The sequence below is a fragment of the Hyperolius riggenbachi genome, chromosome 2, assembly GCF_040937935.1.
Source record: "Hyperolius riggenbachi isolate aHypRig1 chromosome 2, aHypRig1.pri, whole genome shotgun sequence".
Classification (NCBI taxonomy): Eukaryota; Metazoa; Chordata; class Amphibia; order Anura; family Hyperoliidae; genus Hyperolius; species Hyperolius riggenbachi.
The window spans coordinates 146,019,515-146,163,693 of record NC_090647.1 but is presented as its reverse complement, the minus strand read 5'-3'; the positions used below and the strand labels follow the sequence as shown (position 1 = coordinate 146,163,693).

At 44.2% G+C, this 144,179-nt stretch overlaps 2 protein-coding genes across 2 annotated transcripts; one reads left to right on the top strand and one right to left on the bottom strand.

Annotated features, from left to right (window-relative positions):
- Window positions 1-7,104: 7,104 nt before the first annotated feature.
- On the top strand, window positions 7,105-40,729 carry RDH5 (retinol dehydrogenase 5). The gene is made up of 5 exons (XM_068267652.1): window positions 7,105-7,296; window positions 20,884-21,214; window positions 25,725-25,983; window positions 29,781-29,944; window positions 40,034-40,729. The coding sequence occupies exons 2-5, from the start codon at window positions 20,902-20,904 to the stop codon at window positions 40,252-40,254; spliced, it is 957 nt and encodes a 318-aa protein (XP_068123753.1). The 5' UTR covers window positions 7,105-7,296; window positions 20,884-20,901; the 3' UTR covers window positions 40,255-40,729.
- Window positions 40,730-67,125: 26,396 nt separating this feature from the next.
- On the bottom strand, window positions 67,126-123,259 carry CD63 (CD63 molecule). The gene is made up of 8 exons (XM_068267651.1): window positions 123,147-123,259; window positions 122,851-122,929; window positions 80,398-80,586; window positions 80,233-80,307; window positions 79,667-79,762; window positions 76,861-76,995; window positions 70,087-70,170; window positions 67,126-67,914 (listed from the first exon to the last, which is right to left on the bottom strand). Exons 2-8 carry the CDS (start codon window positions 122,914-122,916, stop codon window positions 67,849-67,851), a joined length of 711 nt encoding a protein of 236 aa, XP_068123752.1. The 5' UTR covers window positions 122,917-122,929; window positions 123,147-123,259; the 3' UTR covers window positions 67,126-67,848.
- Between the last annotated feature and the right edge of the window lie 20,920 nt (window positions 123,260-144,179).

Below are 144,179 nucleotides of genomic sequence, written 5' to 3'. Positions count from 1 at the left end.
AAACCTGTACAGGAAGGGCTTTGGTGAGCAGATCGGAATTGAACCGCTCATATGTGAACACTCTCATTGCACAATCGCTTTTAGGGCGATTTTAAAAATCGCCGGCACTTAAAAAAAGCCAAAAGCGTGAACAGTGTGAACAAGCCCTTAAAGTTATGATCAAACTTGGGAGTTTCAGCAAAATTACACGAGTCGGCAGCTTACAAAACCCCACACTTTTGAATAGCCCTGGTTGTTAGCTTTCCATAATGACAACATTTGTGGCCTTTTTCTGCTGTCCAGACTCTTCTGGGGCTATGCAAACAAAGTATGGCGCTAAAATACTTTGTGGAAAAAATTGGCCTGTCCAAAACCACATGGGCACTTTGTCATTAACAGCATGCTAGATGCCCAGATAGTTATCAGATTACATGTATGGGGTATCCTTTTAACCGTGACAAGTTGTAGAATTGTTATGTTCAGGAGTTCGTTGACCCTCCCACCAGTGATTGGAGCGTTGCTCAGAAGTGGAGTCTAGGTGACCACGGGTGTTCACCAGAGCACCCCGCAAGGGATTATGGACTTTAGCGGCCTAGTGCCCACCAACTCACAACTGAGATAACTCCGACTGGTGGTTAGGAGAACGAGACACCTCAGTATGGAGAGTCCAGAAACAAAGTGAGTACCTAGTATAGTTCAGATAGATGAAGTGTAATCAAGGGGAAATCTGTTATCCAGGCAAAGGTCGTGGCAGGCAGCAGGCAAGAGTAATCCGGTATCCAGGCAAGGGTCATGGCAGGCAGCAGGCAAGAGTAATCTGGTATCCAGGCAAGGGTCATGGCAGGCAGCAGGCAAGAGTAATCCGGTATCCAGGCAAGGGTCGTGGCAGGTAGCAGGCAAGAGTAATCCGGTATCCAGGCAAGGGTCGTGGCAGGCAGCAGGCAAGAGTAGTCAGTATCAGGCCAAGGTCGTTAACAAGGGAAGCAGATCGAGAGTAGTCAAGGAAAATCGGGTCACAACGTGGAGCAATGGAGAAGGCAAAACTGCCCAGCGGTAAGGAACACCAGGAACCAACACTAGCTGTTAGAACGAACAGCAACAGAGTCAGGGGCGGACTGGCCTTTTATACTCTTAGCTGAGCAGATGGACGCCAACGTCATTACGCTGCGCATGCGTACACGTGGCCGCAACACTCCGCGTATGCGTACGCAGAGCCGCATTCCACGTCGCACAAGCGTACACACGCCCCCAACACAGGATTCAACCTGCGGTCAGTGATGCGCGCAAGATGAGGAGGATGCCATTACCGGGACATGGAAGCGTGAGTATGACAAGAATAGATTTTAGGGGGTTTATTGTTTTTTTTTTTTTTTCTTTTGAATTACTTTTAGTGACAAACTGAATCAAAAGCAATAATTTTTTTATTTTCATATATTACAGTAAGGAAAACAAAAGCATGTAAAAATAAAAAAAAGTGACAGAATTGAAAACAGAATACATAAATCATTACCTTAGGGACTCATCTTTTTTAATATGTATGCCAGAGGGTATATTACTGTTATTTGTGCAAATAAGGGCTTGTAATTATTGCTAGGGTACAATGGGAAAACACAGAAAAAATGCACCTTTAGGCCAAATCCACAATATAAGCGCTTTTATGAGCACTTGCATTTGATTAGCGCTTGCTGTGCGCTTGTTAAAAAAAATCGCTCCCATTCACTTTCATTAAAATCGCGGTAAAAATCGCGGTGATCGCATACTTTTTTGAGTACGTGTTTGCAGCAATTTTTACACCATTTTTGCCGTGATTTTTATTAAAATAATTGGGAGCAATTTTTTAACAAGCACTCAGCAAGCGCTAATCAAACGCAAGCACTCACAAAAGCGCTTATAGGCCTAGTGCACACCAGAGCGGTTCTGCTGCGGTTTGCGATCTGCTTGCGGGTGCGGATCCGCTAGGGTAATGTATTTCAATGGGCTGGTGCACGCAAGAGCGGGAGGCGTTTTGCAGAAACGCATACTCCCGGGCTGCTGCAGATTTTGGATTGCGGATGCGTTTCGGCCTCAATGTTAAGTATAGGAAAAACGCAAACCGCTCTGAAAAACGGCACTTCAGAGTGGTTTGCCAGGCGTTTTTTGTTACAGTAGCTGTTCAGTGACAGCTTTACTGTAACAATACATGAAATCTACTACACCAAAAACGCTTCACAAAACCGCAAAATGCTAGCTGAAACGCTACAGAAAAAGAAGAAAAAGCGTTTCAAAATCTGCTAGCATTTTGCGGATCTGCTAGCGGTTTTTGGTGTGCAGTGCACCAGGCCATAGTGTGGATCCGGCCTTTCTTCCAAATAGCATATTATCCTCATGCATTGCACTAGGGACATAATTTCAATGTTGGGATTACCAGGACAAATGTGCAAATGAAATGTGTGTGTTTTATCTAGTCTAGCCTTGTTTATTTTAAAACTACAGGGGACTGAATTGGAGAAAAATTGTATTTTCCCTAGTTTTTCCCTTTAAAATGCATACAAAATAAAGTAATTATTGAAAACAAATATTACCTACAAAAACCATAATTTGTGGTGAAAAAAAAGCAATATTATCATGCTTGGTTCAAGGCGTATACACTGAGGCTTAGATAATCATAGTCAAAACGTAAGCTAGGGTCATACACGTGAGATAAGATGGCTGCAGTACAATAGGCTGAGACAAAGGCTAGGTCGATAATCAGGCTAGGGTCATACACGGGTGGTCAGATGGCTGAGGGACAATAGGACTAGGCAAGAGAATGGTCAGTAAGGCTACGGTCAAAACTAGTCAATCAGGCAGTCGCATTAATAATACTATAATATCACAGAGTGACAGAGTGCCCTGCACCAGCGAACTGATTGCTAACACGGGCAGTGAGCAACTGAAACAGCACTGCTAAAATACATTCAGTCACCCAAGCAGAGGCCGGCCCCAAACACAACAACCAATCAGTGAGCAGAATCCCTGCCTATGATCTAAGCTATCCGCTGATGCTATGATCGCCGTCGTCTCAGGGCATAAGACCGGCTCTGAGACGCGCGCACCCACCTAGAGGGATGGACGGGATGCGCACGCTCACTCATCGCCACAGGGGTGCTGGGGATGCCGCCAGTAGAATCGGAAGGGGAAGGTCGAGGCTGAACTCCACCGCACGAGCTGCCCCAGCCAACGCTGGAACCGATGACAGGTCAGTCCCTTACAAATATATAGATCATTTAGATGTAATAAGTAGTGATAAAGTTATTGGCGAATGAATGGGAGGAGCACTGAAATGTGAAAATTACTCGGATACATAAGGTGAAAATACACTGAAAGCTGAAGTGGTTAATAAGTGACTCCTAATATATTCCAGCAGTCATAGATGATCCCCCAATATCCGCCAGCATTAAAGGATAACATAGCTGAAAAAGTTATTAAAAAAGGTGGGAGCAGGCATGTTTTGAATGCAGTCATCATGCCCACTGCTCCCCCTATTGTCCTAAGTCCCCCTTCTTGTCACCTAAATCGCACCACAGCTCAGTCCTGGCCACCCGGGTCATACAGTTATGTACACGTGCCCGTGGCCAAGAGCACTCTGCGTGTGCGCACAACGCCATAATTATGTGCTATGTGCGCACATGCAGAGCGGTCCTGGCCGCAGGCGCCTGCGCACTACTGCCTGACCAGGACTGAGCTGCGGTGCGATTTAGGTGACAAAGTAGGGGGACTGAGGACAACAGGGGGAGCAGTGGGCATGAGGACTGCATCCAATTCCTGCCTGCTCCCCCATTTTAATAACTCTTTCAGCTCTGGTGTCCTTTAGTAAGTAACCCTCAGTATACACCAGCAGGCCCCAATATATGCCTGCAGTCATAGGTGGCCCCCAATATCCATTAGCAGTCATAGGTGGCCCCAATCTGATTAGACACCCACATAAGAGGTTGCTGAAAAGCAAATGTTGCTTTGTGCGTAATTACGAGTAATTGCCAAATTTATAATTATGATTTTGCAAAACATTTTGCATTACAGTTGTGCATTCTAATTTTGAATTCCGATGCAAAATTATGATTGTGCAAAATTCAAACTCAACACTAATTATGGAGTAGACAGCAATCTAGGAGATTTCTAAAAAAAAAAAGAAAAAAAAGAAAGAAAAACATTTTTCACTGGACTAAGTAACAGAACAGGGATGGAGGAATGACAGTACCAGGCAATCACACAGAACAGCAATTGGTATTGATAACTGGGCCCGCTGGACCCTGTCAGCATGACAACTCATATAGAACTGGTGTGATTTGCCTTCTTAAAACAGAAGGAAACTTGCAATAATTCAGCTTGAGGGCTCGTTTCCACTATAGCGAATCCGCATGCAGGCACTGCATGCGGATTCGCATAGGAAATACAAGTGGATGGGATTGTTTCCACTTGTGCGTCGTGCGGGTGCGGGAAAAATCTGCACGACAGGGTCGTCAGATTTCGCGTGCGTCAGGAATGCGGGCGAATCGCCGCTAATGCATTCAATAGGGAAATCGCATGTGGCTTTGTCATGCGGATTTCCCCGCGATTTCGCATGCGATTTCGCATGTAAAGCAATGGAGCTTTACACAGGCAGTGACATGGTTAAATTCGCCTGGCTCCATGCCATGCGAAATCGCGGGTAAATCCGCATGCGGAAACGCAGCCGCATGCGATTTCTTCTGCGGTGGAATCTAGGCGATTCCGCACCGCAACAGTGGAAGCAAGCCCTGAAGTGAACATTTGTGGTTACCCACAATGCACCACTACTGAATATGCAAATTATCTCTTTATATAAAACTGCAACCTCAAATGAACATCCCTTGAATGCAGCAATAATCCTTCCTGCATCAAGCAGATATAGACGACTGCATGCACAAACATTGCTCCTCCAGGATGTCAGTCACAGACAGATAGCCTGCTCTGCAACCTCGGTTTCCATGGAGATATCAATACACCTGAATAGTTTATAGATTCTGTTGTACTGAGCTATAGATCTTCAGGCTGTCTTCTTGTTGGAGCTATTGCTGTATAGTTTTGCAGTGGTAATTGTATATACAGTATTATTGGCTTCTTTGGATTTTCAATTTCTTTAGGGTATATCTCACTTCCTAAACCTTTGTCCGTTGTATGTCACCATTTCAAGCTTTGTCAGGTACTTTATATGCTGCTTTTAATCATTTGCAAACTACACATACAAGTTGCCTTAATAGTGGAAGCAATCTGTTTCAGGTACATCTCCCTCCTCTTCTTTTGAGTTTCAGGGACAGGTCTCACAGCTTTCTATTGGAGGAGATATTAATTAAAAAAAAATAACACAATAACTGCAAAGTGGGGTGTGCGTAATTATTCGGCCCCGTGAGTCAATACTTTGTAGAAGCACCTTTTGCTGTAATTACAGCTGCCACCAGTCTTTTAGGGTATGTCTCTACCAGCTTTGCACATCTAGAGACTGAAATCCTTGCCCATTCTTCTTTGCAAAACAGCTCCAGCTCAGTCAGATTAGATGGGCAGCGTTTGTGAACAGCAGTTTTTAGATCTTGCCACAGATTCTCAATTGGATTTAGATCTGGACTTTGGCTGGGCCATTCTAACACATGAATATGTTTTGTTTTAAACCATTCCATTGTTGCCCTGGCTTTATCTTTAGGGTCGTTGTCCTGCTGGAAGGTGAACCTCTGCCCCAGTCTCAAGTCTTATGCAGACTCCAAGAGGTCATCTTCCCATCAACTCTGACCAGCTTCCCTGTACCTGCTGAAGAGAAGCACCCCCATAGCATGATGCTACCCCCACCATATTTTACAGTGGAGATGGTGCGTTCTGAGTGATGTGCAGTGGTAGTTTTCTGTCACACATAGCGTTTTGCATTTTGGCCAAAAAGTTCAATTTTGGTCTCATCTGACCAGAGCACCTTCTTCCACATGTTTGCTGTGTCCCCCACATGGCTTGTCGCAAACTGCAAATGGGACTTCTTATGCTTTTCTGTTAACAATGGCTTTCTTCTTGCCACTCTTCCATAAAGGCCAACTTTGTCCAGTGCATGACTAATAGTTGTCCTATGGACAGAGTCTCCCACCTGAGCTGTAGATCTCTGCAGCTCGTCCAGAGTCACCATGGGCCTCTTGGCTGCATTTGTGATCACTGCTCTCCTTGTTCGGTCTTTGAGTTTAGGTGGACGGCCTTGTCTTGGTAGGTTTACAGTTGTGCCATACTCCTTCCATTTCTGAATGATCGCTTGAACATTGCTCTGTGGCATGTTCAAGGTTTTGGAAATCTTTTTGTAGCCTAAGCCTGCTTTACATTTCTCAATAACTTTATCCCTGACCAGGGGCGTACCTACAGGGATACACTGCAGAGAAAACCTCCAACTCATACATGCAGCTCCCTGCCTCAACTCTGACCTGCTACATGGCTGGTACGTGACACTTACCAAGCAGGGATTAGCGAATTGAGGCATGCTTGTTCTGTAAATCACTGAATTTCTGCCTCATGCAGAAAAACTTTAGTGTATTTGAAAAAAAAAAAGTGTAAAATACCAAATAAGGTATTTTACCGACCATAATGATTTTACCGAACTGCAATTTGTGAATGGAGCCTCTTGTAAGCAAACAGAATTGAAGTCAGAAGAAGACAGGGTTGCCACCTCATCCCTTTAAATACCGGCACATCTAAGTTATACAGGTTCTGGGGCTACTCACACATAATCAGTGCCTAAACTGCATCTAACTAGCCACAAGGCCAGTGTAATTCATATGTGCTGGTATTTAAAGCAATAAGGTACTTGTCAGGTATGATTTTTTTTAATGCCATCTACTATATGCTGCATTCATTTATATGCTGCCCACAGACACCTGAAAACAGATGTTGATCTTCTGGTATTTCACTCCTGTTTCAGAAGACAGGAATTTCACCCTCTTCCCCCTACACATAGTATTAAGATAAAAGTATCTGACATTTGAGGGCAGACAGGAAGAACAGGTTTCCTTCAGAATAGAGAAAATCACAACATTGCATTAAAATCAGTCATGCTCACAGCATTGCTAAGTGTTAACAGCTCAATCTCCTCCTCAACCCCCACTAGTAAGTCTAGGAAAATCTCTCCTTTAAAGCTGATGGACTTTGTCTACAAACAGACTGATTTCACCAGCAGCAGCAGCACAAAAGACAACTACCCTGGGCAGAGGGAGACCATATAACTGTTCAGCAACCCACAGCTGTTCATACAGAAGCTGAGATCCTGGTCCACCCTGATACTGTGTATCACACACACCATAAACTTCAGGGATTGTAAAGGTAGGAATTGGAATGACAGTCTATGCATTGGAGATTTCATGTCAGTGACAGGTAGTAGCTGTACTGCTAACACAATAAATGCTGTTAATGTTTAACTCACTTCCTCACTTTGTGACTTACAGCAAAGAAAGAGGACATTCTAATTGAATAGTGATAATGATTTAGGATTAGGGGAGAGTAATAATGAATTTATATTTTTATGAATTACAGCATACAAATACACCGTTCATTGTTAGTTCTCATCCTGGTTCTCACACTTCATTTAAGATTGAAAGCTGTTTTTATTTTGTTGTGTGTGGAATTTTTATAGTCACTAGTTTCCTTGTTGACCCAAAACCGTTGGCTTGTTTGCCTTATCATATCTAATAACATATAACTGACTTGCGTTACATATGGACATAGAAGAAGGATCCAGGTAGTTGAACTGATACTGGATTATCTCATTTTTTTCTGTATGCACAGAATATAAACACAGCAGTTGAGCAATAGACCTGTATCAGGCATTTCTGTGTGCTGCTGCCCAAGATGTTATGTCCACCAGGTAGCTGTGATATTCATATATGAACATTGGTGGTATCAGATCACTAGGACCATTTTTTCTAATTCAGTGTAAGGAACAGATAGTGACCTCTGTGCCACCTGTTTGCCCTGCTTTATTTGGAGTGATGCTACAAGGGTGAGGGAACGGTTGTAGTATTTAGTATTTATTATTATTCTGTAATCATGTTACGTGTACATTTTGAATCAAGTTTGCAATTTACCTGTTGAATTCTTGTTACATGAGTGTATTGTGTTCCACCATTTTTAAAGCCCAAATCCATATTTCTTTAATTGTTGTTTTGGATAGCGTGGGGAAGGGGTAATGCATCTTTTGTGTTTATTTTGCTGTCTGTGTCCCAGCATAGGAGGATTTGCATCCATCTCTGTACTGAAAGAGGGACAAAAATGGCAACAAGTGACACCTTATCTTGTAGGGAAGAATTGGATTAGAAGCTCCATGCTGCTATTGTTTCTCATAACCTGTTGCTGGGACTCAACTGGATAGGACCTGGGAAAATCCACCTTTTCCAAATGGCAGCAACCCTGGCTTACCAGTTACTGAGAAGCCCCACAACAGTGTTTTGTAACTAAGAAGAGATGGCTGCCCCTGTTAGGCCACAGGTGGATTTTCCCAGCTTCCTTCAGCCCAGTCAAATACTGCTGGGACCACCATTATTTAATTCATTTAAGACAATCTTATTTTAAATGAATGCTACAGTGGAACCTTAGTTTGTAAGCATAATTCATTCTGGAAACATGCTTGTAATCCAAAGCACTCGTATACCAAAGCAAATTTCCCCCTAAGGATTTATAGAAACCCAGGTGATTTGTTCCACAATCCAAAAACAGTCACAGTAAAAGAGTATAAAATAAAAACGTAAACAAGTCTTTCATTATAACTAACAGAATCCTGGCTATCTGGTGGCTCACCCCAACCTTTCTTTTTGTGTGGCTTTAACAAGAAATGCTTCCAATGACTGTTGCTTTTGCCTACTTTTGGGGATTTCATGGAAATGTGACTTTGCACAGTCTCTACACTCAGATTAAAGGGAACCTAAACTGAGAGGGATATGGATGTTTCCTTTTGAACAATACCAGTTGCCTGGCAGTCCTGATGATCTCTTTTGCTGCAGTAGTGGCTGAATCGCACACCTGAAACAAGCATGCCGCTAATCCAGTCTGACTTCAGTCAGAGCACCTGATCTGCATGCTTGTTCAGGGGCTGTAGCTAAAAGTATTAAAGGCACAGGATCAGCAACTGGTATTATTTTTAAATGAAAAATCCATATACTTCTCAGTTTAGGTTCCCTTTAAGTACAATTCTGCAACGCCATAGGTTGTGATGACGTGACGCATGCATACTTTTTTACAAAAAAAATAAATCTTTTGCTTGTATTGCAAAGCGCTCTTAAACCAAGTTACTCTCAATCCAAGGATTTACTGTATATAAAAAGTTTTATAGAAAAAGAAAATCTAAAAAAAAACTGTCAGCATGCATTTCCAAGTGATAATCTATCTGATGGGAAATTGCATGGTGTGTACCAGGCATAAGAGTCCTAGCCTAGGACCAGCTAAAACTAGGCAGCAGGGATGCAGTCCTGTCACCAAGTATAGTGACAAGTGCCTGGGAGAGGAGGAGGCTGCACTCTACTACACTACCGGAAAGGAACCAGCAACATTTGGCACAACATTTTAGTAACATAAAACTAGTATATGTTCAAAAGCATAGAATGTTACATTACATGATTGCTACATTTCAGCAACTTCTACACTACATTTAAATTGCTGTTCCTAGCAAGCTACTTATTCATAAGTGGATGGTTGTATTTCCAGGCCATGCTTCTAAGGTACCTTTTGTAACGATTGGTGTAACACAGAGAGGGTCTGATTACCGGTGAACTGCAGTATCACCGTGAATACAGAATATACCCGATTATTGATGATCTGCAGTATCACCGATACTCAGATATATCTACTAACCTCTGGACACCTGAGATAGCAAGCGAGTGTAAAGTGCAACAGTAATATATTGAGTAAGCACAGTAGTAGTTTCTTCCGAAGGCCTAGACTCTCCCGGGGGAGGAGCTAGGCTGAGAGTAGGAAGGACAGAGTGTGAGTGACACCAGGAAGAAGGTGTCACTAACAGGTCTGGGAACTGCCTCTAACAGTAAGGCCAGTTCTCGAGGTCGGGCAATCCAGGTCGTTAACACACAGACAGATACGGTACAGATTCAGGAGACAGATACGAAATCCAATAAACAGGCAGGGTTTGGCAACGGAGTATCAGAATAGCGGGGTACAGAATCAGGAGGCAAATACAGAGTCCAGGAACGAGCAGAGTTTGACAACAGGATATCAGAGATAGCAAGGTACAGAATCAGAGTACAGGAGAATAGTCAGGCAGGCAGAAGGTCATAACAAATAATACAGTTCAATATTCCTAACGTTAAGGTGTGAGGTCCGTGATCATCAACACCTTTGGAAACTATGCTAGAACACAGATACAGACAAGGCCTGAGTGCTACCACGTAGTGATCGCAACGACAGACAACCAGAGAATGACCAGCACCCAGTATATATACACCAGTGCTCTCCAGCACCTCCCTTAAGTGCTGGACCAATGAAAGTTGCTGCAATTGTCAGCTGACCGGCCTGGTCAGCTGACCCTCCTCTGACTGCCATAAAGGCCCTGCCTCTCTGCGCGCGCACGCGTCCTCCTAAACCAGTGTGGACTATCAGTCCCAGCCACACCAGTCATGTGTTGTAATGTTGTTGCTGTATGGGATGCGGAATCCGCCGCCACGCTGTCCGAGCGTGCGGCGTTTCCCCTGCATCCCGCCCCACTGAGAGAAGCAGGCCTATGCGTACAAAATTCTCAGCGTTCTGCTATGCCAGCCGCGGAAACAGCCACCTCATCCTGCGTCCATGCGGCGGCTTTTCCGCGTTTCTTCACACCTTTGAGTAATGATGCTCCCTTCCTCTAGGATACAGCTGACAAATATCCATAGGGTGTCATGTTTACGGTCCTATTTAAGCGTCATGGCAGCCAGCAAAAAGCTGTATGAACTTGCACAACAATCAAATCATTTGCTAGCGTCGGTTGCGATGTTATTCTATCACTAGCTGCTGGTTGTCACCGGTTACAGCTTGATAAAGGGAGCTTAGGCACCCAAAACATGTCATACAACATAATACATTTTTGTCATGTATGTTTGAACAAAATAAATTTGGATGTGTAAAGATTTTCCTTAAAGGGAAGATTCCTCCAGCCTCTGGTAGCCTGTGCAGAACGCTCCAAGCCATGTGAGCGCGGCCGCGCGCCTGCGCTGGCGCAAAAGAAGCCGACCTCGCCTCGCCAATGGTGGGGACCCCGGGCCACTGGCAGGGAACGGAGCTGCAGCGAGGGACATATCGGCTGCCAGGGGCTGGAGGAAGCCCCGGGTAAGTAAAACATTTTTTTTTAATCGCTCCCTCGCTGCCGTCCTCCGCTGCCTGCAGCTCTAGTACCGAGTCCCATAACTTCCTCCATTTGTGGCCAGTCTGCGCAAGAGGCCGTCAGCGAGATACATAGAGAGCGCAGTCCTCTTCCACAAACTGGCCACGGCTGGAGGAAGTTATGGGACCCAGGACCGGAGCTGAAGGCAACAAAGGATGGCGACATGGGACCAATCCATGCGCATGGGGCTAGAGGAAGCCACAGGTATGTATAAACTTTTTTCCCGTCTCTGGTTTCCTTTAAAGATTTAGAGTCTTTAAAGTCTTAACCTGGGCATTACCGGACGAGCTCAGCTTGTCCAGTAACGACGCAGGGCACTGCTCAGGCCCTGGTGGGCCGATTTGAATAATTTTTTTTGAAACACGCAGTTAGTACTTTGCTAGCTGCGTGTTTCTCCGATCGCTGCCGCTTGCCGCCGATGCGCCGCTACCCGCCATGTAAAAGGACGTTCAGAACAGGATTTCCTAATGGGCATGATCGCCGGCAGCGATCGGAAGGGTGGGAGGGAGGAAGCAGGGAGGGGGGAATCATGTAGCTAGTGCTAGGCTAGCTATATGATAAAAAAAAATGAGGTTAAAAAAAACACCCGGGGATTCAGAACGCCAGGCAGGTTATGTGATGATTTTCACTTAATTCTTTGCAAGAGAAGCTTAAAGTGTACCAGAGGTTGTATACTTGGCTTAATTTATACTTACCAGGGGCTTCCTCCAGCCCCATAAGCAGCGCTGAGTCCCTCGCCATCCTCCTCGGCCCATCCGTTCTGGTGCTTTGACTGCTGGTAATCCGGTCAGTTGCTGCCAGTAGAGGTCTTCAGAGCATGCGCAGCTTGCCCGTGTGCCCCCACAGCGCTCCCATCCCCTGGAGCATTCTGCACCTGCGCAGTAGTGCAGAACGCTCCAGGAGACAGGAACGCAATGCGGGGTGTGCGCTTGCTGGGAGTCATATCGGCTTAACGGAGGGGCCGAGGAGGATGGCGAGGGACTCCGCGTTGCTCATGGGGCTGGAGGAAGCCCCGGATAAGTATAAATAAGCACTAGTGAACCATCTCTGGTTTACTTTAAATAGACCAACATACTGTATATTCTATTGTGCAGCACCATGGAAGATGCTAGCACTGTATAAATCCAAAATAAATAATACTACCAGTAGTTTTACTTGATGGGATCAACGTTTATTCATTTTTTTCATTGACGTTTCTGATAATGTAGCTTGAACAATAAAATGGTACAACAAGGAGGGTACAGAGGCGACCAGTAGGTATAAAAAACTCTAAAAGCACTAAAAGTAAAAAGGATGAGGTGGCTTACCTCACAGATGACAATCACTTACGATAGAATCATTTATTAGAGATAATAAGCACAGGCAACGCGTCTAGTGGGATCTAGCCCACTTCCTCAGGCCAAGTAAAGTGCCGTTGTATATAACAAGCCACATGTGGGGCGCCTCACATGCGGCATGTTATATACAGCGGCACTATACTTGGCCTGAGGAAACGCATTGCCTGAGCTTATTATCTCTAATAAATTATTCTATCATAAGTGATTGTCATCTGTGAGGTAAGCCATCTCATCCTTTTTACTTTTAATGCTTTTAGAGTCTTTTATACCTACTGGGTGCCTTTTCACCCTCCTTGCTACCTATACCCGACCCCCCGGTTAATAGTGAGGGGAGTCTCATACACCAAACCTGAGGTGGACTTCTGCCACCTCGCATAGGTTAGAGTGTTGTTGAGTTTTTTTCTAGAGAGCGACCGCCTCCAGGACTGCTGGTATACCTGAGTAGAGTCAGGTTTAATACACTCCACCTGCTTGAAGTGGTCGGTTTCCCCCTTTGTGCAACCCACCTTTGTGAGTATTCATTTGTTAAATACCTTCTCATATATTGATTTACCCAAGACGTACTGCACCATTTGGGCTCCCGTTGTCTTTGTGTTTTTTCCTTCAGTATCTAATAAAATGGTACAGTTCATGATGCTGCCTCTGTGGAGAGATGGTACAGTACACTACACAGGCCTCTGGTCAGTCTGCATCCTTCTACTTCAGGCTGCCTCTTATGTGACAGGGTCATTACGCTGTGAGTCCCAGGGTTAGATTTAAGCCAAGGCCACATAGGCCATGCCCTAGGGAACCACAGGATCAAGGGCGGGTAGGCAGGAGGTTATACTAAGGGAAGAGAAGGGTCTCCTTGTTACCAATACTGTAGAGACTGGGGTCATCAGGCTGTCTATATAGAAGGGGGGTTATTGGGCTTCTTATACTAGAGAAATGGGGGAAGAGGTCATCAGGATACCTATACTGGAGGGAAGGGAGGGTCATCAGGCTTTCTAAACTGGAGGAGGAGGTGGGAAGGGTCATCCGGCTTCCTATACTGGGTGGAAGGGGGGTGGCTGCTGACAGTTGCCTTGGGTGGTAAAGAGTACAAATCCAGCCCTGGTGAGTCCTACAGATGGATAAATGGTAATGTCACCAGTTTGGTGTTTGCTGTAATGCTTTACAGAAAAATTGTCAGTGCTTTATTAATGCCTAATATAAAACATGTAAATCAGTTTCTATTCTAGTATGTTGCATTTTGTAAACATGGACCAAAAAAACAATCATTTTTAACATTCAGTTGCACAAGGCATTGCTTCGGGAAAGGAGGTGAAGGGCGTGAACACATGATTTAAGAGTCCATAGGGAAAAAGGTCAAAAGGCTGTAGAAGCACAATGGCTTTCAAAACAACCGCATACATCAACTGGTACACAGCAGAGATGTATATGTCAAATATTAGCATGCCAGCTGTACAACACTGTGGTGGTCTGCAGATCTGAAATCAAGGCATGCTGATTACATAGCTGTCTGTTGTAGCTACTGAAGGCATTCTAGGTATGCTAAGCTAAGTATGCTCGAAATTATTACATAGAGATGGAAAAGCTTTTCACTAATATAACTATGTTCATTGCAACTATGAGTTTATCTTCCATTTGTTTCTACCACCAAAATAGTAACATGAGTAATGGAACAAGCTCAATATGATAATTATACTGTATCTCACGTGACTTTTTTCTGTGTATGTGGTGAAGATGCATTTACTTCAGACTTTATTTTAGTACATGTTTCCAACTCATAATGATGGCCAAAACAAACCTTAAGTCCATTTTCAAATAAAGGCCTGATGGACAAAAATGCAGTAATATTGTGGTGCACAGACAGCACACATCAATGTTACCATTACTACCGGCAGCTTGTAACGTGAGTGATGCTATTAGCATGACCCAGGATACTCGAGTAGCGCAAGTATTGCTACGATAACACTCGTGTAACGATTGTGGAACTTTCTCCGTGATCAGCGCACAACGCGTGCGCTGACACGGCGGAAATCCTCCACAAGCGTATATTTGCAGGCACCCAGCAAAAGGTGCTACGCACCTGTACAGGGAAATTCCTGTCGGCAGATGGCGCTGAGGAGTGCAGAGGAACCAATCCTCTGTACCTCCACAAATGCCAGACAGGAATTGTACGAAGCACAGAACGCAATCGCAAGAGAGGCGATTGCGAATGAGATTGAGCAAAGGGACAGGTTGTATGTGTGTGCGCCAATCCAGTCGCCACCCCGCGACCGCGCACACACAACAGCAGATATGAAATAGGAACGCGATCGCGAGAGGTGCGATCGCCAGACGTGACACAAGGCAGATCAGGACAGAATACGAGGTTAGCAAAGGCACAGCAAATCATACAATGAGGAGATACGGAAAACAACAAACGCTAGCTAACCGCGAACACCGCACTCATTCGCAACAGTGCACGCGGTTATGCGCGGTCTCCACGTGTTAAGCACAATAGAGACAAGCACGCCTAACTAACCATTAACAGACAAACATGAAACAGAGGACGCGAGCGCTTGCTTAACGGTTACCTCACCGAGCCTCCAGCAAGCGTAGCAGACAAGACAGACACACGAAAACAGGGACAAACGAGAGATAGGATCCACAGCACTAGCGAAAAGTAGCTAGCGCGATCCCAGGAGACAGAACAGAAGAGATAGCTGGTAGCAACCGCTGCACCAGCTATACTCCAAGAACAGAGATCAGAACCATTTCCTGTCCACCAACGTTGGGACAGGACAATGGCAACAGGCAAGACAAGACAGAACAGGCAATACAGATAATACAACCTGACTGGGCTAGAAGGGGAGCCTAAAGCAACCCCCAGGAATTAACTATACTAGATAGCAATGGCTGACACTCCAGCAGTGTCCATCAGGAACAGACCATGGAAGGGAAATGACCAGCAAAGCCTTCTGGGAAACATAAAGCTCTTATAGTGCCAGTCATCAAAGAAGGCAGGTAGGGGATTTGCATAACGAATGTATGCAAATTCCCCAGCAAGAGAACAGACCAGAAACTTGCAATGGAAAGACAGGTCTCTGTTCCAGAGACCTGCAGCCCACAGACTAGAGGAATGGACAAACAGCTGTCTGCCTGTGCAGCCAGCTGAGCGGATCATCACAACTCGTTACTGTAGCAAAGCTTGCGCTACTTGTATACTGCAGGTCACACTAATAGCGTAACTTGCGGTACACTCTGCCGGTAGTAGCTGCAATATTGCTGTGCGCTATTTGTGTATGGCAGTATTACCAAGCTCTTGTGCATCAACCTCCATGCCTTTATGCTGATGTTGGTTTTGGCATTTTCATCTACTGCAAAGCCTTGTACACGTGAGATGGTTTTCAGCCACTGTCTAGTGGCTCCTGATCACTCTCAGTGCATTGCCGAGTGATCAGCCGAAGGCACTGATATCCTACTTAGGGCCTGTTTCCACTACACGCAGATTGGATGCAGAAAAACTGACTCCAATGAATTCCTATGGGCCTGTTTCCACTAAATGCGATTTTTCTGATGCAGATTTTCGTGTGTGTGTGTGTGTGTGTGTGTGTGTGTGTGTGTGTGTGTGTGTAAATGGGGGAAGAGACAATGTTCTCCTGATACTGCTATATGAGGAGAGGGGGCATCTTCATTTCTGCCAAGGACCACATTCCACCACCTAAAACAGGCTCTGCATGAATTTTTAACTTAAATTAAGTAAAATTAAGTGAGATAATTCAAGAGGAAAGCTTTGTCAATCTTCTGTGAGGAGAAGCTAGGGTTGAAAGCCAGACAACCAACAATTTTTTTTTAAAATGACAGCTTTAATACCGTCTCAGAATAGGTCTGTATTAATAACTTTTACATATAGACAAATAATACATAGTTTTCGCTCACCTGGTCCTTTCCATTTGATGTCCAGGTTATATGCAAATTATGGCTAAAATCCTAAACCTGGAACACTCCATTACTCTGTGCCATCTGAATAAATCATGTTTGCCACATAACAGACAAATGCAAGCTTAGATCTTGCTGGACGAGCAACCCTGATGAAAAGGAATGTCACAGTGTCTGCATTCTGCATTATAGAATGTCATGCCCATTTCATGGTAATTGCAATGTTTTCCATAGCAGTCAGATGCTTATTTGTCAGAGGAGGAAGCTATTACTTTGTCCCCTATAAATGTAATCAAGAAACATCTTTTATGTGTATATTGTAGTAAGCGCGTTTCTTAGTGCCGAGGTATTGTGGTATGCATACACCAAGGAGTGCCTCTGATTAGTTCATGGACCACTTAGGTTTCATAAAGTTACATACATACAAATCAAATCAAAGATAGCTTTATTGGCATGACCCGGATTCATATAGACATTGTAAAAGTAAAGGGACATGGCGGGCTTGGAGGGGGTGGGGTAGGCAGGGGCGTAGCAATAGCCATAGCAGCCATAGCAGTTGCTATGGAGCCCTGGAGCATAGGGGCCCAGATGGTACTTAAAGGGGAACTTCAGCCTAAACAAACATACTGTTATTAAGTTACATTAGTTATGTTAATTAGAATAGATAGGTAATATAATCTTTTCCCCACCCTGTTTTAAAAGAACAGGCAAATGTTTGTGATTCATGGGGGCTGCCATCTTTGTCATGGGGGCAGCCATCTTTTTGGTTGAAAGGAGGTGACAGGGAGCATGAGACACAGTTCCAACTGTCCTGTGTCCTGATAACCCCTCCCAGCTGCACACACTAGGCTTCAAATGTAAAATTCAAAATGTAAAAAAAAAAAAAAACATGCAACAAAACAGCAAAATGAGAACAACATCATCAGAAATCCCATCATGCTTTGCACAGCATAAGGGGAAAACTGCCCGGGCAGTTTTCTTCTGTGCAGCTAAAAATGAGGCTTGTATAAGAGAAACAAAGTTCTGATGCTGTGAAACTGTTAAAGAAACACCAGGCCTTTTCAGTGCTGCTGAGTCAATTTTTAGTCTGGACGTTCACTTTAATGTATTAACCATTAACTTTCTTTTGTTTCTCTACCCTCTGACTTTGTCTCAGTGCCCTTGAACTATGTGCAGTGTAGATTGCACGAGAATGTAAATTGCCCAATTTAAGGTGCCCATACACTCGTCAGATTGGCAGAAGATAGATAAGAAATGCATCTGATGATCTATCTGATGCGTTTTTAGAACATTTTTTACCAGGATAGAATTCCAATAGATTTCAGTTTGAAATCTATTGAAATTCGATCTGATGGCATTTTTTTGCCATCAGATTTCCATTAAGGCCAATGCAAACTGATAAGCAATCTCATCAGATCGACCTAAATTTTCCACCCTGCCAGTTCGATGGAAATCCATCGAAATCGATCGAAATCGGCCATCGATCGGTCGATTGGCCAACCGATTTGCAAACGATCAATCGATCGATCGGGATCGATCGGTCGGCCAGAAAATCGCCTGAGTGTATGGGCCCCTTAACTCATATCCATAGGGCGGGGGCAAGTGGCATTGGTCATGAATGGCTACATCTAAGGGGCCCCATGAAAGTTTTGCTAGGGGGCCCCATGATCTCTAGCTACACCACTGGGGGTAGGGCTATAGTGGGTTAGCAGTTCGTGGACATTTTTATGTTTACAGTTAATTTATGCTTCTCTACACACATACAACTAATTCTGTGTTTTAGGGAAAATGATAAATTGTCTATAATGAAATCTGATTGTTATACTATAGAAATTAGAGGGCGCTGCTCTTAATTGCTTAAAGCTGAATATAACCCTGCATTTCAACTTTGCTCTAAAACATTATTTACAGCATATTATATGCAAAAAGCATTTTTTTTTTACTAGACCAGCATTGGAAGGGTTAAACACAGAGGTTTTAAGTTCCGTGCAGACATTCAGATAGTTACATTCTATTTAGTTAGTGTGTAACTGTTTATCAATAGATACATCTCTTTGGCTGTCCTCCAAGCTCCTTCTCAGTGAGAGAGATGAGTCACAATAAACACATATTTGTAAACAAAAAGTATCTAACTCAAGTTCGGATTCGTCTGCAGAAATCTCTAGGGACTTTAAAGCCCTGTGTAACCCTTCCAATGCTGGTCTAGTAAAAAAAAAAAAAATGCTTTTTGCATATAATATGCTGTAAATAATGTTTTAGAGCAAAGTTGAAATGCAGGGTTATATTCCGCTTTAAATATAACTTAGGATCGGGTATTCCAATTCTGGAAATATTACCCAACCAGTCCAATCACCATTGAACTGGTATAGCCTCACTTCCTCCTGCTGCTACCTATAACGATGGGTTACACCCCTTATCCCACCTCCACTGGCACAAAATATTATATAGAAAAATAGGTGCGCTAGGATAAATAATTAATATTGATTATCACCAACTACAGTTTCTTGCAGAATAAAAATTCTTTATTATATAGTAGATTATCTATATCATGTCACAGTATGAAATAAAATTGTATCTATCAATATCAATGATTATAACAATCTTCCACACACTCATACACACATAGGAGATCTGGTTCCCTTTAAAACGTATAAGTCGACTATACATGAAGCCATAAAAATAGAATAAAATTGCAAAAAATTGTGCACGCATAAAAAAACAATGTAAATGACATTAGAGGGAAAATAGGATTCAAAAAAATTCCCTACTTGAAGTTCTCTTCTGTTTCTTGCACAATATCACAGTTGTGTGTATGAGTGTGTGGAAGATTGTTATAATCATTGATATTGATAAATACAATTTTATTTCATACTGTGACATGATATAGATAATCTACTATATAATAAAGAATTTTTATTCTGCAAGGAACTGTAGTTTGTGATAATCAATATTAATTATTTATCCTAGCGCACCTATTTTTCTATATAAGAAATCTGATTGTTAATTGATAATTAAAAGCAACAGGGAATACTTTTTATACACATTACAGGTCTACTGGTAATACATTTATATGAGATGTGGCTATTTAATAATAAAACTGGTTGCAAAAAAATGTGGTTCATTTTTACAGCTATACAACTTGTTTTTGTAATTATTTAAACTGTTGCATACACATTTTCCAGTGTTGGAAGCAGTGCTGTAAGTCATTAGCTATTATCTCTGTCAGTGGTGGCACTACTGTTTTATTTCTTTACCTCACAATTTTGAGAAAAGGCAGAGCCTGACTCTGTCAGCCATTCCATGATGTCAGTGCACATTTTTTTCAGGGGCGTTTCTGCTCTTGGCTCAAATTTTTTGGGACGAATTTGGTGCGGACTTTGTTCATATTCGAATTCAACAAGTAGAATTTGTTATGCAATCCCCTAATCAATGTGCACCATGTCTGCTTTCGTCCCAAAGCTTAACTGGTGATCTTTGCAAAAAATGTCAAATGGAAGTCCACAAGGAATACTCTGATTGAATTTATGTTGGACATTTCCTGGGGCCCAAAAAAATCACACTTCAGACTATCAAAGCAAGCAATGCTTATCTCAACTGCTTCTATAAAACTTTCAGGGTCATTCACAGTGAAAGTACATTACATTACTATGAGTACAAGATTAACAGTGCACCCAGTCTTTTTATTTATTAGACACACCTTGCATTTGTCAAGAGATATTTGCAGGGTACCTGAGATAATCTACCTACCTACCTACATTAGGCACTCATTTTAAAGGGATACTGTAGGGGGGTCGGGGGAAAATGAGCTGAACTTACCCGGGGCTTCTAATGGTCCCCCGCAGACATCCTGTGCCCGCGCAGCCGCTCGCAGATGCTCCGGCCCCGCCTCCGGTTCACTTCTGGAATTTCTGACTTTAAAGTCAGAAAACCACTGCGCCTGCGTTGCCGTGTCCTCGATCCCGCTGATGTCATCAAGAACGCACAGCGCAGGCCCAGTATGGTCTGTGTCTGCGCAGTACACTCCTGGTGACATCAGCGGGAGAGAGGACACGGCAACGCAGGCGCAGTGGTTTTCTGACTTTAAAGTCAGAAATTACAGAAGTGAACCGGAGGCGGGGCCGGAGCATTGGGGAGTGGCTGCGCCAACACAGGATGTCTGCGGGGGACCATTAGAAGCCCCGGGTAAGTTCAGCTCATTTTCCCCCGACCCCCCTACAGTATCCCTTTAAGTGGTGCTTAACAAAAATATTTTCTTCATGTAGCTTGCTCTATCGTGTATAATGTTTGTATTTCTATACATTCAAACAGGCAGGCTTGTAGGATTCCATGTGGTGCTACGTACTTGCTATTGTCGTTGTGTGGGCAATCGGATGGTTCCTACGGGACAGACAGACTATCTCACAGCAGTCTGACAAACATGTCTTTATCACTGGCTGCGACACCGGCTTTGGAAATCTGCTGGCCAAGCGACTCAACAGAAAAGGTTTCCGTGTCCTGGCGGGATGCCTTACACAGGCTGGAGCAGATGACCTGCAAAAAGCATGTCCTATGGGACTGAAAACCACTTTACTGGATGTCACCAATGCAGACAGCATTACAAAGGCAGTGGAATGGGTGAAAACCGAGGTGGGAAGTAAAGGTAAGATATAAAGGGTAGCAGAGAGTGTCATATTCTTGTTGCCCTTCATAGAAATGTGCAGAATAAACTGTATGCTGGCTTAAATGCATAATATGTCTTTAACAAGAAGAAGAGGCAGAAGAAGTTAACATTTCATTTTATTGAAAGATTTTCATTTCTGGACTGTGCCTGATGCAATATGCAGATGAAATGCTCGTATGCTTCATTTCATGTAAACACTATGATGATTTCCTATTTAGAATAATTTTTAGCTCTACATTAAAGGGCAACCAAGGTGAGATGTGACATGATGAGATAAACATGTGTATGTGCAATTTCAAGCACACATATAACTAGGCTGTGTTCTCTTTTTTTTTCTCTGCCTGAAAGAGTTAAACATCAGTTTGGCAAGTGACAGTTTCTGCCCCGTTTGGGCCTTGGTCAGACTGGGTCAGACCCTCACTGATAAGTAATTACAGCCATAAAACACTTTCCTGTCACTAAATGGCTTCTGATAGCAGAAAAAGAGATAAAAAAAGGTTTAATAATTCATAGATTTGAGCTCTGACATACTCCGATGATGGTGTCATTGAGCATGGACAATGAAACAGTAAAAGCTTAAAAATTAGATTAAAATAATATATTAAACCGTGGGATGTCTAAAAAAGTCATTTTTTTAGAAGACTGAGGTTAGCTAGAATTGTTTTTCTCATCAGTTTATTCTCGCCTCGGATGTCCTTTATGCAAAATTCCCCCAGACAGAACTGGGACTTTCAGTTGGACATTCAGTTTCAGAAATGAATTACCTGACATCTGATTAATTAATCAGCTCTCAGGTATTGTTCCCTTTCTGCCCAGGGGAGATGAAACTCATTTTAAAACAAAACAAACTAACTACCGGTAGATTAAATCCAGGTAAGATCACTAGCTGTATGGAACTCAGTAGTCACTAGACAGCTGAGCTTAGCGGTGGTTTGTATGAGCTTGCTGTGTGATTAAGGGATCTGAAGTAGTTAAATCTGCTACGTCAGGCCTAAGAAACTACAAACCTGATGTAGACTTAAAGGAAACCTAATGTTAAAATAAACTGATACGATAAACAATTGTCTCTAGTCTCCTAAAAATGACTTTTTTTATTAGAGTCTAATGCATACGTTTTTCCTCTCGATAGATGGATTCGATAGATAATTTCCGACATGTCCGTTATTCCTTCCGATCGATTCTGCGCTCGATTTCTCATAGAAGCGAATGGAAAAAGATAAGAAAAACGAGAGGAAGATAAGAGAATCAAGCGCAGAATCGAGCGGAAAAATCGATTGGTGGAAAATCGAGCAGAAAAACGTATCGTGTGTACCCAGCATAACACTTTTATTTTCTGTGTATCACCTAAAAAACGTATGTTTAATGTTGTATTGGCTCATATGACTGATACAGTCTTTCAGTGTCCCAGAAGCTAAAATATATGAACTATTGACCTTTTCTTATGGATCTTCTGCTCTCAGAAGCTGTTCCCAGACAGAAAAGAGTTATATGGCTGTAGTTCCTTACCAGTGAGGATTAGGCTATAGTCTAACTAGGTACTAATTGGATAGAAACTTTTACTTGCACACCTGATGTTTAACTCTTTTAGGCAGAAAAAGAAGAAAAGGAACACAGCATAGTTATTTGTATGATTGGCACTTTGCATAATAATGTCTATCTCATCATGTCACTTTAGGTATCCTTTAAAGGACTTCCGATGTGAAAAATAAAATCAACTGGTGCTTCTTCCAGCCCCTTGCCGCAGCTCCGGTGGACCTCACTGTCTCCGCTGGCCGCCGTAACGATGGCGACCCGCCGGTGGGGCGGCTATTCTGCGCCTGCGCTCGTTCACATCATCTTGAACTTACTGTGCTTGCACACAACTACTGCGCGGGCATAGTAAATGCCAGATGACTAGAACAAGCACAGGTGCAGAAGAACCGCCCCAGCCGGTGGGTCACCATCATTGCGGGCCGCCAGTGGGGACAGGAAGGACCACCGGAGCTGCGGCAAGGGACTGAGATGGCTGTGAGGGGCTGGAAGAAGCCCCAGGTGAGTAAAAAATGTATTTTATTTTTCACATCGAAAGTCCTTTAGGTGCCATACCCCAGGTGGTCAAGGGAGAAAAATGAACAAGACAGAGAATGTTATTGTTTTAGTGTATAAACAGGAATGAAGGGTTTGAAAGTACAACAAGGACAAAAGTTATTTTAGTTGTCAAATTGAACAATCATTTAGGGAAAACTGTCATTTCTAAATAAAGAAAACCCATAGTAATTTGCAGAACATGAAGGCACAATCTACCCACCCAAGTACATAAGTAGCAAAACTTTGCTCTGTATGCCTCAGGTGACAGTCTAGTGTGACTTCAAGTGTCACCTGACATTGAAGGCCTCCATTTCTGTGAACTACCAAAGTTAGACTTATGGGTAGATAGAGAGGGTGAATGTGTAACGATTGGTGTCAGCAACACAGAGTTTTTTCTGATTATTGGTGATCTGCAGTATCACCAATAATACAGATGCTATACCTGATTATATGGTGATCTGCAGAATCACCAATAATACTAGTATAGCTAGACACAGGACACCCAACGTGTTAAAGTGTTTGGTGTAACAGTAATCAGAGAGGTTATCTCCCGAGGAGTGGGAGATACAGACACTACTGCAGCCAATGATTCCCTGAAGAGCAGGGAATCAGACTGCACTGCAGCCAGTGGACCCCCTGAGGGGCAGGTTGTCACTGACTGTGCTGAAGATGATCTCTTTATGTGGAGGAGATACACACTGTACTGCAGCCGAGAATTCCCTGAGGAGCAAGGAACCTTGGATAGTACTGCAGCCAGTGGACACCTAAGGAGCAGGGACCACTGGCTGGGCTGCAGGAGAGAGAACTGATGAAGTGAGAGATGTGATCGGGCTGCAGCCAAGGATTCCCTGAGGGGCAGGGAATCAGACTGTGCTGCAGCCAAGGATTCCCTGAGGGGCAGGGAATCAGACTGTACTGCAGCCAGTGGACTCCTGAGGGGTAGAGACCACTGACTGAACTGCAAGATGGTCTTTCTGAGGAGCAGATGACCCTTGCAGCTACTGAACACCTGGAGAGCAAGTGTCACGGATAGTACAGTAAGGCTGATCACCCAAGGAATGAGTGACAGACAGAAAGGTCAGACAAGCCAGGTCGGCAACACACGGACAGATAAAGTACAGAGACGGAAGACTGATTCGGTATCCGGGTACAGGCAAGGTTGGCAACAGGTTATCACATTGGCAAAGGTACCAAATCAGTAAGCAGGAGAGTGGTCAGGAAAGCCAGAGATCAACAGGTAACAGTATATATCTCAATCCTAGTCTTAGGTGTGAGGTCCTTGATCTCAACACCTGGGAACTAGTCTAACAGATAAACAGTAGCAATGTAGCAATCTCCTAGTCTTAGGTGTGAGGTCTTTGGTCTCAACACCTGGGAACTAGTCTAGTGGATAAACAGTAGCAATGTAGCAATCTCCTAGTCTTAGGTGTGAGGTCCTTGGTCTCAACACCTGGGAACTAGTCTAGTAGATAAAAAGTAGCAATGTAGCAATCTCCTAGTCTTAGGTGTGAGGTCCTTGGTCTCAACACCTGGGAACTAGTCTAATACATACACAATACAATAATACTTTTGAGGCTATCAACGGAATCTGACTAAGTGTGAATTCCCAGCTCCGGGTGGTCCTAACACACTGTAAGATCTGACTGGGGTCTGAGCGCTCACACGTAAGCATTCGCAACAGCAGACAACCTGCAACTGACAGGCAAGTCCTATATATACCCAGAGCGCTCCACAGCGCCGCCCCAGTCACTCAGCCAATCCGGAGCATAGCTGGGATCAGCTGATCGGCATGATCAGCTGACTCCCCTTCTGCTAGCATAAAGGCCCTGTCGCCTGGCGCGCGCGCGCGCGTAGCTCTCAATCTGTGTGCACTAGAAGGACCAGGCGAACCAGCAGCATGTTGCTGCGCGGCAGAAGCCGCCGGCTGGAACGCGGATATAGCTGCCCTGCCGCTTTCCCACGTGGCGGCATCTCCCAGCTATTCATTACATGAATGCATTGTGATTGGGTGCTGATGGTGTCATTTATTTCTGTACAGAATCAGGCTTGCTCCTCAAAGACCATTCATTTAAAGTAAACCTGTGAGGTTTGCAATGCCCAAATATAGATACTTCAGAAAGGGGGAAGCCTTTGGGTTCACCAGATGGTCGACCATCAGCCCCAATCTCTCTTTGCCAAAAAACTCTTATCTGACCATAGAGGACTTCTGTTGAAATTGCTGTACTGAGTTGGCTTATTGGTACAAAGGCTATCATCAATGAAATCAACCAGCCCATGCCATGTTGTTTTAGGATTATCACTGATGATTCCTGTCACTTTAGTGCTATGCCTGTTCATTAAGTGGGTCAGTAACAAGCTCTTCACACAGTCATTTTGTATTATTTGTTTATGATGACTTATAATTATATTTGTTTTTCCATAGGGCTTTATGGACTGGTAAACAATGCTGGTATTGCAAACCCAATAGGCCCCACTGAATGGATGACGATAGAAGATTATCGGAGGGTTATGGAAGTGAATGCATTTGGCACCATCGGGGTGACATTACGTTTTCTTCCCCTAATAAAGCAGGCGCAGGGCAGAGTTGTAAATATGGCCAGTGTACTTGGAAGGATATCCGCTAATGGGGGAGGTTACTGTGTCTCTAAATATGCCGTGGAGGCCTTTTCCGACAGCCTGAGGTAATAACATGCAATGGTTTTACAGTGTGTGCTTTTTTTTATTCACTTACCATAAAGGCCTTTGCACACATGCTGTGAAAGTGACCAGTGGTGGAGAGTTTTTGGAGCGAAATAGAGAAATTTTTCTCATAACACTTGAATCTAGAGGTTAGTTTGGATGCCTTAATGGCAATCTTTGCTATTCAAGGTTCAGATAGGACAGGAGGATGCCCTCAACAATGGTCATTAGTGGATATTGGAGTAAGCTTGGCTAGAAAACTCATTATCTTCAAATGGAAAGACCTGAGCCGTGTTCTATTAGAGATTGGAAAGCAGAGATTTTGATTTTTCGAAATGATAGGATCTGGAAAAATAAAGTAGAGGAGAAGAGTGTGATGAATGACTCTTTTAAGTGGATCGATTTGTGATGTGATTTTATGAGAGGGTGTTAGGGATGGGGGGAGGTGGGAGAGGAGTGCAAGGTATGTAGGGTTGGGTGAGCTGTGACGTGGAGTAGTGTGGTATGCACGAGGATGTGCGATATGTCTTGTTTTTTTGGGGGGTAGGATTTATATTTGTAGTATAAGTTAACTGAAGAAAAATAAAGATAAAGATTAAGCAAACTTTGATGTAACTACTTCCCAACATTGAGAGCATGCTGATGAAGCTAATTGTTTGGTTGGGAGATAAGGCCTTAAAATAGAATATTATAAAATAGTACCAGGCACACCTCAGTTTAATTCCTAATAACCACTTGCAGGACCGGATTTACCATAAGGCACTGTAGGCATGTGTCTACAGTCGGCTGATGATGGAAAGGTGGCTCACTCCCCTCTCCAAGTGCCTCCCTCCTGCCTTACCTATGCAGAGTCCCAAATGGAGTGTAAATGAGAGGTTACTCACCTGGGTCTCAGCATTTCACTGACTAGATCTCCCTCCAGTTGGGGGCACCTCTAGCTACCTAATACTTGGTGGCACGCCTAGCTACTTAATAGTGAGGATAGCTCTGGCTCCTTAATTCTAAGGGGCACCTGTAGCTATGATGAGCAAGGGAACTAAGGAAGAAGTGACAGCTGGACCAGCCAACTTGTTTGCGGTGCGGTTCGGCGAGTGTTTGTAGTTTCATGGAAGGTGAGGCCTAGGGTGCCAGGACATCTGTGACTATAGGCTTCTGTGATGTAAATCTGGGCCTGACCACTAAACTTCACTTTCCACCAGTTTACTTTGACTAGAGTACCAGTAATTTAAGTGTATTTTTGTATGGGTTCCATGAGTCAATATACTGTAGTTGCTTGATGCCCTACAAAATAATAGCTATAGCATTCAAAAATCTGCTATCTCATCCCTTTAAAACAGACAAGTGAGCTGCACATGTTCTGTAACTGGCAGAGCTATGGTCTGTTCACACATATGGTGTGTCTGAAGTCGCTATCAGTCCTAACCTTGCAGCAACCACTTCCACTGACTGCTTGTAGTCACTGCAATGGAGCATTCATGCTGAACACTGGAAAAATGACTAGCAAATGCAGAGTTTAGGAAGTATTTGGTACTCCTGAGTTGCAGCATGTGATGGTTTTCTGTCACCTAGTAACCATTATGCTAAATGAACAATGATGACCGCCTCCTAAATGTACTATCCTTGATATTCCCATTGATTTCTATAAGCAAGAACCATTGAAAAAACAAACGTATTGGGTTGTCCACTTAAAGGGACTCCGAGCATCTCTCATGGACATGCATTTAAGCCAGACGACTACCAACAAAGTCGTGCTATGACCCCTCTGGAGGAGCTTCTTGCAATGGCCATGCGTGTCACTTCCTCTTCCTGCTTCATTCAGTGATGCACTTCTCTAACAGACAAGACAGGGGTGACCCGGAAGTTATAACATAGCCAACATGGCAGCCGTGATTTTTTTTTTTTAACTTAACAAGTCAAGTTTTATTGTGAATATCAATACTGTACAGAGAAATTGCAAAAACAGTCATAATGTCAAAAGAGGATAAGTACAGAACTTACATTGTTCATCTTCAGTTATATTACATTATGCTACATCACAGTGAAGAAAAAGCCAGCGTTACAATATAGTACAAAAATGATAGCCGGCAGCCGCGATTTTTAAATTGAAATCAAACGAAATCTATTTGGTGTAGAATGGCAATTCAGGCATGAAATGAAAGAGGAGAGCACAAGCTACAGGAAGGTATACATCTTTAAGTACTTTGCAGTACTGGTCAGGGTCTTAAAGGCATGCCCATGAGAGGTGCTCGGAGTCCCTTTAAGCTGCAGGTTTACTAGATTTTCCTAAAAATTATTGATTGTAATCATCTTGTGTGTAAATCCAGTATGTGTACAAATGTTCTTCATTGCGGAGTGTGGCCATTTAGTGATCCATCATGTTGGTCAAGTTCCTATGGGAATGTCCTCTGTCTGAAGTACCTGAAGTAAGAGGTCAGCTCTTGTCCTGCTCAGTTGCTAGCCATGCAGAGTGTCTGTACAAAGATTGTTTCAAAACTGTCACACCAAAGCTATCATAAACGATTATTTCAACAACAGAGTGTATAAAGCTGCGTATAAAGCTGAGGGCACTGCCTGACTAATCAAACACAGACGACTGAGTGGCTCATATTTACCCAGTTTTGAAGACATGATGTGGCAACTTTAAAAGGTCATTCTTGTTTCAAGCTATCATGTTTCCTTTAGCGATCACATATGATATACAGTACAGTAGTTCAGCGTGCTTTCTGTGATGAATACAGTCACTTTTACCTTTCAATAGCTTATAGCTTCTTCATTTACATGATTTGCCTGTCCTTCATACGAAATTCTAAAATTGGAAATCTAATTTAAATTAACATCTTCCTGCCAAGTTCCCAAATAGTGAAGTATTGAATTTCTTTGTATGTGTCAGAGGTTAATAAAATTACCTTGTCCTGTAATTTGGCTTCAGTACAAAGAAGGAACCTGAGGTCATGCTGTGCCAATTGTGGCAGTAAACACAACATGGATGTTTAACTTGATACTTGTAAGAATTTTATAGTTTTTGTGCACTCAGAGGGAGGGCCACCTACTTTCTGCTCAAAGGCGTAACTAGAGGGGAGCAACACTTGCAATTGCCGAGGAAGGGGGGGGGGGGACCCAGAGCTGCGGGGAGGTCCAACTACATAACTTCCCTTCCTCCGATACAGGGGACTATGCTTCAGATCAGGAGTTTTTGCACTGAAGCTTCACCGTTCTTTTGACCACTAGCTGGCGTTATACTAGGGGTGACCTGATGGGCACTAGGCAGTGGGACGCTCTGGCAAAGACCTGTGGTCACTTAGATCCCACTCCTGGGTAACACTCCGCTCGCTAGTGGAAGGGTCTATAGTAGCCACGAACATAAAAGGTATGCAAGGGACAATTGCTCTCCAGTTGGGAACCAGTCAGACTATAACGTAACCCTCACTGATAAGGATTTATAGCCATAAAACCCTTTCCTTGCATAGAACAGCTTCTGAGAGCAGGAAAGAGACATAAAGGGTTAATAGTTCATTGATTTTTGCTCTAGCATACTTCAGATGCTGTGTCATTGAGAGAGAAGATGAAACATTGAAAACTTAAAAAAGTAGACTTGAACATAAAACTGTGGGATATCTTAAAAAGTCATTTTCAGGAGAAGGAGGATAGATACAATTGTTTATCGCATCGGTTTACTTTAATCAAAGTATTCCTTTAATTTATTTAAATGCATTATAGTAGCATGTAGAATTATCTTTAATTATCATTGTCAAATAAAGATTCCCATGTAATGGCAATTGATTTTTTTTTTATCCAACAGACGGGATGTGCAGCACTTTGGCGTTAAAGTCTGCATCATAGAGCCTGGCTTTTTCAAGACAGCAGTGACCAACCTAGAATCCATTGAGAGGTCACTGAAGCAGCTCTGGGACCAGATGCCTTCTGAGACAAGGAGGAGCTACGGGGACGCGTTCTACAAAAACTGTAGGTTTCTAAGGGTATTAAGAGGCAGGGATTATTTCAGAAACATATGTAGCAGAGCCTGAAATCCAACCTATATTTGTGTGATGGATGGTGGTCCCACCACTACTGTATGATGAATGTCAATATTTTGGCTAGAGGCAGAGAGCAGAGGCAAAAGTGACTCACAGGGTCTGCATGGAAAACCACACGTGCAGAAGGTCAACTCAACAGTTTTCAAATGCAGCTTCTGTGCTGTTTTAGGTGTCCTATCACGGCAGCATATTGTGTATCTAGGGAAAATAGCTCCTGCAAGTATTAAAATCTGGTGTGGACAAGCCGATGTCCAGGTTTTAGTGGATTGGGACCAGCTAGAATGGGCACAGTAAGTGACACCAAACATGCACACAGAGTAAGTGACACCACACACACAGACACAGTAAGTGGCACCAAACACACACATACATACATAAAGTGACAACACACACACACACACACACACACACACACACACACACACACACACACACACACACACACACACACACACACACACACACACACGAAGGTGGCAGTTGCTTGTTCTGTCATCACTGTAGTTCCTAACGCTGCAATAGTGTCACTGCTCCCGTGACACGGAAGCTGGCTGCCCACTGTATGTAGTGCAGTGGCCACTGGCCCGCTGCTGCATTATGTTGCCATGGCAAACATCACGTGAGTTTTGGCTCGCAACGCCCCCTCCTCCTGCTTCAGCAAATGCCGCCTCCTCCTCGCCACTCTGAGTTCCCATGAACACTGCTGCATGGGACTCATAACGCTGAGGAGCTAGAGTAGCTGGGGGTGCGGCATTCTTAAATTGTTAAATAAAATATAAAAAAAAACTTTGGGGGGAAGATTGCCCTAAAAGCTATATATAGGGGACACATTTTTCAATTGAGCAAAAGTTCAACTCGGATCCACTTTAAGTACCTCTGTGGATTTCCAAGAACATGTACTGCGGCCCTTGAGGACAGGGCAGAGGAACGCTGCCCTAGATAACAATCACTGAAGATTGATACGATTTTTGTCCATTAGTGGTCCCAAACGATCATTTCCAATCGTTCATACAAACAATCGTACGTAAATGATCATTTGGCAAATTGTATCGTTAGTGGCCACCTTTACCCATACTGAAAAAAAGGTCATCATTATTGTTTGTTTTTCCACTCTGTGCTCTGTCACTCGGTTGACAGAGAGGATGATATCATCATGCAGGAGTTGAATTCCTGAAATTGGGACCCTACTTTAAACCCTTGCGTACCAGCAGTCTCTGGCCCCTTAAGGACCAGAGACTGCTGGTACCACAAAGCGGCATTTACCGACTAATCGCCACACATACCCATGATTGCCGCAGGCCCCTCTCTCTGCCGTTGCTACGATGGCAGAGTCTGTGCGCCGGTCAGGAGCCACTTTCATTGGCTACTGATCCTGTCAATCAGTGTGAGCCAATGTGACCATTGATCAGTGATCACGCGATCAGGAGCCAATGAAATCGGGTCCTGACGAACTCACAGAGCTCTGCCATTATAGCAACGGCAGAGAGAGAGGCCTGCGGCGGGTGCCGAGCAGGGCGATCATCGGTAGCGGTGGGTATGTGCAGCGAAGAAGTTGAGACCTTCATCCTGTCAGAGCTGTGCAGCCACCTGCAGGAAGTAGATTTCAACTAGCGTGGTCTGGAACCAGTTAATTATGTGCAGATTTATTGTCTGCTTATCCATGATGAGAATCTCCAGTTTCACCACATCATGGCAGAAACACTTCCCTCTTATGTGTTAGGGTAACGTTGTCCAATTACCTTTACGGTCACTTTGACCAACTGTGTTTTGGAAGTTAGCAGTATCCCCATAAGGTAGGAAGCATCTCCTTCCAGACTGCCTAATTATGTTTTTGGATTGGAGGGTGGGTTTGCTAAGCCTATTCATGTTCGGGGTTTTAGGAGATGAAGAGGTTCCTTACTTTCTTTGAGGATTTGCCTGATTATGCTCATCTCCCCTAAATCCGCAAACATGATTAGGCAGATCCCTCCCCCCCTTAAATTCCCAAAAACAAAATAGGCAAAGCCCTCCAAAGGTGAGGGAACCATCCACACTGGCCCAGTCCCGGGCATAAAGGAATGAAATGGTGCAGACTGCTGTAAAAACTTTACATGCTTTATTGTGGCTTCTTACAAAATGCTAAGTTTGAGTTGAATGATTCCAAAAACTTTTCTTGTACAATTTCAAATGATAAAAAACATCTGAGCTGATTTTCACTGCATTGACTACCTCAGGGCACACGTTTCCTCCACACCGAACCATTACAAATATTAATTACTAATGATTTACTAATCATACAAAATGGTCTCGGCAGCATTCAAACTGTCACGGAACAGCCGTGAGAAACGTGGGCGAATTGGAAGGATCCGCGCAGTCCAATTTCTGATCCCTTTCTGGCTAAATTTGTGCAGCCATTTCAGGAATCAGAACTGGGGTCTTTTTTCTTTTTTTTTCTCTTTTCCTCCTTCCACCAAAAGGGCTCTAGCCTGCTGCAGAGTGTCCCTGGCTTCAAGCTGTGCTGATGGCCCATCCATCAGGTATCAATGATAAGCACGATGGCAGAAGCAATTTAGTTGCGGAAAAGTCAGACATTCTGGATCCCTCCCAGCAGGGGAGCTGACACGTAGCTTGCTGCCTCAAGCTTGAAAGAACAGTCACCTAGGAATGACCTGCTGTAAATCCCAGATGTATATCATATTCCATAAACTGCTATACTGTATATGTCATATTTTCTGTGTTGCCAGGCTGGCAGACCCTCCAAACTAACAGAGCATGACGGGCCCTGGCTGGCACTGGTTCTGAGGAAATTTCAGAACATTCTGAGGTAAAGACTGCCAGTTAGGCAGTTCGAAAGTGCCCTGATGATACCACAGGGGTCCCACCCCTCATGTTTGGTATCAGGCTGCTGGGTAAATCGAGACAGACCTGAAAATGTTAGTAAATCTGCCCTGACCTGTACGGTTCTGTGAGATAAAGCCCATATAGGGTTAGATATGATTTCTGGTCCCCAGGACAAGGGGAGGACTCATCTCATATTCTAAGGGGGTGTGTGGCCCCCGCCCTCACTCCCTCCTACTGGATCAGGGGCATAAGTGTAACGATCGGTGTAACACAGAGAGAATCTGATTATTGGTGATCTGCACTATCATTAAATATGCAGATTTACACCTGATTATTGATGATCTGCAGTATCACCGATAATCAGATATATCACTAACCTCTGGATACCTGAGTAATATGAGTGTTTGGTGCAACAGTAATACTTTGAGAAGAATACCTGGGGAACAGGTATCAGGGCAGTAGGCAATACTGCCCTGCAGAACAAGTACCTTCCAGCAACCTGGGACTCTCCCGCAGGGAGGAGCCAGGCTAGGGGTAGGAAGGGCCAGAGCGTGAGTGACACCAAAAGCAGGATGTCACTGACAGATCTGTGAACTATCTCTTAACTGAGAAGATAGTTCTCGAGGTCGTACAAGCCAGGTCGGCAACACACGGACAGACAAAGTACAAAGACAGGAGACTGATTCGGTAGTCCTAAGGCATGCAAGGTTTGGCAACAGAATATCAGATATAGCGAGGTACCGAATCAGTGATCAGAAGAGTGGTCAGGAAAGCAGAAAGTCATAACAGATAATAAACAATGCCTAGCCTTGGGTGTGAGCTCCCTGATCATCAACACCCTGGAACTAGTCTGATATAATAACAATGATAATACAAGTCCCTAGGCTTGGGTGTGAGGTCCTTGATCATCAACACCCTGGAACTAGTCTGAATAATAACAGAATGGTAATACAAGTCCCTAGGCTTGGGTGTGAGGTCCTTGATCACCAACACCCTGGAGCTAGTCTGAATAATAACAGAATGGTAATACAAGTTCCTAGACTTGGGTGTGAGGTCCTTGATCATCAACACCCTGGAACTAGTCTGAAGTAATAACAGAATAACAACACAGATTCTGACAAAAGGTCTGAGTGCTTCCACGTAGTGATCGCAACGGCAGACAACCAGAGAATAACCAGCACCCAGTATATATAGTACAGCGCTATCCAGCGCCTCCTCTAAGTGCTGGACCAATGGGAACTGGTTGCAATGTCAGCTGACCGGCTTGGTCATAAAAGTTCTGCCTCTCAGCGCGCGTGCGCGTCCTTCTGAACCTGTGTGGACTATCAGTCCCAGCCACACCAGACATGTGTTGTGAACCACCCACTGCGCTGGACGCGGAACCAGCCGCACCGCTATTAGAGCATGCGGCGGTTTCTCCGCGTCTAGCCATACCATCAGATGTAGGCCCATGCTTGCAAACCGCCGCGCTGGACGCGGAATCAGCCGCCTTGTTCTGAGCACACACGGCGGCTTTTCCGCGTTTTCTCACAATAAGAATGGCAGAGGAGCCAAACTCAGTGTCCTCCACCCTGAAACATCATCCTGATTTCATCTGTGCCCGCTTGTGGATATGCTGGCATCCACCTGGTCTGAACTCTGAACTGAAACAAAGGAACTCTACAAGTTTTTCCCACAATAGGACATCTTTCTACAAATCCTAAGTATTTTCTCCCTTTTATTTCATACTGGCTATTAATGTTTCAATAATTGTTGATTTTAATAATATTCTGTATATATTAATTATTTATATTGCTTTCAATAAACCAACGCTATTGTCAGTTGTTGTTCCAGCTGCCCTATTATTCAGCATACACAGGAACTGAACTCAGATCTCTGAAGAGACGCTACTATTGTTGATATCTAGACAGAATAGAGTGTGTTTAACCGTTTGATTTACAGGACTAGTCAGTCAGTCGGGGCCACTGGCCCATACCAGTGGTGGTGGCAGTTCTACCCTGAAATCGTGTGTAAGTTGTAATTACCGTACCTCACAGGCTCCCTTCTGGTCGGGCTGCTGCCCAAGTTCCGTCGATTTCTGTGCACCGATTGCGACCACAGCTTGCATGATTGGTGTGCTGAAACCGATTGGAAGGCAACTTGCGGTCTGACCACTAGGGCTCCTGTGACACAAACAATTAATGAATCCCAATTTCCCCCAAATGTTTATAACAACATAAAAATAATACAAAGTCATGATAGAAAAACCAACTGCAAATGCAGCTTTATTCAACTCTGGATTTTGTATCCCACCTAGCCATCAGGCAGACAGTGTGCAGTACATTTGTATATACAGGTAGTCCCCGGTTGATGAACGAGATAGGGACTGTAGGTTCGTTCTTCACCTGAATCTGTTCTTAAGTCGGAACATTGTGTCATCTCTGCCCCCTGTACCTCCTCTGTGCCCCCCTGTGACTCCAGTGTCCCTGTAATGCATAGCGGAGATACCGCCGCAACAGGGAGTGGCATGGCGGCTATCTCCGCGTCTCAGCCGGCGGTTTCCGCCGCGCGGGTACATGATGGTGTTGTGCCTGGGACTATGGTGAATGCGGGGGAGGCTAGCCGCAGCGCTGAGCGGCATGGCGGCTATCCCCGCGTCTCAGCCAGCGGCCTCCGCCGCACTGTTACATGATGGAACTTTGCCTGGTCCTTCAATCGCACATAGACTGAGGTCTGCGCGCGCACAGACAGGACCTTTATGCAAGCAGAAGGGGAGTCAGCTGATCAGCCGGTCAGCTGAGTCCAACACGGATCCCGATTGGCTGAGTGACTGGGGCGGCTCTAAGGAGCGCTTCCAGTATATATAGGACATGCCTGTCAGTTATTCCTCGTCTGCTGTTGCATATGCTACATGTTAGTACTCAGACCTTTAGTCAGATTCGAAAGTGTGCTAGAACCAGCAGAAGCTGGGGATCCACACTTAGCCAGATTCTGTTGATAGCTTAAAGTACTAATTGAATTGTATTATTTGTTATGACCCTCTGCTAGCCAGTGGCGTAGCTAAGAAGCTGTGGGCCCGATGCTAGTTTTACATGGGGCCCCCCAAGCACTCTATACATAACAATTTATACGGCACACCAAAACCTGCCAATGGCAACTGCAGTGTCAAAGGTGCAAGAAGGGGATGGGGAGCAGTTTGTTAAGGATTACCACTATTCAAAGTATCTATAGAAGTGACTATTATGAGCACAGGACCAATAGAGAGCTAATACTGTAGTTGAGGGAGGGCCCTTCGGGGCCCCTCTGGCTCAAGGGCCCCGATGCGGTCGCAACCTCTGCAACCCCTATTGCTACGCCCCTGCTGCTAGCCTTGACTACTCTTCTGTCTTTTGATTCTGTGCCTTTGCCTATCTGATCTAGTTGCCGACTTAGCTTATACCTCACTCTGATTCAGTCTTCTGCCTTTGTACTGTATCTGTCCGTGTTTTGCCGAACCTGCTTGTCTGACTCTTCTGCCCTCACCAGTGAGCTTAGTGCTGGTGAAGGATTCTCAGTTTAGTTATCACCTGCTCCTCAGGTTGATAGCTGCAGTACAGTCTGAAAGTACCTGCTCCTCAGGTAGATAGCTGCAGCATAGTCTGAATCACCTGCTCCTCAGGTTAATAGCTGCAGTACAGTCTGAAAGTACCTGCTCCTCAGGTAGATAGCTGCAGTACAGTCTTAATCACCTGCTCCTCAGGTGACTAGCTACGCGGTACTATCTGGATCTCCTGCCCCTCAGGTGATCACCTGCCGCAGTACAGTCTGAACCACTCGCTCCACTAGTGATCAGTATTCATTGTCTTACTGTGCATCACCCGCTCCTCGGGTGAACCTATCACCAAACTCATCTGTGTCTGCAGCCTGCTGGAGTACCGATTACTGTGTTCTTTAGAGATACCTCCTTTTACCAGCTCCTCTGGGATAGTGGGCATCTCTATCTATATTTACTGTTGCACCAAGTTCTATTTGAAGAAACATTTGTTTTGACTTGTTCCCATGGGAACACAGGATCCATGCCGTTCCTATTGGTGGGTCGTTCATAAGTCGGGCGTTTGTGTTCCACATGGAACAATGTAATTTTAGCTTTACCAATACAGTTATATCTTTTATCTTTGTACCATTAGGACTTGACAAAAGAACTCAGTATTTGCATATTATTTTCCCTTGAATGAGCATTTGGTGTGTTTGCATTTAAGACCCAGTACATTTATATCACACTTTTCTCCCAGTGGGCGCAAAGCACCAGAGCTACAGCCAGTATGGAATGCTCAATAACCCCAGATACCAGTTATACTGGAGCGATTCTTGCATTTTACATAGGTTGTTATTTTATACATAGTTGCATTTTCTACAAGGGTGGTTGTAGCATTTCATATGGGGGTTATTGGCATTTACTTTGATTTTGGAAACTCAGGAGGTACTGCATTTCCTACCTTTGGCAAGTCAATCACTTTTTCCTGATTACTGAGGGTGTCAGAGAAATTTCAATTTTCAGATATAAACGTTGAGCAGTTTCCAAATTAAAACAATATAATTTTTTTTGCAGATATGTGGAGATATTATTAGACCAAAAGTAGTCTATAGTATAATATCTGACGAGCTGTCAGTGGAACATTTAATTCATACAAAACAAAAAGCAGGCAGTAACATGACATCTGTAACGTTTGCGGAATCGTTTCCGTGGTCAGCGCACCAGACGTGCGCTGACGCGACGGAAATCCTCCACAAACGTGTAATTGGGAGAACCCAGGTTAGGTGCAAATTAATGCACCAGTAGAGGATAATTCCCACCAGCAGATGGAGCTGTGGAGTGCAGAAAAGCACAGCCTCTGCACGGCCACAGGATGCCAGATGGGAATTGTACGAGCAGGATCAAGCAGGGCTGAATAGCCCTCAAGAGAAATAGCACAGGGACAGTCAGAATGTGTGTTCACCAATCTAGTCGCCCCCCAGCGACGATGAACACACATCAACAGAAAGAAAGCACGAATGCAATCGCAAGAATGGCGATTGCCAACAGACACCAGACTGAGAAGGACAGAGCATGAGAGTAGCAAAGGCACAGCAAACAACAATCAGAAGATAAGGAAAATAACAAACGCTAGCTAAACGCGAACACCGCACTCATTCGCAACAGCGAACGCGTTTCTGCACGATCACCGCGCGTTAGGCGCCCAGTGATAAGCGTGCCACCCTAACTGACCAATGACACACAAATACGAAATAGAGAACGCGAACGCTTGCTAAACGGTTACCTCACCGAGCCTACAGCAAGCGTTCGTATCAGACAAGACAGACAGACAGGTGGGGCTGCCAGTAGCAACCGCTGCTCTGGCTAGCACCCCTAAGACAGAGATACAGAAGGAGGCACTGCCACTACCACTAGGGCAAGTGCGATCCAGACAGATAAACAGAAGGGCTACCAGTAGCAACCACTGCTCTGGTTAACACCCCAAAGGCTGAGATACAGAAGGAGGCACTGCCACTACCACTAGGGCAAGTGCGATCCAGACAGATGGAGCAGCCAGCAGCAACCGCAGCTCTGGCCTACACTCCCAAACAGACAGAACAATTCCCTGTCGACCACCGCTGGCGACAAGGCAATCGAGACACAGAAGGAAGCACTGCCACTACTATTAGGGCTAATGCAATCCAGACAGATAAACAGAAGGGGCTACCAGTAGCAACCGCTGCTCTGGTTAACACCCCAAAGGCTGAGATACAGAAGGAGGCACTGCCACTACCACTAGGGCAAGTGCGATCCAGACAGATGGAGCAGCCAGCAGCAACCGCAGCTCTGGCCTACACTCCCAGACTGACAGAACGATTCCCTGTCGACCACCGCTGGCAACAAGGCAATCGAGACACAAAGACTGTACAGGCAAAACAGATAATACAATCCGACTGCACTAGAGGGAATGCCTGGTACAGTCCCAAGAATTACTCTAAGATAATCTTTGACAAACAGGCAAGGCTGACTCTCTAGGAGTGTTTAGCAGTAACAAACCATTAAGATGACCAGCCAAGGATTCTGGGAGAACATGGTATTTATACTGCCAGCCTTCAAAGGAGGCAGGTAGGACGAATGTATGCAAATTCCTCAGCAGCAGAGCAGGTCTGAAACTTGCAAAGCAAAGACATGTCTCTTTTCCAGAGACCTGCAGCCCTCAGACTTAAGGAATGGTCAAACAGCTGTCTGTCTGTGCAGACAGCTGAGCGGATCATTACAACATCATAAAAAGTATACAAATGAAGTGAAATCATTGTCTCATATGTACAGTACATGCTTACATTTTCCTCAATGATATCAGTCAGACAAACAGCCCTTCAAGTCTGAAGACAAACACAAAGATCAAGGAGGACAGCTCTCCCTGCCAGTTTACCTTCCTAATCCCGGATTTGAATATACAGATATTCAAATCCGGGATTAGGAAGGTATACTGGCAGAGAGAGCTGTCCTTCTCCTCGATCTTTGATGATTGTCTTCAGACTTGAAGGGCTGTTTGTCTGACTGATATCATTGAGGAAAATGTAAGCATGTACTGTACATATGAGACAATGGAGTTGGTGCAGATACACAACAGATTGTTGAGTCTTCTCTTACTATACAATGTAGATATTTGCAAAGTCTATACAACAGGTACCTATTAGAATGTGAACAAATGATTACAAAGAGATCAACCTTTCCCTGTTATACATTTGTGTAATTTGTAAGGTCTCACAACAACAAGAGAATGGACATAAACAATTACTAAGATTCCAATCTTAACAACATTGTTTTGTGAGGGGATGAATAGGATTTACCTTTTACTTGTAAACTGATCTTTTTGAGTTCAATACAATATACTTCTATGTATCCACTGGTGATATCTTTGAACTCTTTACCAGCCAATAAAATCAAATAGCTTGAATCTATCTGAGCGTCAAACAGTGACATAGAACATTTTATTTATTCTATGCAACCTTAATAATAATCATTAGTTAATTCAGTGCTTTATGCTAGGCGAATATGAACAGGCGGCATATATATACATTCATACATAAATAAAATGAACATAATATGTCCTGAAATATTATTTCACAAGGGAAAAGTGGGAACCTAGGCTGATACGTGACTATATACGGTACACACATTTATCTTAACTGAATTTGTTTGTTTTTTCCATTCTGTTTTTAGATATGAATGTGCAAAGGTTGATCATGAACTTCATCTGTGATCCTGATATCTCTAAAGTGCCTAAATGCATTGAGCACGCCTTACAAGCCAAGTACCCTCGCACAAGATACAGCCCAGGCTGGGATGCCAAACTGGTATGGCTCCCTGTTTCATACATGCCAACCTTCATTGTGGATGCTGTTCTTGCGTTTGTCCTTCCTAAGCCAGAGCAGAGGGTATGATAGAGGCTGTTACTGTGTTTACTGAACAAGCTCTTCCATACAAATGGAAAAACCAACTCTCTCTATTTAGTCTTTCTATGGCATCAAGAGCCTCTTCACCTAGTCAAGATAAACAGTGTGACTCAGTACTCAGCAGCTTGTGATGGGCTGATTATTCCCCACATGAAAGCAGCTACCATGCCTTGCTTTATTTCAGACTGCAAATAATGTTGTGTCTAATCACATTATCTGCGGCAGCCTTCTGGATTGCTGGACTGATACTGTCAACTTTTGTGGCCTTTTCTGTTCTAAATTAATCAGTTCTCCATAACTAGGAAAGAAGAGTTAACAGAGTCTGTTTGTTAGTATAACATTTGTGGCTGGTTCATTACTGATTGTAACCCGATATATGCCCAGAAAACACAAGTGATTTGATGCTAAGTGAAATGGGTACCTAAGTAACAATTTTTATAATAAAAGTTATGCTATTACAATATTTCATGGAGTGATTTTTTTAAAAATACATTTGTATCACACTAATACAGCCTTGCAGCTGATTACAGAGTGAATATAAAACTACAAGAAAAAAAGAAACCAGGATGTCGCACTAAATTGTAAAAATGTAGAAATAAGCTTTATTGAACAAATGCAAGACACAAAACATTAAAAACCAGGGAGAGGGAAAAAGGGCAATGGGCTGATATACTCTACAATTAACAGGGCAGCTGGTGCTGGATTAAAGGTGCTCAGCAAGGTAATACAAAATCATGACACATTCAATATAAGCAAAAATGTGGACCAGCAGCTGTAAAACTACTTGTAAAGTGACCTGATTTTGTATTATTTTGCTGAGCCATATTAATCCAGCACCAACCACCCTGTATATTTTATATCAGCCCATTGCCCTCCCTTTCCCCTCTCCCATTCCCTGTTTTTAATGTTTTGGGTCTTGCATTTGTTCAATAAAGATCATTTTGTAATATTCCCTGAGAGTGCAGCTGCGGGCAGGCAGGGTGCTCCCGCAGCTGCCTCGGTTTCCTTGGCGGGCGGTGCACCCGTTCCTCCGGCGTCTGGCACGGCGAGGACGGGATTGTCAGTTGCTCATAGGGTTGCTGTATCGCGCGGGCGCGCGCACAGACAGGACCTTTATGCTGGGAGGAGGCACGTCAGCTGACCTGCTGGTCGGCAGACGTCAGAGGAGACTCACAGCGCTGCTGATTGGTTGAATGGAGTGGGTGCGGCCGTGGGGTCTCCTCTGCTTCATAAGCCTTTGGGAATCACTCGCAACCTGTCTGCTGTCGTGAATACTTTGTGTTAGCGCTCAGACCTTAGTCAGTATCTGGAGTGCTTTGATCCGGGAGGAAACCGGGGATTTCGCACAAGACTAGGATTGTTATTATTGTATATTGCTTGATATTCTGTGTATGACTCTGGCTCTCCTCTGACCTTGCTCTTGCTTATCGATTCTGTACTTCTGCCCATCTGATTCTGTTGCTGACTCTGCCTGATATATCTCTATCCTCTTGCCTGCCGATTTTGTACTGTACCTGCCTGTCTGTTGCCAAACCTAGCCTGTCTGACTTCTCTACTCACCAGTGAGCCCTTGTCACTGGTGAGGTTTTTACCGATAGTACCCACCAGCTCCTCTGTGAGGTATAGCTCTCTACTCTCACCAGAGGGCCCTTGACTCTGGTGAGGGGCTCTGCACTGTTAGTACCCACCAGCTCCTCTGGTGAGGTCTTGTCAAAACTATCAGTTCACAGTTGCACCAAGCACTATACACTTCAGTATCTCTGTTAGCTATAATTGCATTATTGGTGATTCTGCAGATCCCCACATAATCAGGTATAGTGTCTGCATTATTGGTGATACTGCAGATCACTCAATAATCAGACGTCTGTGTTGCTACACCAATCGTTACACATTTATACTTCTTTGCAATTTTACGCGACATCCTGTTTCCTTTTTTCTTGAGGTTTAAAGTGAATTTGAGGTGGGAATTTTAGTAAAAAAAATGCTACCTGATCTGAGGAGCAAGCCGGATCAGGTGGCCTCAATTACTGCCGTTCTCCACCACTACTGTGGCCAGACATCTTGTACTTTCACTTTCAATGACCCCTGGGGTGATGACACTGCAAACTCTGCTCTGCATGTCTCATCACAGGGCAGAGTGTAGAGAGGCGGGGAGCAGCAGAGCTGCCCAATGAGAGCTGGGGAAGGGACATTAGGAACAGGAATTTGCATGGAATGCCTCTCTTGCAAGGGACACCGCTTCCCCTCGAGATTGCCGACAAGCTGCTTGTTGGTAATTTCAGGGGGTGGCAGCGCATATGGAAGGAGGCAGAGAGTGGCGTAGAGGGGACACAGGACACAGAAGCATGGTCCCTGGTCCATGACATACCTCTATCTGCCCCCGTTGCACAAAATGCTCCGCACAGGTAACAGGCTTTGTACCAAAGAGTGCAACTCACCAATCCAAGAAGAGACAGTTCCAGTAAATTGAAGAAAAAGCGGTTGTGCACATCTCAGTAAAACATCACTTTTATTCTAATCCATTAAAAGGCATAAACAATTCCATATAGGTACAGGATGGAGAGAGGTATAGGCAGTTAGGAGCAGGTCTACAGCCGTTTCGCACCGTCAAGTGTTGTGGCGCATCATCGACCTGATACCGTACAACACTCTACTGCTTTTGCATTGCAAAAGGAAAGAGTTTCTGAAAAATATTGCTAGTTTTTCAGGTATCACTCTGATGATCTGACGTCATTGCTTACCTAGTCAGTTTACTCTACTTATAATACAAATGTCACATCTACCTCCACCTGGAGCAAGTAGTAGCACCTGGCTGTAATACATTCATTCTGGATATTGTGGTAGCTATTTTACAAATGGTCCAATTTCAGAAACCCAGTTACAAGCAAACTCCCCCCATCCTTCCTTATTGTCCAAGTCTTACAACAATCCCAGATACCAGGACCAGATATTATCGTAGTCATCTATGTCACACAAAGAACCTTCTCTGAGTCCTGTAAGGCTGTCATGGTAGTACTTGAGCCATGGGGACCAAATTTGTCGAACTCTTAGGGTACGTTTCCACTGTAGCGTTACGTTTTCGCCTGCAAAAAATCGTATAAGATTTTTCTGATTGGTGAAAATTCGCATGTAAATTTGTACGCGTTTTTATGCGAATTTTCGTACGCGACAATTCACATTAGTTACATATGCATAATCTGCCTAGTAACAGCTTAGTCATGACTGCTGACAACTTCCTGTAACCATGGATCTAATGCGAATTTTCGGGCAAGTAACGCGAAAATTCGCATTGCCTATACAAAGCATTGTACGCGAATCGTACGCGATGTCCGAAAAAATGATACAGGACCTCAGATTTTTTCACACGTACGAACGCTAACGAAAATTCTCATAGAGTGGAAACAGCTGCATTGACTAACATTAGTTTTATTATTATTATTTAGTATTTATATAGCGCCGACATATTACGCAGTGCTGTACAGTGTATATATATATCTTGTCACTAACTGTCCCTCAAAGGAGCTCACAATCTAATCCCTACCATTGCCATATGTCTATATTATGAAGTGTAAGTACTGTAGTCTAGGGCCAATTTTAGAGGGAGCCAATTAACTTATCTGTATGTTTTTGGAATGTGGGAGGAAACCGGAGTGCCCAGAGGAAACCCACGCAGACACAGAGAGAACATACAAACTCTTTGCAGATAGTGCCCTGGCTGGGATTTGAACCAGGGACCCAGCGCTGCAAGGCGAGAGAGCTAACCACTACGCCACCATGCTGCCCATGCGAATTTTCTGAGCAGAAAAACTGACACAAAACGCACAAGTGGAAACCTAGCCTTAGGGGGCAGTTTCTACTCAAGTAGAATTATACAGGTGAGGGATCCTGTGCATTGACAATATCCAGTTATCCATAATGAGGGTGACTGCAAGATCTGCAATAGTGACTTCCATGTCTTAGCACAGTCACAGAGGAACACAAACAGGATTTCATGCTTGTTGTTCCTGTAGGTCTTCCAATGATGCCAAAAGGCATAATTTAGGAATCGGGGAATGTTTATCTGCAACACTGTAAATTCCACATCGCCCCAAAACGTGTTATTCAAATGACAACCCGAATCCAACCTAGGTTACTAGAAGGAAATTTGGGACCCCTGGCATCACCTGAGGGAATCTGACTAAGTAGTGGGGCTCTTGGCAAGGACTTTCTTCTTTGTATCTCCCGTGTTCTTTCTCTTTTTCTCCTTTTACCAACTGCTCCAGACCTTGAAAACAAAACTTCAAGAGGTACATTTTAGTCTTGTCCGTTAGTCATGCAGTACCTAAGACATTTATCTTTGTACCAGGATGTGAAAAATGTAGCTATGGAGGAGGGCACAGATAAAGACAGTAGTGCACACTCCAGGGGTACCAAAATGTCTAGGTCAGTGGTTCCCAACCTGGGGGCGATCGAGCCCCAGGTGGGCGATTTGGGTTCTAAGGGGGGCGGTAAATTTGTGGGGGGCGACAGAGGGGCGATCAGTATGAAAAGGCAGAAAAAATAAAGTGTCGCAGTGTCACTCGTTTTTAAGAAAATTATGGACAAAAAATATGATCTGTATAAAATATGCAAGTGTGCATGATAGAGTTGCGTAATTCCTCAGGGCTCGTTGGTCACGCGCCGGTGTAATGTCAGATATTGCAGCCTGGAGGCAGCCTTCCTCACTGAGTATCGCGCATGCTCAGTGAGAAGTTAGATATTATTTACCTGAAATATCTCCGCTTCCGCACCACGTACACTCCCAAAATTTTCAGGGGAGGGAGGGGACCCCCAGATCTAGCTCTGTGTCAAATTGCAGCCCCCGAGACCCGCTAGTTCCCGAGATAGGTTTGCTGCAATCAGTCTCTGGAACCAGCGGGGCTCGGGGGCTGCAATTCAGCACAGAGCTAGATCTGGGGGTCCCCTCCCTCCCCTGAAAATTTCGGGAGTGTACGTGGTGTGGAAGCAGAGATATTTAGGACGTTTTACGTGGCTGCACAATTTAATGGGACGCAGGCTCCTACTGCGCATGCGGGGCTGCACAACGTGCGGGGCTGCAATAGCTGACATTACACCGGTAAGGGAATTGGCGCAAAGTAGTTGAGTCACCGGCTATTTTTAGCTGGCAAGGTCACAGCGCTACCCCCTCCACTGGCACCACCACCTGGCGTAAGGGTTTACCGTACTAAGAGAAGGGGGGCGACAGGGGTGAGTCGTCTTCCCCTAAGGGGCGATACCTCATAAAAGGTTGGGAACCACTGGTCTAGATAGTGTACCTGTGGTACACAGTGAGACTGACATTATGTTCATTCTTTATCTATGTACTTTGTTAAAACTTAATAAAATTCTCAAAACCGAAAACTAGAGGGAAACAACCTTCTATCCAGTGTTTTCAGATACAATAATGTATCCCTAGTTGAGGATAATGGCGGAGTCAATGTTTTCACAGTCCTCTTCAGTCGGCCCAAAAAAGGTTCCCAACTTGGAATAACTTAAGACAGTGACACATAAAACATAATGAGCCGGTTTCATGTCCAGCACGATTAACCACTTGCCGACCGCACACTCATACCGTGCGGTGGCAAAGTGGTAGCTGGAGGACCAGCGACGCAGATCTGCATCGCCAGGTGCCTCCCTAATTAATCAGGAAAGGCCGCTCGCGCGAGTGGCCGTTTCCTGTTAGATCACGGAGCGGGTCTCCGTGAATAGCCTACGAGCCGTTGATTAAATGTGAACGCAGGAGACGTTTGTCTCCTTTGTTTGCATTGAACGGCGCTGCTGCGCAGCAGCGCCGTAAGGCAGATCGGCGATCCCCGGCCAATCAGCAGCCGGGGATCGCCGCCATGTGACAGAGGACATCCTGTCACACGCTGCACAGGACGGATAGCGTCCTGTGCAGCCCCGATCACCAGAGGGGAGAGGTAGGAGAGGTGGGGGGGGGGGGGAATTTCGCCGCGGAGGGGGCTTTGAGGTGCCCGCAACATGCCAGCCGGCAGGAGCGATCAGACCCCCCCTGCACATCATCCCCATAGGGGGGGAAAAGGTGGGGGCAATCTGATCGCTCTGCATGCAATTTGATCTGTGCTGGGGGCTGCAGAGCCCACCCAGCACAGATCATAAAAAACAGCACTGGTCCTTAAGGGGGGGTAAAGGCTGGGTCTTCAAGTGGTTAAAGCTTTCTCAACATACTATGATTAAGGCTCGTTTCACAGTGGGACGTTAAAGTCCCACGTTACAGCAGCCAGTAATGCAGCCTAACTCACAGCACTGTAAAATCAATGTGCTGTTCACAGTGTACACGTTGCAGTAGGGTATAACGCTGCACGTTAAAGGGACTCCGAGCAGTGCAGAAACTATGGAAAGATGCATATCATTTTAAAGCTCTCTTTCTCCTCTTTCCAATGATATATAAACTACCACCCTACGCCTTTTAGTTTTCGCTATTTTCGCTATTGAAATTGCCGCAGCCGCGATTTCAATCGCAAAAATAAATAAAAGGCGTAGAGTGACGATTTAGGTGTCGCCAGAAAGAGGAGAAAGAGAGCTTTAAAATGATATCCATCTTTCCATAGTTACTTGTATTACACAGGACGACACTTTCCCCAGTGTCAGCAGCTCTATTCAGCAGAAAAAGTCGGCCTGTGTAATACAATGTTACTATGGAAAGATAGATATCATTTTAAAGCTCTCTTTCTCCTCTTTCTGACGACCCCTAAATCGTCACCCTACGCCTTTTAGTTTTCTTTATTTTCGCGATTGAAATCGCGGCCGCTGCAATTTCAATCGCGAAAATAGCGAAAAATAAAAGGCGTAGGGCAGCGGTTTATATATCATTGGAAAGAGGAGAAAGAGAGCTTTAAAATGATATGCATCTTTCCATAGTTTCTGCACTGCTCGGAGTCCCTTTAAATGAAAGTGCAGCATGCTGTACGTTATACTCCTATAGAGCTGCGTTAGATTGTTTGCACATGCTCAGTGACTAGCCACATGGCTAATTAATATTCACTGCACTGTGGGGACTCTTGTTGGGACCCGTAGTGTTGTCCGGATCATGAACGAATCGTTCATTTGGTCCGGATCTTTTTTGTGAGTCGAATCATCTGGATCATCACAATGAAAGATTCGGTTCACAGTGGATGTCTGTCTGGAAGAAACAGGAACATACAGAATGTACAGTGCAGGGAAAGTCGTGTCCTGCTAGTCATTTCACCCCGTCGGCTTCCCTAGTAAAATGATTCGGTTCAAAGATCCGGATCTTTTCAATGATCCGATTTGAATGATCCGGACTTCCCATCACTGTCCTGGAGCGGCTGCTTTGAGAGCTGCATAACGTGGCTCAATCTGACGTCCAACTTCAACACCACCACGCGTTGCGTTAGGGGCACGTTATGCGACCTTAACGTCCCCTAAAACGCAACGTCTTGGTGTGAAAGAGGCCTTAATCAAAAGATTGGTCAAGTAATGAGATTGCCTAGCCTGCCTTACCTGAATAAACCTAAAGATCACCTTAAAGGACAACTGAAGCAAGAAGTATAAGGAGGCTGCCATATTTACAGTATTTCCTTATAAGCAATACCAGTTGCCTGGCTATCCTGCAGATCCTCTGCCTCTAATACTTTCAGCCATAGACCCTGAACAAGCATGCAGCAGATCAGGCGTTTCTGAAATTTTCTTTTTTTTTTCGTCAATCAAAAGTGTTTATTTAGAATTAACGACAGTACAGAAAGAATATATCAAAGAGTACAGCAACATACAACGGACATTTCCAATCAAGTGGTTTAAGACTTATATAAGTTGAGTACCATATATCATAGCAAGATAATAATGGTTATAACAAATATCAAGCAAGATACCATTATAAGTAGTGTTCATATACTCCACTTTAGGACAGGTTTTTATCTATCCATTTATCCCAAACTTTATTGAATTTACTCGGGCAGTTTCGGTGTGCATAGACCAGTTTTTTATAAGGAAGAGATTGTTTAATTTTGCTTTTCCAGACCTCTAGTGTGGGTGTAATAGGAGAGAGCCATCTAAAAGTCACACATAGCTTGGCAATAAACAAAGTTTCAGTTATTAAAACTTTATCAAATTTAGAAGTGTCTTCATCTAGAAGATTTAATAGGCAAGTTTTCACGTCCATAGAAACAGGAGAGCCCATCAGGTCATGCAAAAAGTCAACTACCTGCTTCCAAAAGTCTGCTACTGGTGGACACTGCCAAATAAGATGAATAAAGGAGGGGTTGGGGGCGTAGCATTTGGGGCACGCCCTCGAAGTAGTGGGAGAATATTTAGCAATGCGGGCTGGGGTTAAGTAACTCTGATGCAGGGTATACAATTGCGTTAATCTATCCTTTAGGCAGGGGGAGATGCGTTTAGGGGAAGATAGACATTCCTCCCATTCCTCCTCATCTATTTCCACTTCCAAGGCCGTCCACCTCTCCCTTGCTTTGTCAGATATGGGTGCAATGTGTGGTTCTAATAATATCTGGTATAATAGGCCGATGTGGTGCTTGTGTGGGCCATCTTTCAGTTCCTCCATAATTGGGGATACTCTGGTTGAGGGTAAACCTGTTGGGAATTGGGCCTGCAGAGCATGGCGCAATTGGATGTACATAAAGTGGTGTATAGGTAGAAGTGGGAAATGTGCCTTAAAGAGAAACTCCAACCAAGAATTGAACTTTATCCCAATCAGTAGCTGATACCCCCTTTTACATGAGAAATAGAATGATTTTCACAAACAGACCATCAGGGGGCGCTGTGTGACTAATTTTGTGCTGAAACCCCTCCCACAAGAGGCTCTGAATACCGCGGTACTCTGGGCAAACTGCCACAATGTAACAATGTTCACAGACAGGAAATGGCTGTTTAAAGCTGTCTGTAACAGCCAGAGCAGCTAGAAACAGCTACATAACTTGCCCACAGTAATGATGTCACCATGTAATACATGTCAGGATGTGAATCTGGGAGAGGAAAGATTTTACAATGAGCAAACACTGACTAAATCATTTATACATAATTATTGTAAAAATGAAGCACTTTTTTTTATTAAATTATTTTCACTGGAGTTCCTCTTTAAGAGTGGAGAAGGGAAGGAAATTGGAGGCGTGCACTATTTGTCCAAGGTAAACAATACCTGCATCAGACCAGGCATTGGTATTGTCCAGTTTTGCTAGTTCGGGGAGATAAGGGTTGTGCCAAAGTGGGGTATGGTATTCATAGACCGCTTTGGGGTATAACTTAGATATTGCCTGCCAGATTAAAGTGGCCTGTTTTAAAATAGTGTTATTGGGTTGTCTTAAAATTAGGGTACCTTTGAGTAGGGCAAAGGGTAGATTATGTAGTTTACTTAGGGTTGAGTGACCGAGTAGCTCAGGAGATTGGGATGAATTTGTAATGAACCAGTGTGAGATATGTTCTAATTGTGCAGCGTAGTAATAGAGGTGCATAGCGGGGAGGGCTAAACCTCCCGAGATAGTCGGGCATTGGAGTATTTCATAGTTAAGTTTAGAGCGGGATTTGGCCCATATGAGAGATATTAGTAGGGATTTTAGTTTCCTAAAGAAATCCGTTGCTATGTAGACTGGGGAGTTATGAAGGGTATAAAGAATTTTAGGAAATAGGACCATCTTTATGAGATTTATGCGGCCGACCACTGACAAGGGTAGCTTAGTCCATGAGGAGATTTTAGCCTGTGTTAGGGTGAGTAACGGGAGTACATTATCAGTGTAGTATTGCGTTGGGTTAGCAGTTACCAGGACGCCCAAATATTTAAATTTGGTCACAATTTGTAGGGGGCACAATAATGGGGTTGCAGAGACCTCAACCTTGTCCAGCCCCATTATGGTTGATTTCCCCCAGTTTACAGAGAGACCCGAGTATAGACCCATCTCTCTTATAAGGTCAAAGGCCCTAGTAAGAGAAGCGTATGGGTCGGCGAGATATAATATAGTGTCATCAGCGTATTGGCTAATCTTTTCTTCGATACCCTCAATACAAAAGCCCTTAATTTGTGGATCAGCTCTAATCTTGCATGCCAGTGGTTCGGCTGAGAGAGCATATAGTAGCGGTGACAAGGGACATCCTTGCCTAGTACCACGGCTGATCTGGAATGGGGAGGATAAAGAGGAGTTTGTACAGACTCTCGCCATTGGCTTTGTGTAGAGTATTTGGACCCATTTAATGAAACAGTCGCCAAAACCAAACCTCTCCAATGTGGCCATCAAAAAGGGCCATTCCACCGCATCAAAAGCCTTTGCCGCGTCTAGTGATACAATGACTCGTTGACCAATATTTGAGTGTGATGCTTGGATATTGGTAAAGAGCCGCCTAATATTGAGTGAAGTTTTTTTCCCAGGCATGAAGCCTGTTTGGTCATTATTAATTAGGGTAGTGATTACTTGGCTTAGTCTATTAGCAAGTATCTTGGCTAAAGTTTTGACATCTTGGGTAAGTAAAGAGATGGGGCGGTAGGAGTCACAGTAAGTGGGGTCTTTACCAGGTTTTGGGATTAAAATAATTAGTGCCGTACGCATGGATGGGGGCAGTTCTCCAAGTTCAAAAGCATGATGCAGAGTTGTGAGTAAGGGGTTGGCGACTACCTCATCAAATCTTTTATATACCTCTCCTGGGATACCATCTAGTCCCGGAGCTTTGTTGTTTGGCAATGAATGTACCGCTAGCTCCACTTCCTCCATAGTAATTGGAGCATCTAGCATCTCTCTGTGCTCTGGAGACAACCTAGGAAGGTCAATTTCTGAGAGGTAGATTCTAGCTTCTGTTTTATCAAAATCTGACTGGGCAGTGTATAGATGTTTAAAATAGTTAGTGAAGCAATCATTAATCTGTGCAGACCCTACTATCAGTTTACCTGTGGGATCTCGAATATGGGGTATAGTGGATGTAGCATTCCTATCTTTTGCCATTCTAGCCAAGATAGTTCCGGTCCGTTCCCCTTGTTCGTAGAATGATTGTTTGTGAAAAAAGTTTTTAGCTTGTTGTTTCTCCTTTAATACGTCTCTAAGTTGGTTTTGTGCAAACTTCCAGGCTCTCTCTGTGTCCCCAGAAGGGCCCGATATATAGAGTTGTTCCAAAATTGGGATTTGTATTTGTAGTTTCTGGATTGTATTATAGGTGTCTTTTTTGTAGTGTGAGACTGCACTAGTAAGTGCACCTCTAAGATATGCTTTAAAGCAGTCCCAGGTTAAAGAGTGATTCTCTTCATCACGATGAACGAAGAAGAATGACTGTAATTGGTCCACTAGCCAGTTCTCTGAGGGGAACAGTGAGAGCCAGAATGGGTTGAATTCCCAAATGTATTGTTTTGGGGTGTCATACCATCTTAAAATAAAAAAAATAGGGGAGTGGTCCGAGACAATCCTAGGCAAATTGCCTATATTTCCCACCAGAGGCAGCAGATTCGCAGAAAGGAAGCAGTAGTCTAACCTAGATAGCGTATTATATGAGGTAGAAAAGCAGGTATACTGCAGCGTGTTCGGGTTTAAAAGTCTCCATGCATCTAGTAGTAGTAGTTCTGCAATCAGGTTAGCAAATGGGGTGGTTTTAGCTGCCGCAGCTGGAAAGCGGTCTAGGGCCGGATTACACACTGAATTGAAGTCTCCTATCCATATGTTTGGACATGGAGGAAATGCTAGAGTGAATTGGAGGCCTTCTTTGAGAGCTGTGGAAGAGTATGGTGGAGGGATGTAAAATGCCAGCAGGTTCAGCAGCTTACCATCAAGAGTACAGTGCATGAAAACGTATCTGCCTGTGGAGTCTGTTTTAATTTTAATTGCCAAAAAGGGTAAGGAGCGATTTATTAGGATTGAGACCCCACGTGAGTATTGGGAGTATGTTGAATGGTATGCTTTCCCAACCCATCCCCGTTCTAGTGCCCTGATTTTACTACCGGTAATATGTGTTTCGAGCAGTATTAGGATATCAGGCTTCCGTTTATGCATATAGTTTAAGATTAAGGAGCGTTTAAAGGAGTCGTTCAAACCACGAACATTCCAACAGATGAGTTTCAATTCTCTATCAGCCATTGCGAACCCGTGGTGGGATAATAAAACCTGTCCAAGAATGTTTCAGTATACACCTGCTGGGATCAAGCACATAGCATATATACCTTCTATTGATGCGCCGTATACACTTTTGATTAAGGATTGACGTATGTAAACAGAGTAATAAACTGAAAAAAAGAAAGAATAAAAGTAAATTCCCAGTGTAACATATAACACCCTGTCCCAAAGCAAACGGCTTAAGGGACCTTAACCCTAACAGTAAAACATTAGCTTGACTTAAGCACATCCAGGCTATCCGCCGTATAGATGTGTTTAGTCGCAACCAAAACAGTGAAAGGTACTCAAAGAGTAGATTTCTAGCTGTGTGTGGTGGGGGGGTGTTTGGACACCACAGAGAGCAGCCTTCTTATAGAACTTTATAAATTTAGAGGGTGCTTCATGTCAGAACGGGGCCAGCCCACCCTTAAACAGCATAATATGGGAACATGTAACGAAGCAAACGTAAGACATTCTGAAAAATAGACATAGTACCCAAAAATAGCATTTCAGTATAGGGAAGAGTCTTTGGACCATCGTGTTCAGCACGTGAATATGGCAACCTGTATCGTATAGCCACACTGTAAGTATTCATGGTGCGGTGCCAGAGCATTACTCTATAGCCAAGGTACTTGAGTTTGAGAGAACAGTGTGCCCAGTTAAGAGCCAGATAGAGATATATATTGACCCCAGGCTTAATGAGAGCTATTGCAGAGTAGCACCACGATGGCACCTGTTTATGTCTAGGGTGTTTCCTGTGTCCTGCAGCCGCAAGTCAGGCGCCCGCTAGTCCTATGGCGCAGTGTCCCAGTAAAGAAAAAGTATGAACACATACCAAGGGCAGCTTGAAAACGTCAAGATTCCTGTGAGGGTTCGTCTAGGATAGTATTTAGTGCATGGCCAGGACTTTGTCTTGTGGCCATTCAGATTAAGTGTCCAGGTAGAACGAGTCCGCAGCAGGGGGGCAAATCGTGGTGGGCCCAAACCCAGATCAGCGTGGTGATGGCGCAGTAGTGGTGTTTCTGAAATTTTCAGATCTGACAAGATTAGCTGCATGCTCGTTTCTGGTGATTCATACACTGCTGCAGCCAAATAGATCAGCAGGGCTGTCAGGCAACTGGTATTCTTTAAAAGGAAATACATATGGCAGCCTCCATATTCTTCTTACTTCAGTTGTCCTTTAAACAAAGAATTACTACGAAATATGGAGTACGCCTTCTGGAGCTCATGAGAGATACTGCAGCTGTCTCTACTGGTCTGTGTGCCTTGATTACGGACTGAGATGAGACAGATAGTGGATCACTCGTTGGTACAACCAAGCAGATCAAGAATCAGGACCTCTGGCTTCACTGGTGTGATAAATATCTCCTACGAGGGCTCCCTTATCTTCCGTTACATTGGTCAGATAGACTTTCATTTGTAAAGCTCCGCACACATGCTAGTTCATATTTGTTAGAAAACTAGTGATCCCTGACAGATCGCAATGTACATCATCAACACAACGACGGTCTGCCGATAGGAATATTAATTGGAAATACCAAAATGAGGACGCAGAAGTATGTAATTAGCCACACGAATAGTTTGAATGGGGCAATCATTATTGTTCAATATAAACACCAGTTATTGTCCTAACTGATCCACCAGAATGGATTGATCTACATGGATGATAATCATTGTCTTTTGCAACCGTTAAAACTTTTTTTTTTTTATGATTCTTGCCCATCTCGATGTTCACCGCTTGTTTCAGGCAACAGCTGTCCAGCATGCTTACAAGCTCTACTGAGTCAAGGTAAGAATGGTTGCAAACTTCATCCACCCACTAGGGGGAAATCTTTTCCTATCACACCTTTATTGGCAAGTTTTGAAACACAGCCAAAAGTGGAAGTTATGGCCCATATTCACAGGCTACAATTGTCGCCGTAACCACGTGGCACGCGCGTGTTGCGGCGACAGGTCGCCTGTGAGTATGAGGCGCGCACCCCGAACCGTCGCTGCTGTCGCCCGCCAGGCGACTGGCGGCGGTCAGTCGCATGGCGACAGTTGCCGCCACAACTTCGCCACAACTGTCGCTAGTCCGCGTGTGTATACGGACTAGCGACAGCAACCAATACACGGCGCTTCCGGCGAGGGGAGGAATGTCGGCAACAGCTTCCGCCGCTGCACTAATCCCTCTTCCGCGTGTGTACGCGGAGGGACCTGGCGACGAGCTGTCGCCGGCCTATCGCGCACACGCTCCCGTGTGCTAGCGACAGGCCACAAAAGTAGCCCGTGAGCATAGAGGTAGTCTTTAAAATGACCACTATTATTGATAAGTCTGCATTTAAGAGGACATGCCCACCCCCCCCCCCCCCCCCCCCGATAATGGATTGGGGGGGGGGGGGAGAGATAAGCTGCGACCAGTGATCATTCCCCAATCCATCTTCACAGACCATGAGAACGATCATTTAAACGATCACAGTAAAATCAAGTCAGGCAATAGGGATCTGAGCAATTGTCACTCAGTGATCTATCATGACGGTTACGATTGCCGCACGCAGCTAAACAGTTTAAACGATAATACAAAAGTTATTGTTCGGGGTAGAAAAGTTGCCGCAAACATTACGTTGTGGGTACGCACCTTGAGGCACACTGGTTCGGGGGCAGAAAGGCAGAATCAGCAGCCATTTGCTGGTAACCACTCCAGACCATTGCATGGGACAGTTAGGCTACATTGGTTCTCCATGGTGCATTGCGAAATAACTGCTGCATTTTAACACAGGATGTTGCATTGCAACACCTATATGACATTCACACTGTGTCCTTAGCATGGCATCCCACAGGATTGTGAACAGCCCCATAGAATTGAATGGGCAGTGAGTGGACATTCTGCAAAGCCAGGACAAGGTCCTCCAGCACCCAAGGCTGAAACACCAATGTGTGCCCCTCCATCCCCCCCCCCCTGCCATCACACACTGATTGCTATTAGACTAAGAAGCACCCCAGTACCTTAATCTCTAGTTATCAGTCACTGCCATGAATCCCCTTTTCTTATTTCTATCTGCTTCAAACACAATAAGGAAATGAAAGCTAAGTAAGTTGTGCATCCCCCCTCCTACACTGCGCCGAGGCTGGAGCCTGTCTCGCCTCTATTATTCTGCAACACAACAGAGCAGTGTGAGGCCTAGTTCACATTATAAATCCCAAGCACTGAGCGATTTATTGAGCGATTTTGAAAGTGCTTTTCTAAGCGCTTTCAGAGCAATTTTCACTTCGTAAAGCGCTTTTCTAAACACTTGTGTATTTTTTTTTATTTCCTGATGTCAGTCAGAAAATGAACCCTTTGCCCCAGAAATGAAAAAAATACAATGTATGTATTTATTAAAAGCGCTCAGGAAATCGCTTTTCAAGCACTTTGCAATTCAATAGAAAGGATAAGGAAATCCGTAACGCTCAGAAAAAAGTGAAGGAGCCGCGTTTGTGATTGGATAGAAAGCTCATCGCTTATGTGAGAACACACATACATTAACATTACATAAGCGTTTTTAAGGCAATTTTTTTTTTTAAATTCCCAGCGCAAAAAAAAAAAAAAAAACAAATTGCCCCCAATGTGAACAAGCCCTGAAGGCCTCACCTTCTCATTAACCAGCAGTGTAGTATCGAGCCTCACCCCTCATCACACTCAGCACCAGCCAGTCTCCAAATGCAGCTGGAGTTTCTTGTACATTTATGTGCACAGCTTTACCATTGAAAGCACAACTAAACCCAAACATGAACAAGGCAAATTCTAATAGCAGAATATTAGGTTGATAAGAGAATATAAAAAATGTTGCCGATACAAAAGGGGTCAATAATATTTTCAAGCTAAATTAGTTTGGAGCTGCCATAAAACTTGCCATCTCTTCTTTGTATGTTCAGCTGGAGAAGAACACAGCATTATGGTAGAAAAAAAATTTTCAACTTTTGTCACCACCCTTTGCCACAAAACCATTTACTTGCTCCACCCTCATCTCTAGCTGCACAATTGGTTAGCCACATCATCCACATTCAGGGATGGAATCTTTTGGCACTATGCTGGCACACTCCCTGTAGAGCCCAAGCAGAGACTGCAGCGGTGTTGTGTCTGTATGGATAAATGTACAGCTGCAAGCACACAAGCTTTAAAAACAGACTTTCTAAATTTAATATGAAATCAAAGCATTTTAGCAGAGCAGTTTTAATTACTCTGACTGCATAGTGGCTTCCTTGTACCTTCGTCACACCAATTGGCGTCATCTCGTGGAGAGATTTGTAGGGAATGAGCACACATTCCCTGCATTTAAAGCAGCGCTCAGAAATCAGCCTGCCAGTCTGCAATCAGAGCTGGCAGGTTGTTAATTACAGATAAAATTGAAAACAATATAAATAAAGTGTATAGTGCTGCAATCTAGCACAGCGCTGTACACATAACGGCCTTGTCACTTAACCCTTGGAGGGGCTCACAATCTGATCCCCATCATAGATAAATGCTTGTGTGTAGTGTGTAGATCAGTGTAGGGCTATTTTTTTTTTTTTTGGGAAGGGGGGGGGGGCAGGATTTAAAAAAAAAAAAAAGTTTTTAATTAAAAAAAAAAAAAAAGCAGCAGTCAGAGACCACCAAAAGAAAGCTCTATCTGCAGGGGCGTTGCTAGCCCCAAAGATCAGTGGCACATCCCCAAAATCTATTCCGTGGTGCCCTGGATATCCCCAGGGTCCGATTTGTATTTTTTACCACCCAAGGCGCACTATCACCAGCTGACCCTGGACCGGCAGCATCCTAAACTTTCCCCCAACATGTCAGGGATTAGATTGTAGGCTCCTCTGAGGATGGTTAGTGAAATGATGGCAGGGATTACATTAGAAGATCCTCTGAGAACAGTTAGTGATATGATGGCAGGGATTAGATTGTAATTGTAAGCTCCTTGGCACATTCAGGGAGTGACAGGCAGCTCATAAGTGCCCATTCCATGCCCCTTTATCCCCTGAGTGCCAGATCTGACTGTTGGTAGCCACCCAGTGCTATGTGCAAACTGTGTAGTAGGACAAATTTTTGGCAAGCTAACTACTACTGTCACCCTGCTGCCTACAGCCCGCCCCTTGCTTTCCTGGTGCCCTAGGCCATGGCCTTTGTGGCCTTGCCTGAAATACGGCCATAAGCCTGCTCCACTGCACCCAACATAGCATTACAGCATACTTCATAGAGACACCATAGCGCCCAGCAATGGTAGGTATGCTGGGTGCTATGTGGGCATATTGGTTGCTGTGATGCCATGCCAGATGCCTTTATGGGGGCATGCAGGGAGCTCTGTTTCTATAGGAGCATGCTTGAAGTTGTGGTGCCTCACTGGGATACCCATGGGATCCTATGCGGCGCGGGGGGGATGTTCAATAGAAGGTCAGGGAATGCTATGAGGGGGGGGGGGGGGGGAACAGCAAGCCAGCCCACCCAGCAGAAAGCCAGCACAGTAGCCAGGTAACACTGCCTATTTATGCAATATGCTGCATTTTTGTTTTGTATTAATGGTGAGAAAGGCTTCATCCAACATTTTGTGGGGCAGACCTACAATTGCTAAGGAGCACTATGGAAAAAAATAATTGTAAAATTTAAAATATGTGCAAACAAATTAGTACATTTTTTTTCCAGAGTAAAACGAGTCAAATTACTTTTCTACTATGTTGCTGTCACTAACAGTAGGTAGTAGAAATCTCACAGAAGCAACAGGTTTTGACTAGTCCATCTCTTTATAGGGGTTTCTCAGGGACTTATTTTCAAAAGTACTTATTTTTGGCAGCTGAATAGAGCAACTGCCATTCACTGTGTAGGGAGCAGGGAGGCTGGCAAGCATCATTGTTTTCTTTATAAAGATATTCCCTAAAAAAGATTTAAAGACTTGCTGAGAATCCCCTATGAAGAGATGGACTAGTCTAAATCCTGTCACTTCACTTAGATTTCTACTACCTACTGTAAGTGACAGCAACATAGGAAAAAAAAGTAATTTATGGCTCATTTTACTCTGGAAAAACGTACGTGTCTATGTTTGCACATATTTTAAATTTTACACCATAGTGCCCCTTTAGGTTCATGTAAATATGGCTCCACCTAACACCACACCCACATTTCAGAGCATGGCCACACCCATCTTTCAGCTAGAGTGCCCAATAGTGCTCCGGATCCCTTACGATCCTAGGACCGCCCCTTTCTACTTGTGAGACAAAAAGGGGGTAATATTCATGTAAGTTGTATGATCGAGCAATAAGCCGTTAAGCTTGAAGTGCTGCATTTCAAAAAGTTGCCTAGTCATGGGGGAAGTTTATAAACCTCTGGACCTCAAGTGGTTAAAGGCAACCTAAATCAAAAGGGTTAGAGGCTGCCATATTTATTTCCTTTTTAATGATGCCTGGCTGATCTCTGCCTTTAAAGGGAACCTAAACTGAGAAGGATGTGGATTTTTCCTTTTAAAATACTACCAGTTGCCTGACTCTCCTGCTGATCCTGTGTCTAATACTTTTAGCTACAGCCCCTTAATAAGCATGCATATCAGGTGCTCTGACTGAGTTACCTGCATGCTTATTTTCATACACTATTGCAGGCAGAAAAATCAGCAAGATAACCAGGCAACTGGTATACCTCCACAGGTGAGATGTGCAGGAAGTGTCTTGCAAAGAAAGAAAAACACTTGAGCCAATCATAAAGCCTCTCTTCAAATGCAGCCAATCACAATAAGCCATTCATATCTGTAATGCAAGTGGTTTCACTGGACTTCACACTCCCCTCATAGTTTTGTAGTGAGACTGCCCACTCTGATCTCCACTACAAATGAAAGTAGCCTGAACTGCTCTCTACCAGGAATGTCATCGCTAACAAGGGAAGAGATGCCCAGTAGTTTGTACAATCCTGTGGGAAGACACTGACATCTACTTTTACAATCAGAGATTGCAAAATAGATACTGTACTGTATATGCTTTACATTCACATTGTTCCTCATCATCCAGGCAGCTTGCTTGTACAGTACTGTATATCTAGCAGTGCACCATTCTAGTCTTATATGGCCCATACTCACAGGCTACAATTGTCGCTGCAACACGCGGCTTGCATGTTGCGGCAATAGGTCACCCGTGAGTATGAGGCGTTGCACGGGCACACACGCCAAACCGTCGCTCGTGTCGCCAGGCGATTGAACCGGTTGGAACTTCGCAGCAACTGTCGCTAGTCTGCGTGTGTATGCAGACTAGTGACAGCAACCCCATAGCCGGCGCACTGAGTTTCCGGCGGGGAGGAGGAACGTCGGCGACAGCTTCCATCGTGCCACTAGTCCCTCTTCCGCAGTGTGTATGTGGAGGGACGTGGCGACGAGGTGTCGCCGAACTGTCACGCACACGCTCCCGTGTGCTAGCGACATGCAGTTTTGGTTGCCCGTGAGTATGGGCCATTAAAATGTTATCAAGCATCAACTCACCTGCAACCAGTCTAAAGAGAGCAGCAGACCATGGGTTTCACACTGATTTGAGTCATGCATCACCCACTTTTTACTATACCCAGAGTCACACCATCTGTCAGCGTAATGTAGTGGCCAAAAAAAGAGTTTCCTTTAGATTAGTGATGCCTAACCTTAGCCCTCCAGCTGTGGTGGAACTACAAGTCCCATGAGGCATTGCAATACTCTGACAGCTCTAAGCATAACTCGGGGAGGCAGAGGCATGATGGGATTTGTAGTTTTGTCACAGCTGGAGTGCAAAGGTTAGCCATCACTGCTTTAGATTGGAATGCCTGGTACACACCCTGCAATTTCCCAGATAGATGAGTAAATCAGAAATACAATTGTATCTGTCAAATTATCTAACGATTTTCTGATCATTTCTATGCAAAGCAATCAAAAAAATACACATAAATACATAATTTCTAAAAGGTTCGATCTGATTTGTGAGCCATCTATTTGGGAAATTGCAGGCTTAAGTCTTTGTCAGGGCCCTGTCCTTATGCATCATGCGTGATTGTACACTGAGAATATGTGAACTTGTAGTATCAGCACTAACACTCCAGAGTGTGAGTGTCTTATTGCTTATTACCTATATTGTATCTATTGCCCATTTTCTGTATTGTAATATTACCCATTATGGTCTGTAATCCTATGTATTGTACAGCGCTGCATAATATGTTGGCACTATATACTTCCAATATATACTAGAACAGACGTTTCATTATACCTGGCCTTACTATACCAGACATTCCTATAGACTTATAATGGAGATTGGCCAGAACCTGGAGAGGTAGTTTACTATACCCAAATATTTACTATACCAAGATTTTACTGTATTGCTTCAAAGGAGGAGACAAATATGGCAGCCTCCACATACCTCTTGCTACCGTTTTCCTGTACTTCTTGAATCTATCAATAGTGATAGTCAGATAAGTCTAGTTTACATGGAAATTGAGCAAACTGTATGCATCTTAAGGCCTGGAACCCAAAGCAAATCACTAATTAGAGTTTTGTAAGCAATTTTGTTAGCGTTTTCTAGTGCTTTTGGGAGAGATTTACAAAAAAGTGTAAGCATTTAACCAGCAATTGTGTAGCGATTGTGATTTTAATTCTGATTGGTCCTTTCAATGTATTTTTGTTACAGTTTGCCGAAATGTAAAATTGCACTCAAATCACGATGTGTAGCAAGTCATGAGCTATTTGAGCTTCAAAGTAAAGTATTAAGGCGCCGGCAAACACTTCCAAAATCCTGCATGTCCTGCGGTTGCGATTTTTCGCATTGCAATAGCTACTGTGGAATTTGCTACATTTACTTACATTGGCAAATTGTTCAGGAAATCCCTAGCGATTTAAACTGCACCCTAAACACTCACGAAAGCACTCTAGTGGGTTTCAGCCCTCAAGCTAGGCCAATCAAAAGCACTTCCAGGCCATTTTGACCTAGACAATTTTAGGTGCAGTCAAACCAGAATCATTACCATCTTCTTGATTAGGTCTATCAAATTCAAATTGTTTAAAGAGAACCCGAAACAAGTAAAAACTAAACACATGATGTACCTGCAAATGAACCTTACTAACCTCACCGCCAGTTCCCCTCAGAGGCTCACCATTTTCTGCTTAGTGATCCCTTTCAGTTCTGACAATATTTGTCAGAACTGAAATATACCACTTGCTGTCAGTTACAACTGAATGTGCAAGGTAATGTCCATGTTTCACTATGGCTCAAGTGGGTGATATTACAGTTAAACAGTGTGCTGCCATGGAAGCTGTTATGGGGTAATGGCCATCTTTAAAATGTTTGACAGGTAATTCCATGGAACATAGTGGACAACTGGGACGCAGGACAGGACAAAAAAAAAGTAGACTACACAGGAGGAAAGTATGATCTGTACATGGTTATTTTGACTTATTTTCAGTTTAGGTTGTCTTTAAGGCCTGGAACCCACTAGCAGGCAGTTACTAAGCAGTTGTGATTTGAAAAGCTCTTGCTAATGTAATGCTATGGGAGTGATCCCACTTGAGCGATGCGATTTTATAAAAATCTTTCATAGCATTAGCAAGAGCTTTTTCAAATCACTAGCGCTTAGAAAAAGGCTGCTAGTGGGTTTGAACCCTAAAGGCTCATACACACATCAGACTATAGTCTTTGGAAAATGAAAGATCACAACCCAATCTTACCACCCTTCATGTAGTATGAGAGCCATACCTTCACAGTCTATTTTATGGAGCTGAACTCCCCATCAGAAAATAATATTTGCAAGATGCTGCACACAAATGCTGTACAGACACAAAAGATCAGTATCTGCAAAAGATCTGTTCCTACCCAAGATCCGTTCCTGCAAATTGCATCCATATAATAACTACAAACTACATTGGGCGGAGCTTAGAGGCGTGGGCGAGTCGGCATGCTGGATTACATTGTTGAATTGCGCTGTTTTTACTTGGGAGATGTGAGTGCACTACTTTTTAACTTTTAATAAATGATACAGTTTTACACTATGTTGAGCTCCTTCAGTCATTAGGTTGGATGGATTTTATTCTGGGAGATTTATTATACCGCTGAAGAAACGCTGAGGAGAGTGCCGGGGATAAAAACCTAAAGTGTGGTTGCTGTCTTATAACTTGGACAGCGGCCTGAAAGGTGAGAGGCTAGTGGTGGTGGTTAATAACCGACACACAGGAGGAGGTGACTCGAGCTCGTGGGTCTGTGCTTTTACTGCTGTCTGTGCTTGGGCAGCCACAGTGGAGGGTGAGGACCTGTGAGACCCTGCGAGTGGTGTAATCACTGCGGAGGTGCCTGTTTTTTACCACGTTCTGCCAGGGTTGACTGAGTGCTTACTGCACAGGGTCCTTTCTGTTGGTTGTGGCGCGGCAAATGGTGTCACACGGTGAAGGCCTATGATAATTGACCGCTGGTGGAGTTAGGAGTGCATGCAAGGCATTGGGGACTGTATAAAAGATATAGATCATTGAAACAGTATTATGCTATGTTTTGTGTTTTTCTCTTTCTTTTATATATAATACTACCACGGAGTGGAGGAGATACATGTGAGCGCAGGATTACTTGTACAGATTCTAAATTGCATCCATAGTCTATGACAGTGCTGTCCAACTGGCGGCCCGCGGGCCGCATCCGGCCCGCCAGGCCACCTGCTGCGGCCCGCTCGTCTCCCTGGGATGCAGGCATGGCTTGCGCTATGGGCGCCATGCCTGCTCCCTCTTACTGTGTCCCCGCTGGCCTCTCCGGTGTCGCCGCTGGCCCCTCCTATGTCCCCCTGCTGCCGCTGCCTCTCCTATGTCCCCCCGCTGCCGCTGCCTCACAGATCAGACCTCACAGATCGCGGCGACTGATGTAAACAGAGGGCGCATGGTACCCGCACGGAGTACGTCACATGCGGAAGTGAATCATTAGTCACTTCCGCATGTGACGTTCTGCCGTGCGGGTGTCATGCGCGCGCTCTGCTTGCTTCAGTCGCCGCGATCTGTGAGGTCTGATCCAGCGGGGACACCGGAGAGGCCAGCGGGGAGACCGGAGAGGCCAGCGGGGACACAGGAGAGGCCAGCCCCAGAGGTAACGGGCTCGCTACTGGTGGGGGCACCTGTCACTAACTGGGGGGGGCACCTGTCACTATCTAACTGGGGGGCACCTGTCACTATCTAGCTGGGGGGCACCTGTCACTATTTAAGTGGGGGGTACCTGTCACTATCTAAGTGGGGGGCACCTGTCACTAAAGGGGCATTCTGCTTATTTATGTGAAATGCTGTCTATGTGCCTCATGACTGCTGAATTTGTCGTGTTGGGGGCCTCATGATTGCTGAATTTGTCTTGTTGGGGTCCACATGATTGTTGGGGGCATCACGATTTTTTGGGGGCCTCATGATTGCTAAATTTGTCTTGTTGGGGGCATCAGGATTGCTGAATTTGTCTTGTTGGGGGCCTCATGATTTGTTGGGGGCCTCATGATTGCTGAATTTGTCTTGTTGGGGGTCACATGATTGCGAACTGTGAGACTATGGAAAAGCTGAATCGTCATCATGAGACAATAGCATTAAACCTACTTTTTTAGCTTTTTAAAACGAAAAATAAAACTGGGAGGTTCTAAAAAAAACACATTTTTCAGGAGTAGGATGGATGAAATTGTTTATCTTCACAGTTTATTTTCAACTTGGATTTTCCATAATGTTCATGTATGAGTTAAAACGTTTGTATGTAGTTTAAATTGCTGTTGCCACTTTGCGATAAGTGACTTTTGGGTTGCAGTTTGGACACTCGGCCTCCAAAAGGTTCACCACCACTATCCTAATCTAATGTCCCACATTGCTAAGTTCATGTAAATTTGTCTCCACCCGTGGCCACACCCGCATTCTGGTCCATGGCCACACCCATTTTTCGGAGCGGCGCGCTATGCGCGCCGCTCAATGGAACCCTCGTGTTTTGTGGCGCGCGTAGCGCCACACAACTTCACCATTATTTTAAATTGCATTTTGTGAAAAGTGCTGCCAATCTAATTATCCTTTAATTGCATTTTTTCCGGGGGGGGGGGGGGGGGGGTGGTTAGCCTGCGGCTCTAGCAAGAACCTTCGGCCCTCCACCATGGGGGCTGAAAAAAAAAATGGCCCTCCATGCCCATGAAGTTGGACAGCACTGGTCTATGAGATCTGCAGATCATCATACACACCTTGTTTAACTGACATTCATCTGCAGATCAGATCCACCGGGATGGATTTTCAGATCTGCAGATGATTGTCTGATCTGCAGATGAATGTCAGTTAAACAAGGTGTGTATGATCTGCAGATCTCATAGACTATGAATGCAATTTGCACAAACAGATCTTTGGCAGGAACTGATCTTTTGCAGATACTGATCTTTTGTGTCTGTACAGCATCTGTGTGCAGCATCTTGCAAAGATTTATCTGATGGGGGAGTTCAGCTCTATAGAATAGACTGAAGGTATGGCTCTCATACTACATGAAGGGTGGTAAGATTGGTCTGTGATCTTTCATTTTCCAAAGACCATAGTCTGATGTGTGTATGAGCCTTTAGTCTGGGAATCTTTGGGGCCCCATGGGCTGAGTTTTAAAACCATCAAAATGTTTATTTCTAATTTAATATTTCCCCAATGGAGGCTTTGCAGAAAACTGACTTTTCTGCATCTGCATTTTTCAATGGATAAAGAAAATATCATTAAAAATGTATAAAAATGCAGTAAAACATCTGTGTCTCCACTGAAATAAATTGTGGGTTTTACAAAATTATGCAGCAAATTGTGAGTTTTGAAAAACATTGCAAAACGTAGATATTAGTTTAATGCAGTGGCTCATACATTAATTGTGTAAAAATGTTTTCTGCAATGCAAATAATTCTGCCTAGTGTGCTCCTAAGTACATGAGCATACAGACAGCTATTAATAGTGGTTGTAGGAACCATCATTATTTTGCATCACTTACACAGTAACGAGTAGGACCTCACAAGGGTGCACCCCCATCACCTTCAGAGCTTGTTTCCATATAGAGTGCTCTCATGCACGCTTATGGAAATGTGATCACAAGGACAGCAGACTGCACTGTGTGCAGTTTCCATTCATGCGCAGCAATTCACCACGGATGGTTTGCACCATTTTGGGGTGCTTCAGCACACGATCCCATTCAGTATAATGAAGGGTATTGCAAGCCCCGCAGAGCCACATGGCTCTGCATGGAAACAAGCCCTTAGTCGAGACAATCTGTGAGGGAGAATGCTCAGTGAGGGAATTGTTCTATTTCCTTATTTTCTTTACCCACTCCATGCAATTGATAAACCCACCCACCCAATCCCTTGGCAACAAAACTTGCAGGCTAATAGCATGTCTAGGTCATCGACCCCAAACTTACTGTTGCTCGAATGATCCAAGGCCCAATCTCTAGCAGGTAAGTGTACGCTAGGAAACCATAGCAGTGTTTCTCAACATTTTATTGGTGAGTAAAGTGTTTTAAAAGGGGTACATACCAAGTACCCCCCTAGCATAGTAAACATGAACAAGCACCCCTTGACCAATATATATTTAATCATAGATAATTGGTTCTAAACCATTTCCAAGCATTTATTAATGCTTTTAATGACCTAAAACACTAATTTGGTGGTGTGTAACCACTTCACAACTGAGGGGTTTTACCCCTTGAGCACCAGAGCAATTTTCACTTTTCAGCGCTCCTTCCATTTGTCTATAACTTAATTACTTTTCGCAACTAAATGAACTATATCTCGTTCTTTTCGCCACCAATTAGGCTTTTAGGTGGGAAATTATGCCAAGATTTTATTCTAAATGTATTTTAATGGGAAAATAGGAACAACATTTCAGTTTTTGGCCTTTATAGTTTTAAAAAAACGCATGCTACTGTAATTAACACATGAAATTTGCCCTTTTGTCCCCGTTTAAATTATGGCCCTATCACAATGTTTGGCGCCAATATTTTATTTGGAAATAAGGTGCATTTTTTTCAGTTTTGCGTCCATCCCTAATTACAAGCCCATAGTTTATAAAGTAACAGTGTTATACCCTCTTGACAAATATTAAAGTTCAGTCCCTAAGGTAACTTTTTTTATTGTAATTTTTTTTTATTACAAAAAAAAAATTGGGGAGTGTAGGAGGTAATGAGTTAATTTAGTGTAAAAGTAAAGTATTTATATATGAAAAATGCTTTAGGGTGTAGTTTTACTATTTGGCCACAAGATGGCCACAGTAATTTTGTTTATGCAACCTGCAAGCGTACAGGAAGTACGCTTACAGGAAGGGTTAGGAGGCTGGGAAACTCACAATGATCGTTGCTTCTCGTAGAAGCAGCTGATCATTGCGGGGGGCAGAGATCAACGAACGGGAAAGGTCTTTCCCATTCATTGATCTCCAGGTGAGCGGGCAGTGGCGTGCACGAGCGAGCGGGAGCGCGGACAGCGGCGTCAGGTACGGATTTCTCCGTCCCTTGGTGTTAACAGGGTGGAAAAAAAAAGGATGGAGAAATCCATACCGCTGGGGGTAAAGTTGTTAAGATTTATAATTTTCTAAAACTCTAAATTTGTTATGCTTGGTTAAGTATATCAAGCCCAAGTACCCCCTGGAACCATCAGAAGTACCCCCTGGGGCACACGTACCACATGTTGAGAACCTAGGCCATAGAGTACCAAATCTATCTGGATTCAACCAGTATCAGCACTTGTGTAGATTTAGCTCAGATTTCTCTCTTTATTTTAAATATAGCAGAAGTGGTGGATTGTATTATTGGGAATTCCTTTTCAATGATCTAGGTAGATTACCTGTCAATAAACCAGACTGAATGGCCGTTATATCAACTTTATTCTTGGCATTTACAAGCTCTGCTTTGTAGACATGGAAACAGTATAAAGTATTATAAGGCACATGCCATGTGTGGAAAATTCTATATACAGGGAAATGTAAAATTCCCTTAGTATCATTTATGGCATAGGCTACATACACTTTACATCATTTTGCAAAAAAAATTAGTTTACTTTTGGAAAAGACTGCTAATTTATAAGGCACTGAAGGAATGTCATAATCTGCTTCCATTTTTTAAAGCTAGGCTATGTATAAATTATTTTCAAAACACCACCGCTAGGTTTAAAAAAGTTAAATAGCTTCTATACAGCTTTATATCTTGGTAGAAAATTGGCATAAACCGTAAAAAGTACTATTAAATTTTAGAATTTATCCATGTTTATGTAAACTGCCCAGAAGATGTCTGGCGGACAAAACTCCACATTTCTGTCATCCTTTGAGGCAATCTACAAACTTATAAGAACTTTAAATTACAGTAACAGAAAAATCCCAAAACAGACTAAAGCAACAGCTATCTAATCACACAAAAACTGGGACAGAAATTCACTCTTTGTCATACAAATTTAGGGAGTGGCATGTGCAAGTATAAATCACAATCAGGCTGACAAAGCAAAAATCAGTTTGTGCCTAACATGGCAAAAAAAAAAAAAAAAAGTGAGGTGATGGGGAAATGACATCACGGCATTCTTCTATAGAGCACCAGGTCACATTACTTCATAGCCACTGCGGATTCCCTTCATCAAGCAGCAGGCAAAAATGATCCCCAAGATCTAAGGAAAAAAAACAAAAAACAAACAAAAACAAACGTTAAGGAAGCCCATAAAAACACCCACAAAAATATAAATCTATATCAAGGAACATTTGAGAAGAACTCTTTGCCCCTTTATCAATTTGACCATCCTCTAAGCCTGTAGGTGGCTGCACACTTGCCAGTGCGTGAAATGTCACGTTTTCTGCCTTATGCGATTGTGCATTAATGCATTTTAAGTGAGTTTTCGGTTTGCATGCTTTTTAATGCATTTGTGCTTCGCATATACAAAACACGCGTGTTTTTTTCTATTGCGTTTTATGCAAATCACTAGAAAGTCAACAGAAAGGGAGGGCATCAGAAAAGTTCTCTTCAAAACCGCATTACACTGCGTCACCATTGACTCATGTGCGTTTTTTTAAAAACGTGCAACAAAACCAGAGTTAAAAATGCAGTGTTCTCCCCAGGCTCTTTTAGCCAGGTGCTCCACCCAGCTAGATTTGGTGAATACCCGGCTGTAATCAGCTCACCTCCTATGCTGTAAGCACAGTTGCCCTGCATTTTCAACTCGCCCGGCTACTTTCATGCCACCCAGCTGGAAAAAAAAAATTCTGGGGAGAACACTGATGCATATTACAAAACGGATGTTTTTTATGCGGCCCAACATACATACTGTATTAACATATGCATAAACACTAGTGTTTCTGCCTAGCGTGTTCCTTGCCTGAAGCTTGAAATTGAGCAATTTAATGCCACTAGGAAGGATGTCACACAGCACGGCTGGCCAATTACGATCTTCTGGCACTCACCTTACCCCACACTACCAGCCTATCTGTTATTCAGCCACCAGGTCTGCACCCATACACATCAGTACTCTTAGAGGCGCTTGGCACAGACCTAGACAGCATTCGGTAAGCTACTTACATATAATTTTTAATGTCTTTCATTTTTACAATTCCTCCCCTCTGGAGTCCAGCTTTGTTGATAAGCAATTAATTCCAGCTTGCATGCATGTTTCATGAAAATTCTATACCAGTGTGAAATTAGACCAATAAAAAGCATTTCCTGTAGGATTCTGACAGACTCCCATTTCAAACTGCATAAAATTTGCATACAAGCCAACATTTACCATCTCTGCTGATGGAGCAATGAACCTCAGGTGACGATTGAAGTACATGATTGCTGGGAATACACTGTTTCTGCAGTACGTTTCTGCTATCGACAGTTTTTGCTGCTCGATTTCCTTATCTTCTGCTCGCTTTTCTCCTCTTTTTCCATTCACTTCTATCAGAAAACGAGTGGCCAAAGAATCGAAAGGGAGATTGGACATGACGGAAATTAATCGAACCATCTTAGCTTAAAAAAACGAACCATGTATTCCCAGCATTAGGGCTGAAGCTCCTAAGAAAGAAACTGAAGCCCCATACATACTCAGATTTTTTCTTGTGAAACACCCAAAAAAAAAAAAAAAAAAAATCTGCTATTCAAGCAGCTGATAAGATCTACATTTGAAATGACTTTTTATCAGTCTTGCCAGCTGCTTGAATAGCAAGAGATTTTTTTTTGGTTGTTTCACAAGCAAAGTTGTGAGCCTAAAGGCTCGTACACACACTGGATTATTAGTAACGATGGGTCCGTCAAGACCCTCCCCGCTGGGTGGGCGTTCCAGCGACAGTCCAGCGTGTGTACAGTCAGTCTGCAGACTGATAAGGCTGTTTGGCGATCCACCCGGGCGGATCATTCAGAAACAGCCTTATCAGTCTGCGTACTGACTGTACACACGCTGTACTGTCTGCTGAAAACCCACCCAGCAGGAGGTGTCGACGGACCAGTCGTTGCCTGCAGTCAGGCGTGTGTACAAGACTTAAAGGTGTGTACACACGCACTACTAAACGGACGAGTCCGTCGGACCCTCCCGCTGGGTGGGCGTTCCAGCGATAGAGCGCGTGTACTGTACACGCTCTACTATCGCTGGAACGCCCACCCAGTGGGAGGGTCCGACGGACCAGTCGTTCCTGCAAATAGTGTACACACCTTAAAAAGACTGCTGTTGGGTGTGTGTATGGGGCTTAAGGCCTCTTTCACAGGCAGTTGATAGGCAGTGACATGCCTCTCAAACTCACAACTGCCTAATTAAGCGCTTTAATTATAGGACAACAGCAGCACTGGTTCACCACTTTACAATTTTACTCACCTCAAAGAAAGCAATTCCCAGAGCCACTCCTGCAATGATTCCAATGTTCCTTTTCATCCATTTGTCTATGCCATCAAAACAACCCTGTTTGAGAGAAAAGCCTATTAGAACTTGCAACAGTACAGATCCACTAGGCAGTTCCAGTTTGGGGGAAGGAGTCTAGAACTGTAAGCAACTAGATTACATCATCTTAGTTGTAAGTCAGTGCACAGATACACACAGCAATCAGTTCAGCTGGAATTTAAAGCCCCATATACAACTTAAAGCGGAATATAATCCTGCATTTCAACTTTGCTCTAAAACATTATTTACAGTATATTATATGCAACCAGCATTTTTTTTTTACTAGACCAGAATTGGAAGGGTTACACAGGGCTTTAAAGTTCCTGGAGATTTCTGCAGACGCATTGGAAGCTCAGATAGTTACATTTTGTTTACATAAATGTATCTAAGTGTTGAATGTGACTCATCTCTCTGACTGAGCTGGAGGACAGCCAAAGTGTGTAACATTCAATACTTAGATACATTTATGTAAACAAAATGTAACTGAGCTTCGGATGTGTCTGCAGAAATCTCCAGGAACTTTAAAGCCCTGTGTAACCCTTCCAATGCTGGTCTAGTAAAAAAAAAAAATGCTGGTTGCATATAATATACTGTAAATAATGTTTTAGAGCAAAGTTGAAATGCAGGATTATATTCCGCTTTAAGGTTGTTTCAACTGGTTTCACAAAAAATAAAATAAAAATTGCTTGCTATTGTACACACAACTTAGCCTCGGTTCACATTAGGCTGTTTTCAGCCTACGTTCCGCTTCGATGAGCAGAACGCAGCAGCAATGCTTTCCCTACGGGAAAGTTCACATTGCCATGTTTCGTTCATCGGAGAGGACGTTCGACATGTCGGGACCTTGCATTACCGCTAACGGAGTTGCTGCATTTGGGCAATGGAAAACTGACACTAGTGAACAAACTGACAGTTCCACGGGGATGGGGGGGGGGGGGGGGCACCTGTCTAGTTACCCCTCACCTGTGGCTAAGCACAAGTTGTAATTTGATCCCTGAGCTGTGTCAGCTGGCTTCCACAGCAGAGCAGCTAATTTGTAAACACACAGGATGTTACCCCTATGTCTGCTTCCATGAAAGCAAGAAGTAGAAAGGCTGCATATTAATTGCAGGATTTATATCAGCTGTAACAAAAATGCTTTTCTTTAAAAGTTATGTTGTGAATCTTTTAGAGCAGATAGGACATTCTGAATTCAGGTCTGCTTTAAACAGGCAGAGAGCATCATGGAACTATAGACTACAGTAACCTATTGGCTTCTCCAGTAATGGCACCATCTGAGAATAAGTGGTAAGAGCACACACCCTAGTCTATAAAAACTGAGCCATGCAGATGCCATGCCCACCCAAGCCAGGTGCAGAGGCCAGCTCCTGGAGATGCCATACCCACCGAAGCCAGGTGCAGAGGCCAGCTCCTGGAGATGCCATGCCCACCGAAGCCAGGCGCAGAGGCCAGCTCCTGGAGATGCCATGCCCACCCAAGCCAGGCGCAGAGGCCAGCTCCTGGAGATGCCATGCCCACCCAAGCCAGGCGCAGAGGCCAGCTCCTGGAGATGCCATGCCCACCCAAGCCAGGCGCAGAGGCCAGCTCCTGGAGATGCCATGCCCACCCAAGCCAGGCGCAGAGGCCGGCTCCTGGAGATGCCATGCCCACCCAAGCCAGGTGCAGAGGCCGGCTCCTGGAGATGCCATGCCCACCGAAGCCAGGTGCAGAGGCCAGCTCCTGGAGATGCCATGCCCACCCAAGCCAGGTGCAGAGGCCGGCTCCTGGAGATGCCATGCCCACCCAAGCCAGGCGCAGAGGCCGTCTCCTGGAGATGCCATGCCCACCCAAGCCAGGCGCAGAGGCCGTCTCCTGGAGATGCCATGCCCACCCAAGCCAGGCGCAGAGGCCGTCTCCTGGAGATGCCATGCCCACCCAAGCCAGGCGCAGAGGCCGGCTCCTGGAGATGCCATGCCCACCCAAGCCAGGCGCAGAGGCCGGCTCCTGGAGATGCCATGCCCACCCAAGCCAGGTGCAGAGGCCGGCTCCTGGAGATGCCATGCCCACCCAAGCCAGGTGCAGAGGCCGGCTCCTGAAGATGCCATGCCCACCCAAGCCAGGTGCAGAGGCCGGCTGCTGGAGATGCCATACCCACCCAAGCCAGGCGCAGAGGCTGGCTCCTGGAGATGCCATGCCCACCCAAGCCAGAAGCCAGATACAGAGTCCAGCTCCTGTAGATGCCATGCCGACCCAAGCCAGCAAAATGTTTTCAGATGAGGGAAAAAAAAAGTTAACTATATTGGAATTGGTTAAGCAATAATAAAACAAAAAGGGATTTTAGTGCAGAAAGATGGGTTATAAAAGGCAATAAAGTGCCTAGAGCACAGTATAACCTTACCCCTAAGCAGTAGCCAAAGTACTAGGTGATTGAACTGCATACATTTGAAATAGGCGCCGGTAGACTTGGGTGCAGGATACAGCCGGTATATGGCTGGTCCTGCTGCTGCACAAGTTCCCGGCCGTGTTAATTACCATTTCCCCTCCAGGCCGCCATGGAATGTGGGGAATGAAATAATTCAGCTTCCAGCTATTGCTGGAGTCTGAATTATTGTGCTTTAAAAAGTAATTTCAGCTCTGTCTGACGGTGCCGACGTTACTCACTGAGCGCTGCTTTATATGTAATTCCTATTACAGTTTATGGTGGCACTGGCTGCGCCCAAAAATCTTCCTGCACTGAAAAGCTCTGCTCCGGATTGAACTATAGCAGATTGGCTAGTATATTACAATCCTATGAGGTTTACAGATCTAGGAGAAAAAAAAAAAAAAAGGGGGGGGGGAACTTTAGTAAAGGTACACAGAAGCAGATTGCTAATCTGAATAACTTTCTGCATGAATCTCAGTCCCACCTGCAGGATGATAATTTCACCTGAGAAACAGCACATCTAATGCCTGGAAGCTGGTATCCAGCTGAAAGCAGGTTTACAAGGGCAGTAAAATCGTGCAGTCATGCTGGCTGCAATTCAGTCACACAGCGATAACTATATAAACCAGTTACTACTAGATCAAGTCTTTTCATACAACACATACACTTACAGTACCATGTGCTACAATTCCCAAACTGTACATACCACATAACAAAGACCAATTCCTAACATTGCCTTCTGAATAATCAAGTTTCTTCCAATATTGACATAGTCCAGTTTTAAGCCAAGTACACACTTGAGATAAAAGTCTTAAGCCCCATCTACATGATATGATTCTTTGTGCGATTAGATTACAATTGTATTTATGATCCGATTAAATCCGGTATATCCGATCGGGATTTCATTCGCTTCAATACAATCTTCCATTGTTTTGCAATGGAAAATCGAATCCTGATCGGATATGTCGGATTTAATCTGATCATAAATAAAATCGTAATCTAATTGCACAAAGTATCGTGTAGATTGGGCTTTAGAAAAATGTAGTACGAGAACATACCTACACAGTTATCATGAAGGAGTCCGCACACAGACTTGTCGGAGCAATGTACGTGAAGTTTTATTGTCCCATCACGTGTGAAAAAAGGGAAAAAAAAAAAAAAAAAAGTCTGACCTGCATAGGCCGACAATAGTTTTGGGGCCACCCAGGGTCCCCTTTATCAAGACGGGTAGCAGAAAAGACATAGGGGACAATAAAACTTCACGTATATTGCTCCGACAAGTCTGTGTGCGGACTCATTCATGATAACTTATTTGATAGCCTCAGGGCCCGACACCAGCTTACCCACTGACGTGAGTGCGGTCTTTAGATCAATTGGATTTCAACCTACCTACACAGTCTATTAAGCTGAGTGCACCCATCAGATACAAATTTTTGCAAACTGAGGAATTTGTCAAGAAGGTTTGAAAGACTGATTCTAAAGATGCTGTACAGGTAGTCCTCAGTTCACAAACACCTGACTTGCGAACGACCCGCCAATATGGACGCAATGCTAGCCACGCCCCATCATGATGATGTCACCAGCGAATGCCTCGAATGTTTTAAATCAAATTAAAATTGATGTAAAGATGCCCGGTGTGGGGAGGTGAGCAGATACATACCGCACATCTCCCGTGCCCTGGCATCACCTCCGCTTCACTAAGCAGATCTGCGCCCTCTGACCCGGATACTGTACTGCGCATGCGCAGTAAGCCAGGTACCACATGTGGCCATGGTATGCACTTGTACAGCATCTGTGTTAGGGCGACAACCTGCTTAGCGAGATTTTATTTGCAGAGGGTGACGCCAGGACACGGGAGGTGTGCGGTATGTATCTGCTCATCTCCCCACACATCAATTTAATGTACAGTACTAGGATTTTAATTAAACTTTTTTGCAGGATGAGCTTGTGTGGGGGTGTGGCCACAGGTCAGGACTGCCAGACCACACCACTGCTGAGTGGAGCCTGCCCGTGCTGGATTAATACACCCTTCAGGTACAGTATGTACATGAGGATTTGGGGGGGGGGGGGTCTTTGTGATTGAGGCTTGGGGGCCTGTGATATAGAAATGTGTGAGGGGTGTCACATGAGGCAGAGGCTTGGAGGCCTGTGATAACCGAGGACTATTCCTGCTTCGACTTAAGATGGCCACACCATACATTTTTAAATATCCATTTAATTTAAGAATTGCAATCAATTTTTCTGACTGATTGTAACACTTTAAAAATATGACCAATTACCACACGCATGTTCAATTTTTCCCCAATTATGATAAAAAATGATTGGAAACTGACAAAAATTGCTTGGGTGTGTATATTAATAAATTGACAAACACACCATACAATCTTTAGAAAGATTGAAGAAAAATATCTGGCATTCTGGATTGATAAAAAAAAAAAAAAAAAAAAAAAAAAAGTGATTTCCAGTTTTCTTCGATTTTTCAGTCGAATGAAAAAAACTTTTGATTTTTTTTGGGAGATACGATAGTTTATCGAATTGCTGTAAAATTGGATTATTTTATTGTATGGTGTGTGGCCACCTTTAAAGAGACTGAAGTCTAGTAAAAATCATGTTTTTAATTTAAAAAATAAGTTTAACATCTTTGCCCTACCTAAAACGCCACTAATCTTTACTAAATTCCCCAAACTCCCGGGGGCAATCCGGGCAGCGCTTCCGTGAGAGGCAGAGCTATGAGCCGCAGCTCTGCCTCCCAGTGCGTCTGTCAGCCTGGTTCGCCGCCTCTCCCCCGCCCCTCTCAGTCTTCCTTCACTGAGAGGGGCAGGGAGAGGCGGAGATACACGGCTGATTGACGCGTAAGGAGGCAGAGCTGCGGCTCATAGCTCTGCCTCCAACAAAATCCATGACCAAGAAAGTCGTGGATTTTGCGGGGGAGAGGGTGGGGGGGGGGGGGGATTTAGCTAGATTTCAGTGGCAGGGATGCAGCGGTTTAGGTAGGGCAAAGATGTCAAACATTAAAAACATGATTTTTTTAGGAGACTTCAGTGTCTAAGAACGGATTCAGATTAAGAACTAACAATCCCGTTCGTTAACTGGGGACTATTCTTGCGTCAACAGAACGATTCAGGTTAAGAATGAGCCTACAGTCCCTATCTCGTTTGTTATCCATGGACTACCTGTACTAAAAAAAAAAAAAAAAAAAAAAAAAAAAAAAAGTTCTGTATCTGCAAAATATCAGTTCCTGCAAAATGCATTCATAGTCTTATCTGGAGATCTCAAAATACACCTTGTTGAACAGACATTCATCTGCAGATACACCAGGATTGATCTTCAGATCGAGGTGTTAAATTAGAACAGGCTTTCAAACCTCCCTGAAAAACCTATTGACAGTTTGCAAAAATTTGTATCTGATGGATGCACTCTGCTTAACCTTCCTGGCGGTAACCCTGAACGTAGTTCGGGGTAAGCCGCGCAGGAGGTTTAGGCCCTGCTGGGCCGATTTGCGCAATTTTTTTGCTAGCTGCTTGAGCACACTGATCGCCGCCGCGTGCCGATTCGCCATGCCGCAGAGCCCCCCCCAGACCCCTTGCGCAGCCTGGCCCATCAGCGCTGAGGGGTGGATCGGGACTCCCGATGACATCGGTGAAGTAATCCCGCCCCATCTTTGAATGGGATTTCCTGATCGCCTAAGGCGATCGTAGAGGGTAGGGGGATGCCGCTGCACAGCGGCTATCAAAAAAAAACAAAAAAACAAAAAAAAAACGCGGCTGCGCTGCCCCCCTGGCGGTTTTTAATAGACCGCCAGGGAAGTTAATGGAATAGACTGTAGGTATGTTCTCGTACTACATGGAAGGTGGTAAAATGTGTCTGATTTCTCCCCTCCCCCTCCCAAGACTTCTCACCTTCCATAAAGGTGCATACACATGCAATTTTGAATGGCCAATCACAAATCTATTTTACCACCCTCCATGTAATATGCGAGCCAACATGAATTCTATGAAGAGATTTTTTAGGTAAGCTCTCATGCTATGAGGAAGTGGTATAAATGGCCATTCGCAATTTAAGTATCCCAAATGGGACAGCTCTATGTTCTGCTCAAAATGCATGCAGCAGTGCACAGATCGTGCCATCTATGTACTGTGCGATGTCCTAGCGTTTCGCACGCTGAGCAGCATTGTGAAGTCTGATTAACGTGGCATTCTGCTCTGGCCCCAAGCCACCTGCATGGTTGGCATATTCTCCTTTTCCACAGAAGTGTCTAACACAGAAGGGTTGTGTAAGTTGATTTCAGAGGGTGCACAGATTTTACTTACAGTTGTATAAATATTGGTCACATTCTTGCCACAGTCCGGTGCGATGACCTTGCAGCATGAATCCGGATATCCTTTAGTTTTAAACTGCTCAGTGCCTATCCAGTCAGTGGCATTGGCACCACCACAGCATTGGAACTGAAATAGAGGTCATAAGTCTCCATATCATAATTATGTCAAACATCTTACTGTGCTTTGTACAGGCTGAATAAGTTTGTATGCAAATTTCTCTTTACTGCAAGCATAAATCTTTACACTTCAAACTCAAATTATGAACCCTATTTAAAAAAAAAAATAAAGTATCCTATACTAGACTGTCAACTATCAGGACACAAATAGGCTTTCTAGAAGGGACAGTGAAATCTCACTATACAACAGGTTTGGTGGCATTAGGTTTGTGAGTACAGAGTGTAAGGCCCATACACTTGGGGATCGGAACCCAATCCCTTGGGCAACATCACTGGCCTGAGGCTGTACAGACGCAGTGCAAGCTGTACAGCCGATGATGCATTCTGCTGCTATGCAAGGAGCAGAGGGCCAACGGAGCGGCGCCTGACAACACACTGGAGGTAATAAAGTTATATGGACAGAGTTCATCCACCTGGCAGTTCACTGGCGGAGCAGCATTTGCTGCTCGGGGCTGCTGTACACACACCCCGAACTATTGGCAGAGGTGATTATTGGCCTCTTCAGCCAGCTTTAATCAAGCATGTGTATGGGTTTTAGGCTCCTTAGCTTGTGTTTTTAATAATCCTAACATTTTCTCCCGTCACTCAAAGCACTCGAGAGCAGTAGCCACTAAAGGGGATGCTCAATAGGCCCCTTTGCTCTTTTGAGAGTCTTGCCCAAGGATGCCTTACTGAACAGGAGAGCCAAGGTTAGAACCCTGGTCTCCTGTGATGGTCACTGCTGTTTTTGGTTAAATGGGAGAGGATAAACCCACTGGTCTCTTGTGTTTCCCACCCAACTTTTGCAGTTTCATTGGGAAAATGTTAAGTTCCATCTTTTCAACTCTGTTCAGAACCAAGTTGCATTATAAAAAAAAAAAAAAATTACCTGGGTCTTCTAGGCTTCTAATGGCCCCCTGCAGCCGCCCTGTTCTAACGTGTGACAAACCAATCCTCCAATGCTCTGCAGTGACCCACTTTGGATTCCAGCAAGCCGATGGCCACGTGTCCTCAATCACACTCAAGTCACCGGGAGCAGCCTGTGCAGGTGCAGTACAGAGAAAGTTACTGTGCATGTGCAGGATGCTCCCGGCGACCCACACTGCCAGGGCCATGCAGGTGCAGTGACCATCGACTCGCCGGAACCAAATGTGGGTCGTTGAAAAAAGGCCCGAAGGGTCTGTTTGTGATGGCACAAGCAGGCTGGTAGAAGCCCCAGGTAAGCTAAACTGGCTTTTCAGCTACTTTAGTTTTCTTTTAGAGGAGGAAGAAGAGCAGATTTCACAGTGCAAAAAAAAACAAAAAAAAAACAAAACAAAAAAAAAAAAAAACACACTAGTTAGGGAACAGTCTTCCCTTGTGGCTTTTCCTTGACTGGACCAAAGAATCACCAGCCTACAGCCATCTTAAAAGCAAGACAAATCAGAAAGGGGAGATTTAGGGCTGGTGCACACCAGAGTGGTTCTGGAGCGTTAAAAAAAAAAAAAAAAAAAATTAATAGCAGTTTGAAAACTGCTTGGGTAATGTATTTTAATGGGCTGGCGCACACCAGAATGGTTAGTTTCCTCAAATGCAAACTTGGGGGCTACAGCATTTTTTAACATTGAAGCTGAAACTCCTCAGCAATCTAAAGTATAGGAAAGTGGAAAATTGCTCTGAAAACGTTAGATCAGAGCAGTTTTCCAGGAGTTAAAGAAGCTGTTCAGTAACAGCTTTACTGTACTGTAACAAGAGATGAAATTTGCTACACAAAAAAAAGCTCCAATAAAAGCTAGGCATGTTAAGAAACTCTCTAAACATGCCTAGAATCGCTCTGAAAATCTGCTTCAAAAACCTAGCGCTTCAGATCTGCTAGAGGTTTTTGGTGTGCACTGGCCGAGATTTCGGCTGGCAGAGCAGATTGTGCACTCTAGCAGGCAGTACAATGCTACTGCAGCAGAACAATCGCCGTCAGATTTCTGCCAGCATGCACACATTGTGGCTGCTTAAAGTGACTCCGAGCTCATAAAAAAAAAAAAAAAAAAAAAAAAAAAAATGAAAGTTGTACTCACCTGGGGCTTTCTCCAGCCCAGTGCTGGTCGGGAGGTCCCACGACGGCGTCCTGGCTCTTCTTCTCCCCGCTCCGGAATGGCTGACAGGCCGCAGCCCGGGTGACTCGCCCGAGTGTCAGGCTGCTCCTTCTGCGTATGACGCGGATTACGTCACACGCCGGCCGCCTCGTGTCATCACGGCGGCCGGCGTAAAAGTACTGAGCATGCGAGCTTTAATCGCGCATGCGCAGTACTTTCACGCCGGCCGCCATGATGACGCGAGGCGGCCGGCGTGTGACGTCAGCCGCGTCATACGTGGAAGCTGCAGCCCGACACTCTACCGAGTGTCACCCGGGCTGCGGCCTGTCAGCCATTCCGGAGCGGACAGTTGTCCTTTAAGATTCCTGCCAGAGTGGAATCTTGATCCAACCATGGCCAGCTATCCAGGGGATTCTACTTAGCTGAAACAAAGCTTCCCAATTCTAAATCTCAGAGCTTGTGATACAGAGTGCCGCCAAAACCCATCACCATGAAAACTAAAAATTTATACTATACAACATTTCTAGTATGAAGTAGAACAAAAATACAGAGCATGGGAATTTTAATACTCACGGTTTGCTGTATCCCATCTATTTCTTCCTTTGCTGTATTAGAGTGTGTGTAATTGGCCATACTGCTATTAAAGGAATCTCTATAGACAGTCTGAAACTACAAAAAGATAAAATAAGCTGTGGGACTGCAGTAACAGTTTACAATTTAAAAAGACAATTTGTTTACTGTAAAAAGTCTGTTCAGCTTTTACTTTTTTTTTTATTAAACTACACTTATGAAAGCTATTCAGACATGTACATTTTATATCACTATGTATAGGAATATTCATTAGCTAGGAAGCTGAATGAGGTCATGCTTGTCCAAATCTACTGCAGCCAGCAGTGGTGCCAAGCAGTGCCAAATACACTGCAGGTAATGTGAACAGGACCTATGGGCACATGCTGCATCATTCCTGGAGCTGTGAACAAGACCTAAGGGGTCAATGCATTGTTCCTGGAGCAGGACCTAAGGGCACACACTGCATTGTTCCAGGAGCCATTTTGCATACTGTGGATACCTAAACAGAGCTGGTGGGACAATGGGGGGGGGGGGGGTGAGAAACCTGTTCAGTGTCAAGATAGACTTACCTGATTACGGAAAACATATCCGGAAATGGCAGCAGCTATTTCAATGAGGAAGATGAAAACCAGCAAGACGGCAAACTGCAAACAGATAGTAGGAAGCAGAAGAGTCACATTAAAAACAGATGTAGCTCAGTAGTTAGGTTGTAACTTCAAGACTCATGTGCTTACCGTGGTCACCATGCAGTAGTTCTCCTTGGCAGCTCCGCAACAACCAAAGAATGAAATGAAGAAGATGACCACGCCCACCACAATGAGGACTATAGGGGCTCCGGATGCAGAGGCACTCTTTATTGCCAGTGATTTGTTAAGATAAACCTGCACATAGATTCCCAGGCCTATGAGAGCAACGCCACAGATCTGAAGAGAAAGAATGATTATACATTTTTTCTACTTCTACATCCTTGTACGTGGACAGACATTTACATGCAGGGCACCATTTAGTCTCCATATACAGTATTGGACATGCAGCTGTAGATTGTAGATCTGATACCACAGAAATGCAAGCAATGCTCCATCAAGAGGTGTGGATTTAATGCAAAAAACTCATGTTCTAGCTCTCAAAGGGCAATTTCACTTGAGGGTAGGTGTACACAACATAAAATGATGCGTTTTAAGTCATGTTTCATTTTATGTTGTGTGCGTTTTTACTTTTTGCATTTACCGCAGATGAGTTTTTCAATCTTAATGTGTTTACGGTTCTCATATACAAATGCATATGAGTTTTGTAATTGAGTTTTATGCAAATCACTAGGAAAACAGGAAACAGAAATAAAGTGTTCTAACAAAAACACAAAAACGCATACCATTGCCTTTCATTATGTGCTTTTTGAAAATTATGCAACAAAACCAGCATTTTTAAAAACGCATATGCATGTGATTGTTTTTTTTCCTGTGGCCTATAGACTTCCATTAGCAGCAAAAACAGCATTTTCTGCAACGCTTGCATTTCTGCTTAGTGTGCACCTAGCCTTAAAGTTTGTTAAGGGAAGGTCCAAGCAAAATAAAAAAAAAATAAAAAATAAAAAAAAAAATAGTTTCACTTACCTGAGGCTTCTACCAGCCCCATGCAGCCATCATGTGCCCTCGTAGTCACCCACTGCTGCTCCAGTCCCCCACTGGCAGCTTGCTGACCTCGGAGGTCAGCAGGTCGCATTGCGTACATTTTTACGCATTCCCGCTAGTGCAGGAACATTAACATACATTTTTGCGCGTTACTGGTTCAATGCGTAAAAATGTACGCATTGAACCACTAACGCGTAAAAAATGTGTTCATTTTTACTCAATGCCGCTAATGCATAAACATTAACGCAATGCGACCTGCCGACCTCCGGGGTCAGGAAGCTGCCAGCGGAGGACTGGAGCAGCAGTGAGTGACTACGAGGGCACAGGATGGTTGCATGGGGCTGGTAGAAGCCTCAGGTAAGTGAAACTTTTTATTTTGCTTGGACACTCCCTTTAAAGCGCTCATGAAGTGAGAGGGATGCAGGGGCTGAGTTTTATTTTCTTTTAAATAATGGTCATGTCTGAGACAACTCATGGAGAAGCATGTGATTTGTTCAGCTGATTGACCACAGCAACAGATGCGCTAAAGCAGGATGAGATTTGCAAAGCTCTGATCATGACTAGAAAATCAGACTTCCATATCAATACCCATCACCTGACCAAACTGATCACATGCTTCTCCATTAGCTCTCCTAAGCCCCGTCCACACGAGGCGATCTGGCAGCTCGATTAGCTGCTGGATCGCCTCTTCTGCATCCGCCGCGTCCCCGCTCGCCCGGATTCGATGCGCCCTCGTCCCCACGCCGCTTATCTTCCGCTCGATTCCTTGCCATTGTCCCCTCGTGGGGAACGAGCAGGGAATCGGCGGCGGCAAAAATCGGACCTGATGGATCTACTCGAGCCGCATCAGCGGCTCTATTATAAGGAACATCGCTCCATGTAGACGGAGCTCTAGACATGACCATCACCCCTCTTAAACAATGCAAATTGCCTGTCCAGCAAATCCTCTCATTTAGATTGACTGCACATTGCATAATGCACCTGTCATACCATACAGTCCATTACAATGTACTGTACTTTAAAGCCCCATCTACACAATAAGATTAAGATTCTATTTACGATCTGATTAAATCTCACATGTCCGATCGGGATTCAATTCGCAATGGCAACTCGAATCCCAATCGGATATGTCAGATTTAATCGAATTGCACAAAGAATCGTATCGTGTAGATGGGGCTTAAGGCCCATATATCCAGACAGTGACCTAAACAGCAAATCTCAACATTCAGAACACTGAAATATTACACTTGTAGAACGCCTTTTTTTTTTTTTTTTTTTTTTTAACACAGCTAAAAATCCTGGCTTAAAAAAATAAAAAATAAATTAAATATTGTAATGCTAGTTTATATCTACAGCATCAGTTGGCTGTGGGTGCTGCTGCTAGGATTGCACTCTGCTGTCCATAAGTCAGGCAGACACTCTGAAAAGACTGCAGCTTATATATAGTCTGACTCAGGAAGTGGCCAGTGTCAGTCCTATGGCCAGTGCATATTGCCTGGCTATCCTGCTGATCCACTGCCTCTAACACTGAAAGATTAGCAGGATGCCAGGCAACCAGTATTGTTTAATATCCCTCTCCCATCAGGTGCCATTTAAAATTTTAACTATGACTCATGTTACTGGACCACAAACTAGCATTATGGGGAAAGGAGGGTGAGCTAAATGGGGATCCAGGACACTGAAAAGTAGGTAAGTTTGGCAAGTATGGTTTCCATTCATTTATGCAATTTTCCAGGAAATAGGCGAGAGGTTTCTAGTAAGAAGCATTTCTAGCAAGCAGCACATCAAATCTTGTACAATTACCCCTAGTACAAGCATTCCACATATTCTTTTCCAGCTGTGACACTCAGATTACAGTAATGTTCATGAACTCCCAAGCTTCACATTATCCCATGATGTTGCATCAGCCCACAGGTTTCCAGCAACTACAGCCTTTTGCAAGACATCTGGGGATGGGCAGTCTTACCAGGAATTTTTACAGAACAGGATACAGACAGCAGTACCCAAGAGCTAAAAAGGTAACAGGCATTGTGGGACTTTTCTAGGTTTCAGGAACACAAAACTGCCACATTCAAAAATCATTTTTATGACTCGCTTATAAAATGCTTTAGTTGCCCAATGCAGTCCAAACCATTGCATTCCACTCAAAATATATCAAAAGAGATCCATATCCCATCAAAAATAGATAAGAAATATTTTATCTATCAATTTGAATGTATCCCCTCTATAATACATACTATATTGTAGGCTGGAAAGTGGACCTGAACTCACACAGAAAACAAGGGAAACATAACAGAAATGCACCCTGCATGTATTTAAAGGGTTTAGCCTGTGTAATTCCCCCTCATTTGTGTAATCACTAGTTGTAATTTGATCTCCTACCAGAATCAGAAAACTTCACCAAGTGCGACCAAGTCACACCCGGAATTGCTTGCGGTTACATGGCAGAGACAAAGTAGAGAACAGCCAGTACAAGCAAGCATCAATACATACAAACATATGGGCTTCCAACTTCCCCTAAGTACCGATGTGTGCATTAGAGTCCGCAGGAGGTGAAGTTGATAGACTGGCGTTGCTCGTTGCTGGAAGGTATGTCCAGCACTGCTGCAGCTTGGTGCCGGGGGGGGGGGGGGGGGGGGGTGTTCAAAGAGACCCAGAGGAGGCACAGAGAAAGCGGGCACAAAAAGACAGAGGGAACACAAAGGGGACAGAGTTTGCACAAAGACGGGGACAGAGGCACAGTGGGGTAACAGGCACAGAGTGGAAACAAAGCTTGATTTGAAGGAAATCAAATCAAAATTGCGATTTTGGGTAGAAATCACTCAATTAAATGTTTTCTTAAAATCATTCAGGCCTACTATATAGTGTATCACTTGGTACAAGAAAGCTGGTCCGGGCACTGTCCCTTTAAAAGGCTTTTATTCAAACCACCGCATGTCCATAATGCAGAACAGTTCCATACATGCAATTATCCAGGATACATCTGACCTGTGTTGCTGGGTGGTGTCAGGGTGGTGGGGATGCCGTCCGATATCCCCTGGTCACTGCTCTCTCCATCACCCTGACATTACCCAGCAACACAGGTCAGATGTATCTTGGATAATTGCATGTATGGAACTGTTCTGCATTATGGACATGCGGTGGTTTGAATAAAAGCATTTTAAAGGGACCAGCTTTCTTGTACGAAGTGGTTGCCATGTGTTTTTCTGCTATTCCGGAAGGTTGCACGCCCTGTGGCTACCCTTTTTCCCCACCATACAAGTGGTCTGGGGTGGACAAGGAAAAAAATCACATTGTTTTGGTGTGTGCAGGCTTAGCCCTCCACCTCCAGTACTGGGTGCCAAGTAAATCCTTCTCAAGTGTACAAACTACTATAGTGTATGCCTAGCTGTATATTTTAAATCCTATGCATGCTGGCCTTTTAAGACATCACAGCGGGTTAAACGTAAAATCTATACTTTATTATTTAGTGTACTGACTATCCAGAAACATTTGCTTCCTGCATGTGTAATAGGCTAAACAGCAGACTGCATCAGTCATGTGACGTGTATGAGGACTATGGCCTGCACATGATCCCTTGGGCAACCGTTTGAGCAGAGTTCCCATATGGGTCACTAACCTATAGGCTAGCAATGTGTTCTGTGTATACAGAGAGGTGTGTTCAAGTGCGTGTGGTCTAGAATTGGTTTCACAGACCAAAGTGCATTATTATTTTTATATTCCTCTAGGGATACTCCCCTTAGTAGGGAGAAGCCTCTGGCTCCTATCGAGGCTTCCCCCGTCCTCTGTCCCACGGCAGTCTCCCTGCATCCCACTGAATGCACAGCCAACAATTTGTCAGGCTGTGCAATATTTACCATTCCCAGCGGGGGCGCTGTTGTAGCTCGGCTCAGAAATAGGCGGGAATAGCAGATCTCAGTCAGGTTCGCTCTACTGCGCAGGCGACTTGTGCCTGCACAGTAGAGCGGACCAGACTGGGATCGGATATTCCCGCCTATTTCCAAGCAGAGAGCCGCTACTGCACCTGCTCTGGAGCTGGAAAGGTAAATATCTACAGGCCCACTGTTCGGAGGGGCACAGCGAGACCACCGTGGGACACAGGAGGTACAGAGTAAGACTTAATAGGATCCAGAGGCATACCCCTCCTATGATGAGTACCCCAGGGGGAATCTTTTTATGTTAGATTTTGTAGTAAAATTTTACAGATTTGCCGTTTAGACAATCATTTGTCATGGATAATGCTGTAGACAAATACCCAAGTACAGTGGAACCTTGGTTAGGGAGCATAATTTGTTCTGAAACATGCTTGTAATCCAAAGCACTCTAATCAAAGTGAATTCCCTCATAAGTATTAATGGAAATTCAGGGGATTTGTTCCACAATCCAAAAACTGAAAATTAAATACTAATTAAAAAATTAAATACTGTATTGTATAACAAATTACTGTAAAAAAAAAAAAAAAAAAAAAAAAAAAACAACAACAAAAAACACGACTTTCACTATAACAAACTTGACTATCTGGTGGCTCAATCAGCTTTTTTTGTGTGGCTTTAACAAGGAACATATCCAATGACTTGCTTTTACCTGCTTGAGGATTTCATTGAAAAAAAAATGTGATTTTGTACAGTCCCTACACTCAGATAAAGTACAATTACCGGTAAGTACAATCCTGCAGCATAAAACAGAAAAGTACCATTGGCTCAGTGGTGACGACATGACATGTACACTTTGCTTGTATATCAAGTCAACATTTCATAAACGTTAAAAAGCACTTTCAATTCAAGGTTTTACTGTTTAACTTTAAACTGAAACCAGTGGGAATCAGTGTGAAACTGATTTTTTCAGTATTGCTCCTGTCAACAGGAGACCTTTCTAGACCCGCTTCAGACAATACTCAAGTACTGTAGTCATGATTTAAGGGTGCCATTTACATAAAGCCAATAAAAAGAAAACCGAGTCATATCTTTGGTACTGCAGTATGTACCAAGAACAAGCCTGAGCAACACCCATTGCTCAGCAAACACTGTTTACCTACAAGCCTTATCTAGAAAAAAAAAAAGTTAATGGCCCTGGGGAGGCCCACACCTTTGCTCATACAACAATCCACCAAGGGCATACAAAAAAGGTATTTTTTTTTTTAAATAAAGTGTTCTAACTAACCAGACCTTGTATCTTTAGTCACACTTCCTTTTAAAACCTGCTGCCCATGCAACCTCCCCTTATGAAATAGTCACACATCAACATCCTTCAACACAGAGCACCAGAAGTGTCGTTATACCATCCAATGACGCTTGCTGGTATAGTGAGATAACAGCCAGTTTCAAAGCAGACCTGTTACGGAATGATTGCTTGTGCTAGTTTCCTGGAGATCTTGCTTTGCTAATCTTGTGCATCTGACATGAGCAGTGTGATAAAAAGGCTGCAGATAAGAGACAGTGGGCAGCTCCACTGAAAGACTACCTACATGATGGCAAAGCAAGTAATGCTGGATACACACCATGCGTTTCCGTGTTCGATGCGTCTGTCGATACGCGTCGATTCGATTTCCGACATGTCCAATTCGATGGATCGTTAGGTCGATTTGCCATACTTTACATGGCATTCGACCTAAAAAGAATCAAAATGCGCTCGGAAATAATCGAATCAACGCGTATCGACGGACACGTGCAACGCGGAAACTCATGGTGTGTATTCAGCATAAGACTTTGCTCCTCTGCAGCACTATGTTGCAGGTGGGGCATCACATTGTTGCCATGTGTGGGTGGTATTGTTAAGGTGGCAGCACTTGGGTGTAATGCTGGGAACACATGAGTTTTATGGCAGATAGATGGCTCAATAGATCATTCCCAACAGGTCTGATCTAATTGTGAGTGTTTTGTGAACAATTTGGAAGTGAAGTGAATGAAAAAAAAAAAACAAAAAAAAAAAAAAACTAGAAAGTAAATCTGCAGAAAATAAAATACATATTACCCAAGGAGAGGGAAGGTTCTGGGTCCTAATAAGCCTTTTTTCCCTCTCTCAGGGCTTTTTCCAGCGCTGGCTCCCCGTGACTAATTTAGTCAAAGTCTTAAGGAGCCCGAGAGCTCCCGAAGACTAGCCGCGCCATACTGCGCATGTGCGAGCGTCGTCGCTGGTGCGCTTATGCAGTATGGAGTCACCAATCTCCGGGAGGACTCCGCCCCCGAAGACTTCCAAAGTCCTCGGCGGTGGGGGATTTAAACATCTTGCTGCTGCACACTATGATGTTCTGGTTATCTGAGTGCACTGTCCTTCACAAATCACAATCCCAGGAACTGCACTCTTCCCCACAATCTCCATCTGCTGCTGCACATCCTGCTGTACATGCGCAGTCCTTCCTAGTTGCCATTGCCCTGTGTGACCTCAGTGCACATACAGCAGGGTCAACCACAACCCATCAGGTCACAGTAACCAGAAGGATAGCGCGTGCACAGCAGAAGGTTGTGGGGTGGCTGCAGCTTACAGATGAAGACTGGGGAAGAGGAGCATGCTGGGGTGTGATGTGTGACAGAAAGTGCCCTAGGATGACCAGAGCGTACAGCTGCAAGATTATGAGACGGAGGAGAGGAACGTAGCAGCAGGATCAGAAAGCGCTTGTGCACTCTGCACTGTAAATTCTTAATATAAGGTGCACCAACTCTCCTCCCCCCAGTTTTGGAGGAAGAAAAAAGGGCATCTTATACCCCAAAAATATGTTTGTTATACACAATGGCATCTATGAAGAGAGGGGAAAAGATAAGGAGTTAGGTCAGACCACATGGTGCAATTGGATACTAGGTCAATTAAGCCGCTTTCTGGTGGGAGATCAGCTGTGAGGTAACATGCTGCTTGCAGGAATCTTAAACTCTTTGGAGAAATTACATAACTGATAATAGGGTTATTACAACAGCATAAAAATGTCACCATAGTGCCCTTTTAAAGTGAACCCGAAGTCAAAATAAACTGAGGAGAACAATTGTATTTATCTCTTACTCCTAAAAATGACTTTAGATATCCCATGGTTTTATTTTATACTTAAACATTTACAAAGTAGATTGAATGTATTGTCTATGCTCAGTGGCAGTCTATTAAGAGTCTCTAAATGAAAATACATGAACTATTGACCCTTTTCTATCTCTTTCTGCTCTCAGAAGTTATATTCCGCCAGAAAAGCTACCAGCAAGACAGAAGCGGTCACTTCCATGCTTCAAAATTAAGGCTTTCAGACAGAAAACCAAGTAAAACAGCCTTGCTATTAATATATTTAGCACTGTACATACACATTTATCTCAGGTCGCCTCGGGTACACATTAAAGAGAAACTATGAAACACTGATGCATCCCAAGATATATATATCAGTAAAGCTCATAACTGAGGTGTCTGGTAATTACAAGCTGAGTTCTCTTCCTGTGCCAAGGCAAAGGACCAGTGTGTATTAGATGACAAGCAATTTTTTTTTTTCCAATTTATAAATACATAACAGGTTTCAAGCATCCTGACATTTGCTCTACTGATTTATAATAGAGCTCTGGTTTTGCTTTAACATTAGCCTGTAAAGAGTTGCTATATGCTACACACACACACGCTTTATAGTCAGTCTTTTGTACCAGTGCACAAAATGTAGAGGCCAGGCAAAGACAGTGTTACAATAGATGGAGGTGGGCTGAAAGTGGAGGCCATGACTGGATTCTCAGATTGTAGGGACTTGCTGAATGAAGTTCAAGCCGCAATTATTGCAGCAGTCAGAGTGGCTCATGTGGTAGGATTGTACAGCATGGAACTAACCACCATTAATGATTGTGACATACAGTCATTTAAATGCCACTGGTCTCTAGATAGAAATCATTCAGCAGCATGGACAGTAATTACAGATCTTCATATATGATGCTCTGCATCAAGAGCTGCTCACTAAACTTCATGAGCATAACTGACGACATGGTAGTTCCACTTTGATGAAAGTAATTCTAGTCATTACAACAGATTTTATATCCAGCTTAGCTACTGGACAGCAAACAAGTGAGAAGCTTGTGCACATTTAACTGAGAGTTGACAATAGCTGGCTAGCCACTAACATGCAATCACCATTTAGTTTACTACAAAATATAGCGATGTTCAGACATCACTTTAAGCCCAAACAATTAAAACATGCAGTTTTGGAAATGGAGCTGTACAAAGTGTGTAAATGACCCAAGACCAGTCTTCAACACTAAATATCTAGCGTCTGTAAGTACTGCATCTTATTGTGCACTTCATACAAAGCCAAGGACACTGATGCATTGAGGAGAAAATGACGGTTCAAGCAACAATTGATACAAAAAAGTCACTAGTCTCCTCTGACTCACAGCAAGTGCCCATTTGCAACAGATCACTATTTTGACAAGCAGCCAAATGAAAATCAGTTGGCCATGGACCACTGCTTATTCTGATGAGTGATGGTCTCTCGATGTACCTCTGCCACATACTAGCGTGGCACAGGTACATCGATGACATCATCATCTTTTGGACAGGAGGACAGACCCTACTTGAGGGGTTCGTGGAGTCCATCAACAGAAACTCTATCAACCTCAGGTTCACTATGCACAGTAGCCTCTCTGTGATCCCCTTCCTTGATATCTCAATCCATTTGGACAAAGACGGTCAATTATCGACCAGGTTATATAGGAAAGAAACTGCCACCAACTCTCTTCTAAGAGCAGACAGCTTCCACCCCGCACATACTGTGAGGGGGATACCGGTGGGCCAATATTTACGTGTAAGACGAAACTGTTCGGATGACATTTCATTTAGAGCCGAAGCTGGCCACTTAAAAAAGAGATTCAGGGAGAGGGGATACACCGAGGGGACCCTCAGGCGTGCGTATAGAAGAGCTGATGCGAGTGGTCGCGAGTCTTTGTTGACCACTGGCCTCCACAATAATCGTAGTGGAGGAGCACTCTGTGCGTTTCTGCACCCGATACTCAGCGCAACACAGGAAGGTCACCAACATCATTGAGAAACATTGGCATATCCTCGCCAATGATCCTAAGTTGAGTAGATGTATTACCAACAAACCTTTGTTTTCTTTTCGTAGAGCCCCATCCCTAAGAGATAAACTCGTGAGTAGCCATTTTGTGGATTCTGCTAGTGGCAAACATTGCAAGGTTATGGGCACTTACACTTGCGGTGGCTGCACAATGTGTAGGTATGTACAGGTGGGGAGACTGGTCAGGTTACCAGATGGTAGAAACTGGGAACTGGGACACTACGTCAATTGTAGTACGGTCCTTGTTGTATATTTACTTTTATGCCCATGTGGGGCGTTTTATGTTGGCAAGACTAAACGTGAATTTCGAGCACGTATATCTGACCATGTCACCAACATCAAAAGTACAAACCTATCCAACCTAACACCTGTGGCCAGGCATTTCAAAACAGCACACGCTGGTAACCCCACTAAGATGCGCTTTGTGGGCTTAGACCGTATCCATGCCTCCATTAGAGGGGGAGACATGGACCGTTTGTTGTTACAAAGGGAATCTCGATGGATCTTCGACCTAAGGGCAACTGAGCCCCCGGGTTTGAACGAGAATACTAGCTATGCCTCTTTTCTGCCCTTTTAGTGTTTTGCTGACTTATCCCTGCCATCTTGGTGATGCTGCACTTGCTGTTTTCATTTGTGAATTCCGGTAGGGACCCCAGCTCATTGCCAACACTCTTTGAAGTTATTATTACATTTGATGATGAGGTATATTATATACTCTCGCATGGGGCTAGTTTGTCTGCCCCTGGTGTTTGCTTCACCAATAGTTGGTATTATTCCTTGTTTTATATTTGCCACATTACTTTGCAGAAATTAAATGGGGATATCGTGTGTTTGAGGTATGTATGAATCAATGATGTTTATATACCTTACGCAATTGCCCTCTGATTTATGTTTTTTTTCCCCCTTTGCTGGATGTGCACGGCTGTGCATTCTGGTCTCGCCTGCCCCCTCCGGCGGCGCGGCGGGCATGGGGGCGGGGCTTGGCGGACGTATCGGGCAGGTTGCTTTTGCGCCTGTCCGCTGTGTCTGCCCGCCCCCTCGCCCGGCATTGGCCGCTGGCGGGGGTGGGCGTGGCTGACCGGCTGGGCGCGTCCCGCCGATGGGGGAATATAATCAGCGGGACACAGGAAGTTGACGAACCTCCAGAGGAAGCCGGAAGTCCGGCGAAACCGGTAGAGGACGCTTGGACTGCGTCCCGGCCGCCACACCGCCTCCTCCCAAGCCTGTCCGGGAGTTCTCTCCCCGCTCTCCAGCCAGCCCGGCACACTCACTGTGGGACACCATCAAGTACGGACTGAGCCCCTGTTCTTTCTCCATACTGGATACCACATTCATTTCAGGCACTAATCCTGGCCATACCACGAGTAGCAAGTATGGCTACACTGCATCCCAGCATCTTCATTCTGGACACGTAAGCAGCCCCACGGGCATGACTTGTTTGTGTATGTGGACTGCCATTATCAAGCTGATACTGTGTGAGCATCTGCCTGAGTTATACAACATATATAAGATGCTTTAGTTACTGGAATTTGATTATTGCATTATTTGGCTTGAACTGCTGCATATGCCAGAAATCTCACGCTAATCAGAGGGCTTGGCTGAGGGATTGCTTGCATGCTGCATCTTTACTAACACTGGAGTGATATTCAATCAGAGGCTGGACTAACCCCTTGTTGTGCCTATATTGTATGTTTCCGGATGGATAATCTTTGTGCTTATACCAATCTGATTGAAAAATAGGAACTTTGGGCACAGCAAAGACCTTTGCCCATCACAACATACTCAGGATTGGCCTGAATATACACATTTTTTCTGGATCCAATAACAAAGACATACATTTTTTTGCTTTGTTTGTACGGCTATACAGTTTTGTATGTATGTTGGTATGTGTGAATGTGCATGCTGGGGCTGACTGGATCCATGTTTACATCAGAGGCAGGAGGGAGGGGATTGTGGGGGAGGCCGGGGGGCATATTTTTAATCCTTTCTATTACATATGCAATTAATAAAGTTTTTGTATTTTGACTATATCTGGTGACTATTAGACTTTTGTTTGCCCGGGCCATACCCACCTCATTTCTTATCTCACCATGGTTTGTTCTTATTCTGATGAGGGGTTACTGCCACAGATTCAGATCCATTAATCCCTTCTGCTTTCACATTGGGACGTTACAGGCCAACGTTACAGCAGCCTGTAGCGCAGCCCAACTCACAGTAATGGAAAATAAATGGGCTGTTCAGTGCCCACGTTGCGTTACAGTGTAACACTGCACGTTGTATGAAAGTGCAGCATGCTGTGGCCTCAATTTACAGAGCTTTATCAAACGTTTGATAATTTTCCTCATGGGTAAAATCTAATTTTGAATTCACTAAGGTAAAAATCGATGAAATGATCAATAAATCTATAAACAGGAAACGCCGATTCCCAACAATAAAATGCGCCGGGATGAGTCATACCGCAATGCATCGAAACGCAGTTTGAAAGGTAAAATGAAAGTCTATGAACTTTCCTTTTACCTTGGCGCTAAAAAAAAAAAAAAAAAAAAAGGGCTCAGGTGTGAAAGAGCCCCAACATCCCCTAAAACACAACGGCCAAATGTAAATGAGCCCTATAGTGAATGTAGCTTGAACTTTAGATCACCACTTTACAATGGTATGGCAATCAAAGGCTGTACTTTAGAAGAAGCACCTTAGCTTATTTTAAGCATACTTTAGGTCAGAAACCGTGATTTCAAGCCAGCCTGAGTGTCATGATATCTACTGCACAGTATCATCACGGACAATGTGTGCCACTCAGATGCCTGCAGAACATTCTTCTGCACAGGGAAGATTGTGCCAGTCTGATTTTTCTGCAGTGGACTTATCTACAATAAAATGTGTACACAAGCCTGGAGGAAAGCATGGGCATTTTCTATATGTACATGGCAGTATACCCAGTGTAAACCAGGCCTAAAAACTGCAAAGAGGGGGAAAAAAAACAAAACCAAACCCACACCTGTATTGCCCGTTTCTGGTGGTCAAGGAGTTGCAAATAATTCCAAGTTGATCCAGGACTAGGCTAATATAGTAGGCAAATATATGCAGTTTGATAATGGAGCAAGGCAATCATGAGGTGGGATTAAATTGGTCCATTTTCAAGTCAGCCTGCTCCCAGTACATTTGCTTGCATGTTCCCAATACCTTGAGTCATTTTTAACTTTGGTTGGGGAGCTGAGAGAAGCCTGCACACAGCATCCCTGTAAACATGTATTGCAATATGTGGAAGAGATGTCCATTTAAACAGTGACAGGAGAGGTCCCCTTTAAAATTTATAATAGTGAGAGTTTCATAATGCTGAATACATGGTGCGTTCGCGCACTCGATTTCCCGCTCGATTCCCGTCGATTCATTTCCAACATGTCCGATTTGGATTTCGATGGATCGTTAGGTCGATTTGGCATACTTTGCATGCAAATCGACCTAACTATCCATCGAAATCCAAATCGGACATGTTGGAAATGAATCGACGGGAATAGAGCGGGAAATCGAGTGCGCGAACGCACCGTGTGTATCCAGCATTAGTTTTCAGCACACTATCTTTTAAAAGGCTTCGCAGTCCTCTGCAGCCAGCAAGAGTAAAATCTTGCTTGGCTTAAAGCGGGCCCAAACCAAACTTTTAATGCAAAATATTTAGTTGCACCACTGACACATACAAAGATAAATAAAGCATTTCAGTGCATGCTTTTCAACCTTCTCTTTTCCTCTATTCATAACTAGGGTTACACAGGTGGCAGCCATTACTTCTGAGCTTAGTAAGTGGTTTTGATGATCTGTGCATGGAGGAAAAACGTTTTAGCCATTTATTTAGGAAAGGGTTCTTTACAGGGAGTGATTACGATGTGGAATGCATTGCCACAGGAAGTCGTTATGGCAAACTCTATACCTGCATTTAAAGGGGGCTTAGATGCTTTCCTTGCGTTGAGACATCCATGGCTACAATTGCTAGGTAATGCCTAATGATGTTGATCCAGGGATTTCATCTGATTGCCATCTGGAGTCGGGAAGGAATTTTTCCCTTTAGGGGCTAATTGGACCATGCCTTGTAAGGGTTTTTTCGCCTTCCTCTGGATCAACAGGGATATGTGAGGGAGCAGGCTGGTGTTGTACTTTATACTGGTTGAACTCGATGGACGTATGTCTTTTTTCAACCAAAATAACTATGTAACTATGTTTTAGAGCACGAGTGTGTGTCATCAGCTACCCTCCCTCACAGGGGCATCATCTATTTGAAATCTCACAAGCTGAGATCAGAATACGGTAGCCACCCCCAGAGTCCAATTCAAAACCTTTGGAGACAGAGCCTTCTGTCATGCTGCCCCTGCCACTTTGGAACTCCCTTCCAGGGATGGAGAGTTCCATCCCTGGAAGCATTTAAGCAGGGAACACTAGGCAGATAACGCTAGTGTTGCGTAAACCGATTGTATGCAAATGTCAGACCACATTTAAAAAAAGCGCACGACAGAAAATGTGATCTTTCACGCACTGACAAGTGTGCACCCAGCCTGAAAGTCCTAACTAAACTCACCTCTTTAGTCTGGCATTTATGAACACCTGACCATTTCCTCTAACAGTCCATCCTGCAACCTTGTCTTGATCTGAGCCATAACTATGCACTTTGAGCCCTATTGGAGAAAAAAAAAAGCGCTTTGCAAATGTTACTGTATAGACTACAGTATTCCAATGCAGCAAGTTACCACATAACATGTGCATTAATGGTGGCAGTGAACCACACTTGATTGTATGTGATGCAACACTTTCTAAACCCCCCCACATTGTGTTTCCTGTAAAAACCAAGAACACAAGACACTGAACCTAGCCAAACTGTTCTCTCAAATTCTATTTCTACATGAGGTTTGACATGGTCTCCCGGCCATTACAAGGGTGTGATCATTGCAAATCAGAGCATCTGATCAAACAAATCTCATACATCTCCATGAGTTGTCCTAGACACAACCATCACTACTGCACAGCAATGTAAATTCAGACCCCATACAATTCTATGGGTATGTTCAATTCTGCTACACAAATGCACCAAGTGGTTTCTAAGAACACTGCAAAGTGAGGTGCAGCATGAAGGGAAAGAAAGTATTGAGGCAAGTGGACTCTAAATAGTGGGGAGTATGGGGGGGGGGTGGACACTTCCAAAAAAAAAAAAAAAAAAAAAATTGAGCATTGATTTGACAAGTTATATGTAAAAGTGTAGGCTCCCACAATATGGTGTATGTAATTACTTCATGTAGAAGTTGAAGTAGGTTGGGAAACAGCCCATTCACCAGAAAACTGCTCGACTTATTTTTCTCATCTTGGAATTTGAATTACTACAGGAGTCAAACAATTGGGGGATAGAGTACATACTTCACCTTTCATGGATAAAACCACTGATCGTTGCAGACAGAAATATGTATTCACCACTAAAATTGCAACAATACGCAATGAAATTTCCCTCCTCCATCCCTCCCTTCCCAATGCCTCTCAGGTTGTCCCCTTGCCTTCCCTCCCAGCTGCTCCCCTGTCTCATCCACCCCTTGCCTCTTTTGTTCCTGCCACCATTGATGAAGTCAGCCTGCTGCTAGTGGCTTCTCCCCCCACATCCTCTCCCTGTGATCCGGTACCCGCGAATACTCTTCGTCCCCACTTCCCTGACCTGGCCCTAGTCCTCACCTTGTTCAATCTCTCCCTTTCCACAGGCATCTTCCCCAAAGCATTCAAACAGACCACTGTACTTCCCCTGCTGAAAAAACCCTCACTCGACCCATCCCTACCCTCAAACTACCGCCCAATCTCCCTCCTTCCCTATGCTGCTAAACTCCTCGAACGCCTAGTTCACCAGCGCATTACCCAATACATCAACACCAATACCCTACTTGACCCCCTACAGTCTGGATTCCGACCTGCACACTCAACTGAAACAGCCCTCGCCAAGGTGGTCAACGACCTTACCCTTGCCAGGGCCAAAGGCAGTTATTCCATCCTGCTCCTCCTTGACCTCTCTGCAGCATTTGACACTGTTGACCACTCCCTCCTCCAATCACTACAGTCCATGGGCATCCATGGTCTTGCCTTGGCCTGGATCTCCTCCTACCTATCCAATCGCTCCACCACTTCCTTCAATGGCTCCTCAACCCCTGCCCCCTTCTCAGTTGGGGTCCCCCAGGGCTCTGTTCTAGGCCCCCTTTTCTCCATATACACTTCCTCAATTGGCAAGCTTATCTCCTCCCTGGGCTTCAATTACCACCTTTATGCAGATGACACTCAGATTTACCTCCATACCCCCGATCTCTCATCCACCACCATAAACAAGGTCTCCTCGTGTCTCAGCAATTTCCTCCTGGATGTCAGCTAGGTTCCTAAAGCTTAACCTAGACAAAACTGAGCTCCTGCTCTTTCCACCCCATGCTGCTGCACCCCTCCCAGATTTCCACCTCACAATCGACAACACAACCATTCTCCCTACCTCCCAGGCCCGCTGTCTGGGTGTCACCTTGGACTGACCTCTCCATCCCACACATCCAAAACACCACCAGAGCCTGCAATTTCCACCTCCGTAATATCTCCAAGATCCGCCCCTTCTTAACCCCGGACACGACCAAACTGCTCATCCATGCCCTCATCATCTCCCGCCTTGATTACTGTAACTCCCTCCTTTCTGGCCTCCCCCTGAAACGCACTGCCCCCCTTCAATCAGTGATGAACGCGGCTGCAAGACTCATCCATTCTTCGCACCGCTCTGCATCCATATCTCCCGTTTGTGAATCTTTGCACTGGCTCCCTATCAGTTTCAGGATAAGTTTCAAGATTCTATGCCTGGCGTATAAATCTGTGCACAAAACCTGCCCTACCTACATCTCGGAGCTTGTTCACAAGTATATACCAGGCCACCCCCTCCGTTCCTCCAACGACCTTCGCCTCACCACCCCATGCATTTCACACTCCCATGCCCGCCTGAAGGATTTCTCAAGAGCTGCCCCCACCCTCTGAAATGCCCTTCCACCCCCCATCAGACTTTCTTCCTCAACACATTCAGGCAAGCCCTCAAAACCCACCTCTTTATGATGGCCTACCCACCTCCTACCACACAGTAACTCTAAGGAATATTTAACAACCCCCCCCCCCCTAGTGTTTCCACCCCTCCCTTTAGATTGTAAGCCTCTGGCAGGGTCCTCCACTCCCTAGTGTAATCTACAGGATCATGTGTTCCTGTCCTATGACAGCCTGTACTTGTATTACTGGGCCTACCTAACCAGCCCATATTGCATCATCATATATTTTGTACAATTTGTATGTATAACTTTGTTCTATGTGTATAACCCTATGTATGTCATCCTTGTATCATATTGTGTGTGTGTGTGTATATATATATATATATATATATATATATATATATATATATATATATATATATATATATATATATATATATATATATATATATATATATATATATATATATATATATATATATATATATATATATATATATATATATATATATATATATATATATATATATATATATTGTCCAGCGTTGCGTAATATGTTGGCGCTTTATAAATACAATAAATAAATAATATGTATGCAGGTTTACTCCAGCCAGATTACTGAATTAAGGCTCGCCAGCCTATGCCTCATTCTCATTTGCTGATTAGCAGGTAGTACATCCGGAAAAGAGATTTCAGTAAAGTAGCACTCAAGATTCTCTTCTTACACAAAACTCATATTTATGACTATTGCAAATAATGGTTTGAAGTGGTGCAGCCAGTTCACTTAAGTAACGCAGCATTCCAGCAGCAAAGACTTCCTGGCTCATAATCACACCTGACTTGTATGACAAACATCCACCATCCTGTCTGACTACTAAACATTCCCCGATTATAAATTAGGTCTAGTGTCACGGCTAACTGTGAACCTAGGCAAATATACTGTTATGGCTGCTTAAAACTGCCCACACATACAGTCTTCAATGTACAATCTTACCGCTTCTGTATAATGAGGAACTACCTAAAATATCAAGTATACTCAGTTTATGTACTACATACCAGGGCTGTGGAGTCGGTCCAAAAATCCACCGACTCGACGTTTAGGATTCCACCGACTCCGACTCCACGACTCCGACTCCTCTAATTTGCATATTACAATTTTGTTGATTTAAAGTATGTAACATGAAATTCGTCTCTTAACTGCCAACGCTTAGGAATTTTACAAGACAACTGAAGTGAGAAGGATATGTAGACTACTATATTTATTCCCTTTAGACTAAAACTAGTCCTTGGTAAGAGTACTTGTAAAAGGTACAAACCGGAACAAAGAACATCTATCAAGCCCTAGGCAATGTAAGTGTGGGTACATGTAAGAATGATGTGCAGGTACTCTGCAGGGGAATGAGGAGATTGTAAACAGACAACACCTCTGTGTTCAATGTGCACAGCATTCTCAGTGGATTCCCTGCAGCTCTGTGGGGAGTGCATATGTAGAGTATAGTACTACTGTAACAAAGTAAACCTGAGACAGATGAAATTAAAGTTTTATACATACCTGGGGCTTCCTCCAGCCCCCTTCAGGATAATCAGTCCCTCGTTGTCCTCCACCACCTGGATCTTCTGCTAGGAGTCCAGGTACTTGAGCCAGTCAGGCGTAGTGCGCATGCACACACTCCGCCGCCAGGAGCATACTACACCTGTGCAGCACTATTGCGCAGGTGCAGAATGTTCCTGGCTGTGGGAGCGGCATGCGGCCAGACAGCGCTGACTGGCTGAATTACCAGGACTCATAGCAGAAGATCCGGGTCGTGGAGGACAGAGAGGGACTGATTAGCCTGAAGGGGGCTGGAGGAAGCCCCAGGTATGTATAAAACTTTACTTTTCATCCGTCTGTTACCCTTTAATTTGTAGTCACCAAACCAAATTTTAACAACATATCACATTATTTGATTTCATCAGCAAAGGGAGTGCATACATTTGCATAAATCAGCATCAATGCAGAATTATTTCCATGTCATTGACCATCTCTATTAGTGACATGGCTACACATCAGGCTTTATTCTTACAGCATAGATGTTATTTAGTATATATAAGAGATTCCTGTGTACACATCATATATACAGTCACAATCAGATATGTATATCTGACCTTAAAAATACGGGGACTGCTTTATTGCAGCAGCACAAGTAACTAATTTTGATTGGTTTATTTCATTTTTGTGGACTAAGCTATTACTGTATATATACTGTATATACACATTTTTAATGACCATTATCTGAGAAATAGAACATTATATCATATTTTCTAATTACAGTTACAAATTCATTAGGAGTCGGTGCATTTTTTTCCCCGACTCCGACTCCAGGCACCCAAAATTGCCCGACTCCGACTCCACAGCCCTGCTACATACAGTAGTTTTGGTAAGTTTATACAAACAAGACTATTAGTGGGCACTTCTAACTGATGTGTGTTGTCCCCCCCCCCCCCCCCCTCCCAAGTCTGGCTTACACATTTAGTCAAATCTAACATATCAATTTTTACACAGCACCATTTTGATAATGCATTATGCTATAGTCAAAAACCAGAGCCATTCATGTCTACTTAGGATCTGAGGCCTTTTTACCACTCGCAGCTGAATGCAGTGAACTCACCGCTTGCCAGCTTCTTCCATCTGCCGGTAGTTGTATGATAGCGCTCAGTGGACAGATGCCACCCCCCCCCCCCCCCCCCCAATTATGTAGTTGCATCTGAGCACAGCAGTTGCTGTGCTTAAATGTGACCTGAGAGACTTTTGCCTATGGGTCCCGCCGCCACATGTCAAATGTGGCACGCAGCGCTATCGAACACTGCCATTTGGTAGGATGTGATTGCGGCTTCATGGCCCTTGTGGCTGAACTGCTTGACAAAACGTGGAACAGAGGCCAAGGAGTCCTGCAAGATGAATTAATGCACAAAATTTCAGCAGCATAACTTCCATTCTTTGGCTGGCTACACAAAGTTTAGCAGCATCTACAGTACTATAAAAAGTAAACAATCATTCCCTTTGGCGGATCCAGATGTTTGACAAAGGGCAGGCAAATAGCAATGCATAGCTGAACACCTTAAAATCAAAGATCACATAGCTGAATAGAAGGAAACTGCTCATCACCAAAACCTTCACTCTTACCCTGTAGTGAGTAGAGATGCAAATTGTCCCTACATTAGGCACATTTTTATGCAAATGTATGCAGTATGAAAATGGACCAATGAATTTTAACCCAGGTTTAAAGAGACACTGAAGCCTCCAAAAAACACTTAATAAAAGTGTTTAACATAATAGCCCTAACTAAAGCCGCATTCCCGCCACTATAAAACTCCCCCCTCCCTCTCCACTGCAAAATCTACGACTTTCTTGGTCGTGGATTTTGCTGCCCTAAGCGCTTCCGTGTGAGGCAGGGCTATGAGCTGCCGCCTTGCCTCACACGCATCTGTCAGCGGCAGATCTCTGCCTCTCCCCCACCCCTCAGTGAAGGAAGGCTGAGAGGGGCGGGGAGAGGAGGCGATCCTGGCTGACAGACGCACTGAGAGGCAGGGCTGCAGCTCATAGCCCTGCCTCACACGGAAGCGCTGCCTGGATTGCCCGCCGGGGATTTAGTTAGATTACAGCGGCGGTTTAGTTAGGGCAGCGCTGTCCAACTGGCGGCCCGCCAGGCCTCCTGCTGTGGCCTGCTCGTCTCCCTGAGCTGCAGGCATGGCTTGCGCTATGGGCGCCATGCCTGCAACCTTATCTAGTGCCCTCTCCGTCCCCGCTGCCTCACTGCTCAGACCTCACAGATCGCGGCGACTGAAGTAAGTTGTCTTTTTTAAAACCGGAAAATAAAACAGGTTCTTAAAAAAAAAAAACGCATGAATACATTTTTCAGTAGGATGGATGAAATTGTTTATCTTCAGTTTATTTTCAACTTGGATTTTCCATAATGTTCATGTATGAGTTAAAACGTTCGTATGTAGTTTAAATTGCTGTTGCCACTTTGCGATAAAATGACTTTTGGGTTGCAGTTTGGGCACTCTGCCTCCAAAAGGTTAGCCACCACTGTCCTAGTGTCCCACATTGCTAAGTTCATGTAAATTTGTCTCCACACCCACATTCTGGTCCATGGCCACACCCATTTTTCAGCACGCACAAATGTAACCCTTGTTTTTCAACTTCACCGACATCTTGAATTGCATGTTGTGGGGGATCTGCTGCCAATTGCATTGCATTTTGTGGAGAGTGCTGCCAATCTGATTGTCCTTTAATTGCATTTTTGGGGGGGGGGGGCTGCGGCTCTAGCAAGGACCTTTGGCCCTCCATCATGGGGGTCTGAAAAAAAAAATGGCCCTCCATGCCCATGAAGTTGGACAGCACTGAGTTAGGGCAAAGATGTTTAACATATTCGTTAAAGACGTTGATACTTCAGAGTCTTTAAATTGATTGGTCTATTTTTTTTCCAAGCTGCATACATTTGCATCCACTCTGAACAATTTGCATATCTGATCATCCCTAGTAGTGAGCAGGATCTTTATGGAGTTTTATAAGGGATGAATCACATACCTGATACTAGCAAGCGAACTGGCAGTGCCTAACCTGCAGACTCATCCTGGATCACTGAATTGAAGTAATGGAGGTTCTGGGCTCAGCAAATTAGAAACTCGTCATAGTAACCCTCTAGATGCAATAAACTCCATCCCCAGCAAAAGCATCTGTATAAATATACAACGTGTGACCAATTCTGATACAGTAAACTACTTTGCCTGGTCCCTTGGAGTTTGCTATAAAGGGGTTCTACTGTAGTACAGCCAGGTCCACCCCCTAATCACCACGCCTTCACAATGACGAGGCAGGGAATTTTACATGTCATGCAACAACCAATACTAGTGACCAAAATAAGGCAATAGTCCCACTTATTCCACCAATGACCGACACTTCACTGGAAAATATTGGTCATTGTAAAGAAAAAAAAAATTCACACCCCAGGGCGTGTGTCAGAGTGGGAGGCTGCTTTAGTCAACTACATGGAGATAAACTGTAGCAGTTAAAACTCATCCACCAAGCAGGCCTGCCATCAAGCAGGGACGGAGACTCAATCCAGTGAGTGACTGAGGTCTTGGCTGTAGATGCATGGCTAGCACATGTTGTGATATAAGGGTGGGCGCATTAGAGTGTCGCACAACGGAGTGGGTAGAACAATGCTCCCAGCCAAGACTATCCACCTGGCTGATTGCAGAGGCGTAGCCAGGGTTTTCAGTGCCTGGGGACAAAGACAATTTTTGTGCCCCACTCTGCAGGGATGCTCACTGGATGCATTCACAAGTAATTACTTGCGATTCAAATGAGGTTTAATTGGTGCACGTGTTCGGTGGGGATGGAAGGGGTTATTTACACACAATTCTGCCGTCCTCCCTGCGTTTCAAAGCTTGCATGCGTCCCATCGGTCGCTTTGCAAGCCTCACACCTGCAATGCGACCAATAGGACACGTGCAAGCTCTTTGGAACTCAGGGCAGACAGTGGAATTTTGGGCAAATAACCCCTTTCTTTCACCGCCACACCTGCACCAATTAAACCTCATTTGAAATATGAGTAATCACTTGTGAATGCATCTGTGAGCATCCCTACCCCTCTGGACAAAATGGGTGTGGCCATGCATCAGAATGTGGTCATGGGTGGGTCAAAACAAATTCTGTTTAGATAGCCAAATGTGTCTCCTTCCCCATTTAGATAGATTGATGTATGTGCCTCCCTTTAGACAGACAGATTTGTCCCCAATAGCCAGATGTGCCTCCCTATAGATAATCAGATGTCCCCCAATAGCCACACTTTCTGCTGCTTTTAACACTTCTGCACTACTCTGCAGAGAGATGGAGGGAAGTGATGGTACTTCAGGCAGCCAGCAAGCCACCTCTGAAGCATTTGGGTACAGCAACTGTGCTAAGCGCCCTCACAGTGCTGCACCCGGGGACATATGTCATCATCCCTTGCCCACCAATAGCTACGCCTCTGGCTGATCGCTGGTGGAGGCCCTCCAAAGAGTGGGATCCGCTGTACACATACAATTCTTAGCAGAGGTGGCCAGTTGAGTTTGCATGTATAAGGCTATAGACAAGGAACAAGACCCTGGACAAGAATAAAAATGCTGGATAAAGCACACAAAAGGGATGACGATCTATGTGTGAAATGTTGTGGCCAGCTCTTGCATCACATGAGCTCCCAGAAAAAGCAACATTCACCACAGGACTCTGGGCCTCTACTGCCGCTTGTACAGCAATGAGGATTCAGTTGTATCATATTTCAGACACCACGAAGAGCTACCAAAACACCCTAACAAAGTCAAAATCAAATCATGCAAAGCAGAAGTTTGTGTATATAAGCTCACCATTACTTTGCATTCACCTACTACATCTAAATACTATTGCGTTATCAAGCATTGACTGAAATCAGGGCTTTATTTCAGCCAGGGCTGGATTTGTACTTTTTACTGCCCTAGGACCATTGTTGCCAGCTGCCCCCTGATTAACAACATCTCAACTAATGCCCCCCACCCTATTCCCCCAGCAGTCTTAAAGGGAACCTAAACTAAGGATATTGATTTTTCCTTTTAAAATACCAGTTGCCCGACTCTCCTGCTGATCCTGTGTTTCTAATACTTTCAGCCACAGCCCCTGAACAAGCATGCAGATCAAGTGCTCTGACTGAAGTCAGATTGGATTAGCTGCATGCTTGTTTCAGGTGTGAGATTCAACCACTGCCAGGCAACTGGTATTGTTTAAAAGTAAACATCCATATCCCTCGCAGTTTATGTTCCCTTTAAAGTGAACCTGAAGCAAAACTAAATAATGGATGCTTATCAGACCATCCTGGTGCCCACTGTTCAAGCGCTGGGACCCTCTGAACATTTATATCACACTTTTCTCCTGGTGGGCTCAAAGCGCCAGAGCTGCAGCCACTAGAACGTGCTCTATAGGCAGTAGCAGTGTTCGGGAGCCCAAGGTCTGAACAGGCAGAACCAAGATATGAACCCTGGTCTGCTGTGTCAGAGGCAGAACCCACAATCATTACACTATCCAGCCACCATTGAACATATTCAGACCCCCACCACTGCTGCCCAGCCCTCCTGTCTGTGTACAAGTGCACTTGTACTGGGTATGCATGAGTATGGTCTGCGCATGCCCAGAAACAAAACTTATGGCTCCCCCCCCCCCCCCCCCCCTCACACAAGCAGCTTCATGATACAAGGCATGCGCAAATGATTCTCACATGCCCAGTATAGTTGTGCTGGCACACAGAAGGGTGCTCAGCCACAAGGAAGAAGAGGGTCCCAGACAGTACTGGAGAGATCTTAATATGATCATGTGCTCCCCAGTAATGGTACCCAGATAACTCCCTCCTTCTGCAGTAAAGGTAGCCAGATGACACCCAAACCACACCCATGCAGTAGGAGACAGGTGCAGCAGAACTGAGAACCACATGTGTGTTAGAGCATACATGTCAAACTCCAGCACGCAAGCCAAATTTGGCCCACAGAGCCATTCAATTTGGCCTCCAAGTGGTTTCCCCACTTTGCATTATGTTCTAGTACACCAAGGAATGCTAGTACACCAGGGAAGCTAATGGAGATGAAGCCTTAGATCACCAGGGAGGCCTACACTTTGGAACACCCAATCAGGACAGCTCCATCCCTGGAAGCATTTAAGTCTAAACTGAAAACCCACCTCTTCAGTCTGACCATCTCCTCTGTAACAGTCCAGCCTGCAACCCTGTATTGATCTGAGACACAACTATGCCCTTTGAGTCCTATGGGAGAAAAGCACTTTACAAATGTTATTGTATTGCATATGGGGGAGGGAGGGGAGGAAGCACTAGACACCAAGAAACTATATAGGGGAGGGAAGAGCCACTAAACACTAGAGAACTGTATAGGGTAGAGAGGACCACGAAACACCAGAAATCAACTGAATATAGTGGAGGGAGGATCACTAGACACCAGGGGAGGGAGGCTGCCATTAGACACCAGGGAACTGTCTAAGGGAGGAAGGTGGTTACTAGACATTGAAGATGGCCTGTGTCTTGGTCCCAGTGTTCAGTTTTGGTCCACTTTGTATTTGAGTTTGACACCCCTGGGGTTTAGAACTAGGATGGAATATGGGGGCATACTATCAGGTATCAAGAGCATGAGAACAGAGTATGAGGAAGAAGAGAGCATGGGCACCGTATGGCAAAGGGAACCATCCATAAAGTGGGGACAAAGCATGGGGAGAAGCATTAGGAGCAGTAGAGGCTTGACATCAGGAATAGGTAGCATGGTATAGAAAAGGGTGTTGGAGGCCATTTTGGAAGGAGTAGGAACAGGGACAAAGCATTGCAAGCAGTCTGCTATAAATCCATGGCTGCAGCCTGCCGGAACAATGACGGACACACTGACTGTAGAAATGACAGACACTGTAGAGGATGTCAGCAGAACAGGTAGGCGATGTATGATGCTGCAGCTACTCTGCTTGGAGGGCAGAGGTGTTTTATATGGAATGACAAGTGACAAACCCCAGTCAGTCTTCTAGCCCCCCCACACCTCCCCCTTTAGTCTGGAAGTTCACTTTAAAGGACTTTAAGGTGATTCTAGGTGTGTGCCTACCGATTTTCTAAGCATGCCTAGCGTTTTAGTGTAAAAAAAAAAAATTCCCTCTGATCTAGTGCTTTTCAGAGCAATTTTCCACTTTTCTATACTTAACATTGAGGTTGAATTGCCTTAGAAATCTGCAAAAAATGCTGCAGGACCAGAGTTTGTGGGAAAAAACAAACAAACAAACAAAAATCGCTGGTGTGCACCATCCAATTGAAATAAATTAGCGAGCATTTTTAAAATTCTCAGAACCGCTCTTGGTGTGCACCAGCCCAAACTCAGTACAGGAGATGCACTGGGATTGAGAGTGTCACTGGTCTTTAAATGCAGTCTACACAACAATGACTGAGTCACTAAAACAATATCCTCTGAACAAACTGCTCTAGAAAAAGAAGCAATTTATGCAAGGGTAAATAGGCCGCCATGTTTAGAAAAAAAAAAAAAAAAAAAACCAATAGACTGGGCAGTTTTTTCTGTGTAGACTTTTACAAAATACGTTACTAACTCAGAACAGGTATGCAGATCATGCCATCTGATTGAGGTCAGCCTTCACTGGCCTGGTACTAGTTCCAGGTATATGGCAAAAGTATGGCTTCAGTTATGTAGGCAACTCAGGGAAAATATCCACTTCTATGCTGCCCTCATTCAAGTGATTTTTCTCAAAACTACTAATGAAGTGTTTGGTAATTAATCCAGGACAGCAGACAGGTTTGCAGGTTTTGCAGGTCTCTCCACACCACATGTAAATATTGAACCTGGCAGGAGTAAAGGTAGCCATACACTGGTTGATTTGCCAGCAGATTCGACCAACAGATAGATCCCTCTCTGATCGAATCTGATCAGAGAGGGATCGTATGGCTACCTTTACTGCAAACAGATTGTGAACAGTTTCAGGCTAAAGTCGGTTCACAATCTGTGGGGGTGGTGCTGCCGCATCCCCCCCCCCGCATACATTACCTGCTCCGCCGGCGCGACTGCCCGCGGTCACCGCTGCTCCCATCTCCGCTCTGGTTTGGTCTCCGGCATGCTTCACTTCCGCCTAGAGGGCGCTCTACTGTTTACACTTCCTGCCGGGCAGGAGGAAGTGGAGCATGCTGGACCCGGAGACCAGAGCGGAGACAGAGCAGCGGTGACCGGGGCAGTCGCGCTGGCGGAGCAGGTAATGTATGCGGGGGGGTGGGGGTGGAGCACCACCCCCGATTGTGAACGGTTTCAGGCTGAAATCAGTTCACAATCTGTTTGCAGTAAAGGTAGCCATACGATCCCTCTCTGATCAGATTCGATCAGAGAGGGATCTATCTGTTGGTCAAATCTGATGGCAAATCGACCAGTGTATGGCTACCTTAATTCTAAAATCAAGAGATATGAAAGGATGACTGGCACTCAACGCTTGCTGGATCTTTAGCAGTTGGATTATATTACCGATCAGAATGAGCTCACCACCAATTCAGTCATACATCCAGGATTTTAGAAGTAGGTCCGTCACCAGTCTGCTGCGTCAGTGAAAATTTTAATCCAACAGGTACAGTAAGGTTAACATTAGGAAGTACAAAAAAAGCCTTTTGTACTTCCCAATGTTAACCTTACTGTACCTGTTGGATTAAAATTTTCACTGAAGCAGCAGACTGGTGCCGGACCTACTTTTCTTCTAAAATCCTGGCTACCTTAATTCACCACACAAGGCTAGTCCAGCAGTTCCCACAAGAGGTGGACATACCTGTACTGTAATGTTACACCAGAGAAAGATAGCTTAAAGATCAAGAAACAAACATTTTAACCATGTACTCTAGCATCTGATAACAGGCCACACAGTACAGCAGCATTTCAAAATAGGACTGGCTCATAATTGCCAAGTGCCACAGCCCTTCTGCTATGCAAAGCTGTACATGTACAGACTATGGGAAGTAATAATGCTGATCCAAGCTTCCCTTCCATCTTTCTGGATGTATCCAATAAAGCAGCTGTAGAAATCACAGCAAGCACCAATCCTCTCCACCTGCTAAGAGAAGAGGATCACTAAAGCCACATCTACATGCGGCTCCGATCCGGCGGCTCGATTAGCCGCCGGATCGCCTCTTCCGCTAGTGATGGGTCGTTCGCGAACGAGCCGGCTCTAAGAACTGGCTCTTTGCTGCGGACAAGAGCCGGTTCTCGGTTTTGAAAGAGCTGATGCCTCAGCCGCCCCACACAGCTCTGATTTGCTGTGTAATAAAGGGTGCTGAGGCATGCTGGGAGATGTAGTTCTCTTGCAGTTTGTAGGAGTGTATGGGGCGGAGTAGAGCAGTAGCAGGAGGGATTGCCCCAGTCAGATAAGCAGTCTGGAGTTGTCATGGAGACAGGGGCAGGGCTTTTACTCCAATTCTGAGTGGTGTTTAGTGATATTTAATGAAGAGCCGATTCAGAGCCGTAAGAGCCGCCTCTTTAATGGGAGCCGATTCAGAAGAACCGATTCTCGGAGAAGAGCCGGAATTCCCATCACTATCTTCCGCATCCCCGCGCCAGAGTCGATTCCCCGCTGGCGCTGCTCATCTTCCGCTTGATTCCCTGCCATTGTCCCCTCGCGGGGAACGAGCAGGGAATCGGCGGAAGCAAGATCCGTCCTGTTGGATCTTATCAATCGAGCCGCATCAGTGGCTCAATTGATGAGGATCAGAGCCTCATCTACGCGTGTAGATGAGGCTTTCATGTCAGATGTTATCAGATTATAAAAAGCAGTTTCAGTGCTGCATCAGACCAGACAGGGGCCTCCCTGCTGGAGATTTTCAGAAGTCATTGACCCATCTATGCTCAGCCTTCATATGGACTTCTGCACACAGAAACAAATGGCACACTGAGGTCAGTTCTTAAAGTGAACCGATCATCATTTTTAACACCCAGGGCTGCTCTATAGCAAATTAAAAATGCATTCTAAAAATGTGGTTTATTAAAAAAAAAAAAATTAATTTTACCTCATTTCTTTACATCTAAGGGTTAAATTAGCCACTTTGTCCGTCCGCAAAGGACGGTCGCTGAGCAGGAGATGGTTGAAGACAGATAAGAAAATCACCTCTTTAGACTTAATTGACCACAAACAAACCCCCATTGTACTTCAAACAGAAATCAGTTACAGTTGAAGAATTCACACCTAGCCTGGATAGTAGCAGTTGTAAAATAGCAGGGGAGTGAGCTTCTGAACAATGGCAGCCCTTGCAGATATTTGAAGCCAAGAGCTGCTTGGATCCCTTTAAAAAAGGTAGCCATACAGTGGTCTATTTGCCATCAGATTCGACCAACAGATAGATCCCTCTCTGATCGAATCTGATCAGAGAGGGATCGTATGGCTGCCTTTACTGCAAACAGATTGTGAATAGATTTTAGCCTGAAACCGATTCACCATCTGCTGAGCTGCTGCCTGCTCTCTCCCCCCCCCCCCCCCCCCGCTTACATTACCTGCAGCCTGGTCCCGGGCATCTTCACCTCATCTGCGTATAACTTTGTCACGGAAGTTCAAGTAGGAGCGCCCTCTATTTGTACTTCCGCTGTCACTGCAGTGACACAGGAAGTTATACACGGATGCCGTGATGCGGAAGGTGATGCAGAGAAAATGCCAGGAGCCAGCTTCAGGTAATGTATACCTGCGTCGATCGTGCGCCGCTAGCGATGCGCTCTACCCGCAGGCAATCGACGATAATTTCCCGCACGGAGCGATCGACGGGACCGATCTATTTCTGGACGAAATAGATCGAAATTTAGCGTGAACGATGTGACAGCAGAACGATGTGACAGCAGATTCTATCCCAGTGATCGAATCTGCTGTTGATCGGCAGGTAATCGGCCTAGTGTATGGCCAGCTTAAGTTGAAAGCAAACATTTCCCATAGTTTCAGTTACAGTTTCAGTTAATACTAATCCAATTCCTTTAGAATTACATGCACTGTGTACTCAGTCAACCATGTACAACCAAATCAGGAAGTAGTATATCAATAAGCATACTGTAAACTTAATTAGTTTTGAAATATAACCCTGGCCACAAAAATGCAAGGTACCGGAGAGAAAAAAAAAAATGAAACGCTTTAAAAATAATATTTAGCTTCCTGCCAAGCTAGTAAGTGTGAAAGACTGACTTCCTTTGTCGTTTTTTATACAAGATGGAAACATTGGTGTAGACATCTCTCCTATGCAGAGGACCAAGCTGAAAGGAATGGCAATTGGCCAGGGGAATAGGTCTTCGGCTGATTGTTCTGTTCCTTTTTGAGGCCTTCTACACTTTTAGAAAGTACATGTACAAGTAAAGGAAAACCGAGGTGAGAGCAATTGAGTCTGCTATATTTGCTTTTTACCAATACTTGTTGCCTGGCAGATTTCCTGATCCTTTTAACAGCCAACCAACCATCTGATTCAATTGTTATAATAGGATGAAAACTGCATGCCTGACTATGCAACCAATTTCAGGCTGAAATGGGTAGCATTAGTTGATAGCACATACTGCAAGATGTAGGGCCGATTTGCACGATTGGGTGTGCTACGGTAACAGCGTGTGAATTCAGGACAAGCGACAAAACCATTGCAGCTGTCCATTCCCCCTCCCCCCCCCCCCCCCCCCCCCTCATGTTAAATGTTCCCCTGGAGCACAGTGCAAGTTATACATTACTTGTCCGCAGCCTCTGGGATGCTACTGTTCTAGATACATGCGTGCCTGACATCACACATGCCCTTACTAGGCAACCACGTGGGGTGCATGTATGCAGAACGGAGGAATCCAGGAGTCAGCGGAGGACAAGCTGAGGCCACAGAGAGAGGGTGGGTGCACACCAGAGGGGTTCTGGACTTTTTTTTTAAACCCTTCCAGGGGAAAAACACTTGGTGAACCACCCGACCACTAGACCACCAGGAAAGACTTGCATACAAGGTGACCCCCCCCCCCCAACTTTTGACCTCTTTGGGGGTGAAAAATTCGGCTTGTATGAGAGTATATAGTATTAATTTAATACTCACAAACCAGGGTTAGGCAGCCACTGTCAAAGTGGGGAGATTGTCCTGACCCCACTCAGGCTTAAAAAGTCGCTCTCTGTAGTAACAGGGTGCAACCCTCCACCAAGGGTGGACTTGATGTAGATAATAGGATAACAGAGTAAAAACCCATCTTGGTAATAGAGGTAGTGGTGGACTTACCTCCTCCAAGCAGAACATATGACTGGATTTTCAGTCAAAACAATTTTATTGGATACTCCAAATGTGCAATGCGTTTTGCAGGATACAAACCAGCTTCATCAGGCAATTACAGATAGGAGTAAACAGCATATGCCAGTATCATCAACACTGAGCGCCTCTGAGCACAGCTGGCATTGTTTACAAGGAAATAAATATGGTAGCCTCCATATCCTGCTCACCTAGAGTTCCCTTTAAACATACATGCAAGCATGTGGATTATGTGCTGCTTCTATTTGCCTCAAAGCCAGAGTTTAGGGTTCACATCACAGCCCAGTAAAAAACACACTTATTAGAGACCTGAAGTGAAGGATATGGAGGTTGCCATATTTTCTATTCCACAACGCAAATTGTCTGGCAACCCTGCTGATTCTCTGCCTCCAATAGGTTTAGCTATAGTCAAGCATGGACATCAGATGTTTCTGACACAAGTCAGATCGTATTTGCAGCATGCTTATTCCAGGGGTGAGATTCAGGCACGCCATGTTTATTTTAAAGTGGACCTGAACTCAGTACTCCTCTGAACAAAAAAAGAAAAAAAAAAAAAAAAAAAACCAACAGCATAACCTTTAAACAAAAAAACAAAAAAAAAACAAATCCATCTTTACATCTATTACAGCTGATAGAAACTGCAGATTTATTTTAGGGTTTGTATTTCCTGATTCATGGAAGGAGACTGTTTACAGCCTGTATTTTCAAATGGCTTATCTGCCAAAGGTAGTCATGTTGGCACAGAGGGGGGGGGGGGGGGGGGGGGGGATCAAATTACAACTTATGATTAGACAAATGAGGGGGGTGGAATTACACAGGCTAAACTAAATACATACAGGGTGAGTTTGTCCTTGTGTCCTGTGCAAGCGTTCAGGACTACTTTGAGGTAAAAAAAAAAAAAAAAAAAAAAAAAAAAAAGGAGCAGTCAGCCTTACTATCACAGAAAAACCCACATACAGCCAGGTGTTCTACCCAATTAGTTTTGGTGAGTACCCAGCTGTCATCGGCTCCCCTCTTTCTATGCTGTAAGCAGAGCTGCGCACAGAAGCACCGGCCCTGCATTCTCTCATCTTGCCCCACCCATCTACTTATTCAGGCCACCCGGCTACTATTTCATGCCACCCTGCTGGGGAAAAAAATTCTGGGGAGCACACTGACAGATATAAGTAGATACTTGCTCTATTTACATAACATGTATTGCACTGTCCACGTTTTGATTTTAGTGGTTTTTCTACAGAAAAAAACAAACCACCAAAAAAAAAAAAAAAAAAAAACACTTAGCATTTCCCATTTTAAGTGTGGCTATTTTGAAGGCAATCCTGGTGTCATTTCCTCACTCTCCTCTGCCTGATTGTGTATGCATTGCCCACCCTTCACTATAGAAAGTGCATTGTCTCAGCAGGAGAAATATTGGCCAGGAGGTGAACAAAGGTGTGGGAGGGGAAACCAGGAGGGAAGGAGGCTTCAGCCAATCAGGCTGCATTAGTTACTTGGAGGGGAAATACAGAGGCAAAAAAGGACAACCCAGCATGCCCTGCAACTTTGTGTACCAAATAAGAGTCAGGTAAACTGGGGAATGATCATTTAACAAGAAAAGTTAATGATTTTTAACTTTTGGATTGCCTGGTTAACATCCTTATTACTGGTTTACCAGATAAATTTTTTTATTTTATGCCTAACAGTTACACTTTAAACATCTTAGGTCGGTTTCTCCTTGGCATAGATAAACGTATCAGATCCACCACTTAAAAGCACTGGTGGTGTGAATCAGCCCTTAGGTCTCAAGTCATAGCCAAGCTCTGTGGCAAGGGATCAAGCATCTTTTAGGGCTGGCACACTTGAAAAATTGCTAGCGCTTTGTCTCAGCATATTTTTTTTCCTGGCGGTTAATTTTTTTTGCCATATAGGCAAAAATCTTTTTTTTTATTTTTTTTTTTGTTTCATGTAAAGCTACCAGAGTGGTAGCTACATGAACCACCACTAGAGGGCACATGTGTCCCTCTAGTGCGATAGTCACTGGCATCAATAGCAAACAGGGGAACGCGTATATAACGTGCTCCCCTGTTTGGCTTCTCCTGTCGCCATGGCGACGATCGGAATGACGTCAGACGCCTCCGATCCAGCCCATAGCGCTGCCCGGAACACATTGGTCCGGGCAGCGCAGGGCTCTGGCGGGGGGGCCCTCTTGCACCGCTGCGTGTGGGCGATCGCCGCAGAGCGGCGGCGATCAAGCTGTACGCGCAGCTAGCAAAGTGCTAGCTGCACGTAAAGCATTTTAAATGGAGCAAATCGCCACACCAGGGGCTGAGATATCTTCCTGCGCGGCATAGCCCGAGCTCAGCTCGGGCTTACTGCCAGGAAGGTTAAGGCAATTCATAAATAAAAATGCTGCATGTCCTGTGTTTGCGATTTCCAAAAACACAAGCGCTCTAGTGCGCTCAATACCATTGACTAAATCTAGCAAAGCATTTTTGAAAGCAGATAATTGTGAGAAAAAAAATTGCTCTAGTGTGTCCCAGCCCTAAGGAAGGAATCTTTTTTTACATGCAATTTTTTTATTTACAGTAGCCAGTGATTTTAATGAGTAACAACATGCATTGTGCAGTTTTTCTAACACACTATGCAGAATTTAAGATTCCTCCTGAAAAATGCAGCGGCCCCGTAGAAAAGGAATTGTGTTTTCCCACTGTGGCAAAATGCACTGGTGTGACCGCTCCCCAAGAGCCATTTTCCATTAGCAAAAGTGACGTGATGCAGCTATGCTTCCCTTCCGCATCTTCCGATGCAGAAGTGTATGGAGGGGACGGCAGGCAGATGCGGCTCTGCATGCTGCAGATTCTCTGATCACTCTGCACACAATGCATGCAGTGGAAACTGTTCCATTGTCATGCACTGGGCTCAAATGCAGCCACATTGCACTGCTTCTAATGGAAACTGCCCCTAAATCAGAGAAGATTTGAGGATCTGTGAATTTAGGACAGATATACTCTGCTTCCTTACCTTCACATTTTGTAAAAACAAGAGGATTCTGACTGGCTGCTCAAGCCAACTTGTAATTTTGTTAGTACAACAGTTTTTCTTTTGGCAGAGAATAGAGTGCAAAAGAGCAAGTTTCCATGTAGTTCAGATTAGGTTCAACTTGTGTCAGGAAAAGGGGGGGGGGGAATTTAGGGTGAGGAGGTCTAAAGCAGTCATGACAGTTTTGCATTAAAAAAATGAATTATAAGTAGGGAAGTACAGTAGATAGCACCCACACCTTATAGCACTGGGTCCGAGGTTCAAATACCACCATAGACATGGCTATGGTAGGAATTAGATTGTGAGCTCTGAAGGACAGTTAGTGACACTATAGCGCTGTGGAATATGTCCGCTCTATATAAATACATAAAAATGACAGTACGGTTCAATTTGTGCTAGACAATGCGGCTTGTGCCACATAGGCGCTAAGAAAAGCTGAAAAAGAAAACACAAGCCTAGTGTGCCCCATTCAGCGATTTAAAGGAATGTTTCATTTTCCTGTCTGTTCCATTCAGGATGGCAGGGAGGTTATGGGTGAATCTTAAGTGACTGGCACAAAGCTTACAGGAAACATGCTTTCAACACAAGTCACTGAATCACCTCTTCCTCAGCAAAGTGTTCTGCTCTGCCCTTATCTCAGCACAGATCTGGCCCATCCTGAAGCCACTCATGTTACAAATATTTAGTCCTTAAAGTGAACCGAGCTCCTTTTTTTCACTCAGGACATTTCTATAGCACATGAAAAATGTATGCCGACTATCTGTTTCATTATTAAAATAAACTTTAATTTTACCTTGTATTTTACATTCAAAGTTGTTAAATTGGCCTGTTTGAGCAGGCCTGCCGACCGTCCCCATCCGCAGAGAGTACAGGAACCTCTAATTGTTTTATTGAGCTAATTACCAAGAGGTAAACAATGCCTTTCATCAGCAAAGGGGGTGAATAATTAGGAGTGTGTCTTCAAAGCCAGGGTGTGTGTCAATGTGTCAAGATAGCATCTCTGACTTCTGTAAATAAGGAATGTGAGAAGGGGAGGGGGGGGGGGGGGGGGGGAACATGGCAGCTTCTATGCCAGGAGAGATTTCAGTGAAAGAATGTGGTCAGTTCCCTTTAAAGTGCAGCTTGAAGCTAGGATTTTTCTTCCAGCATTTTGGATAGTGTGATGGTCAGAACCCGCAAGTATCTTAGCATTGTTGCAACAGTGATGAGCTAAAGTTCTTAAAAGTCGGAGACAAGAAATTGCGAGCAAGCAGACCAGATTGATTAAAAACAACACAAAATGAAGCATCTGCTGATTATCAGCTCTTTGATTATTAGGCCAAACTTATTTTGGCAGTTAACAGAGTTTACTAGGGCTGAATTGGATCTTTGCACCTAATCAGACATGAATGATCAAGTAAAACTAATTTTGCACAAATAGCTGGAGGGGAGCAGGGACGGGGGACCCAGGTGAGGGACGGGGGACCCAGGTGAGGGACGGGGCAACCCCCCCCCCCCCCGACCGCTGTCACCCCCATCCTGGCCGCTAACCCCTCCAGCATGGGGGCCCCCTCCCCACCCACAGGCTGTGACAGACTGATCAGTCTATGTCCAAAATTGCCTGTGTAGAGGGGGGGGGGGGGGGGGAATCAGTGTTTCTATGGCTCACTACCCCTCAGTGTATCCATGTGCGGTCAGGGAAAATGCTGCAAATCCAGACCATCCGTTCAGGTTTAAAAAAAAAAAAAAAAAGGGAATATATAAAAATAAAATTACCATCTGTTTAAAACAGATCCGATCTGTCACGGATTAGTGTGGACCTAGCCTTACCTCTACAGCTTTCCAACTCAGCCATCACAAACGTCACATAAACCAAAGTCTGCACGACCCAATGATCATAAACTACTCCGAACCACCAATAGGAAACAAGGGCCCATATATGCAATTAACTTTTTCTCCTGAGTTTACTCCTAGGTGATATTTTTAAATGTGTTAATAAAATGAGTTTTAAGCCATCAGAAAGCAAGACAATGCTCAAAATAATTTTGATAGTCTTTCATTTACTTTTTGGTACTTTTTTAGTTGAAAAGTGCTGGAAAGGTATTTTAATTTGAAGATGAAAAATTATTTCCTAGGAGAAAACTCAAGTGAAAAAGTAAATTGCATATGGGCCCAGGTCTCCAGTGCACACAGAAAACTACTAAAATGAAGAGAACATATCTGCTGAGAGAAATATAGGTCCCAATACGACTATTAGAGCCATTCTTGGCTAGAGAGCATCAGATTGCTGGCTGGCTGAACAGTCCAGAGGTAGCAGCAGATATCTGGGTTTGGGAGGCTAAAAACTGGTGCATCACTGGGGAGACGGCTTCTAGGAATATTGTTTATCAAGAAGGTAGAGAGAAGCTTGCTAGCCGAACTGTTAGGACTTGTTCACATCTAGAATCGAAATTGCTTACACCAGAATTTCGATTTTTGTAAAAAAAAATTTAGCGCCTCCCGGCACTTATCTAAGCACGTTTGCAGAGAGATTGTTTTGGAAGAGAAGTCTTTCAGCCGGAAATACATACAATTTATTCATGAAAGCGCTACACAAAGCGTTTTGTAAAGCGCTTTGCGGTTTCCCTATACCTTCCATTGAGGCAAATTGCCCCAAAAATGGTACAGGCAGCGCTTTGGTGAGCGGATCGGAATTGAATTGCTCAGATGTGAACACCCTCATAGGGAATCATTGCACAAGCGCTTTTAAAGGAGATTTTGAACACCGGTGCTTAAAAATAAATAAAAAAATGTCCTTAGTGTGAACAAGCCCTTATGGGAGCCAGCCTTCCCATCTAGGTGAAACCTGGGGTAACTGGTCTTCCTTCACACCAGGCATTTATAGATGGGCCACACTGCAGCACAAATGAAGCTGTTCTTTTGGGCAGGAGGTGACAGACTGCTTTGGTAGAAAGTGGCCAGCTGAATTTGGTTGTGTTCTTTCTTGTGGTTTACATATTAAATGCTTTCCTGAACTCCTTTTCAGAAACTGAAAAGATTTGTCAGCACTGGTCTCAGTCATGGTATTGCATCCATGTAGAATTAGATTGTGCAAGTGCTGCGTACTTTCCCAGGATTTTGTTAGGAGGTAAAAAATAAAAAAATAATAGTTCACCATATAGTAGTTCTATTAAAGCAGCCATACATGTATCCAGATTGAATCTGCTGCTCTTCTATTGCCCCAACATGTCTAATCAATTCACTTACTAAGGTGTGAAAGGGGTATGGCTCAAGTGTCCCATCTGAAAAAGTTGGGGAGGTATGCCTAAGTACACTCGTGATCACTGCTGACTTAGGCACTTTGACTAGAGGAAGCGGGCCAATACCTGTGAAACGCATTGTCTATTGTTCATCATTCAAATTTAATTCTACATATATGGTATGTTCATTAATGGAGGCAAGACATTACTTCTATACTATAGGGTTTAAAGTTAAGTTATAGCCTGGGCGCTAGGCCTGAAAGATAAATAGATTTAAGTCAAAAATCACCAAGCTCACAATTTCGGAATAGTCAAAGTGGCAATTTCTGAGATGAGGTTATTTCCACATCGGAAGCTTGAAAAAGCGGCTTCAAACTTCCCCCAATTCTCACGTGTGCGGCCCGCAGCATCGGCAGTGTCGGGACATACCTTCTGCCAGGAGTCGAGCGCTTTCCATCCTCTCTCGCCATCTGCCAGCTCTTGTGCACGCCATACTTCCTGGTTCCTGTAGGTCACATGACATACAGAAAGTATGCCGTGCATTAGAGCCTGCAGGTGGCTAAGTGGACAGACTGGCATCACTGGACTCGTGCTGGAAAGTATGCCCAGCACAGCTGCAGCTTGGGGACAGGGGGCACAGAGACACCCAGAGGGTGCACAAAGAGATAGGGAGACAGAGGAAAACAAAGATTGATTTGAAGGAAATCGTAAATCGAATCAAAATCGTGATTTCGGACAGAAATCGCTAAATTCAATTTTTTTCCTAAACCTGTTCAGGCCTACTGGGCGCCTCCTACACAGTTTTATCTATACACAGCCAACTAAACTGATATGCAGTATACAGGAAGCCATTCTCCTTAAACAGTTGCAAAATGTAGAAAGAAAATGACTAACTAGGAATACTGGTATGTTCAGTACACAGCTTTCACAAGACTAAAAGGTTAACACCATAAGCATTAAACTTTTCAGCGTGCTTGTAGTGTGTTAGGGAGGGGTATGGGGTGTCACCAACTACTGTCTTGTGATCTCATGGGAGATAGAGATTTCAGGTTTACAGGACAAAAGCAGTTTGTTTCATGCAACATGGCTAATTATCCGAACAATTAGTTTAATATTGTCAGATTACATAAATTGTATGAAATGTACATTATGCAACCTACTGTATATACTCTATCAATTTTAACGATCTGCTGATATACTACCCACACATGCAGCAGTTTCAATAAACAGTCTTTGGCAACACTTTGAAGCAGGAGCGTTAGACAAACCACTGCAATAATTTAGGCAGGCCCCAATGCCATACAGATATGACAAGATTGTACTAAAAGGGCCCATACGCTGGTCAATTTCAGCCATCAATCGACAGATACCATAGAATCGATTTGTCAATTGCAAATCAATTCTTTACAAATCAGCCAATTGATCGATTTGCAGCTGATTTTGATCGATTAGCTCAATCGGTCCGGGTGGAAAATCTGGGTCGATTGGCTACTGGCAGCCGATCAATGGCCCATAGGGTTGCATTGAATCGAATAATGCCACACTGCATTTCGATCGAATGTCAACAGATTTCATTCTGAAATCGATTGAAATTCAATTCCTATTGTGTGGCACAGATACATTGTCAGATTCAACATGATAGGCATCTGACAGAAATCTGATGGTCGTATCTGCTGCAAATCTATGTATGGCCACCTTAACGCTATGTTCACATAAATTTCCATCACTATATCAAGCGATGAGCAATTTATAAAATCGCCTTTCTAATCGCTTTTGCAGAGCAATTTTTCTTCACATCCTGACGTCAGTGAAAAAAAAAATCAATAGCACCCCCCATCTTCTCTTGCCACACAGCCGAAGGTTCACACTGGTTGTTTGTATGTCCTGGCCACGCAATGCATGCTGGGAGAGGTAGTTCCCATCTATGTGGTTACAGATTAATAGTGCCTGCTGATGTGGTTATATGTAACCACATCTCCCAGCATGCAATACGTAGGCAGAGACATACGAATCACAAGTGGCTGTGTGGCATGTGAGGGAAGAAAATTGAAGCATCCAAATAGTCCAGGAGGGGGATACGAAGTAGTCCCCTAAGTAAATGCCCGCTTTAACCCCCACAGCCTCTTGGGGGTGCTTGACAATTTTTTGTAAAATTACTCCTTAGATCCCACCCAGGAAACACACACACACACACACACACACACACACTTATTAATGGTACAGTTTTTAAATACTAAAGATTATAAGTCTGGGAATCTGAAGAGAAGTTTGCAGCCTAGCCACAGCACAAGCAATATGGGCCCTTTTCTGTGACTGAACCTGACCCTGGTAAAATGGTCACCAAAAGACCTCAAAGCAGCAATAGCTAGTTGACAGGGCGTCTACACATCCAATTTTGATCAGCCAATGATTGACAATGTTACCACTTCCAAGTTGTATGAGAGCTTCCTACATAATCTATTCAAAGTATTAAAAATATGGAGGTGGTAAATGGCCTACATGAAGGTGGTAAATTGTCAGTGCTAGTCTACTTTAGGGGACAGCTCAGTTCTCCAATCACAGTACCATCATTGTGATCAGGTAAACCATGTGGGCATAGTTTACTACAATCTATTGTAACAAAGTAACCAAGCAGCTCGGGATGACTAAAACCACTAGGAATGTATAGGGATAAAGAGACCGAAAAGCCCTCCTACTAATAAGCAATGCTTTGTGAAACACGACTTCTTAAAAAAACAGAAAGAAACTTGCAATAATTCAGCTATAAATAAAAATGTGGTTACCCACAATGCACCACTACTGAATATGCAAATGATCTCCTTCAACCCCTGTAAGCCAGACAAGCAACCAGAACCGCTGGTGTATAGCTTTAAATATTGTAAACCTAGCAGTTCATGAGGGTGAAGTAAACCCCATCACATTAACTGAACTTCCATATGTGGTTTTCTACTGGGTCCCCTAAAGTAAACTGATGCCAAATTGGTCATAGCTAGAAGTGTACTATATACACCATGTCTAGGAACAGTTATTACCCCCCCCCCCCCCCCCATTATCACCCAGCCCTAAGTGAAAGCCAAACCTCTATAGCCCACAGTATAGCTTTATTATAGATTGATCAATTTTAATATATTCATTATCACCACCGGAGACCTGATGTAAAGCTGAACTGGGCAGCTTTTATTGCTCCACTACAAGTGTCAAATTACCAAAGCTAAGAAGGAACATCACACATAAATCAGATCTGCTAGGCTAATAGCGGTCACTGATTAATTGTCAGGTAATAAATCCATACTTCCCGAGCCTGTTTAGCCCAGTGTAGAGTAATAATGCTGGGAATACACGTTAAGTTTTTACTTTAGATAGATGGGTTAGATAGATAAATTCCAACCTGTTGGATCTGGTCGATTCTACTTTCGTTTCGATTCTCCTCATTCAAGTGAATGTAATTGATAAGAAAAGATAAGGAATCGAGAGGAGAATCGAGCAGTGAATCGAGAGTAGAATCGATCGAAAGCAAAAACGACGGCACAAACGAACGCAAAAACACATCGTGTATTCTTAGGCCTCCTTTCTACGAACTGTTGAGCTGTGTGCTCAGCAAGCAGTTACCAGGCAGAAGTAAGCAGTTATCATGCAGCAACAAGCAGTTACTTGGCAGCAGTAATTAATTGAGAGAGTTTGAGGCATTTCACTGCCTATCAGCAGTCCGTGGAAAGGAGGCCTAATGCTGGCCACTAACGGTCCAATTTCTAGCAAAAAATCGTTCGAGCGATCAGAAATTCTGATCGGATTGGTTGTAAATAATCTCCATTGGTGGACACAATCGATTATGAACGAGTGAAAAAAATGTCACCCGAATGAATTTTCGTCGAACGAAAATTTGGATTTTCTTGGTGGTCGTGATAGATAGGAAGCAATGATTGGTTGATGGTGTAGTGAACGATTTTTCATCCACTCAGAATTTGATCGCTCAAACGATTTTTCGCTAGAAATTGGACCGTTAGTGGCCAGCTTAAGAGTTCTGCCCAGGGCTGTGGAGTTTGAGTCCATGCAATTTTGGTAACCTGGAATTGGTGGTTTCAAAAACTGAGTCCGAGTTTTGTACAAAAAAAAATAAAATAAATAAAAAAAAAATTAAAAAGTACCTAACAACTTTTCAGTCCATCTCTGGATGACTACACTGTGCCAGAACCGATGAAACCAGTCCATGAGGGGGAAATTATAATGATAAGGTGTGCCACACCCAGCCTAGTATGGCTAAGCAAATAAATTAGTTAAAGAGACACTGAAGCGAAAAAAAAATTATGATATTATGATTTGTATGTGTAGTACAGCTAAGAAATAAAACATTAAGATCAGATACATCAGTCTAATTGTTTCCAGTAGAGGAAGAGTTAAGAAACTCCAGTTGTTATCTCTATACAAAAAAGCCATTAATCTCTACGACTTTCAAAGTCGTGGAGAGGGCTGTTTTCTGACTTTTATTATCTCAACTGTTATTGAACTATTTACTTTTTCTCTGCCAGAGGAGAGGTCATTAGTTCACAGACTGCTCTGAAAGAATCATTTTGAATGCTGAGTGTTGTATAATCTGCACAGATTATAGAATGATGCAATGTTAGAAAACACACTATATACCTGAAAATAAAAATATGAGAATATTTTCTTTGCTGCTAATCTTCTAGTAATTATTCATAGTACACAACCAATTCACTATATCATATATTTTTTTTTCGCTTCAGTGTCTCTTTAAGGCCTCATTACAGAAACTAGGTTTTAACACAACATCCAATAAGGGGGGAGCAAAGTAAGCAAGTGTAAGTTTGTGCCATTTTATAATTAATTTAGCACACTAATCTTACACAGGACTATATCCGACTACTTGAAATGACTACAATAAGTTTTTGTATTTAAAATAAGCTAAAAATGGTGCATACATGAGCCTTTTAGTTAATTAAAAAGCATAAAGTAATGTTTTAAAAGACTATACACGCAAATATTAAGTACTCCTAACAAATATATATGTCTCAAGGGGAGGGGTACTTGAGATGTTCCTATTCACAATATGGGGTACTAAGCAAATCATGCTCTCTTGTAAAGGGGTACATGTTATAATGTTGAGAAGCGCTGTCTAGTACATTGTAAATATTAATTTTTAAGCTGGAGGCATCAGCACACTAAATGAAGTTAAAAAGCAGGGCTAAGCAGCTGTCGTCAGTAGCCTATACCTTGCTTGGAGTGGGAGGCCTCAGATCTACATTAGTTTTGGGTTAATGCCTATATATTATAATGGACAGCGGTCACCAGCTGGGAGTGAGAGACGGTCTCCCATTTCCCAAACATGTTACCCAATCTAGAACAGAGAGAGCACAGAGTACACAAGCAGCAGAGAACATGGCAGGGGCACATCACATGATACAGATGAATAATCCAACTCCCAAACTCCTTCCCCGCACAGCGGCGGCGGAAACACTTACCCAAAATAACAAGTTGAACAGAAAGATGAGATATTTCACACACTTCATTCCCCCCTCGACAGCCATGGTTTCTCAGTGTCTGCAAGTAGAGAAGGAGTAAGAAGAATGTTTTATAGTTTAATCAAAGCATCAATTTCCCGAAACGCTGTCCCTCCCTTGCTGCGTCTCAACCCAGAAGTCAGCGGAGTGCACAGAACACCGTATAAATCCCCATCCCCACCCATCTTCATGATTATATGCTGAACTACAATAAAAGACCGTCTAGCCCGTCATTCCGGAGCCAGCAGAGCGCTCACCTCCCCGACGTTCCAAGCAGAACCTCTCCCCAGCAAACTGTTGCTTCTGCGAGCTTCTCCGTGCACTAGTCTGTCTGTGATCGGCCTATGGAGGAGCGCTACTCCACCCCCTCCCTGCAGCTACACTCCCTACCCCCGCACTATACAACCACAGCTGTCATGTGACGCTGCTCGCCTAGGCTAGGCTCCCTCTTATATGTTTACCTAGGGTGGCCTAAAGCTGCCGGGAACCCCCTCCTGCCTGTGTGGTGGACAATTATTCATCTAGTTACATTAGTCAGCTTGTGAAGAGGCGTATCCTCACTGCATGAGTTCAAGTGTTAAAAGTCTGCCACTGGCTATTTTAGTATCTAATTCATGTGTAGGGGCCTGCCTGACTATACACAGGGAAGAATTAGTAGTAGTAGTAGTAGTTACTTTTGGCATTAGTTTCCCAGACTCGTTCTCGATCCACTCCTCTTATGAACTTTCCTCGAAATGAAGAGAGGAACAAAAGCAATGCTTGTTTTTGAGGGTCCCTTCACACTTGAGTGCCGCGGAATTGGTGCGATTTGGAACAATTTCACTGCAACCGAAAAGTCACACCGTGCATTATAGCCACGGGGTGACTGAAGGGAAAAAAATATCATGACTTCTGATGCATTTCCTGGAGTCGCTGGGTAACGCACTGCAGCTTTTGCGCTACTTCTCCGTTGCTTAGAGCACTTCCATCACGTCGCACCTCAAACAGTGCGGCATGTCTCATAGACTCTGATGGCCACTGCACTGCGGCAGGAGTACCGAGTACCGAGACGTGACACAGTAAGGGATCGTTCACACTAGGGGCGTTTTCTGCCTTTTTTCAAGCGCAGGCGATTTTTAAAATCACCCACAAAACGACTGTGATTCGATTCCCTATGAAAGAGTTCACATTCACAGCTGAGCTGTTCGTTTCCATTCAGCAAAACGTTGCCTGCACAATTTTTGAGGCGTTTTTGCTATAATGGAAAGTATAGGAAAAAAACGTAAAACACAAAATCGCTTTGTGCAGCGATTGCGTTGACGTTTTTAACAATAAATACATTGTATTTATTATTTTCCGGGTCAAAGAGTTCACTTCCTGACTTGCGTTGGAGTGAATTACAAAACTGCTCTGTAAAAGTGCTTAGAAAAGCGTTTTACAGAAACGCAGCGCGCAGTGGCGCGCCCGGAGGGAAAAAAAGCACACAAACCGCTTGCGTTTTGGTTTGTTTTGTTTTGTTGTGAATGGGGCCTAAGGGTACAGGCGCCTGAAGGACACCTGAGATTAGGCAATAGGTTAAGTTTGAAACGGAACCAAATTTTCAGTAGATACTGAGTATGATTGGCTTTATTTTAAAGGGGTTCTGTGGCATGTTAAAAAAAAAAACTGACACTTACCTGGGGCTTCTATCAGCCCCCTGCAGCTGTCATGTTCCGCGCCGCCGGTCCCGGTGTAATTATTCCTGTAACTAGACTGCGGCTGCGCGGCCGTTGTAGCGCACGTTCTTTCTTTCCCCACACGTCATCGGGAGCTTACTGGGCAGGCGCAGTACACTAAAACTTTGTACTGTGCCTAAGCCCCCGATGACCTGTGCGGGAGCGAGCATTATTCGTGTAGTTAGACGAATAATTAGACCGGAGCGGCGGCGGGGAATGGAGGATCGTAGGAGGACATGGCAGCTACAGGGGGCCGATAGAAGCCGCAGGTAAGCGTCAGTTTTTGGTTTTTTTTAAACATGCCACAGAACACAGAATTTTAAGTCGAATGGTATTTACAACAAGCTTGGAAAATTTGGATCTCCTAGATCATTTCTGCACAGGTATATTTTTTTTTTTTAATCTGGAAGGAACTGTCCAGGGGCAATATGACTGTTTGGGCTCAGGCATGGTCGGAATAGCCCATTTCCGTTTCCGGCACAATTCCGCATTCCGTCATATAGAAATTCCGTTACCGTTCCATTCCGACGGTATACCGGGGCAGTTCCGCGGAATTCCGACTTATACGGAATTCCGTCGGAAAAATTTTAAAATCTATCTCCTCCTCCCTCCCATCCATCCAATGCAGGGAATTGCATTCCACACACTAGGTCCTAGGTTCAAATCCCAGCTATGGTATATAAGCATGCTTTTCAAAAAGTACAAATCCTTAATCATGCTACTTTTTCTATCGAATTGATCATAATGGAAGTATGGTTTATGCTACCGCCAGCTTTAGCATGTAGTGTGGGTCATGGTCTAGAGGTTAAGACAGATACCTACTACACACTAGGTTCTGGGTTCAAATCCCAGCTATGGTATATAAGCTGTTTTGAAAATCTGCAATTCCCTACTGCGATGGATGGATAGAGGGAGGGAGATTTTTTTTTGTGCTATTCCGGAAAATTCCGTCAGAATTATAAAATTTCCGCGGAATTCCGTTTGAAAGGTATAGGAATTGCGATTTGACTACCGGAATCGGAATTAACCTAATTCCGGCCGGAATCACGGAATTCATAATTCCGCGGAATTTTCCGAGCATCCCTATTTGGGCTCAAACCCACCAGAAGCCTTTTCAAAGCGCTAGTGATTTGAAAAAGCTCTTGCTAATGCAATGCTATGGGGGATTTTTATAAAATCACATCACTCAAGTGGGATCACTCCCATACCATTAGACCTTGTTCACATTACAAATCGCAAGCGCTGGCAATTTGGTGAGCACTTTTCCCTGTGCTTTTTGCTTAGAAAAGCGCTATTCTAAGCGCTTTTGTGGAGCGATGATTTTTTACACTTCCTGACGTCAGACAGGAAGTGAACTCTTTGACCCGGAAATGAATAAATACCATGGGCTTGACTCACAAAAGCCTGATAACTGCTATCACAGCAGTTATCCCGTGAAAACACCAATATAAGCGACCATTGCACTAGCGGTTTTAAGGTGATTTTTAAAATCGCCAGCGCTTTAAAAAGAGCGAAATTGCTCTTAGTGCGCACAAGCCCTTACATTAGCTAGAACTTTTCAAATCACAAAGCACTCAGAAAACAAGGTTTTTTTTTCCAAATTGCATGCAGCTTGAAATTACACCAATCAAAGGCCACTGTTTTATGCTAGGTACACACCATACAATTTTCTGTTAGATTTACCTGCCAGATGTTGGAACATGTTGGAAATTATCTATATGACCATCTATCTGCCTAGCAATTAGGCATCGTTCTACTCAGCAGGAGATACAATGCACCAGAGATAATGATCAGTCTCTACCAGTACTTTACAGAAAATAATCTAAAGGTGTGTACACACGCACTACGGCCGCCAGCGACGGGTCCGTCAGAACCTCCCCCTGGGCGGACTTTCAGCCGACAGTAGCGCGTGTGTACTGATAAGGATGTTTCTGAACAATCCGCTCAGCCTTATCAGTCCGCTGACAGCGCGTACACACGCGCTACTGTCGGCTGAAAGTCCGCCCAGCGGGAGGTTCTGACGGACCCATCGTTGGCGGCCGTAGTGCGTGTGTACGCACCTTAACAGAAAATCTAAGCTACATACACACGTCAGACTTTTACAAGCTACTACTAGTCATCTGACCCACCAGAGGGGCGGTTGTTCTGGCGACAGTTTGCCGGTGTGTACAGTCTTCCGTCAGGCTGATAAGGCTGTTTTTGACCAATCCGCCAAGCGCTCGGCGGATCAGTCAAAAACAGTCTTATCTGTCTGCCGACAGCTTGTGCTATCGTGTAACTGTCGGCAGAACTACCGCACTGCAGAAGGGTCTGACGGACCCGTTGTTTGAAAAAGTATGGCGTGTGTACGCGTCTTAACAGAAAAATCAGTACTATTCCGTTAGCCGGGCGCAACCACCAGGTGGCGTTAATTACTATTCCCCCTCCAGGCCGCCATGGATAGTAGGGAAAGATCACCACCTAGTGGATGCGCCCGGCTAACGGAAAAGAACCGAAAAATCTAACAGAAAATTGTATGGTGTGTACTAGGCATTAGATGTGAACTAGCATTGTAGAAGTGAATTGGCTACCTTTTTGCAATGTATTACATGCACTTTAGGGACAAGTGTGAACAGGTTGTTAGATGTGGAACTTATGTATTTCCTTGTGCTATAATAATGAGCTGAAGAAACCTGCAGTCATGGATCAGGTCTCACCGGTAGTACAAGGTGATGATGATGGGTGTCATGTGAGCACAGGTTTTCCTGCAATTTTAGCCACACTGGTTTTTTGTAGCCCTAGTAATTTGAAAAGCTCTTGCTAATGCAATGCTGTGGGGGATTTTTTATAAAATCACATGGCTCAAGTGAGAACAAACTCCAGAGCCTTACCTTAGCAAGAGCTTTTAAGATCACATGCGCTGAAGGCCAGTTCACACTCATAATTCAAATTATGAATTGCAATCATGATTTTGCAGCGATTTGCGTTTTGATTCCGGTTCAACAGAACGAGAATCACAACACAATCGCCCCAAAGCACTGCATGCAACGCGTTTATAATTTATGCAAAATGCAAAATGCAAATGCTGCCGTGAGAATGATCCCATAGGGATACATTAGCAGCAGTGCTTTGCTGATTGTTGGAGATCAGCAAAGCGCTGAAAAGCGCCCAAGTGTGAACCAGAACCAGCACACAGAAAAAGCTCTTGCATTGTGAAGGGCTGGTTCACATCCTTCAAGTGAGAATACACACATAGCACCATATTAACAAGAGCTTTTAAAATCACATGCGCTTGGAAAAAGATATGGCAGTGTGAACCAGCCCTTAGGCCTCGTTCACATTGGGTTCCGTTCGCGTTGGACTTTTTTTGAACAATTTTTTCCCCTCCCGGCGATTTCTGTTTGTTGGATATTTTTGGTAAGCGTTTTTGCAGAGCGATTCTGTTTTTTCACTTCCTGTTGTCAGTCAGGATGGGAACTCTTTGATCCGGAAAAGAATAAATACAATGTATTTATTCTTAAAAACATGAACGCAATCGCTGCACAACACGATTCTGTGAGCGTTTTGCGTTTTTCCTATACCTTCCATTGTAGCAAAATCGCCCTGAAAAGGTCCATGCAGCACTTTTCTGAGCAGAAAGCGGACGGATCGCCCTAATCTGAACTAACGCATAAGATAACAGGGTGTAAGCGCTTTCAGGGCGATTTTGAAAAATCGCAGGCGCTTAAAAAAATCAAAGTGTTAATGAGCCCTTACAGAAATAAACTGCAAAAAATCTATGGAGATGAACCGCCTTAAAAGTACTTCCCTTTACTAATAATTTATGACTGAAAGGAGCACTATTACTATTGTAATACCCTCACTGCACGTAACAGCTTGTAACAAAATAGAGACAACTCCACAATGCTCCGCTGTTATCAAACAGATTTTTGTCAATTGAAGCCCGTAAATTACCTAACTTCTACCGCACCTGTGGAAATTTTTATGAATTAGCAAACAAAAGTCTAAAATACCAAATGCGGTATTTTAATAACCAGCTTTTTTTTATTGCACAGCCTTTTATGAATCAAGGCCATTGTAGTGTGTGCACAAATGTCCCACTAAGCTAGAGTGTGGCCTCACTTGTGGCACTACATATAACATGTGAGATGTTACACTCGGGTGTGTTTATTTTGTAATGTTGGGGGTAGAGGTGTGCAATGGGCACATATTACCACTATTGGGGGAAGGAGCATTAAGAACAGCTCTCTGGGGTTACAAAGGCCACCTAGTATAGCTATCTGTGGGATGGACACAAAGGCTACCTAATACTGCTATGAAGATATGGTTACTGATCATATTTATTGGGCCTGAGCTACTATATATGATTATTATTGTATGTATGCTGGTCAGAGATCCTTATCATCCTGGAGGAGTGCAAATCATCATAAAAGGCCCCAAAATAGAGAAGGGAGGAACTTAAAGGAAAACTACATTCAATAGCAGAATGCTGAAACGTTATTTTAAAAAGAAGTTGAAAAATTATCACCTAGGTTACTTTTAGCAGAAAAAGTTAATTGCATATGGTCCATTGTATCTTGTGTAGTGCCACTTATGCATGATGACACACCAAAACAGCCTACATAAGCCCAGGGAGAGCCCCTGCTCAGTACTGTAGCACTGCAGCTAGAAGGGTGCCTGGGAATTGTTCCTGTCCTGTTGAACCTCAGCCTGTCTTATTACCTCAGGCTGTCTTATTAGGCGCTCAGCTGCTGATCCTCTACGTCTCTGATGAATCTGTCTTTGTCGACTACCCACATACCTCCCAACATTTTGATTTTTAAAAACGGGACACTTAGGCCACACCCCTGGTCACACCCCCTAGTCACGCCCACTCCACACAAACAAAATGTGTTCAATTATTAATTTTTAATTACTCCCAAAGGGGAGGCACTGTAAGGGTGCCAGTGGGTGGGGAGGAGGGTGAGGGTGGCCATGGGTGGGCAGAGAGAGATCGAGGCACCAGCCCGGTATGCAGCATGGATGGCCGCTGCCATTACACTTCTCCCTCCCTCCCTCCTAATCTGCCCCCCAGTAAGTCTTACCACTGCCTCTCCGCTGCATACCGGGATCTCCTCTGATCTTCTCGCTTCCTGTGACGTCACAGGAAGCAGGAAGCGAGAAGATCAGAGGAGATCCCGTTACGCAGCGGAGAGGCAGTGGTAAGACTTACTGCCCGCTCCGCTGCCCATTTTACTCTGCGGGGGAGAAGGGGACACTGGGGGGCAGATTAGGAGGGAGGGAGAGAGAAGTGTAATGGCGGCGGCCATCCATGCCGCATATCGGGCTGGTGCCTCGATCGTTTTGTTTTTTCCCCTCACTCCCCAGCGGGCGGGACCAGGGGGGGCAGCGCGGGACAGCAGGACGGCCCCCCAAAATCGGGACCGTCCCGCCGAAATCGGGGCGGTTGGGGCCCCTGTACCCAAAATGTTACTGATCTAGCTTATTTGGCCTACAATTTTCTTCAAGCACTCCTCCCTCTACCACAGTTTCTTGAATACAAGTATCAAGAAAAGTTGTCATCTATTTACATCTCACCACCTGGTAGATATGTGACACTCACCACCAGTTATTAATTGTTGCCTATGGAGCGGATCTATACAAGGACAGGCAAGATCTATACGAGGACAGACAAGATAAAATCACTATTAACATTAAGAATTTCATGGAACCCCTAACAATGTACACACTTTAACCTCACAGAGACATCTTATGAAATGCACTGGTTTTGGCAAAGGCTAGACTAGACAACAAATATGAATGGCCACACAGCAGTAGGCGTGGTTTAAGCACTGCATGCCACATTCATCTTGAACTGCTGTAGGATATTGTCCTTATTTTAGATGACAAATGTTATTCAGGGCCCTTTTCCACCAGCTGAATCGCAAAAACGCAAACCGCTAGCGATTTTACAATCGCTACGGTTTGCTTTTTAACATAGGAATCGCGGTAGGTCATTTCCACTACCGCGATTCGTTTTTGTCGGGAACGCGAACGCGCGGCGGAGCGATAATTGCCGCGATTTTGCTATGCAGTGCATAGCATAGTAAAATCGCGGCCGCGAACGTCGGGGAATCGCCGCTAATTGCGATTCAGCAATCGCTAGCGTTCAGCGTGAACGCTAGCGATTGCTAGTGGAAAAGGGCCCTAAGGCCAGAAACCCACTAGGAGGCGCAATTTGTAATCGCTAGTGATTTGAAAAAGCTCTTGCTAATGCAATGCTATGGGGGATTTTTATAAAATCCCATCGCTCAAGTGAGATCACATCCATAGCATTACATTAGCAAGAGTTTTCAAATTGCAAAGCGCTCAGAAAATCACTCCTAGTGGGTTTCTGGCCTCAGTAGTGTTTCAATGAAATCATTAATGGTTTTCACTCTAATAGCAAAATCTTTTGTGCAGCAAATAGACAGCTGAAGTGAGTGACCCTTATTGGCCCTTTTAGCTCGTTAAAGAGGTATTACATAGTCATGTCTATAGTGCTTGGTTGCTGAGTTTTCAGCTTGGAATTCAAGGGAATCACAGCAGGTTATAATGTGATTTTCTACTCTTCTTGACAAAAAAAAGTAATCTCCTCACTTCAGATCTATAGATCACAAGGGTTTTTGTAAATATCATTTAAAAGTTGTTACCCTGGTTGTATTTGCAGAGACAGCCACATGCACAGCCCAGATTTCCTGCCTGCAAAGTGAGTTTTGGGCACATCCACTTTATTATTATTTCATATTTATATAGCACTGTATGTTGTCACTTAACTGTCCCTCAGAAGGGCTCACAATCTAATCCCTACCATAGTCATATGTCTATGTATGTATCATAGTCTAGGGCCAATTTTAGGGGGAAACCAATTAACTTATCTGTAAGTTTTTGGGATGTGGTTGGAAAACGAACTGCCCGGAGGAAACCAACGCAACACAGGGGGGACATACAAATTCCATGCAGATAAAGTCCTCGCTGTGATTTAAACCAGGAACCTAATGCTCAAGGCGAGGGTGATAACCACTACGCCAAAGTGCTTTCCACTTCCACTCCCATTTCCACTTCCACTTCCTCATTTGTGCAGCTGATGCACTTCTAGATGTTAGGAACTGTGTACTGCCTGCCCCTGCCTGCTGGTGGCAGTATTGGCATGGAATGCCATGAACTTTCATTGTGTCACCAGCAGAGGGCTCGATGGACTTTTGAACAGACCTGCAGTTCTACAATCCAACAGCAGGTGGCTGTTCACTCACAAAGACTTGCAGTTCCTGATCTGGCCTGCAGGTGGTTCAGTTGTTTGTTGCAATTACTCACTACCAGCTGCATCCTTTGGTCACTTTTACATGGACTATTTAAAGCTAATGGGAACCGGGTTTAGAAAAAAAAAGTCAGATACTCACCTAAGGAGAGGGAGGCTCTGGGTCCCATAGAGCACTCCCTCTCCCGGTCCCCGCTGTTCCGCTGGCTCCCCCGTAGCGGTATTCGACTGTTTCAGTCAAATACCGCTGGCTCCCAGCCGAAGGGAGGCTTCGGAGATGCTTCGGGAGCCCGAGTGCTCCAGAAGACGGGCCGCTCTACACTGCGCATGCGCGCGCACCCTCTACGACGCGGTCACGTGTGCGCCACCTGTCTTCGGGAGGACTCGGCTCCCGAAGATTTCCGAAGTCCCCTCGGCGTGGGACGAGAACGGAGGAGCCTGCGCAGCATCAGGGCCACCGGGAGAGGAGAGGGATGGCTCATTAGGACCGAGCCTTCCCTCTCCTTAGGTGAGTATCTGCCTTTTTTTTTTTAGATCCCAGGTTACATTAGCTTTAAGGACTGCCTCTTCCCCCTGCTAATGGCCAGAACTTTGAGCTCCCAGGTCTGAGTTTCTGGACACCCTGGTTCCTGTTCCTTGCCCTGATTCCTGTGTATGCTTTCCTGTTGCCGAACCTGTTTATTCTGTCTGAGACCTTGCTTTTGTCTAATCCCTTGTACTGTGCTTTTCTGATAACCTGTTGCTGACCTTGCTGACTCTGATATTCTGCCTGATCCCTTTTTGTACTGCGATTGTACTGTGATTGTGTATATATTTTCTGTATATATTTAGATAGTTAGTTAGTCAGGGTATTATATAGTTAACACTGCTTTCCCTGTTTTTTGTATATATTGTGTGCTGTGCATGGGTTTGCATGATATTGCATTACGTTTGCATGTATGCCTGCATTTGCAATAAAACATTATATTTGCACCATATTCCTTGGTTCAGTGTCTGTATACTGCAAACTGTGGTAAAAACTCTGTTCCTCCATTCAGGCTTGTGACAGAAAGTTCTGGCCATACATTTACTGACCACTGCAGTTATACAGCATACTGAAAATCTGTTGTCTGTCAGAATGAGTCCACAAGATCTGGATTATTATGCATTATTGGCTGAGGATGCAGAGGATGAATGCTGTGATTTCTTTGCAAACTATCCCAGAGAAGAGTTGCTAAAGTTTATTAGCCAAGTGTATGGTTATGTGAAAGATGGATCTTTTTATGCACCTGATTTTGAATGCATAATCAAACTGTGGTATGATCTTGCATTCCCTAAAACTACCAGTATTTATCCGTCACTTTTTGACAATCAAAATATAATCTGTGATTACTTACCACCCTTCAATAACTATGCCATTGAATCTCTGATCAATTTGTTTGAGGATGACAGGGAATGCTTCCTTGATTAATACTCAAAAAAAGATAAACAGACTGCGCAAGCTTGCATTGATTCCCTCCAGTCCCTGATTAACCAGGGAATATGCAAGTATGGGAAAGCCTCTTTCTTGCTTAAAGAGAATCTGTATTGTTAAAATCGCACAAAAGTAAACATACCAGTGCGTTAGGGGACATCTATTACCCTCTGTCACAATTTCGCCGCTCCCCGCCGCATTAAAAGTGGTTAAAAACAGTTTTAAAAAGTTTGTTTATAAACAAACAAAATGGCCACCAAAACAGGAAGTAGGTTGATGTACAGTATGTCCACACATAGAAAATACATCCATACACAATCAGGCTGTATACACCCTTCCTTTTGTATCTCAAGAGATCATTGTGTGTTTCTTTCCCCCTTCTGCTCTCATGCACTGAAGTTTCAGGCTGCTCTTTTCTTCTTGCAAACAGCTTTGCCCTTGTCTGTAATCCTCAGTATGTGAAAGCCCAGCCAGCTCAGAGGACGATTTATCCAGCTTGTAAAAGATAAGAGAGAAGAGAGAATCTGCCATAATCTAAATAACACACAGGCAGTGTGCAGAGAGGGGCCTGGAGGGGGGAGATTCATCACAGAACCACAACACTGAAGAACTTGGCAGCCTTCCAGACACAGGCCGACAAGTCCGACAGGGGAAAGATACATTGATTTATTACAGAGACTGTGATAGTAGAAAGTGCTGCAGTAAGCCAGAACACTTTAGAATAGCTTTTGGAACTTGTAGGATGATAAAAAACAGGATGCAATTTTTGTTACGGAGTCTCTTTAATGCTTGGCAGAAGATTATTTCTGCAGGTTCCACAATCCTTGCCTCACCTGTTGTGAATCCAGTTCAGGTTGATTTTACCTCAGAACAAGTGAACATGTATTTCAGTTATTTAAAGAGAGACAAAAATGCCTTTTTTTGAATTCTATAAAAGACAAAGCTTTGAGTTTGTAAGGGGGTGTAAGTGTGCAGTCGAGAATCTGTTGTCTGAAAGAAAATATAAGCCTGAGTCAGCTCATGCATTGATCAATGCATATTCAGAAATCTTGTCATTTTGCACACCTGTTAACCCTCTGAATGCCGCTCACCTAGTTCAGAACTCCAAGTCCACTGCAGTTAAACAGCCCCAATGTCAGTCTCCCAGCAAAGAAGAATTTAATTTTATTTTTGACTCTGTACTGATTGATGCTTTGTTTGATTTTCTGAGAAAGGATAGAAAAGGATTTATTAATAGTTACTGTGAGAAAAGTGAAGGTTTTGTGTCTGCTTGTGTACGAGCAATTGAGTTGTTGATTGCGCATAGGCTTTGCAAGTATAAATCCGCTTCTGCCTTAATTGCTGCCTATTTAGAAGTCCTGCAAGTAAGAAATTCTTCAGTTAACCCTCCGAATGTCTGTCACGGTCAGAATCCTCAGCCCACAGCCATTAAACAGTTTAAATGTCAATCACCCATTACAAAACAATTTTGATTTCATTTTTAATTCTGATCAGATTGACCATTTGTTAGATTTTTTTTGAAAAGAGATATGAAAGGATTTTGTGAATGGTATTCTGAAAAGAGTGAAGCATTTGTATCTGCCAGTATACGTGCAACTGAGTCTTTGTTGGCATATAAGCTTTGTAAGCAAAGATCAGCTGTTGCTGTGATTGCTGCTTAGAATGAAATCCTTTCTTTCCGTTCCCACTCTCTGTCTCCTGCTCATTTTTCATCTACCTCCTCCTGTGTCCAGAACTCAAAACCTACAATAGTTATAAAACCTCAAAACAAATCAGCACCTTTGCAAACTGCTATCAGGTCCACACCTTGGTCCTGGCAGTGTCCAGCCTCATCAAGAGAACCTGTTGTTGCTCCGTTCAGGCTAGTGACACTAGAGTTGTGCATGATACTTCCCGATCTGTACAGCTTGTTGCATATACAGGAAGAGAGGGTAGCTTGGACGTTAATGTGCATGCTGTCTATTACAGAGATCACTAAGGCTTGGCTCACATCATATTCCTGCAGTGCATAGTGACTTAAATGCGCTTTTTACACTTGTGTTTGTGAGTACAATTCCTGTTTTATATAAATAAAACTGTGGGTTTTTACGCTATCAGAAGCCTTTCAGTTTTAGATGTGTGTCTGATTTCGTGCCATAGGAAGGTGGACTATACCTGCAAGCATTGTGGTTGAGACTGCACACCCATAAAGTGAGGACAGATGTCTGTGAGTGTGGGCAGCAGCAGCAAAGGGTGAGCAGGAGATCAATAGATATGTTGCTATGAAAACTAGCTGTGTTACAAACATACTTGCACTATGATATTATTTTATTGGTTTGTTTGAGATTGGACACGATCTGATCGTCAGGAAGAGGTCGATTAACCTCAGAAAGTGCAGTTGCTGTCTGTAGGGCTGGGCAGCCTTGCAATAAGGTGAGCGTGCCAATTGTTGGCTGACGGTCACTCACTTAGAGGTGAATCCACAATAGAAGTCGCACAACCGGGCCCCATAGGGTGATGGTCCCTGTGTTCTGATACATACAGGATTGCACTATGAATTTTCTCTTCTTGTTTTTCTCTCCATACATGTGAAATCCCTACCACGGGTGAAATATCTGGAGTGTTTGGACATTGGACATTAAACAGCCAAGAAATTGCTTATAAGGACTGTCTGAACAGGATTTGGACAGTGGGAGGGGGTAGCGCACTCCTTTTTGTGTATTTTATTGTGTATTTCATAGTGACAGTAGATGTGCTTTAATGATCCACGGCATGGAACCCTAGTTCCCAGAGTCACCTTTGTGTCCGTGACATTGGACGTGTCATACATAACATGCTATATATGACATGTCTGGTGTTCAGGATTACTGTGTACTGCACAATGGTGCATTCTGCTTGCCACAACAAAGATAGCTTCTACTTAACACAGGATCCATCAACATGACGGTTAATCAGCATGCTCTTGGATGGCATAAACTAATGTAGTGTGAACGAGGCCTAATAAGTACAGATTTATTGTTTGGGAGAAAAATGCTATTTCAGTGCCCAGACCTTTTAAACCAGCTAAGTACAGAATCAAATGGAATGATCATTTTTAATAATAGCAAACTATGAAATGATGTGTCTACCACTGATACATGCCAGTGTTTTTTCCTCAAAGGCAGTATTACACTATAAGACTATACTTCAGCAGTTCCATTTTGAAGCTATGTGTCTCGGGAGATAACATGGCCAAGTACCTAGCACTTTTGCCTTGCAGTGCTAAAATCTTTTCCAGGACACCATATTTACCTGTGTTTACACGGGTTTCCTCTGACATCCCCAAAACATACTAGTAAATTAACTGGTTGACCCAAAATTGACTTTAGACTATGGCTATTGATGGGATTAGATAGTGAGCTCTGAGTGACAGGTAGTGACATGACTGCTGCAGAAAGTGCCAGAGGCATATAAATACTGTATATGATAATCAGCAAATGTGTGCCTGTTGGGCAAGGCGCATGCCATACTAAGCCAATGAATGGGCGACAGAGCTATAAGAATGAAAGTGGTGTAAGGGGACAGCTTGGGGGCTTACAGTGATAATGATGGTGCACCATATATATTGTGGGAGACTTATGAGAGAGGTGGAGCAAAGAAATAATAAATAGCAATGCAGGCCTATGGAAATATATTATATTTAAAAAAGACAAATGCCTGCAAACAACACATACTTAACTCCCTTGGCGTTATGATTCTTTCTGGATTTTAGGGTCTAATTTGGTGCAATTTTTTTGCATGCTTTTAGATCCTAAACTTGTAACATCAAAAAGTTCCCCGGGGAGGTACTCACCTCGGGAGGGGGAAGCCTCAGGGTCCCAATGAGGCTTCCCACGCCGTCCTCCGTCCCTCGGGGGTCTCGCTGCAGCCCTCCGAACAGCGGCGATCTAAATATTTACCTTCCCGGCTCCTGCGCTGTGGCGGCTCTCATCTCCGAAATAGGCGAAAATTCCTGATCGCCATTGGGTCTCTACTGCATAGGTGCAAGTCTCCGGCACCTGCACAGTAGAGCAGACCCGACTGAGATCGGGTATTTCTGTCTACTTCGGAGCCGAAAGCCGCAACAGCGCCCCTGCTGGAGCCTGGAAAGGTAAATATTGAACAAGCTGACGGATTTGTCGGGCCGCTGTTCGGAGGGCTGCAGTGAGACCCCCGTGGGACAGAAGACGGCGTGGGAAGCCTCATTGGGATCCTGAGGCTTCCCCCTCCTGAGGAATACCCCACAGGGGAACTTTTTGATGTTACAGTGTCTCTTTAAACCTGGAAAATATCATGCTGCTAGGGAGATCTGCAGCAGCTCAGCACTTACCTCCCTGAGATCCAGCACCACAGTATTCCCTCCATCCTCTGGGTGGCACTGTAACCCTATAATGAGATTGCCGGCTGTCGTCATGACGAAAGACAGCGATCTCACCAAGGGGAAGCAGAGCCTCGGAGGAGAGGAAGAAGAATGGTGGCCGACGTCGGGATCCCCCGAGAGGTGAGTTAAAACGCCTGCTGCGCGCATTGCTCTGCATAGACCTCCCGGCGGCTACCACAAGTTCAGCCCGTGGTTACTGCTCCTGGCATGTTTTTTCCACCCCGAGCTGAACTCGTGATTACTGCTAAGGAGGTTAAGGACCCTTTCTCACTGGGGTGGTGTGGTGCGGTATTTTTACCGCATTCCACTGCAGGGCAATGAAAGTCTATGGGGTCTTTCATAACGACGCAGTACGGCACGATGCAATGGAAGTGACATTTTTGCCAGATCGCCAATGCGAGGGCAAATCTACGTTACCATCCGGCGACCTGTGGCAGACCAGAAGTCATTTAAGTCGATGGCAACGTGCATGTTCTAAAACGACCACTGCACGTTTTTAACATCGCACATGCGTGGAAGCGTATTTTAGCAATACGCTTCCACGCATGTGATCACTTTGCCAACAGGAAGTCAGTGTCACTTCCTGCTTGGTTGGCTGCCATACTGGGATAAACGCATTCTAATGCAGTAATCCCCCGAAGGCTGTTTTTGAGCGGCCCCCAAGCAGTGTGAAACAAGCCTCAAGGTTGTGAAGTAGCATCAATAGGATATTTATCACGCATATCAGTCTTTGTTAATTGAAAAATTCAAAAATGAATCAATAAAAACCGTTCTTTTTTTTATATGTGGCTGTAAGACACGCAATAATGTTCAGTGAATTGAACTCTTTCTGCATTCCAATTAAGGCAAAGAAAAGGCACAACAAACAATAACATCTTCTCAAAGTATTTTGCTTTAATATGGGTCTTCAGTTAGCTGTTGTGACATGTGTTAACTGAAACTTACTTATCATTCTGTGTAGATTTACTGATTACGACAACCGGATGCCATTATTTAAGAAATATGCTCAGCAAGATGTACTCTTGCTATACTTCTGTAAAAAATATACAAATTACTCACCGAATGAGCTTGTTAAAGCGTATATGTTCTATGTATGTATATGAAGATGTCTGAACATTTGAGCTGTTTAGATAAACTAATTGATGTCTTTGAGATGAATTGAATTGAGAAGCAGTGCCATACTGAATAGTACAGACCTGTGCAAAGCTTGGGACAGTGGTGTAGATAAATGTAGAATGCATACTGTAGGATGGTCATGAACACTTGGCACAAGAAATTAAAACTAAAAGCATTAAGCCAACACCACATGTCTACATATATGATTATCTGCTACCCATCTTGGCCCATTGATGATTGTTGACCATTTATATCTGCCAACCACAGCTAGGCCCTCTTGACTATTGGATGGATCTCCCATATTAGGTCTATGAAATCTCTATGCCTATGTACACACCACAAAGTCAAACCTACATATCTGCTCATGTATTTATTGAAAAAAGTTAAAAAACATGTGGCAAATGTAAGTGAATCCTTAGGATTATCATATATTTTTAATACGAGATTAGAGTGCGGGATGACAACCAGGCCTGAGTATGAGGCCCTGTTTTATTAATAGAACAGTTCATCAAAGCCTGATCACACAAACACCACATTTGTGGATGTATATTATGGCTTGAACAAATAAGATGACTGAGGAACTCAGAAAGGGAGTTGTGGATACATAAAAGAGGACATTTAAGACCTTTGCTACCATACCCAAAAGTGGTGGGCCACCAATGATAACTCTAATTGCAAGGTGTGTCATAAAGAGGTTACAAAGGAATACATAGTAAATTCTGACTCACATTGGCGAATCCTAAGTTTTCTGAGTTCTCCATCAGAACACTGTTAACAGGAATGATGTACATGCCTGCAAGGAGAAAGCACTGCTTTCTAAAGATCACATGGACAAACTTAAAAAAAACACAGGAAGAATGAATTTTGTGATTGAATAATGCCAAAATAGATTTTTTTTTTGGCTTAAAAGAATGTTAAATTTGGAATAAGGAAAACGCTGCATTCCAGCAAAGAACCTTATTCAAACTGTGAAACATGGTGGTGAGTGTGTTCTGGTCTAGGCCTGCCTTGTTGCATCTAAGCTTGGACAGCTTGCAATACCTAATGGAACAATTCATTCTGAACTAAAGAACTCTAAAGGTAGCCATACACTGGTCGATTTGCCATTAGATCGACCAGCTGACAGATCCCTATCTGATCGAATCTGATCAGAGAGGGATCGTATGGCTGCCTTTACTGCAAACAGATTGTGAATCGTTTTCAGACTGAAACCGATCACAATCTGTTGAGCTACTCCTGCCACCTGTCCCGTCCCCCCGTATACATTACCTGATACTGGCTCCCGGGCATCTTTTCCGCGCTGCACGGCTCTGTTCCGGCTCCATCCCGGCGCTTCCTGTGTCACTCCGTGACCAGGAAGTTCAAATAGAGCGCCCTCTATTTGAACTTCCTGGTCACGGAGTGACACAGGAAGTGCCGGGATGGAGCCGGAACAGAGCCGTGCAGCGCGGAGAAGATGCCCGGGAGCCAGCTTCAGGTAATGTATACCTAATCGGATCGGCCGCCGCTAGCGACGCGCTCCCTACCCACGGGCGATCGAGGGTAATTTCCCGCACGGCGCGATCGACGGACCGATCCGATTTCGGGAGGAAATCGGATCGGTGGGTGCATTTACCGTGAACGATTGGCAGCAGATTCGATCCCAGGATCGAATCTGCTGTCGAAACGGCCGCGAATCGGGCCAGTGTATGGCCACCTTTAAGGAAAAGACATTTGTCCTTGAGCTGAATCTTAAAAGACAGTGGGTTATGCAGCAAGACAATGATCCTAAACACACTAGTAGTTCTACTAAAGAATGGTTCAAGAATAAAAAAAAATATTAAGTTCTGGGATGATGAAGTCAAAGTTGAGACCTTAACCTCTTGAGGACCACGGTGTTAAACCCCCTAGTGACGAGGACATTTTTAGATAAATTGGTCACTGCAGCTTTAAAGGGACTCCGAGCAGTGCAGAAACTATGGAAAGATGCATATCATTTTAAATCTCTTTTTCTCCTCTTTCCAATGATATATAAACTCTTAGTTTTAGCTATTTTCGTGATCGAAATTGCTTCGGCCGCGATTTCGATCGCAAAAATAAAGAAAACTAGGCGTAGGGCGGTGATTTATGTGTTGTCAGAAAGAGGAGAAAGTCGCCCTGTGTAATACAATGTAACTATGGAAAGATGGATACAATTTTAAAGCTCTCTTTCTCCTCTTTCCGACGACACATAAACCGCCACCCTACGACTTTTAGTTTTCTTTATTTTTGCGATCGAAATCACGGCCGCAGAAATTTCGATCGCAAAAATAGCGAAAAGTAAGAGGCGCAGGGTGGCGGTTTATATATCATTGGAAAGAGGAGAAAGAGAGCTTTAAAATGATATGCATCTTTCCATAGTTTCTGCACTGCTCAGAGTCCCTTTAAAGCCAAGCTGCAGGGCCACACGACACAGCACACAAGTGATTTCCTCCCCTTTTCAGAGAGCTCTGTTGGTGGGGTCTGATCACCCCCCAGATGTTTGTTTGTTTGTTTGTTTTGTGTATTTTTGTTTATGTTTATTTTTTTAATACATTTTTTTTTAATATTTGTTATACTCCCCCCCCCTCCCCCCTCACCAGCCAATCTACGTGATCAGCTGTCATAGGCTTCAGTCTATGACAACCGATCAACCCTGTGCCTAAGGAATGGACAGCTGTGTCACACGGCTGTCCCCAGTACAGCGCTGCTGTAGATCGCATTGCTGTACCTAGTAATTAGACGTCGGTATCGCCGTCTAACAGTCTCCCGAGCGGTATTCATCGCTCGGAGATTAAAGGCAGAGCTCTGCTCCGCCCACCAAGCAGGAGATGCGCGCGATCTCCAGCAAAACAGAGACCCAGGACTTTACGCCGATCGGCATTAGGCGGTCCTGGGGCTGCCACCGCGGCCACACCCATCGCCGTGACGCGGTCGGCTACAGGTTAATCTAATTGAAATGTTGTGGAAAAAGCCTAATGCTAGGTACACGATACAATTTTCTGACAGAATTATTGTCAGATCAATTATTTCCGACAGGTCCAATCTGATTTCTGATCGATTTTCCAATAGATTTTCCACTCGCTTCTATTAAAAATCAATCAGAAAATCGATCGGAAATCAGATCGGATCTGTGAGAAATCATTGATGTGACTGTACAGGCCCATACACACGTCGGATTTCCGTGAACGACGGGTCGTTTGAACGTCCCGTCGTTCAGTCATTCGCCCGCTAAATCGGGCGTGTGTACAGACTGTCGTTCGCTTGATAAGAGTGAACTCACTCTTATCAAGCGAACGACAGTCTGTACACATGCCCGATTTAGCGGGCGAACGACTGAACGACGGGATGTTCAAACGACCCGTCGTTTACGGAAATCCGACGTTGTATGGGCCTTAAATCTGTCAGAAAATTGTATTGTGTGTACCTAAAAGAGGTTAATGTGAGGAAAGCCAGAACATCATTGAATTGAAGAGTTGAAATTTCAAAATTAAAATTCCACTAAGTTGATGTGCATGACAGTTACCACAAGTATTTAGTAGTAATTGCTGCACAAGGGGGGGGGGGGAATCACAACAAGCAAGTACTGAGAGCACAATCACTTACTTATGCCACATGCAGATATGTTACTGGACCATTATTGTTTTCAATAAACACATGACCAAATAAAAACTTTTTTATTTTTTTTTTTTACTTTTTTGTTTAACTAGGTTTTTTTTTTTACTATAGTACTTTTAGAACTTGAAAATCAAATAATCTATTAGGTCACAATCCTTTAAAAATGTATATAATTTTAGAGGAAACCAGAGATGAATACAAAAAAAATTATACATACCTGGGGCTTCCTCCAGCCCTCTCCGGCCTGAAGGTTCCCTCGGCGCCGTCCTACGTCTCCTCGATCTCCCGGTATCTTGGTCAGTGGGGGCTTACTGCCGGCCAGCATTCCCATCGCCGGGACATTTCTGCACTTGTGAAGGCACAGAACTCTCCTGGCGATGGGAGCGAGACAGGGGAGCTTGCGCAGCTGCACTGCACTGCACATGTACCAACTGGCTTAAGATACCAGGATCCCTTACGGAAGATCGAGGAGATGAGGATGGTGTAGAGGGAGCGATCGGGCCAGAGGGGGCTGGAGGAAGCCCCAGGGATGTATGATTATTTGTTTTTTTATGTTCATCTCTGGTACACTTTAAAAGGTATACAATATAAGTACCATTTTTGATAAACAAAGGAGCTCAAACACTGTTGTAAAGAACATGTTGTTGTAACAATTGTGGAATTCTCTCCGTGATCAGCGCACAGGACGTGCGCTGACACTGCGGAAATCCTCCACAAGCGTATAATTTGAGGGAACCCAGCAAAAGGTGCAACGCACCTGTAGAGGGAAATTCCTGTCGGCAGGTGGAGCTGTGGAGTGCAGAGAAACAGCTCCTTTGCCCTGCCACAGACGCCAGACAGGAATTGTACGAAGGGAAGAAACGCAGGGCAAGATAGCCCTGAAAGAGAAAGGTCAAAGCGACAGAGGGTATGTGTGTCCACCAATCTAGTTGCCACCCTGCGACGATGAACACACAACCATGAAGATCAGGTGAGAAGGCAATCGCCAGAGATGCTAACAGCGACAGAAGACCGAATAAGCACAGATGAGGAATGTATGTATGTCCACCAATCTAGCCGCCAACCTGCGACGGTGGACACACAACAGAGGAAACCAAGTGAGAACGCAATCGCAAGAGAAGTGATTGCGAAAGAGAATGAGCACAGGGACAGAATGTATGTATGTGCCCCAATCTAGTCGCCAACCCGCGACGGTGCACACACAACAGCAGAAACGAAGTAGGAACGCAATCGCGAGAGAGGCGATTGCCAGAGGTGACACAAGGCTTAAGCAAGACAGGGCATGAGAGTAGCAAAGGCACAGCAAATCATACAATGAGAAGATAAGGAAAATAACAAACGCGAACACCGCACTCATTCGCAACAGCGAACGCGTTTACTGCGCGGTCTCCGCGTGTTAAGCACAACAGAGACAAGCACGCCTAACTAACCACCGACAGACAAACATGAAACAGAGGACGCGAACGCTTGCTTAACGGTTACCTCACCGAGCCTCCAGCAAGCGTTCGTATCAGACAATACACGAAAACAGGAATAAGTGAGAGATACGATCCACTGCTCTTTCCGCCAGAGCAAGTGCGATCCAAGTAAGGCAACAGAGCTAGCAGGATCCACTGCTCTTTTCGCCAGAGCAAGTGAGATCCAAGTATAGCTAGAGAGCTTAGCAGGATCCACTGCTCTTTCCGTCAGAGCAAGTGCAATTCAAGTACAGCAAGAGAGATGTAGATCAGAAGGATCCACAGCCGCTACTGCTAGAGGCTAGTGTGATCCAAGCACGAC

Bases quoted from the DNA above. Each gene is read 5' to 3' on its own strand.
- CD63 (XM_068267651.1), bottom strand. From the start codon at position 122,916: ATGGCTGTCGAGGGGGGAATGAAGTGTGTGAAATATCTCATCTTTCTG. The intron at 80,587-122,850 runs GTAAGTGTTTCC...CTTTCTCTTCAG, and splicing joins TGTTCAACTTGTTATTTTGG to ATCTGTGGCGTTGCTCTCAT. The intron at 67,915-70,086 runs GTGAGTAAAATT...TTTTTTCCTTAG, and splicing joins TGGGAATTGCTTTCTTTGAG to ATCTTGGGGATCATTTTTGC.
- RDH5 (XM_068267652.1), top strand. From the start codon at position 20,902: ATGTGGTGCTACGTACTTGCTATTGTCGTTGTGTGGGCAATCGGATGG. The intron at 25,984-29,780 runs GTAATAACATGC...TTTATCCAACAG, and splicing joins GCCTTTTCCGACAGCCTGAG to ACGGGATGTGCAGCACTTTG. The intron at 29,945-40,033 runs GTAGGTTTCTAA...TTCTGTTTTTAG, and splicing joins GGACGCGTTCTACAAAAACT to ATATGAATGTGCAAAGGTTG.